Source organism: Ostrea edulis, chromosome 1, assembly GCF_947568905.1.
Source record: "Ostrea edulis chromosome 1, xbOstEdul1.1, whole genome shotgun sequence".
In the NCBI taxonomy this organism is placed as follows: domain Eukaryota; kingdom Metazoa; phylum Mollusca; class Bivalvia; order Ostreida; family Ostreidae; genus Ostrea; species Ostrea edulis.
Window position 1 is genome coordinate 97567603 of NC_079164.1, and position 144179 is coordinate 97711781.

Consider the following 144179-nt stretch of genomic DNA (forward strand, 5'->3'; position numbering starts at 1 on the left):
AGGGCAGCAAGAATCATTTTACATATCAACGTACCTCATTCAGTGTCAACTTCTTGCATGCTATCAAATTTGAGATGGATGCCTTTGATTGACTATTTTATTTATCGAAAAATTATTCTTATGTTTAAAGTTTTACATCATATGACTCCAGAGTATTTACATGTTTTTAGATTTGTGAATGAGGTAAACACAAGAAATACAAGACAGAGCTCTACAAATTTTATCTATGTTACAAGAGCCAAAACAGAATATTTTAGAAGATCTTTTATCATTTCAGCAGCAATTTTATGGAACTCGTTACCAGATTTTATAAGAAAATGTACAACTACCACGTCTTTTAAATCAGCCTATCTAAAACATTATTTTGACACTCAATGATACTCGTGTGTTTATTGTCTCTTTTCATTTAGTTCTTATCTGTATGTATATAAATTGTGATATTTCCATCATTTGTGATATATTATGTTCTCGATATGTATATATGTTATAGACAGGACCACAATGTAAACTAGTTTATACAACTAATTGTGCAGTCCTGTATAAATAAAGGATATTATTATTATTATTATTATTATTATTATAGAAACAGGTTCCACGTGCTACTGGTATTACACAGTGCGGAGGATATTTGGAAAAGGCTAGGGAAAGACTATACTGAGAAGGCAATCGTCGTATTGGGAGTAAAGCTAAAGGGCAAAAACCATGGATAGAGGAGCATGGAAACTCGCAGAGGAAAGCCAATAGTTGAAACACCAACTGAACAACGGTAAGTCAAAACTGAAAAAAAAAGAGAATCAAATATAGAAAAAAAGACAAAGAGGTAAAGCGAAGCATAAGGAATGACAGGAGCAAATGGATGAATACCTTATTAATAAAGTAGAAAGAACAGTCGGTAATGTCAACCTGAAAATGTGAGTGAAGTCACTTAAATGCTAAGTAATGAGAACGATAAACTAACAGCAATATGGGACAAAGAGTGTAAGATCAAGTGCAGCCAGGAAGAAAGAAAAGAAAGGGTGGTAGAAAGTGTAAGATCAAGTGCAGCCAGGAAGAAAGAAAAGAAAAAGTGAAAAGATCTCTTGAAGAAAGATTAAACCGACCACAACCTAAACACCTACTACAAGTTGAGAGCGAGGGAAACGTTACAGATGAGACCGATACTGGTCAGGTACGAAAGGAACAAATGATCTTCTTCCTCAAACCCCTCTTTTATTTTCAGTCGTAACCAATTAATCTTTTGGATTATGATAGATTGTGTCCTATAGATTTGCAATAAGGTTTCGGATTTTTCAATTTTACCCGGGGGGCAAAATGGTGGTTAAAAAACGGTGTTTAACTTCAACACCCCCCCCCCCCCAAACTTGGTTCCAAGAACTCCTCATACACTTTATGCAATAGCGAAATCATCTTTTGGAAGACGATTGGTAGATGTGCAATAATGTTTTGGTATTTTCATTTTGACCCTTGGGGGGTGTGTGTGTCGAAAAACGACGTTTTTCTTATTTAGCTATATAATGAGAGTGGGGACTCTTACTTGTAAGAATAAGGTGGGGCCAAACTATCAGTGATGAAATGTGTTAACAATTGAACATTTTTTACTTCTTCTTGGTAACTATCATTCCAATTCTTTTCATTTTTGGTATGTATTAAGTTAAAAATATTCAATTGTTAATGCACGACGGACGACGCTCGAAGACGGACGGTCACCTGAGTTCCCAGAACTCCTCTTACATTTTATTTTATTGCAGTGCCAAATCATCTTTTGGGATACGATTGATGGTGTCGTTTAGTTGTGCAATAAGTTTGAGCCCCCCCCCCCCCCCCCCCCAACGAAAAACCAAAACCGACGAACAAAAACCGTAGTACATGTATGGACTTTTTGAAAAACAAATATCTTCCTTCCACAACTCCTTTTCAAATATAATTTATTATTCTTTCTGCTATGATTTATTCTTTATAAAGTTATGAATTACTAACATTTGAGGCCAGGATGCCTTAAATTATTATTATATACTCTTTTTTTATTGTCCTTCTGTCTCTACACTATGGACAAAATTATCAGATTGGATTTTTCAAAAATCTGGTAAAAGAATGGGATTTAGTGTACAAACTGTTATTTTTGGTTTTCCAGAAAAAGAACACATGGTTTTAAACTTTATAATCCTCTTAGTAAAGAGATACATATTCCAATATTCAAGAAAGAATGTCAATATTGTTTTTGATGATGTTTTGAAATGTTTATATGATTACTACATTTTGGAAGAAAAACTTACAGAACAAATATTTTACAAAAAGAAATGGTCTAAATGGAAATGTCTTTTCAATTAATATATGATAACAGCATTTCTTCTTTTTTTAACAATAGTACTAGAATATACATGTAATTGTCTATATTGCTTTCTTTAATCTGTATGAGAGTGTGAGTAAAAGGTGTATATGTATTTGTTGAAAATGATAAAAAAAAAAAAAAAAAAAAAAACAATCATATACTACTTTTCAAAATCACTGCCACTCATTGCCACGTCTAAACAGTGTACATTATCACTACAGTCAACCAGTACCTTGTGCGTGTACATGCACATGTATAAAGTACATCTGAAACTGAGATGAAAAAATGTAATTTCTGGCAATGTAGCGGTAATGTATTCCTCCCAGAGGTCATATTCTCACCTGAGCATTTTATGCTAAATTTGATCATCTATATATATGAAAAAGATTTTGGTTCAATATCTCTTTATTTTTTAACTATTCAAATTGACAATGAGCTATTAAATAAATAACATGTTTCTTTTCAAAAATATAAAACATCTTCAAATATTCAGTCCACAAACATGAACATTAATATATTGTAAAAAATGTATATAAAAAAGGACCTCCCCATCCACCCACAAATACATTAATAACATACCCCGAATCAGCATCTAGTTTAAAATATTTTCATTTGTATAATTTTGAATTTAATTTGTTGTTTTATTTTATTTATAGAATACTACTGTAGTATTGATATTTTTACTAGAATCTACGATAAAAATCGGAGCATATGAACCTTTAAGAGTAAGATGGCCACATACGATATCAAATGAAGAGTGGAATGGTAACGCCCGGAAGTGGATTATCCATGTATTAAAGATGGACAATAATTTAGCATCACAAAGATAGAGGGAAAAAAGTAGGTCGACCTAAAACAGAGGAGGACCACCAGGCATGGAAGATCAAAGCCGGGGTGGGTAGGTGGGCATCTGCAAGGGTAGGGCGGACCAAAGACACGAGGGTACGATAAATCGGGGCTCCATGAAGAGGATAGGTGAGGTACACATATTATATCAACATAGTAATGTGAATGAGTACAGCATCTACGCAAACCAAGTCTCCGATTCACTTACTCTCGTGAGGATACGGGAATCGGACACTTGGCTGATTTAGAATAGGTTAGAGAGATGGTTTTTATGGGTTTTTTTGTTTGTTTGTTGTTGTTGTTGGGTTTTTTTAAAACAAATTCGTTCCCATGATTTTTGTTGTTGTTGAAATTAAGAGCAGACTATAGCTAGGCTGTGTTTACATTGATTTAACTTTCACAAAAACTCACTATCAATCATCTTCGCTAGCCAAGGGTGATGATACACGATGTTCCATCGTGTATCGTCACCCTTGGCTAGCGAAGATGGCTATCAATGTAAACTTTTCTAACGCACGTTGTAATGTCTTGTAATTATGCAATCCACAATAAATCTGTAGCAAATTTAGTAACTTAGCTCACATAAATACACACACACACACACACACACACACACACACACACACACACACACACACACACACACACATATATATACACACACACACACGGCCTTCCATCCAGGCACTTTCAACGACTCCAATTTTAGACGAGGTTAAAAAAAACCCAACAAATGGAAGCTTCTACTTCTTATGGAGAAAACTGTCGGAAATAAGAAAATATTTAATTAATTTATTTCAAGATTCTTTAATGCGTGCACACACAATATTTGTCTATGACATTGGGGCCGCAACCTGTAAACGAAAGCCCCTGTATTGTCCGCGAAAAGGAAGAGCAACAGAGAAATGATACACAACCTTGGTTACTCTCTGCTGATGAGAGCAGGCCAAAATCATGCTAAGGATCCTTTTCACTGATATATGTAGATGATATGCTGTGATGTTTCGAAGGTTGATTAATATATAATATATAATGAAGCAAAGTAAAGTTTCTATTTTGATTTTTAAAAAACTGGACTCGTGATTTAATATTGTGGACTCGGTGCATTTCACAAGCTTAATTAGTAGTCCTTTGACAAGTGAAATTGAGAATATCATATTTCATGGGAACGAGGTTACTTAAAATTCATTAATGAATTTGTATATATATTTCCAATTTTTTTTTTTACCCTGTGGGGACCGTTATTAGAAGTTCCCTCACATGCTAGACACATCAGCATTTGATTTCTCGAGCATTTACATGCAAATCAGCAACTTGTCATGCATGGGCGGGGACCATGGACAGTTGTAATGAACATTTCGCATTTAATTTTTGATTATTTTTGCAAGATCGAGTCATGACCCTTCGCATAAAAAGTAAACATTCTATACTTCTCAGCCCAGTTTTAAATTGTTTATAGATCAATTTACGAGAGAGAGAGAGAGAGAGAGAGAGAGAGAGAGAGAGAGAGAGTCGCCTCCCCTAGACTGCAAGTCATTCTATCTAAATGGAAACACCATATAGGCCTATATGGATATATTTTCAAAGAGAGAGAGAGAGAGAGAGAGAGAGAGAGAGAGAGAGAGAGAGAGAGAGACTTTAAAAGGTCATTAGCTGTCAGCTAGGACGTAAAAAAATTAAATTATACTGAATTGTGATTATGAAATGCTGTCAAATGCATTAAAAATAAAGGAAAATAAATCTGAGAGTTAAAAGAAGGCTTTATTCAATCGGATTTTATTGAAAATTATGTAAAATTTCTCCGCTCTGAATTTATTTACTTCCATACAATAATGTTAAGTTAGAACTATCTATATAAACAAACGAAATTATATTATAATGTTAAAATTACAACAGAAGACTGCACGATTGGTATCTAATGCTGTACTGGCCGCACTGACGAGTCTCCACCCACCCCCCTTTTCCCTCTCTTGGGGTATGACATATATGCAGGAAAACCAAATCCAAACTCGTAGAACAGTATCCAGTTTCCTGATGGAGAGGGTATCCTTTTTAGTCGGAATTTATATATATGAGAGGTTCATTAACTTATTTAAAAAATAGTTTCCACCCCTCCCCCCTCCATTTGAGTATGGGAATTTATCTTTCAATGTTTGGAATTTATAGAAAGTTGATACCGCATTTTAAATATTAATACACTCTTTGTTTGAATCAGAGGTAAACCTATATTGGAAAACAACCGCTTTGAGGCCAGGTTTTAGTATACCGCAGTCACGTGACCTGATTTTTAAAGTAGTTTGGCGGATATCCAGTGTGTGTGTCGATGTGAGACGTCTTTGTCGAATCCTGTTAGTTTTAATTCCATTTAAATGTTTATTTAAAGTGCAGATTATTGGTGGGACTATACATTTTTATTTTTAATTTCATCTCTGTTTTATTTTGTCAGTGACATGATGATGTTTCAGATGCACGAGAGTGGAGCATTAGGTTTTCATCCAGGGCTTGCTGGTGCTTGCATGGGAGTGATTCTTTTGTAAATATACAGGTAAATATTGTTGTTGATTATAAAGGGGTGGTGATTCAACAATGATTGGTATGAAAACAATGAGTGTGATTGTTATTTTGACAATCTGTGAAGTATTTAAGCTGACAAGTAAGAAATCTGTATGTTTCGATGCGACAGCTGAGTCTATGAAAAGCTTGTTGTCAGGAACGCCAAATGCCTCGTGAGGAGTGATAGAGAAAATCCGGGAAAATGGTAACAAATTATATTTATTTCATTCCATGGACGATTCTGTAACATTTATAAAATTAGACAGACTTAGACTTAAAAAAGAATGAAAATAAAACCTAGTTCTAGTACAAATAAAGGTCAAGGTTTAAAATGCAATGTCACTGAGTCATGAATTGTTTGTTTACATAACAGGTTAGGTTAGGATAGACTGTTAAATAAAGCATTTCCTATGTTGTATGAATTAGGTCTTGTAATGGTATTGGTAAATCATTTTGGTATATATCAAACAAGCTGAAAGTAGTGTGTATTATTAAAATTTAAGAGGAATGAGAGCTAGAACCTTTTAAAGATTATATTTTGATATGTAATATGTAGGTAACCTTTCCTTCTAACTTAAAAATTGAATACTATATATCATATCATATCAGATTTATTATTAAAAAAATGAAAAATTTGCTACAAGAATATTGCACCAACATGTCAGACTTTTTTTTTCTCTTGAAAAAATTTGTCAAACATTACATAGACCATAATAATACCAGATATGCTAATAACTGTTTTAAGAATTGAACTGTCTCTATCACCATTGACTATTTTTCATATCATATTCAAAATGAAAAGTTAAATCATGTGTGTTCTTATTTTACATGGGAAACATTTTTTTAAGGTGGTGCCCCGAGAATGGAGGTTCAAAATCGGCGGCCTTATTCAAGGCTGAGCCTGAAGGACGAGTTTGACTTCGATATCAACGATATCAGTCGAGCCTCCACTCCAACGAGCACAATGAGTTCAAAATCTGAGGGACGGAGAAGAGAAAAGTCGCATCGAAGTCACTCCATCGACGATTACAAACGCAAGATTGCTCGTCTGAAGAGTGAGCTCGAGGCAGAAAAAGCTAGAACTAAACAATTGTACAGAGACAAATCATCAGAAATCAAGTCACTGCAAGAAGCATACAAGAAAGAAAAGGAGAAAGAGATCAGTAGCCTGGAGACAAAGTTAAGTCAAGAAAAACAGAAGGAAATAGAAATTATTCAGGAAAATATAACAAAGAAAAAGGACAAGGAACTGCAGGAGGTGCTCAGGTTAGTATTAATTCGGTTAGACGTTAGATGCATCGGCTGACATTGAATGATGGAAAGTAAATGTACATGCTCTAACTCAATAAGAACATTGTCTTAAATGATTGGACACTTAATATTACATGTATTTATTAAAAGCATAAAAGTAAGTTGTTTCAAATTTTCTTTTGTATTGTTTAGGTACAAAGAAGAGGAAGTGAAAAAACTTCGGGATAGATTTGAAGAGGAAAAAGCTAAGGCCCTTCGAACAGTTGTGGAGTCCGAGAAAAAGCAATTTGAACAGAATGCAGAAAAAATGGCCAAAGAGATTGAAAAACTGAAAGGAGAGAAAAAGAAAATTGAGGAGAATCTTAAGAAGAAATGTGAGGATCAAGCAAGAAAGGAAAAAGAATTCTCCGAGGTCAAAGAGGGCTACGATGCTGAACTTCGCAAGATACTCACAGAGTCCAAAAAATTCGCTTTTGGAAATTTACAAAAACTGAAGAAAGCTGAGAGGGCATTAAGTGAAGGAATAATAACAGAAGACGAGGTGCTATCAATAACCGAATCTCTTAGTCTCAGGGGGACTCCGTTGTCGGAGGTTTCTAGTCGCACTCCAAGTCGTCCGCTGGCCCTGTGCACAGCGGAAGACTTGGAGATTGAAAAGTACCTGGCTTCTGCCACCCCCTCTCCACATCCAGGATCCACCCCTCTGGGAAAGTCCACACCTGGATCCGTCTCTTTAGGGAAGTCAACTCCTGGATCCACGCCACTTGGGAAAACTTTCACTTTAGACGGAAAGTCACCATTTCGTTACATCACTGTTCAGGAAAATACTGAGGAAGACCAAACTAAAGAGGTATAGCTTTATAACAGGGGGAAATGTTGATGGATATTTTATGTTTTTCCAATATGGTGTATGTTTTCATAGCCATGTGCTCTCAGTGATTTTTAAAGACCCATTTTAGGTCCGAATATCGTCCCTTTCCCCTCCTAAAAATTACCACTTTTACTTGCATTTTTCCCAATAACAAAAACTGGCAAAAAACGTATTTGTTGAAAAATAAGTTCAATGTGAATAGTTTATGTACAGCATGACAAAGATGCATCAATTCTAGATGATTTAGAAAGCATAGTTGAAAATTTGAAGAGCTTAAAGAAAAGAAAGTTAAATATGTAAAATATTAGAAGAATGACATCAATTTGTGTTTGATATGATATATTTAGGCTAGCATATATTTACAATAATGACTAGGTTTTCCCAATTTGATCAAAATGTTGAAAATTTTTCCCAATTTGAAAGTTTTGAAAAAAGATGAAAAATCACTGGCTCTCTGAGATTTGTAAGTCATTTGTGTTAGGCTTGGATCTCCGTGTATCTGCTAACTTGTCCCATGTCAGAAGCTGAGTTAACGTAATTCTGAAATTTCACTGCGTATTGTTAACAATGCATGACTCATATTCATGCATGCAGTTATTATGAATAATTTAATAAATCTAGATAAAACATTTCTTGACGTGTAAACTTGGTGATAGTTCTAATATTACATTTCATGGTTTGATTTATTAGTTAATTATTTAAACTACCAGTAATACATATAACCCACAGCTTCATGTTCACTTTATGAATAATTAGGATGAAAGGAAAACTATTCATAACTGAATATATAAAGCAAGTGAGGAAGTTATGGTATATATATATATATTACAAATATCTAATATTTTGTGTGCCCGTACAAATGTATTGCATCAAGCTTATATAAATTCGTTGTAGTAAAATTTCAGCTTTTAATGCATCCACGTATTCAACTACGTGAGACTTGTAAATGCACATAGGGACATTTACAGAGTGTATGGTGTATTGATTTTCTGACACTTTTACCTGATTGATTATTGGGATTGAATACTCTTCATTGAGGTTAATTCAAAACAAAAGCTATAACATCGAAATTTACTTTCATGAGGTTTTCTTGTTTGTTTGGACATAGATTTCATCCAACATTTCTTTAAAGATGAAAGCTTTAAATCTTTGGTCACACACAGATTGATAAAGAATGCATGGACTCTTCATTGAAAAAAAATGGAGGAGAGATAATTGAAAAAAAAAATCAAGAAAAGATAGTGTAGTGTTTAATATATATGTTTTGAAAATGGAGGATTTATAACCCACTCTGTTATGATAGACACTGTCGTAAAGGGTGATATTTATTACAGGCCCTGAGAAAATTATGATTTGGGCTTTAAAATTCCTGATCAGCATTTTTGGCAAAACCCCAGTGAAGTCAAAATGCTTAATAGTTTTATCAAATAAATGTTTGGTTTTACTTTCTAAGACTAGAGGTAGACCCAATTACAAAGTGGCTAAAAGTCAAACTTGGCCATTTCTGGAGAGATTTTGACTTGTTGATTTGGTTTTGAGAGAAAATTTTTATCTTGTGTTCTTTGATTGAGTTGGAAATCAATTAAACGGCCTTTTTCAGATACTTTTATTTTAAGTCAAAAAGCTTGGCATGTTGACTACCCCACAGAGAAAGATGTTTTAGAAAAAAAAAGTTCCATTGAATTATGATATGTTTAGAGTGATCTTGTTATCTGCCCTTCCAATTCTTTTCTTTGGTATGAAGCATCTTTGGGACAAGGGGGACATGAATAAATTTCACAAACTCCTGCCATCCCAGGGCCATAGAGATGGGGGGAAAAACTGCCAAAAATTGACAGAATTTTCGAAAATCTTCTTCTCTACAAGTGTACGTCTGTAAGAAAGTTAAATGCATATAATATAGTCATGCAGGAAGGTTTTGATCAAAATTGTGAATTTTATGATTCCCGGGGTAGAGGTTCTGACTCCATGCAGGGCAGGCCAGACTTGACTGGCATATAGATCTATATTATGTGTAAAACATTTAGATAACATCTTCTTTATTGCTATTCATAATTGATACTAAACTGAAACTGAAATGGAAGGAGCAGGTACTAAGCCCTATACCGAAATTGTAAATTTCATGATCCTAGAGGGGTTTTGGTTTGAGGTTGGGGCCAAAATCGTCATAGTTATTAAATGTCTGTATCTTTTGAAAACCTCGTCTTTAATTTTGCTGATACTGTATAAAAAGTGAAGGCATATATGATATAGGAAAAGTAGAAAGGGATGTACCAAAATTGTGAAGTTTGCAACGCCAGGGTTCTGACTCTATGGCGACCTCTGTGTTTTAATCTAGCACATCTTGTTTGATGCTGATGCGGGATATTAGAATTTTAATCTAGCACATCTTGTTTGATGCTGATGCTGGATATTAGAATTTCAATCTAGCACATCTTGTTTGATGCTGATGCTGGATATTAGAATTTTAATCTAGCACATCTTGTTTGATGCTACTGCTGGATATTAGAATTTTAATAGCTTTAAATGCAGAGCACGGAAGTTATCATAGATTTCATAGCCCTAGTGTTTAGTGATATTTTTAACTCTGGTGACTGATAACACTTGTGGATATATGAAGATATGAAGTTAGTTAAACTGCAATGTTTCACGCCGGGATCCTTAGGTAATGCAGATCCAAGTTGCTCAAACAACACGCTTAATGAAGTACATGCCAGCATGAAATGTTGCAGTTCATAACCACATGTATTTTCAAAACTGAAGTTTATTTTTTAATGATCTTACACCATCTGATGGATCAGTTTGAGTTGAAGGGCACATTCACCCTCTTTGACCTCCAGCAACTGACCCATGAATCTGACACCATAACAAGTGTTGCATCATCTAGTCTGATTCTTTAAGCATCATGGAGAAACAAGTGATGTGGACAAATTTTGTGTTTATACTGCATTTTCAAAAAAATTTTGGTCTCCCAAGTTTTACACAATGCTACAACATTTTAGCTTAAATTTTCCTTCGAAACTGTCCAACGACATTTAGAATAACTACCATGCCTCCTCCCAGAACAAGGAATATGGCAAAAAAAAGATTTCAACTGATGGAAATCAAGGGTCATCATTGAATGAATTTTTGAGAAATATAAAAATAATGGAGTATTTTAGAACATTTTGTTTTGTAATAACCAGCAAAATTAAAATTTGGATTGTGAAGGATATACACATGTGTGCATGACTTATATTGGATGATTAATTGTTAATATTTTATCATTCTAACCAAGATATATGGTTCTAGTCTTAAAACGTTTATTGTCAGACCATGTTGACAACATTTTCTTTGAAATTCAACTATCACAAAATTTTATCAATCCATTTAAGTATTTTTGAAACTTTCCCAATAAAACATTCATCTTTAAAATGTAAGTTCAACAGCGTGTAACTATACTGAAAATTACCATGAATGCATGTACTTTAATTTGCAAATTTCATCAAAATATTTTTTCAGTACCATTCATCAAAAATATTTATAAAGCAAATTGGAACTTTCACTTGTTTTGACGATATTTTTCAATTTGTGTTTTAGTAGGAAAGGATGTAGGATAATTAATTTTCTGCTAAATTTATTATGCGTCAGTGCGGACATTTGTACAAAGTTTTGTTTATGTTTGTATGTACATGTTTACATTTATGAAATCAAACGTACAAAATCCTATTGTGGTTCTTTAAACTCCAACAAAAACACTCGGGCAGTACATCTAAGGACGTCTTTGTTCCGACGAGAGTCTTTATACATACACGAATCACCTTTTTTATTGGAATTTTTAAATGTCAGAGACCACTCGGATAATCTTTATGAAGAGTCATGTTAATGGAGAAAAATTACTGGGTTGTGTCTGATCCTTCTGCCATTCATGAAGTTTAATATTTAGGTTATGATGGGTCTGTTTCAAACTCTGCACACTTGGCCCCCATATTATGCTATTGTTATGTCAGAAATGTACAATACCAAGCATGTAACTTCAGTCCTGAAACATTTACAACAACTGACAGATTGGGTTGGCGTCTTTTAATATTAGGTTATTCAAAGCTATGGAATTCAAGAAAATCTTCAATTCAATGAAACTTAAGGTGGGGCCTTTAATGTACCTTTGTAATGAAATGGTTTCTCGGTCTGGATCATTGTCCCCTTAAGGTTGAGTACACTTTGGTTACATGTATGTATAAAAAAAAAAATGTTGTATTATAGAGAAGAAAACAAGAAACATTTTGTCCTGATCAAAGTTCATGAAATCATTTAAAATTCAATTCTTCTGGCCTAGTAGTTCTTGAGAAGATTTTTAAATGATGGACCCCACCCTATTTTTGCATTTCGTGATTATTTCCCCTTTGAGAAGGGCGTTGCATGTCATTGATTGTTTTATTTATCTGAGGCAGGCCAAAGATTTCCCTCATTTTAGTTGACTAAGAATTATATTTTGTAAGAGAAGTGACTCTGCATACAACTTGCAAGTTGTCTACGTACAACACATTTTGCTTGAACTATGGGCAAACATCCTTAAAAGGACACAAACGATGTTTCATCATTTTATATATATATATATATATATACACACACACACACACACACACACACACACACACACACACACACACACACACACACACACACACACCTTAGTCCTTGTTGCATTCGGAGGCACATAGTAGGGCAAGTATAATACAAGTGACTCTCAATAACTCGAATTTCAAGGGACCTTGATAAAACTTTGAGAGATCGAAATTCGGAAATTGAAGGTCCGCCGGTATGGTTCAGATTTTACAGTAACTGGAAATGTATACCATCAAGATCATATGATATCATTTTGACATGTTTTCCTTCATATTCGTCAGGTAATTGATTTGATATCAAAATAAAAAACCTTATTTTGCATTAATAAAAACATTTCAAAGTTTATGTATTTATTTGTTCTTTAATCATGCTTAGATTAGGCATACAAAACCAAGTTCAGATGACGCTTTACTATCGCAAACTAAACAGAGCACAATGTTATGTCGCTTTTACCCAAAACAAAAATTCTACCGAATTAGTAAAACAATGTTTTAGAGTAACTTTACACAAAGAACAAACTCGAGAAATTTAACAGTCTGCAGATCTCTAAATTATGTATAAAACTTACTCTCTCAAAACAAATTCTAGATTTCATTCATAGTTGGATTATATATAATTTTAATCATCACAACTCAAAACCCCAGTGCAAGGTGTAAACTGACCAATTAGCCAATTATATACTCAAGTGTGTCACCTCCACAAAGAAGCACCAGAGATGTTTCAACTATATAAACACCTAATTACCCCTTCAGCATTCAACAAAATCCAAGTAAGGCCAAAGCAGAAATTATTATACGCTTGTGTAACGGTGGGTATATGCTATCACCACTTCGAGAGATTGAGAGTGAAAAACAATGAAATGTGTTTTATGGGACCCAACTTCACTTCGAGAGATTGAACGTTCGAGAGATCGATAGTAAATTTGCTTTGTTATGTAGAGAAAAAAATCGGGACCATGATTGAAGTTCGAGCCATTGAGAGTCGCCTGTAGTTTCCTCCTCTGTTCCCTGTCTTTTGCCTTTCTCTCCAATTCACTCCAAGTTAGGCCCATCTCCTTCATCCCGGTTTCCATGGTACATCTCCAGGTAGTCTTTGGATGGCCTTGCTTCCTCTTGCAACAGGAATTATATATTTATATACCAGTAATTTTGTTTCCATGACATTCATACATGCTAACTTTTGAAATTCCACATAGGGGATTTTGCGTGTGATGACAGGTTTTCCTAATCTTTGAATTCCAAAATTACTTTTGTTCTGAAAATGATTCAGAATATGTCTTTTAGAAAACAAAATTATTGAATACATCAAATTAACATAAAAAAGTGTGTTTTATTCTCCATTAAGTTTAACAAAATTAAAAAACACAATTTGAAAGAAATACATATTTACCATGTTTACTTTTAAAATTATTAACATCATCAACTATCATGACTATTCCGTAAAAATTTAAAGATGAACTAATATACAACCCTATAGCTGGAATAATGCTCATCGCCCTCTCCGACTTTTTTTTGTTAATTTTTTTGTGGAGAAAATGCCAGAATGAAATAAAATGAGAGAGGGCTATACATTATTGCAGCTAATACAACTCCACCCCATGCCCCAAAATAAATAATTATTAACGTAACATTAACACGTACATATTGATACAGCATCTTTTAACATAACTGGACTAGATATCAAAATAAAAGATAGATTAAAGCCCATGCCTATATAAATATTTGTTTGGTATGACACAGCTTTGCAGAGTCTGGTGAAACATTCATCCAAAACCAGAAAAGGGCTGTTGTGCTCTACCACAAAGTTTGCAAACAAAATCTCTGCATGCATGATATGTAAAATATTTAAAAAAAAAAAATCAAAATATATATAAAGAAAAAAAATTGTAAATCTACTTTTTAGGTAACAGATTATTCTGATTCAACTAGATTTAATTCTATAAAATTATAACATCGCTATTGATTTGGAATCGGATATATTACTATAAGTGAAAAAATAATGTTTGACGTACCTTAATTTTGCATATCCGACAATATATATGCATGAGTGGCGCCAGCTTGGATGCTATCAGGAATCCCAAAAATTGGAAACCTGCCTCCCATTTGTCCAAATACAGACACAAAAGCTTCATCCTATTTTTGATAGTGTACATAACTCTCACAGGGTCACATGGGGATAGTGATTCACAAATGTAAAGGTTAAATTAGACAAAGCATGTAAAAAAAAAAAAAAAACTAGGCAGAATTGATTGATTGATTGTATATTGCTTAACGTTCTGCTTGAGAATATTTCGCTCAAATGGAGACATTGCCAGTGAAGGCCTGCAAAAAGTAGATCTATGCTTGGCACTTACGGCCTTTGAGCAGGGAGGGATCTTTATCGTGCCACACCTGCTGTGACACGGGGCCTCGGTTTTTGCAGTCTCATCTGAAAGAGTGCCCCAATGGCCATGTAGTCCCCTCTTATGACAAGCAAGGCGTACTGAGGACCTATTCTATCCCGGAAAGGTGATAAAGATGTTTTATAGTTTGTATAAAGGTGTAACAGGGTTTGTAATTTTGCAAAGCATTATACTATAAAGCTGAAACCTTTAATCAATAAAAACATGATTATGATGAAATAACGAGTACGCAGCCTTTAAGTTAAAGAGGAGAGAATTTGTATGTTCGTCTATGTTAGTGTGTATACATGCGTGGGATTGCGTGCAGTTTTTGAATATGTAAAGAAATAATCTGGACTTAACATGCTCATCCATTGTTTCTAGTCCAAAAAGTTTAGAATATCACAAGTAGAAAATTTAAGGACATATTGAATGGTGAGGTTTGGCAAACAGACAAACTATTCTTTCTGTGTTTTAATATACACCGTAGTACAGAAGTATTTAAAGCTTATCAAGAATTTTCAGTTCTAAGGTGTGAAAAGAGTTTCCTTTGTAGTAAATAAATAGAAGTTTATCCATTACAAATGTCTATTGTTGGCACATAATCTTTGAATTCAAAATATTTGCAGTTGAAAACGAAGGATATTGGAATTGGTTGTGATTATGACAAAGTTTGCTCTTAAGACACACACACTACACTGGACAGATATCTTACACAATATTATGAATGCATTAATTTAGAGTTTTGTCTTTAATACCAATAGAAAGCTACGTCTGCCTGCAACAATACAAATAATGGTAGATTGCACAGCATGTAGGTTGTGTATATACAAAATGTGTCTAGACTATTTGTTCTGAGAGCTGCACTCGAATGTAAATCTTAATTACGTTCAGGTTTGAGTCCATGGCTTCTAAAAGTTAATTCAGCTTTGTGTAAAGAATGTATTTTCTTGTACAAGAAAATTAATGTGCAAAGTGCAGATGTTAAAAGGTGTTTTGGTTTAGGGACATCAGAGTTATCTTTCTTGTTCATTGACCAAAATTTGATATATCATTGAGATTTATAACGAAAATTTCCATAAAAATTGTTCAAATCATGGTCCCTTTGGGTAAAATGGGGCCTCAATAGGGGATCAAAAGTTTTAAATGGGGATATGTAGGAAATCTTCTTGCCTTGATTGGTCATATTGATATGCAAGCATCCTCAGGTATGGCCATAGGGGATAGGGTGGGGCCACAAGAGGGAAAAAATTTATATTACAACATGTAAGAGGATTTTTTTTTCATCATCTTCTCATGAATAGCAAGCTGGCTAAGATTACTCATTAGCACTTCATTTAAACATGTTGGGGGAGATTATCGAGAAATAGTGAAATTCTGATTTTATCTTTTAAAAATCTTCTCAAGAATCAGGGGGCAGAAAACAGGGCCATGGTGGCTCCCGGAGGTTGGATGAGTCCACAATATTTCTGAGGATCAAAGTTTATAATAAAAAGTCTTTAAATTTTTTTATGAACAGGGAAGCTATATTTAGTCATGTTAATAGGCAGACACCCTCTGAGGTAATGGGCAGACATCCTCTGAGGTAATGGGCAGACATCCTCTGAGGTAATGGGCAGACATCCTCTGAGGGAGGTAATGGGCAGACATCCTCTGAGGTAATGCAGATTCAGATATTATGTTGAAATCAATGCCCCTAGACTAGGAAGGGGTAAAAGACTTTGAAAATCTCAAGAGTACCAGGGTCATGATATAGTGATACTAGTTTGCAAGTATCCGCAGGAAGTTCAGATTCAAATTCTGGCAAGGGGGGGTGGGGGGGGGTGGTGGTGGTGGTGGGGGGGGGGGGGGGTGGGGGCTCAATAGGGGGATCAAAGTTTTACATAGAAATAATTTTTTGAATTTTACATGATTTATGATTGTAAGGGAATGTAACGCATCGCTATGTTGTGTGAATTCAGGTTGGGTTCAGTTGTGACCCTGTTCGGCTTAGGTGGGGCCCTGATATTGTTTCCAAATTTTTTATGGGGATAAAGATAGTATCTTTAAGTAGCCAGACCAGGTTGACTCAGGTGAGCATTGTGGGCCTCATGTCATGAAGACACCAGATTTTGTCTTTTTCTCTATTAGAGAGTAAACAAAGACCTTTAAACTTGGAAAACAAAGAACAAGCACAGACAATTAAACTGTAATCAGGGCCCTTCACTTACATGCACAAATGGGAAATTCAATATGCAGGTAGTGATAGCTTCAAATCACAGCTTGAAGTTGGTGAAAGTCTATAATCATATAGGAAATTATGCCTTGGGACATAGACAATATGGATACTGAGGTATGGATTGTATTTATTTGAGAGCGTTGATTTTTAAGATCCATGTCTAGCAGCGTGTAGCTGGGTAGTTAAGTGGCATAGACTTTCAGAATTTTAAAATCGGACACAAGCATACTGTGATAAGTAATTACAGAGATAATGTGATCAAACTTGATAGGGACCAGGGCAGGAGGAGAGTGTTAGATCTGACATTTTAACGCAGGACCTACCTACCTGTGTGTCTGTCCCTCTCTGTGTCCGCTCTAATGACCTGTGTATACGTACAGGTAATTAACGACTGTTAACTCTACAGGTGGAATCACTTGTCTAATCTTCTGCTGCACGAGATTTTATCTGTATACGTAACAACTGATAGTTATTGCATTTAATGTATACATTTATAAAATCGTGAAAAAGATGGGTAAATGTAATTACACGTTTATATGTGTATGGAATCAATAGAATCGGAGGCACTACACTACTTGATCATTACTGCTGTGACCGTACTATGATAACTCAGGCATAACTATATTTAAACAATAAAATGCTATCTTTGTAGTTTCATCGGTTGATGAAGGTAGCAAGCATTGTAGACTAAGTTCATAACCTGCGTACTGTTTATATATCTTTATGCATTGTTCTTAAATATTAACTAGGTTGAAGTACTATGCTCCATATTTGGTAATGAGGCCATCATTTAAAATATTTTTGTTTGATGTACTCTGACCCACATTTTTCAAGGTGGGTTGGTAGGTAGGTTTTTATTTTTTTTGGAACGTACGTCAGGAAAATTTCTAATATTTTCATTTAAAATAAGGAGAATTTTATTTTTTAAGGACTCCCCCCCCCCACCCCCCCCCACCCCCCCCCCCCCCCCAATGAAATTTCAAATTGCTGAAAAAAATTATCGGGTAGGATCAAATTTGATGGGTCGGTCGGAGTACATCAAACAAATCAATTTTTATTTTTGGCCTGATTATGCAGACAGGTGATACCAAAAAAACCGGAATCGAACTAGTTTGCAACAAATATACTTTCATTGTTTCAGATGAAAGCAATGTGTCAATTTCAATAGAAATATAAGAGAAAAGATTCAGTGAATGTGAATTTATATATAATGATAAGGATTGATAATAGGGATAATCTAATATTAAAGTCTAACAAAAACAAAAATGTTAGACCATGAGTAAAACAACCTAATCAGAGGATACTAACAGTCATTAACAGTCCAGGTTCAAGCTCAATATACATGTTATATAGGAAAGTTGAAATTTATATTCTTATCAGCATTTGATGTGAAATTATTTTTCTCACATGACAAAGTGAAATGTATTGGAAGATGTTATTTTGATTGAGTGTCAGGATATGTTTTGCTGAGCCTTCAGATGAATGAGTTGTCTGAGGTCTAACGTTTCAGCTAGGTTCTTTAAGGTTTGTTGAGTGATTTGTCGTGATCCATTTCCAGCCATTGGTCTGCATCAGTTGTAAACATCTCTGTATACTAACTCTGAATCTCTAGCAGACGACTTAATGAAGAATAGTAGTTATAATGTTCAAGCATAAGGAGCCCTCTACTAAAATTGTAAATCTCATGTCCTCCAGATCTGTAGTTCAAGTCCCAAAAGAGTTCTAAGTTCATACTGGACTTCAAGGTCATGCTCTTGACTTCAAGGTCATGTTCCTGACTATGGATGGTGAAGTTCATTGGTATAAAAAAGGAAAGAAACAATTCTCCTCTGTGCATGATCTAATAATTGAATCGTTGCAGTCCAACAGTCAACAAATGTATAATGTTCATTCTTAATAGAATCTAGGGCATCCTACATATTATGGTCATGCGTTTTATGTCAGAATTGTATGTTTCTTAGATTTGAACTTAATACTCAAAGTTCACATGATCTGTTCATTGAAACTGATGCAATTATTAAAGGTACATGTAACTCCATACTCGCATTATTATCTGATAAAAGTATCTAAAGTGCATTTATTTCAATTTATCAGAATTAATCAGCTAATAAATTATCAAATAAAATGTATAGATAATCACACTTTTTAAGGTGCGAGACATACTTAAACAGAATCGTATATCAATGTCAGAAAATTGCAATGTTCTTAAAACAGCATTATCAAATTTCACAAAAATTAGTAAAAACTTCATATTTACATTCACTGAATCTTTTCTCTTATATTTCTTTTGAAATTGACAATACTTTCATCTGCGACAGTGAATACTTATTTGTTGCTAACTATAGTTTGATCCGGGTTTTTTCAGTACCACCTGTCTGAGTATTCATCACCAAATTAATATGGAGCATCATCAAGGTCAAAGGTGCATTGGGTGTTCTGTTTAACGTAACAAATGGGTCAACCCTATATTTTAGTACTTAAATCTAGTTTATATTTTAAAACAATACATAAAAATATAAATGTAAACTATAAAATGTCTTTGTTGTTTCATTGGGTGATGAAAGTAGCAATTTACATAACCGGTATGGTATGTATTTTCTCTATGCTTGCTACCTTCATCACCTGATGAAACAACAAAAAAAGCATTTTATTGTTTAAATGATAGTATTCATTAAAATTATAACAATTTCATAAAACTGTTTCTTTAAATAGATATGCAAAATGTCTATGAAAAACCAAGGAAATAAATCTATCGTATAATGGATAAAGAATTCAATGAAAACAGGGTTACTGCCCTTGGATTATCATTGATTATTCATATATAACTTAGACTTTTGAAATATTTTATGTTTAACAAGACTTTTTACAACAACTGTTGGAAAAGATTCCAACAAAATATATGTTCTTGCCATGGAATTCAAATCTAAATAAATCATTGATTTTGCAAAATCTTATGACATCACAGGAGGGTGGAAGTACTTAATGCACAAAAATGTTTTCGCTATTTTAAGTTCACAAAATGTTTGAATGATGAGTTCATTTCTGTAATATTCAATACAACACATCCCTGTTATGTGTCTTATAGGTACCAATTGTTCCAATGGCATTTGAAAAGAGATTTTGTCATGCAGAATGACCTGCTCATTCTTATTTTGTGATTTTTAAAGGAAATCACTTTTTTTTGCAGGCTTTATAAAATAATTTTGTCTTGATTCTTTTATTTAGAAGCATAAGAATACAGTATCATTTCAAAAGTCCAAAAAGACTTTGCCACTCAAGGTAAGGGAGATAACTTGTCCAACATGTTGTGTGCCTGCATTGGGATGGCAAGAGTTACTCCTCTTTGTCTGCCATTGGTTGTGTGTTTCCCCCTGCTTTTTGTGTTGCTATCTTGTCACCACACACTCTTTATATCTCTGAACCCTTTCATTTCAACTGAAAATGTTTGAAATCCCAGAAAATATGAATCTATGCTTTTTGGATTGATGTTATGGTATATACATGATATATGGATTCACTCACAGATGGTACTACCGTATAACTAACTTTTATTCATAAAAAGAAGCTTACTAACAGTTTAATTAAATGTGCAGTGTTTTAATCTTGAGGAGGGAAGGTATGCTTGTGCAAGACATGTTCATAATTCTGTTGACAATAATTCAGTTCTGCCTTTGGTTTTTTTTTACCACCTACTTTGCCTCACCCAATACGGATTTCCATTTCACACCCAGGATGACTCTGTAAATATGTCCCAAACTGACTGTAACTAATAATATATGTGGTTCAGGAGTGAATATCTTTTAACAGGAATCAATGTAGTCATAAGGTTTTGGTACGGTTAGGTGGGTGCTGGGAAAACTAATTATGTCCCCCCTCTTCCAGGGGGAGACTTCTTCTGACATTGTTTTTGTACATTCTGTCCATCTGTCTGTCTGTCTATCTTGTGAACACTTCTCAATATGACTTATCTGATAGATTTGGAACTTTGTACAATGCTTCATTGCCATTTGTAGATATGCACAGGGACAGGAGGATCCAATTATTTTCCTAAAAGTTATAATGGATCTTAGAGGAGTGGGGGATGTTAAAATAGCTTGTGAACGCTTCTTCTCCTACACGGCTTATCAGATAGACTTGAAACTTTTTACAATACTTCAATGGCATTCGCAGATGTGCATATTGTAGGGATAGGGGGATCCAATTGTTTTCCTAAAAGTTGTAGTGGATCTAAGAAGGGTGGAGGATGTAAAGCACCTTGTCAACACTTCTCCTCCTATATGGCTTATTGGATAGATTTGAAACTTTGTACAATGCTTCATTGCCATTTGTAGATGTGCATATTGTCGGGACGGGAGGATGCAGTTATTTTCCTAAAAGTTATAGTGGATCTAAGAGGGGTGGAGGATGTTAAAATAGCTTGTGAATACTTCTCCTACATGTATATGCCTTATATTCGATAGACTTGAAATTTTGTACAATACTTCAATGCCATTTGCAGATGATATGGACAGGATAATCCAATTGTTATCCTTAAAGATGTTAAATGTTATAGACATTAGTGGATCTGAGGGGTGGAGGGTGTAAAAGAGTTTGTGAACACTTCTCCTATGTGACTTATCAGAGTTCAAAATGTCTATGGTCCTGCTCATGCTTTCTCCTCCATACCATGCAGTACATTAAGGGGAGGAGGTTTCATTTGGAGCACTTCCCATTTTGGGAGTGGGGGAAACATTTGTTTTTCATAAAAACAATCTCTAGTATTAATAACTGAATTCATCGAATAAATGATGAAATGAAAAGAATGTACATGCTGATGATCCAAGCTTGTTAATTGAATATTGACCAGTTTCTACACTGAAAATTCAAAATCCATTTAGGTAAATATTTGAATAATTTTTTAAAGCTTTAAAAGGGGTGAAATTTTCATAATACTGGTATAGTTGAAACTTATGATTTCCAAATGGTTTGACATTTTTGATATGTGAAACATTAAGTCTCCATTAACTCAATAGCGCACATAAAGCTTGTTTCCCCCCCCCCTCCCCTTTTTTTAAACACATATCACACTTATGCTGAAAAGGATTCTATTACACTTGTCCTTTCATTTTGATGGATATCAGGGGAATTAACTCTTAAGGTTTTACAATAGATTTTTATTTGTACAGTACAGAATTTATACACTACACCGTTAAATAGGTGATACAGAACAATATATGTTATATAGTACTAATCATAGTTTCATGGCAGTTAAGATAGTTTCCAATATTACCTGGTTCTCACATGTTATTTACACTCAGAAGCTTTATCAAGTTATATCAGGGCTTGAAATAATCGATGGTCCGGGGCCAGTAAATTCTAGATTTGGGCTAGTGATTTGAAATAATCGATGGTCCGGGGCCAGTAAATTCTAGATTTGGGCTAGTGATTTGAAATAATCGATGGTCCGGGGCCAGTAAATTCTAGAGAAACACCGTGGAGCGTCACCCTTGGCTAGCGAAGATGGTGCCCTTAGGGCAAGTTAATTTTTATAGTTTTATCTGTGTACTTATCAGTATTAATACTAAGTGACCGGTCGACAGGGGATGCTTACTCCTCCTAGGCACCTCAGTGACCTGATATCCCACCTCTGGGCCCTTATTCACAAAATATCTTACGACTAATATGAAAAAAAGAATTCTGTCTGATAATCAAATTCCGATCACAAGGTCATAAGTATGTATTCAACTTTTATAAACCATGAATGTACTTTACATATTAATTTAGAAAGTCTACAAGAAATGAAAAATAAGGAAATTACAGTGTTTGTAAATTTTGATCTTAGTCGTAAGATATTTTATGAATAGGTGCCCTGTTATGTCCAGGGGTCCGTGTTTACCCAACTATCTATCTAGTATCTTGTATTGTTTATAGGAGTTATGAGATTGATCACTGTTCGTTATCTTCAACTTTCACTTATCAAAATTTCTCAACAATCAGGCAAGTAAGTATTAGACATGTGTGTGTCCAGGTTTATATTGCATGCAAATTCACTTTGTGTTGAGTTGTACTATATGAAGTAACACAATGTAGATAAATTCATGATTGTTTCTAAGAATGAGTATACAATTGGCAATCCTGGGATGATTTTACACAAAGTTTAGTCTCGCTTTCACCAGACTCTCGCTCTTGAGATTTTGCACAAGCGAGATTTTGAGTCTCTTGCTCGAGCAAAGTCTCGAGAGCGAGAGTCTGGGAAAACGAGACTACACAAAAGTACGAGCCACATGAGGAATTCCGAGAATGGTGAAGATGACGCATACTATTTTGTAAGTTTTTAAGCGAAAAACATGAATAAGAATTGGAAGATTGCAATGTTTTTTTAACACACTGTTGATGCTAGTTTGAATAAACAAGATAGTACCAGGCCTTATTATGAAAATTGTGCCAGTCGTTTTCATATCCACTGGTCCAATGGGACAGTAAAAGTTATCATTTGACCAGTAAAAATTTAAGTTGATAGCCCAAGTGACCATGCAGTGAATAAAAATAATTATTTATAGCCCTGTATATTTATATAGAATTTTTTAATAGAATTTTTTCAAATGGTTCATTATACAGATGCTATCTTAGAATAAAGTGGATGGAACTCTTCTTCAATTAAGAATTAAATTTCATTTTTTAAATTACATGAGGAAATTACCTGCGATGCTGATCACGCTGGCATTATACACTGTACTTCATGAAGGCTATTAATGCTTCATAAAAAGTATAGCCGACGTGAAGCGTTGCAGTTCATGCCCTCATGTATTTTCAGAAATGAAATTTATTTCTTATATTCACATTCTACTTTCTTTTCTGTTTGAATTCCCCGCTTTTAAAATAGTCTAGACATACTATATTTATCAAGTAGTTCTGTATTCACACACACAGTGTTTACAACACATTCATGGGGAAATGCCTATTGTTTTACAAATCCTGTCATTACTTAGAATTCATTTTAATCAAGATCCCAGCTGACTATTATAACACACTGTGCTGGGGTTGCGCAATGTAAGACTCCAGCTGACTATTGTTAGACAGTGGTGCTGGGGTTGCACAATGTAAGATTCCAGCTGACTATTGTTAGACAGTGGTGCTGGGGTTGCACAATGTAAGATTCCAGCTGACTATTGTTAGACAGTGGTGCTGGGGTTGCACAATGTAAGATTCCAGCTGACTATTGTTAGACAGTGGTGCTGGGGTTGCACAATGTAAGACTCCAGCTGACTATTGTTAGACAGTGGTGTTGGGGTTGCACAATGTAAGACTCCAGCTGACTATTATAACACATTGTGCTGGGGTTGCACAATGTAAGATTCCAGCTGACTATTGTTAGACAGTGATGCTGGGTTTGCACAATGTAAGACTCCAGCTGACTATTGTTAGACAGTGGTGCTGGGGTTGCTCAATGTAAGATTCCAGCCGACTATTATAATACATTGTGCTGGGGTTGCACAATGTAAGATTCCAGCTGACTATTGTAAGACAGTGGTGCTGGGTTTTTTCAATCATCATAAGGTTTTCAGTTGTTCCATCGCTTTTAATGGCATCTGCATCAGCTTGCATTGCAATTTCAGGAACACAAAATTTTCTAGCCTACCAGAACACATGCATACCTTTATACATACAGAAATTTAATGCATGATGAATTGAGAGGTCAAGGTCAAGGTTTTCATTCCTGGGGTCAGAGCAAAGATGACATTTCAAAGTCAAAGGTCTAATTTGCTATGATAGGACCTTGGTCAAGTTCAAATGCATATAGCATGCAAGTATGAAACAAACACATCTAGGTCACAATTTCTTTCTAAACCACCTCTTCAATCTCATGTGATATACAACACTTTCTGTATCACTTTTACAAATATAATCTGATTCATGCTGTCCAGTTAACTTTCATGTTTCCTTGGAGACACGTTCTTTGTTTCCTTGGAGACAAACAAGTTCTTTGTTTCCTTGGAAACAAAAAGTTTTTTGTTTTTATTTGTTTCCTTGGAGACAAGTTCTTTGTTTCCATGGAGACTCACACTTTTACTAAATAGGCTTGGGCTGTATCATTTGAAAGCATCTATTGTGTAATTAGTGTGTATTAATGACTAAGAATAAATGTATTGTGTAATTAGTGTGTATTAATGATTAGGAATAAATCTATTGTGTAATTAGTGTGTATTAATGACTAGGAATAAAAGTGTCTTTGTGGAAGGGGGGGGGGGGTTGTTATTATCTTCAGAAGAAAGTCAGTCTTTTGTAAGTTTCAAAAATATATTTATATACATGTGTTTAAATTTAGATCCCTCATCTCATAATATCAGCCATTGAAAATAAGAACAATAATATCTTTTATAGTCATTTGTTTCAGCAAATGTGTATTACAATAACTAATTTGAATTAACCCTCATTCCCTGTCAGATACTGATTGGACTGATAACATCTGTAAGGTAAAGAATATACTATATACTTAACATAAATCAGCTTGTAAAAAAATACATGTAACAAAAGTGACTAAACTTCTGTGGCCTGTAGATGTGTTTAGTCATGTTTGTTGACTTGACAAATTTTGTTGACATTTCATCCACATGCTGTTGACTGATTCTGTAAACACCTGAGGCCTACCTAACAAAGTCTTGTCAACTTTGCTGTTATGCATTCTTTTATAGCTTTTAATGGGATGTGTACACGAAGTGATTGATTTTTGTCACCCAAGTTTTGTTTGACTCCTGAGTGGACCGTCTGAAATTGGGTCTGTCTAGTTATTTAGTAGCCTTTTCCTAAGTGAGCAGTTTGTCAAGATTTGTGCATTTCCATAAATTGTCTGATAAGACACCTATAGAAATTGAGTCGTTAAGCAACAACCTTTACCTGTCACTGGCCATGATTTAGTGGGTCAAATGTTTGTCAGATTTGTGTCCACTGTTATACAAAGGGGGATAACCTGTATAACAGTTAATCTAACATTGCTTCCCTATCAGCAATTGTTGTGAAGTGAATGAAAAATTTGTCTAAAAAGAGATAATGGTATTAAGTCAAAAGCCCCTAGGTGCTGTGTACAAGATACAAGTGATTTTGACTGAATTTGCTTAATCAGGATGTTTTCACACACACATTTTTTTATGTTTAAGGAGACACATTCCATTGATATGGTTTGTCATTGCATGCCTGGGATATACCTTTTTATTGTACCTGTGGCTAAAAATAAACCAGGTGATTTTCACGGATCGTTGCTTTAAATCGTGGCCTTTTCAGTCCTATGTTTCAGTGCTAGCATATGTGTGTGTATATACAGACAATTTTTTTTTTTGATTTCATTGTGTACGGATTAATTTATTATTCTGTGTTGTGTGCTTTTAATGAGGGTATTAATTTATTTAGTTTAATACAAGCCTACCTTTTAAAGAAGTTGGGAATACACTCATTTGAATGCCAGAACCTTGGGGAACTGTATGGTGGATTTTTTGTTCGAATTTGGAGTAGTGTGTTTTAGTAATTAGAGCACTCTTGTAATTAATTAATGCTCTTTGTGGATGGTGAGTGAATCAGGTCTATAGAGGACCATGGAGTGTATGTTGGAACGTCGTCCGACACGAACTTATGTCGAGGAGGAAAGGGAGGAAAGAGGGTATCACCCCCCACCATCGGTTCTTCAGGTAGGTAGATGCATCCCCCCCACCCCCACCACCACTAACCTATCTTTAAATCTTTAAAACCACTCTTTTTTCATCTGAGAATTGAAGTGTGGTGGATAAATTAGCCTTGCAGATTGGTATAATATTTGTCATTGTTGCACTCATAGGCTTGTATGCATTCCAAGAAATGACCTTCAGAGCATTCATGTAAATTGCTATAGAATACCGGTACTGGAATACAATACCACAGTTAAACTGATACTGTTAGTAAAGTCCTGCAGTGCACTGTCTTTGCTAATGTGTGGATAAAATTTTCTTTTTTGTCAGATGCTTAACAGTTCAGGTATATATGAAGCGTCTTCTGCTTTCTTGTTAATCTATTGATTTTTTGGCTGGCATTTTTGAAATCCCCTCCACAGATGCAAGGTTTATAAGGTTGACAAGATTAAATATTTCGCTGTATATGTAGAGCACCAGATCAAACAACGCCAAGTAGAAAACCTTTCATAGTGTATTAAGTTTTTCTCCGTTGTCTATAAAGAATTCCATTTGCCATAGGAATATTTATGAAGTGAACATCACTCAAGAGCTGCCAGTCCTTTTCAATTTAGCAACGATATTTCACATGTATTATCTTGGGTGGCATTTAATTTTCACATTAGAGCATATCCTGACAGATGAATATATACATATATTGGTGGATTATTTACAAAAGATATCAGGCATGCAACACGGAGAAACTAACATGATCAATAAACATCGAAATGATTTAAAACCTTTTTTTAGCTGTTTGGCATATATCACATTCGAAAGACCTCAATACAAATTCCTTTTTAATTCTCAGTTTGTACAAGTTGGCAACCTAAGAATTCTCTTTATCATCTTATTTTGATCGCTAAATTTTTCAGCAGGATATACAGATTGATAAAATCAAACCTTTTGTAATATATATATCAGTTCAATTCATACTACAATGTTTGACAAGTTTAGCTGAGCATAAAGAAGTGGAGAATAGCAGGCTGCAATTCAAGATCCACTGACCCTGCTAGGCATTCCATTCATTATCATATAAATGATTAAACATGGGCATTCAGTATGGAGGGGCCATTGTTGACTTCCTGAAGATAGCTTATTTGTTGATATACCCAGTATGTACATGGTGTGTGTTTACTAAAGCAGGAAATCTTTTGTCATTAGAGATAAAGAAGTACAGTTATTCATGGACAGGTACATGTAGATTCAGCGACAGATAAAGCAAAACACATTTCACTATACAGTCATTGTAATATAGTGTTTCGGAGCTCCTGAATACACAGATGTGACATGCTTTGGAAAATTGCTGAGTCCTGTTATCCTCATGTATTTGTTTTGCTTTGAATATCCAAGATCAGAGAGATGGGTGTTAATGTTTGTTTGTCTCTCTCTGTCAAAGTCAGTGCAAATTAAGGTAATTCATCAAGGGTAAGGTTAAATTCATCACAGTTGGTTCCCATGGGGATCCGATTTAGATTAGTTTCTCATTACCCCTTGCTTGTCAAAAGAGGTGACTAAATGGGATGGTCCTTTGGATGAGATCGCAAAAACCAAGGCCGGGTGTCACAGCAGGTGTGGCACAGTAAAGGTCCCTCCCTGCTCATGGCCGTAAGCGCTGAGCAAAGGCAAGCATAGGCAGCCCTTCACTGGCAATGCTGACGTCTCCATATGAGTGAAAAATTCTCAAGCAAGACGATAAACAATATACAATCAATCAGACATCACAATTGGAGAAGGGGGGTGGGGGTGTGTCTTGTTTCACAATGTAAATTTTTAATAAGTTAACTGGACAGCATGAATCGGATTATAAAGTGATACAGAAAGTGTTGTATCACATGAGGCATATTGATTCAATGGAGATTGAAGAGGTGGTTTAGAACCTAGATGTACATGTTTAATACATGCATGCTATATGCATTTGAACTTGACCAAGGTCCTATCATAGCAGATTAGACCTTTGACTTTGAAATGTCATCTTTGCTCTGACCCCAGGAATGAAAACCTTGACCTTGACCTCTCAGTTCATCATGCATTAAATCTCTGTATGTATAATTCAAAGGTTAGTGGCTAATGTTGAAATTGTGGACATGCAGAGAGAGAGGGGCCCCTCCCTTCCTCCATTTTCAATTTCAGGGACATAAAGTGAAAAACTCTCATAGATAAGGGACGTCAGCATTGTGAATATTGGAGGTTTTTATCGTGGAAATGTAATTACCTGATCCATCATACTAAATTCAGCAAGGGTTGCTTGTCTGTGTTGTTAATATCTACGGATTGGTGACCAATCAATATTTTGCCAATACAGATGTATATTACATTTAGTATTTCTTTACCAAATAAGTCTCCATTTACCTTTGAAATAAGCCATGTGTGCTTGTAAATTACACGTCATTGCTATTGATCCAGTGTTAATCTATACACCCTGAGTGGACTTGATGTGGTCAGTTGCTGAGTGTTTGGATTGATGGACATCTTTATGTAAAATCCAAATGAATGTTGGACAGGAGAGAAATAAGTCTGGTGAATAACGTCCGTTAGGGAGTATATTACCTGGTACTATACATTTAGATATAGAGAGGTTGCAAGTCAAATAAATTTAGCATTTTGACTTTTGATTAGGGAATGAATTTAATTTTGGGGCATATTGTACAATGGTCTGGGTTAGTTTATGCTTTAATCTGCGAATAATTTGGTCAGTTGCATGTCATATGATAATACACTTGGGATAAAAATTTTCTAAGAAGCGTATTCTTTATAGCAAAGTATTTAGTTCTCTTGGACACATTTTTTGTGCAAATACAATTATTATTAGTCTCCTACTGGTTTGTAAAACTGAAGGGACTATAGGTTTTTTTCTTGAATGTTACATCGGTGTGTTATTTTGTGTCCCATTTGCAAGATTATTTGAATGTTCCCTCACATATTTTGTGCAAAGACGGTGACCCAGATTTGATGCTTTTTGAATTGCATCAAAACGAGGCAAATGGTATGATGATGGAGTACTGAGTTCTCTTGGTGGTTTTTATAATCATAGTTATCGGACCCAAATTTACAGTGTGACATTTGGGATATATGCTTCATGTCTATGAATTGAATTTAAAAGTTATAGAGTTCTGACGAAGACTTTCATCCCTGATAAAAACAACGTGTGTCAACTGTATGAACAAGGAAACATCAAACTAATTCGATATTGGTAAATTTGCTGACTTGGTGCCAGTGTTTTAGGTCACAGTTCAAAGTCAAACAACTTCAAATGTACATTATCTCAAATATTGCATCCGTCAATGAATGGGGGGGGGGGGGGGGGGGGGGGGGCATTGGTGGCTAGAGCACATGGATTACTTTATGCAGCACTCTCAGAAGGCTTGTGATATATTGTTCCCAGCTTTCTGATTGACTGAGATCCGACAAACTAGAAAAGATAAAATGTTTTGCTATTCATCTTAATTTGTTTTCCAATATAAAACTAATACGATTTAGAATCAACATTTTAACTGTTAAACCAACTCTCATACTGGTCTATTGACTGGTTAACAGTTTACAAACAACTTTCTATTGTATGTGATATCTTTGCATCCAGAAAAATATTAAGGGTTGAAATTGTACTAACCATGCTCATTCATCCACCTGACCAGGTACAATACAGTTGGTAGAGTACCTGATAGGTATATTCATTGTGGAGCCCTTTCTGACTATATTGTTAGTTTTGTAGTTGGATCTCGGCTAATTAGAAAGTTTGGAATTATTTGATTAAAAGTCCAAAACAAATACTGAATGGTTACTGATTTTATTTAAATCTTGCTGCAGTTTGAGCTGATGCACTATTTTACGTAATTATCATTTAGCACTTCGTCTATGAATGTCAATAGAAAATGTTACCGCCAAAGCCACTAAAATTTTAATCCCACTAAAATAGGCAATAAGTGTCAGACAATAGGCAATAGGTAATAAAAATTACTTACTTACTTACTTACTATAGGCACACGATATGTGTTTAGAATTGCGCAACCGAAATTGATTGATTTAAGTCGTACCATAAGTAGTATCTTGAAGATTACATGCATTATTATGAGAGCTATTTAATCAATAATTATTAGGAAATGAGCAGGGAAACTGTTAATTGGGTGGTGATTTTGTGACGGTGAGAATTTTAAGAGTGAATGCCGTAAAAGGAATTATTATGTAACTTGTATCCTCACTTTTCTGAAATCTGATCATTATTTTTCCTCCATTCATTGTCGAGTAAAAGCATCTCTTGGATATTTCGGAGTTAAGTTACGAAAATGTTGACAAATATCTGTCAAAATGTCAGACAATCCATTCTCTGTTTATTAAAAAATTAATAATGGAAGTGTTAATCAGACTCTGTATGGTAAAGACTCCGGGAACGAGTCGTGTAAGACTCCGGGAACGAGTCGTGTACATTACAATGTCTTTGTTTTACGTTCCTTCGAGAATAATTCACTTGTATATAGAGAATCACTGGCTGCTATGACGTACAGTAAACTTGTTGCATCACAGTATCAAAGTGCACATAATGCAATTACCGTGCCAAAATACACAAAGATAAATATTATAACTTTAGTCAACATATTCACAACAAACGGTCATTTCAAAAAAGATGATGAACAATAAAATTCTATGTAATTTAAATTGTATTAGAATGAGAAAAATATATGAGAGATGAATTCACAATCTGTCTTTTCTTGCTAAATGGTATGCCCCTGTCAGAGATTGAAGATAATGGGCATATTGTGCCCCTGACATTGAATATAATGGGCATGTTGTGCCCCTGAAATTGAAGATAATGGGCATATGACTTACTTTGACTTAATTCCCTCTCTCCTCATGGAGAATAGGGCATAATGGGCATATAGCTCTGGTTTTTTGTTCATCTATCCAAATGTCTCTTTAAGTGATTGTCTGCAACTTGAGACTGATAAAGGTCAAGGTCAATCACTAAGGTCATTGTCAAATAAAGGATTTGTTTACATTACCTGTATACTGATGAGTCTTACTTTTACTTTTAATCCATTATTATCTCTCCTTGCGATTCACAGAGAGGGGGAATGTAGTAACAGGACTGTTTGTGTGGAGTAAGTGTGACAGTGTGTGTGTATAACAGTGACCTTGTAGACACTCTTAACAGTGACCTTGTTGACACTCTTCAGCCTACAGTTTTTAATTGATTTACATGATATTTTTATTTGTAGGTGAGACTGTGTGTAATAATGAGCTGGTAGACACTTTAAAAACCACATTTTTTGCTCGATTAATTTCATACTTCACATGTAGCTTTGTAATCAAGAGAGGAAGATTTTTATTGATTTTGGGGTCGAAAGTGAAGGGTCAAGTTCACTATGGGACTTCGTAGAAAAAACTTGCAGACAATCAGCATAAGTTTTGATGCCTTACATGTAGCTTATCAAGAGAAGAAGAATCCTATTGAATTAGGGTCAAAAGGTCAAAGGTCAGGAATTCACAATTGACTTCTTAGGAAAAGCTTGTAGACACTCTACAGGCCACATTTGTTTGCTTGATTAATTTGATACTTCACATGTACCTTTCTATTAGAGGAAAAACCTTGTAGTAGTTATTGATTTTGGGTTTCAAAGGTCAAGGTCAATAATGGACTTACATGTACAGATTGTCTACATTGCGGTGGGATGTAAAGCGAAGCTCTTGTCATTATCTTGCTACTTGTCATTGACTGTGATTGTGATGATTCATGCAGGTATGATTAAATTTTTAGAAGTACTCCAGACAATCAGGACTCTAAATGCCTCGCTGTCACCAGTACTTAGTCTAGTGATTAGCTGTACTTTATGTCAACGAGTGGACAACCACCACCCCACAAAAACTGGAGAACCTGTCACCTTGGTCAAAATTTTTTAAAGTGATGAAAAATCTATAAAATGAATACATGTATATGATAAATGAACCTTTATATTGATTGTTACACCAGATGGTGTGCTTCACAGATCTTACCTCTCTGTAAAATGGGGCTTATCTGTGCAGAAAATGTACCGGATGTTTGGGGAGGAACTCGTGTATGTTTCTGATATAGATGGTACGTACATTTCTTATACAGGTAAGGAATAGGGTGTAGAGGGTCCTCTCTTCACTCGGGATTTAGAACAGTCTGGTTACCCCCACTTTATGCCGATTTGTGAGCTGTAACAACTGTGTGAGCATTCAATAGTCACTTGTATTTGAGTCTGGCTACCCTCACTTTGTGCCGATTTGTGAGCTCTATACTACAGCTGTGTGGTCATTCAGAGGAGTTGGTACATAAAAGTACTGTATGAAAATGTAAGTTCATGAACTTTACATTTTGAGCATTGCAAAAGTTATTGTACTGAGGAAAGAGATTTGTTTTGTAAAAATTTGGCCCTGAATCAATATCCTATTGACAGCTAGTGGGAAAACCCATCACAATGAGTCCTGTAAGCAATAGGTAGAGAAAAGGTGTGATAGAAATGTACATTCTCAGTCAAGGAAATTTGATTTTCCTTTGTTATCAGGTTTCGTTTGACTCCCAGCAATTTTATCCTGTTCAATTTTACAATTTTTGATTATTTGTGCAAAGTTTATACCTTTAAAATTATTGGAATAAGTTTCGACATATTACCTGGTTCGTTTTTGTCAGGCATACCCTTAACATCACAGTCAGGTAGTAGTGTGTATAGTGTTCGAATTCTCACAATTGATTTGTTCATGGGAATATAGATTTCAGAGCCTCGATTGATATAGGTTAAATCTGTAGAATTATGCACTGAATTATACTTAGTAAATGACAGATAATTGTACCACCCAAATAAAGTGTACTCAGGTTTGAAAATAAAAAGAAATGGCATAATCCAACAATGGTGGGTATATGAATGAGCACGTAAATTAAAAGTTAAAGTTCATGTGATTGGTGTGTTGTGATTTTTAATTCAATAATGTTGATATTTTGTGTAGAATCGAAGATCATCGGAAGAGAAAGACCGCCATCTTCAAAAAAGAATAGCAGAGTTGCAGGCTCAGACTCAGAGACTCGAGCGTAAAATTGGTCTCCTGAAAACAGAAAATGACTCGCTGGTAAGTATGGAACTGAATTCAAGTGATACATATACTGCACACACTGAGGTAAAGCAAAACATGACCTGCATATCTCTGTGAGGCACTTCAGCATGGTCAGCAAGTTTAGTTTGATTTGCTCATTTTGTTCTCATTTGGAATCTTGTGTTCTTATATTTTAACCCACTGTGAAAAAAATAATTCACTGAAAATGCTATTTTGATTTTTGTCCAGAAAAATGATTTGATGTGAATGGCTTTTTTTGGTACACCATAAAATATTCAGTAAATCCCGGCAATGTTAAGCGGCTAGATATTGGCAGCTCTGAATGTGTTTAACCGTATTTGTGATATTGATATGCCTATAAACACAAGGATCAACTTCTAATCTCAAACACTTAACAATATAGACCAAATTATATATTTAAACTTTAAATGGTTATTAAATTCATAAAGAAACATGCTGTTCTTTACGATTTTAGATGTAATTAATTGTAGTATATTACTTGTTTGTCATGCAGCCTTAATGGCGATGTTTAAATGAGAGCCACTGTTGATTATTGTCTTTACATGTATGAGGGTATAATTTGAGATATATAAAGGTTTCATTCTAGTGCATATAGCAAGTACTTGCTTACAAAGTGTTAACAAAGAGGAAAGTAGAATTCGTGATAGAATTGACTCTTGCATTACTATCTTCAAGCAAATGATAGAATGGGTTTAACTTAATAACTTCATATCAATATATATATGCAATATGAAATCTGATTTTCCCCGGGTAGTTTTATCACTGATGTGTGTATATATGTAAGCAAACAAATGATTTGCAATATGAGTGGAGTGAAGCAAATATTTATTTTCCAAAGTCTAGAAAGCAAATGTATGTTCAAAAGTTGAGCAGACTGAGGAATATATACATATGATTGATAGTGTACTAAGGTACAAATTAATAAAGGTTAACTAAAGGGCAGGTAATCGATCGATTATCAGTAAATAAATTTCTTGGGGGTTTGCCATGAATAATAATTATAAACATTTATATACACCTATCACTCCAGTTACTTTTTCTTGGAAGGTAGGAGAATTAAGGTTTAGATAAACACAGTATCGTTATATAGAGGTACATGTATATAGATGTGATGTAGATGCACATAGCAAACATTGTAAGAAGAGATGGGTGGGTTATGATAAATTATTGCACACCACTTTGTTGGAGATCTTTGTACTATGAATGGTTGATCATTTGGTGATGGTTGATTGCCAAGGGAAATAACTCTAGTTATAATTACACATTCATTTATCAATGTTGTTTTTTTCTTTCTACCTGATTTGGTTCTATAGAGATGATAAAAGTCCATGCCTTCCATGATTTCTTTGATGTTTTCCCTTGCCATGTTATATCCTGTTATCAAAAGGCAGCCACCGGTAGTTTATGATCGTGAAATGAAAGACAAAAAAGTAGCTGTTTATGTGTGTAGCTGTAAATGAGTTTAATGGCACATGATGATTAACTTGAAGCTTATATTGTTATATCTGCATCTATCTGGCCTCCAGGCCATTAGATCTGAATGGAGCTCTCCTTGATAAGTATTTGCTTGATTACATGACATTTTCTTTTAGAGGTTGAACTCTCAGCCTGATCGCAATTTACAAAGCAATAATGATGTACATTTACATGTATGCTATGTGCATTACCCCTTTGCAGATTAAATTAGTATTTTCTATACACATCTAGCTATCAATGGCTAACTTTCATCTAGCTATCAAATGATCTCGATCTATAGAAGTGCTCTCCCATTCTCAACCCCCCCTATATATATATATCTGTGTGTGTTGTGTGTGTGTATATTTTATATATATATATATATATATATATATGCATGCATGTAACTATTCAGCAAATTTACATGTATTCTCTTGAAGAAGTAAAATGTAAGTTCCATTATTTATGATCCTTTAAAATTAATTCTTGTTATCTCCAATTGTTAGTCACTCATGATCTAATTAGCAACACATGGACAAGTTCCCTAGATTCCTTGCCATTGTTAGGAAAATACCCCTTGATAGCTTGCTAATTAGCCTGAGGACTCTTCACCAGGTATACCAGCCTGGGGATTAATTAATCTCTTGTATGATCAGCTGCATTTGTTTGTTATAACTTATTTATGAGATGCAACACTAATTTTGAGATGTGTTCTTATTGCTACAACAATTAAAGAATAATTAAACACCAGTGAAAATAGGTCATTTCTATATTCATATTAGATATATTACCTGAGAAAAACAAAATTATCAATTTTACTACATACATTTAGAGATTCATATTCTTTATTTCTTTAAGCTATACAGCTCATCGGTTATAAATACAACATATTTACAAATATATACAAATAAGACAGTAGAGGGTGAGTAGACATACAGATACAATTTTGAGGATATAAAATCAATGCAATTAATAGAGTTATGTCCAGTTAGTATAAAAGTTAAAACCAATTGACCAAAGTGCTGATTTCCATTCTATAAATCCCATAGATAGTTTTCGATAGATGATAAACATGTATTGGTGAAAGTTACTTCCCTTTGGTCCCCATGTTGGAGGTTGCCTTGCACAAACTCCTGCATTACGTTGTACAATTGCATCTGTTTATACAGACCACTGCAAGGTGTAAAGTTTTGTTTTTCCAGAAGCTTATACATTAGTTAGAACTTCCACTAATTCACAAATTTTATAAAGTAAGGATTTCATACTAAATAGTCGTTTCGCAAGTTTAAATTTGGTCACTCAAAGAAGTAAAATCTTGGCAGAAAAGGGAAATAACTCTTGGTAAAATGACGTCATACATTTTCGAGAGTGATATGTACATGTATATGCATATTCATTGTAAAAACTATTGTAATCATTTTAACATGATAATTCTAGAAGGGCATTATCACTGGAATTTATCACTGTAAGAGTTGTTAGAGGGTTATTTTGCATTATATCCAGTTACCTGTCAGAGAGAAGAGAGAGAGGAAGAGAGAAGAGAGAGAGAAAGAGAGAAGAGAGAGAGTACTGCTCCTGATAAGAGAATAATTTTTTGAGGAAGAGTTGTATGAATGCACTGACAGATTTTGATCTTACTTTCACATGTTTTTTGTATACCTAGTGCACAATTTGTGATTTCATGATGTATTCAAAACACGCCCTGCACATGTTGCAAACACAATGGACAAAATATGATGCCATGTATTGTTATCTCCAAGCATGTATTGACCCTGACCATGACAAAACAAAACAAAAAATGTGTTGGTGGCAAATGTAGTGGTAAAAAAATTTGTCACATGACTTGACAGTGAACATCCAATGTCTGGGGGGCATTATTTTGTTGTTCAAGTCCTCAGTACCTGGCCATACAAACTACATTGTTCTAATGACCAGTTTATTGTTGTCATCTGACTTTCCAGAGGCATGAAATTCTGAACGAAAAGGTAAAATATTTCTTTTTGAAATCATTTTCTTCGTTTTTACTAATCATGAATTAGTTGGATCAGATATTCGGAAATCAGCATGGTGATGGTGAATGAAAACAAATGGAACCTGTAGAACGGGCTGTCTGGCATGTTAAAAAAACAGACTGCACATTCAAAGATGGACTTGTGCTTTTTACTAACAGTTACATATTTTTATCAAGACTTCTTTAATTCATATAATCCTGAATAGTTGTCCACCATCACTATGTTGATAATGGTTTAAACAGGCAACAGTGATGTGTCTCCTACAGCATGCATGTTTAATACACAGGACGTTATTGTGAAGAAAAATTCGATTGCTTATTGTCACCATAATCAAAAAGTCAATTTTACTTTCTTGAAGCCCTCTCCAGAATTCAGCTTCATTTGTGTATTCAGTTAACTGAGCCATATACTAATCACAGATTGGTCAATGGAGCATGCAATAGGGAACATCAGCAGTAAACTAGGTCTCCCCTCTTGCAGGTTGCAGGGGGAGACATATTGATGTTATACCTTTTGTCCGTCTGTCTGTCTGTCACAAAATCTTGTGAATGCTTCTCTTGAAGAGCTTATCGGATAGACTTGAAACTTTATATACACAATGCTTCATTGCCTTTTGTAGATGTGCATATTGTTAGGACTTCAGGATCCAATTATTTTCCTAAAAGTTATAGTGGATCTAAGAGGGGTGGAGGATGTAAAATAGCTTGTGAACACTTCTCCTATATGGCTTATCCGATAGACTTGAAACTTTACGGAAAGCTTCATTGCCATTTGCAGATGTGCATATTGTCGGGATAGGAGGATCCAATTGTTATCGTTAAAGTTAGAGTGGATCTTAGAAGGGTTGAATTTGTAAAATAGCTTTTGAACACTTTTCCTCTTATATGGCTTACTGGTCAATACTGGATAGCCTTGAAATTTTGTACCTTTGGGTGTACATAGTATATGAAAAGGGTGCTATATGAATATGGTATTATTATTTATTATCATTTAATCATGTTCACATTGTTCTCACCCAGGGATCCAATATTTTCGTATTATTTACAGTGGATCAAAGAGCAGTGTTATATAAGTTTTTTTTCCTTTACAAGGTTTTGTTCACTTTCCTACTGGTACTTCAGCATAACAGTCATTATTTTTTATCACATACAACAATGACATTGGTCACATTGATGTTGAATCTTTTCTCTATTTCCTCAGTTCATAATGTCTGTGTTCCTGCTCATGCTTTCTCTTTCATACTGTGCAATACATTAAGGGGAGAGGGTTGTAATTTGGAGCACTTTCAATTTAGGGAGCTTGGGAGACATTTGTTTTTAACAAAAACAGATTATAGTTATAGATATTGGTTTCGTGGACTGGTCCAGGTAATATGGAAACTATGAATGCTGTATCATGGATAAGATATACCACCATTAACATATTATTTAATCAGATACACAGGTGTTGAATGCAAATACCTATCTGTAATACTGATTTCTTACTGCCAGATTACCTGATTGCGAAATTCATATACTGTACTATTTATTAGATGAGTAGAGGGGTATCTATCTTTTCTCCAATATCTTTAGCCTTGACCTCAGTGTTTGATCAGAGATAGTGTGCACATACCGGTATATCTGTTTTTGTTTCACATGTTTGAGCATTTGAGTTTTTTCTGATCGTCTGTTGACTGCATTGTTGACATTGAAATTTTTTCGCAATTTTCATCTTCTTCTCCAGAACCATAGGGCCAATTTCAAGTAAACTTGGCACAGAATATCCTCAAGTGAAGGGGATTCAAGTTTTTTCAAATGAAGGGCAAGGGCATCTTTATTAAGATGTAAAATTTGTTTGTTAATCCACTTATAGTTAGCATCTTCCCTTTCAAGCGGAGATAATTGAGAAAAGGAAAAAAAAATAGGATAGGGTCATTAAAAGGTCTTCTGAAGACCTCGAGAACCACTGAACCAGAAAAGATGAAACTTATGTGGAAGGAAGATTCAAGTTTGTCCTTATCATGGCCCCCAAAGGGTGGGGCTACAAAAGGGGATTAAAGTTTAGACCTCATTAGGTTTACCCTTGGCTATAACTTTTGAATGCTTAGCACTAAGGCTTTCTAATGTGTACTGTAGACTCGTTTAAATTCGTGGGGGCCAATTTTTGTGGATTGCTGAATTTTTACGGGTTCGTGGGGACGTAATTTCGTGGATTTATATATTTATTATATATATATATATATATATAAGATATATTGTATATTCGTTGAGGATGTAAATTCGTGGGTGAGGGGTACCCACGAATTCCACGAAAATTGAGCCACCACGAATTCGAATGATTCCACAGTATTTCGTATAATAATGACAAGACCTTTCATTTGGCACCAGAATTACTTTCAATTGTTGCCATATGGGTGTTTCACAAAGTTAACACATCTTGTTTACACACACACACAAAACACACACACACACACACACATATATATATATATAGCACTAAATAATCACAACTAGGTACTGAAAATTTTCGCCCCAGCCTGGGGTCGAACCAGCGACCTATGGCACCCACCGCCTAGCAAGACTGTCAAACCAGTGCGTAAGTCCACTCGGCCACAACGACTTCCCTATATATATATATATATATATATATATTTAAAAAATATGAAAAGAAAACACAGAAATCCTCCGTAAAGCTTGTATTAGTGTCCGATTACTGAGACTATTTCAATTTTGGATATATATAAGAAACTCTAAACACTTTCTTGAAATATTTCGACCGTGTTACCGATCTTCTTCAGTCGTGTTTATCTCTCATAGTAACGTAACGCACGACTACATACACGAAAGTACTATGACGTCACAGTAAGTATATTAAATATATTTTAAATATAAATATATAATTAAATATAAATATATTATATATATAAAGCTGGTATGAATAGGTAAATACTTTATGTAAACTTCAGTCACATATACATAACTGTACATGCCCAGTTTAATTTATTATCATCACCAAAATGGTAACATTTGTAAATTTTCGTATTCGTTATTTGGTAAAACTTTAATTCCTAATTCCCCTATCTCTTTTATCACAATGTCTCTGTATGTAAAAAGTGCCAAAAGAGTTCGAAATGCAGAATTTGAAATCAAGTCCAAACCGTTCATTTCCATCTTGGTCCAAAACATCCATTCCTGATTTAAACTGTAACTTCTTGGTCTTCAAGCATTCTGATCTGTTCGACAAACTGTTTAGCGTTTGTTTCCCAATCAAAACTGTTGGTTCACAAGCTGTTTAGGGTCCGTCAGCTGTTTCACTGCATGGTGCAGTAGTATATGCTTCAGGGTTTGTGCATGGTCATGCATTCACAGGGTCGTCAAGCCAAACCCTTAGCATTTTTATTTAAACTTGATATATTTTACGATGATTAACAAACAAATTTTACATCTTAATAGTAATGCTTCTTGTCGGCTCGGATTGTGACGTGAATGGGTCATTGATGTGAAAGGAAACTGGACTATCTGGAGGAAACTGGACTATCCGAAGGAAACCCACTTTTAGTTAGCATTAAGCTAATTAACCGATCCGGAGGAAACCCACTTATAGTTAGCATTAGGCTAATTAACCGATCCGGAGGAAACCCACTTGTAGTTAGCATTAGGCTAATTAACAGATATTAATCAGTTCTATGATGATAAGATTTTTCTTCTGTCATTTATAAAAGTATAACGTTAAAATACATTAACTTATAGACACATACAACTGCATTGCACAAAACCATTTAACCAGCATTAATTTGAAAACATTTCACTTTGTTTCAAATATGTCTTGCAATGACTTTCATGGTCATTGAAAAAAAGTTTCTATACAATTCTTGTCATTTCCCTAATGTATGTTTTCAGAAATATTTGTTGATACTAGAGTAATTGATTTCAGAAATGATGCTTGTTACTGAGGACATATATTATTGTTTTACGGATAAAATGATATTATCCGCTTTCTAATGCAGCAGACAGCTTTTTCATAGTTGGCTGTCATATTAGGATGATAGCAGCATTTGTTAGAAAGACTTGGTAATTGCGCTTACAATATCGCATTTCTTACGTGCAGACTAGGGGAAACTGAAGAAGCATATATAAATACAACTAATAGAAAATAGTGGGACCAATCACTGTTTCATGACTGCATGGAAGTTCTGCTTTGTATAAATTGCAAGCAGATATTAAAATGATGTGTCTAAATTTTGATGAATTTGCTCATAATTTTTTGTTCTTGCAGAAACGACAGAAAGATGACCAGAGGCCCTTGGAAGAGAAAATTAAAACTCTAAAAAAACGCAATGCTGAACTGGCAGCCATTGCCAGACGTCTGGAAGAGAAGGCAAAGCATCTCCAGCAGGAAAACATGAAGGTAGTGGCCATCTTGAATGTGAAAGTTACGACCATGGAATCTTCATGCATAGTTGAAAATGAACCTTCTGTTGAAACAAATTGTCACTGTGACACCCCGGGGAGTGGTCGAGTTTACAGGCACTCAATTGTTAGAATGTGTGAATGCCATATGAACTTTAAAGATTAATATTAAAACCTCAATAAGTGAACGAAAGAAATGTTCAGACGTTCGACAAGCCCGATGACATTTTAGTGAATATTGCTGACCATATTCATGTCATGTGTGACCATGGAACTGATTGTTCGAAAGCAAGCAACAAAATTTAGAATTTGAAAAATCATACAAATCACAATATTACAAACAAGCCAGTTATAAAAAAAAAAACCAAAACCACTCGATAGAGAAAATGGTTATAATTAGGCCTTATACGTCGCTAAGTCTTACTGTTCATACACTCTATTTGCATTATGATTTAGTCGTTTAGTCATTCCCAAATTTAAATGATATTTTTGTTACAGTAAAGATGTGAAATCCTGTTTCCGACCTTGACAGTATCTATTTTAAGCCACGTGTACTACTTTCGTATACTTGTGGATCGTTAATGACGGATACACTTATCCAATCCGCCCCACAACAAAATGCAGGTTTTTGTGTGGTACACGTACTACATTTTTGTTGTATTTTAATTTCTAATGATATATATTTATTTTGAAGAAAAAAACCCTGCCATGGTCTTAAAATATATGTCAGTGGAAATTGAATAAATTAGATCACTCGTATGAATGCCAGCATTTTTATCCTACCATTTGGCAATGGCCATTCATTTAAAAGATAACATGAAAACATAACAAATTGGGAATTAATTTTCTATTCGATAAACAAATGGCATTTATGTGAGTAAGTCATATTTTATTTTATGAGTGTGTGCAATTTTTTTTTTTTACGTCTCCTTGATGTTTTATACTGCTGCTGAAAATTAGAATTTAGCTTCGACATGCAGAATAGGGGCCTCCGTGGCTGAGTGGTTAGAGCATCGCGCTCAAAATCACACGGCCTCTCACCTCTGGTCGGCGCGGGTTTGAATCCCACTTGTGCCAGTAAGTGCGAAAGTTTCCCAGTTTACTTTCGGAAAGTCAGTGGTCTCTTCCCAGGTACATTGCATCTGGGTTCTCTCTTCCACCAATAAAAACTGGGCGCCACCAGATAACTGAAAAATTGTTGAGTGTGGCGGAAAACAGCAAACAATCGACATGCAGAACAGGAAAATTAATCTAGATTTCATAGTCCTTGGGGCTAGTGATACTTTTAACTACTACTCAGGTGACTGATAAGGCTTGCAGGCCTCTTGTTGACATCAGAAATCCATACCAAATATGCACTGAATAAACATGATAAAGAAATGGTGGCCAAAAGTGTGTAATTATTTACACAGCTGCATTTGAATTGATAAAATCTTCTCTATTTTCATCATTAGAAGGTGAAAGAAGAAATGAGCCCTCCGGAATCGGACCACATGAAGAAAATCTTTGCGAGGCAGAGGGCTAAAGATTTAGCAGATCATGCCAAGGCCATGTTAGCAAAAGACCGTGAAATCGAGGAACTACGCAAAAAATGTCAAGAGCTGGCAGATACTCTCAGCAATGCTGATTTTCTTGGGCCAGAGGTAAACTTTGACCTAAGGGTCAAGTCAAGGTTTTTCGCCTGCATTGTTTAAATTTTTAAAGGGCCAATCAATCAATAAATGAAAATAAGTTCGAACTCCTATCATGATATGGGATAAACACTCAATTCCCATGGTGAGCCAATTAAAACTTTTATAAACTTTTGTTGTTGTTGATGATGACAATCATTTTATGGATTGAAAATATCAATGAGCTGCAGAAATGAGATTTATGACAATGAATATTGAATAATTGCAGTCTTCTGTATCACCTACAATAACTGTTTATTTGTATATGCGTGCTTCCACTCTTTCCTGAATGCCTTTAGTTACAAAGGCGTGAATTCAGGGCACAGTTATAGACCATTCTAAGTATTTTTAATTAATAGAAAATAACAAGTTAGAAAATATTAGGTGTTGGTGTTGGATGTTTTAAGTGAGCAGTTACAGAAAGAGTCCAGTAATTATAGGACATGCTATTTCTTTATATTTCATTACACGCAGTCTCAAGCTTCTTCACACTACTTAGAATCTTCTTCACTGCATAAAATCTTCGTACTACTTGAAATCTTCTTCACACTACTAAAAATCTTCTTCACACTTAAAATCTTCTTCACACTACTTAAAATCTTCTTCACACTTAAAATCTTCTTCACACTACTTAAAATCTTCTTCACACTTAAAATCTTCTTCACACTACTAAAAGTCTTCTTCACACTTAAAATCTTCTTCACACTACTTAAAATCTTCTTCACACTACTTGAAATCTTCTTCACACTTAAAATCTTCTTCACACTACTTGAAATCTTCTTCACACTTAAAATCTTCTTCACACTACTTGAAATCTTCTTCACACTTAAAATCTTCTTCACACTACTTAAAATCTTCTTCACTGTCACACTTAAAATCTTCTTCACACTACTAAAAAAAAAATTCCCTACTTGAAATCTTCACCACTTAAAATTTTGATATGGTTAATTGTTTATATGGTTAAATGGTAAATATAGTAAGAATTGGGTTCCCAAGAAAAGTATTGAACATGTGTCTCATTTTCATTTTATTTTGATATAATAGTTGATAAGCAGTACTTTTATGAACCATGTGTGAAAAACAATAGATTCCCTATACCTTGTTCCCTCATTGTGTCCATCATCATCTGCCAGAAAATGTCAAGTTGTTTGTCAGAGTAGTCTAATTGCTTTATCATCTGCTGATAGCATGGACATTGTTATCAACGTGATGTTCCTGATGAACAATTTAATCTGTTATATACTCACCTGCAGTGTTTTGAAATAAATAAAAAAAACAAACATGTGCATTAAATGAGTGTGATTGATAAGTTTCTCACAGTTTTAAGTTATCACATGTCAAAAGTATTTAATAGATACACCTGTGTGGTAAGATTCAATAGGCTGTCGTTAGTAGGGTGTTAACTGTGACAGAACAGTGAACAAATGAGCTGGACCAGGCTGTAGTTTTAGGATGTTGAATTGTGATTTCTGTTACTAGAGTGAGCTGGACTAGGCTGTAGTTTTAGGATTGTGATTTCTGTTACTAGAATGTGCAGATGTATGAAGAAAAAGAGGAACTAGTCACCATCATCAAACAGGCGGCAAAAGAGCGGCTACAAATGGAGAAACAGCTGGCCAAGATTCGACCCAATGCGGTAAGTTTGATTGAAGGGTATATTCATTCATTCCTGGACAAAGTGGCTATAATTAGTAACTCGGGTGTGTAGTGAGACAAACTACTGGCAGCTACACATAGCACAGAGTAGAATTGTAATTTCTAGGCCTACTAGCTCTTGTGTATTAAATGTAATTCACTGGTTAAATTAAACTGAACTTAATACTAGCCAGCTGGAGGTTCAGTGACAACAGTTTTATTCTATGTTGTCATGTATGTGTAGTTTTTCTTTTTCTTTTCATTACATTTTATGTATGCCCCCCTTCAAAGAAGAGGGGCATTTTAATTGCTCTGCACCCGTGGGTTGGTCGATATGTCGGTTGGTAGACCACATGTTGTCCACTCAATATCTTGAGAACCACTCACTTGATCATAATGACATTTCATATGTGGATTGCTTATGAGTAGAAGAGGGCCTCTATTAATTTGAGGTCAAAGGTCAAGGGTCAATTCACTCTGGACAAAGGAAGATACTGTCTGCTCAATATCTTGAGAACCCTTTCCTTAACAGACATGAAACTTGGTACACTGATACATTGTAAGGAGTAGATGACCCCTATTGATTTTGAGGTCACAAGGTCAGAGTTAAGGGTCAAACTGGACAAGATACTGTCCGCTCAATATCGTGAATTGTTGTGGCACAACTGTCAGCTAGATGATGCATGTGTATAACCCTTTTGAATTTTTTACCATGGGGGCATACATGTTTCTGAAACATTTCTTGTTTTGATCTTCTTGTTTCATTTATTGTTATTACCACATCTGATGTACAGTACAGGTCATGATTATTCCCCATCGTATAGTGGAAAATAAGTGGAAAACGTGAGGTGTGAAATGTTCCGTGTTACACTGTGCACACGTTATGCCATGGTGGATGTGTATTTTGAACAAGTCCCCAGTTTCTGGAAAGTTAGTCCGTAATGCCCTTCTTGTTACATCATGTCGGCATTTGTGCTACACCGTGTTTATTCGGGATCGTATAATTCAATTCTAAAATGTAGGTTTATGATGTTGGAAAAGTTTTGAACTGACTGGCTATTTTTCAGGTTGATTTCACACTAAAATAAAATTAATGTACTGTCGAGCTCAGAAACAAATATCTTGGTTTGTTCTTTAAAAGTGGACAATGAATGCTGCCACTTTAACTTCATTGAATGCACAGTAATTGTGTCGCCTGCGTTACACGCAGTGGCGACATATAGGGATCACTATCCGTCGTCTTGCGTCGTCGTCTGGCGTCGTCGTCACAAAAAATTTCTGTCACAGTTTTCTCAAGAACCACATGGGGCAACTCCCTGATATTTGGCACAGAGCATCAGTGTGGCCAACTGTATTGTGTAAGACATTTTCGAATCTGTCGCTTATCAACTTCCTGTTTGCCGGGACTTAGAATTACTTTTTCAACATTATATGTGATATATTACATATAGAATGAACTAGCAGGCGACACATGTCTTCCGGGGAAGACTTAATACTGCGTTTAGATTCACTTCAATCTCTGCAATTTGACACTAACACAAATCTGCAAATTATGAATCATTTGAAAATTACAAAATTTAATTTAATTACTTCCGAAGTATTCTCTTATTCTCTTGGTATGTTTCTTTTGGGTTTTAGTTCATGTGATCTTTTCTGATCAAAATATATCCGTCTTCATTAGCCTGGGAGTTTGGATGGTGCCACCAGAAGGGTTTAAAGTTCTACATAGAATTTTCCTCTCAAGAACCAAAAAGAACGACACAGTGTCAATGTCAAATGTCGATATAATATAAAGTTGATTTAAGTTTGTTCTCGCCATGACTCTTGAGGCTATAAAGGGAGGTAACTGGAATATGCAGTTAATAATGGGTGTTATGTGTTCCATGGCTTCTTGTTTTGTTGAATGGAATTTCATAGAGCAAGAAGCAACCCAAAAATGTAAATCATGCATTCATGTTAGAACTAGAGAAAAGATTGATATAAAAGCCCTGTTCTCTGTTCCAGATTTTGCCTCATTTTCTTGTTTGAGGTCAAGATTAGAGTAGGTTTAGTTTCTGAAGCCTGTCCTATAAGTAACGGCCCTGTATGTAATGAATACAAATGACAAAGAGGAGATTGCATGCCACTAAGTTAAAGGCAAATGATGGACTAGAAATCAACAATTCTGTTCTTTTCATCCATTTTTTCTTGTCATCATAATTGTGAATGCATCCATTGAATGTTCCATCTTCATCATTACTGGGTCCTTGCAGGGATAATTCCTCAAATTACCCACAGAGTATGGTAAAAAATATTTGGAAGACGAAAAACAAAGGCTGTTCAAGCTTAAAATCAACTGAAGTTCAGTTTAGAAAGTTTTTTGAAATTTTGGAAATGTTCTCTAATTATAGTCTCGAAGCTTAAGATTAAAATTCATCAATAAGGACCAAAGAACATGAACTTAAGAATAGTGCACGTAATATATATATGTTATGGTCATACCAATATGCCATCACTATTAGCATTTAAATTGGTTAAGACTTACCATAGGAATAGGTCATACAAATGTAATCAGTAGGCACTAGCAGTGATCATAATCAATAGCACTAACAAACTCCGTTTGGTGACAATTAATGTGTGACAACATTTTATCTCGGTTCTTGAAGAATCCTCCTTTTTATGACATGAAGTTAGACTTGCCAGAGGAGATATTACGTGTATCCTATGGCTGCTGAGGTAATTCGTTTTTGCTTGGTAAAAGTTTGGATCTAATGGGAATCAGACTCCATTATAGGTATAACCAGATGATAATGACAAGATCCACGACTGTGGTGACAAATTTAAAGTGGAGTCTTTTTAGATTGAGCACTATGGTATATTTGGAATATGTAAAGATCTGATTTGTTGTAATTCCAGAGTCGTTTCTCAGTGGTAAGTAAGGACCTTTTTTAACTGCGAGTGAAGGGGTGAAACCGCTTGTTCTGCTTGTGTGATCTTGTGCACCTTGTTGTGCTATTTCTGTCTCTAAATTTGGGTGCAGGGTTTTCTCTCTCTCACCTTGTTGCCGAGTGACTAGTGTATTCAGTCTTTTACAATTTTAACCAAAATATCACCGAAAGATTATGTTTTATTTAAAAAAAAAAAAGGGAGATCGGAATTGAAAATTATAGCAGAATCAAACCAGTTTGTTGTTAACAGATCTTTAAGGCCAAATTTAGATTCGTAATGAAACAATTTCTGCATTGCCAGCTGAAGACTGGCATTTTAAAACTGAATGTTTTCTGTATTAGTAGGAAACATGTCATCAATTGCTCAAGTGTATTACAAATGTGAGCAACTATATTAATGTACGTATGTATGGTAGGACTATGAGAGTATTGTTAATGTACTTACATTAGCATGTATGGTAGTGCAATTTAGGTTGGGAACTATTTTGTAAATCATAAATTAGCATGTTGAAAATCTCTCCATATCAGGTACATGTATAGGGATTTCTATTTTGGCACAGATCATAGATTTTTGCACTTGTGGCTGCACCAAAACCACCAAAGTATGAATCCCTCTAAAATAAATTATATGTACGATATTATGATTTCTAATAGGAATAAATTATATGTACGGTATTATGATTTCTGACATCTTCGCTAGCCAAGGGTTTACGATCCGCTCCGCTTCTGTACCAAGAAGAGGAGCGGATTGTAAATATGGATTTCTGATAGGAATAAATTATATGTACGGTATTCTGATTTCTGATAGGTATGACAGTAGTTTGTCTGAAGCATCACAGTGTCTGTTTCAGAATGATGAAATACAATCTTCCCTGTATGCTTGATTTAAAAACAGTAGCAATTTGGGGGGGGGGGGGGGGGGGGGGGGGCTGAACATTTTCAGCATGTCCAAACCTATTTGAAACTGTATGAAATTCATATTTTGGCTGATAATGTGCTTTTTCATCAGAATACATTAGAAAATCAGAAAGCTGTGGTTTTTTATACGCCCATCGAAGACGGGACGTATTATGGTATGGCGTCGTCCATCCATCTGTCCGGACCTTGTGGGCAGGATACAGACTGAACCATAAGCCCTAGGACTTTACAACTTGGTACATTTGATCACCATGATGAGAGGAAGGTGCCTATTGTTTTTCAAGGTCAAAGGTCAAAGTCGTAGTATCACTTTTTAGGAAAACCTTGTGGGCAGGATACAAACCGAACCGTAAGCTCCAGGATATTATAACTTGGTATATTTGATCATCATGATGAGAGGAAGATGCCTATTGTTTTTCAAGGTCAAAGGTCAAGGTCGTATCACTTATTAGGAAAACCTTGTGGGCAGGATACAAACTGAACCGTTAGCATATTTATGAAGTAGCGCATTCTAAGGCTATCCCTCTTTATATCTTGATATCCATTTCTACAAGCATAATAATGAATTAGCTCACAGAGGACAGTGCTAACTTCACTAAAATATGTCTCCATCTGCACAGTCTTATGTGGGGTAACTTGTTGCATCTAGGTGTCAATGCTGTATATCATGGCTGTCTTCAAAAAATGAAGAATTTCAGAATTAGCACTATGTCCTCTTTAGTGGATTTTACTAAGCATAGATCGTCAAGGAGGGTAAAATTCGTGACATTTTTAGTGTCTTTAATCAGTCAAGGGGGTGCGGGGACTAAGAAACTGGTTGAAACCCGTGGCAAGAAAAGGGGGAAAAGCATAATTTTGGAAAGAACTGACTTTTTCAAAGGATATTTTGTTTTCAGTGCTGCAGGTATTTGACCCCCCCCCCCAAAAAAAAAATCTGCAGGTTTTTGACACCACCCCCCCTAAAAAAAAACCAAAAATCAACTCTTGATACCTGTACCCAGATGTTATGGTTTATAATGGACGGATGTGACAAATATTCTGTTGTATACACTTATGGCATGAAACCAACTCAGTCACATGACTTGTTGGCTATGAGATGATATAATAAAATGACAGATGTATTGATTATGAGTGGCTTTTATTGCAGCGACAATGCAGATGTGATTGTTACATTGACTCCATTCCTATCGAACATAAAAATTTCCTGAATATGAAATATACAAAAGCTTATAGACACACAGTTGTTGTCTGTTTCTGATAGAGTTTGATTGAGTGAAGAATTCATTTCCCTTCCTCTTTTATAAAATTACCTTTGGTAGAGGACATGCACATTGAACAGGTAATTAATAATTATTGAATTGCCTTTGATATAATGATCCCAATAGTTTGGTTAGTGGGCATTATTCTCAGTACTAATTAAACACACTACACAATGTATTTGCAGTTCTCTTCTGTGCTGTATGGCTATTCACAACAGGGATGCTATTGAAATAACCCAACCTGAAAAAGTCTCGTTGGTCAATAGATCAATTTAGCATAGAAATGTGTTAAAGAATTTGTCAGCTATTTGAAGACTTGCTGAGTGGGTAATAGAAGCTGGAGCAGTGATTTGGTGTGGAAATTTGAGGACATTAGCCGTTTCATTTTATCTTCTGGGAAAATATTGATCACAGGGTCAGTTTTATGATATATAAAAGTGTGTGCGAAAGACCGATATTGCGAGTAAGCATCAGGAGCATTTCTGTTGGTTTTTTGTTGTAATTTATTGAACATTACATCCTAGAAGCCATTTTCAAGTGGTGGACGTTTCAATATCTGTCTGCATCAATTTTCTGTCCTGCCCCGAGACACAGATTTCCAATGCAAGCTATTGTTCTACAAATTAGGTATCAGATGGTTTGTTGATCGGCAGACCTAGGGGTAGATGGAGTCTGATGGAGATTAGATCTTCCACTTCAGATTTCCATTAGTACCAAATCTATCTTGAATAGACAGAGACAGAGGAAGTCATCTGTCAGGTTTTTTTCTTCTTCTGGAAATATCAAATATAACTGCCATTTGACAAAGTATTCCATGGGAACCAGTCCTATATGTGCTGTATAATTAGCGATTTGTGTGCTTTTTAATTAGCAATTTGTTGGATATGTGCTTTTTAATCAGCGATTTGTCGGATTCATTGTGTTGGATTACTGTAGAGCACTCAGTTCTAAGGTATGATCAGCTGTAAGGTAGATTCACTTTTATTTAGTGCCATTTGAGTGACTGCATGGCTGTTGTATCTTGATTTTCTTAGTAATGAACTGAAGGAGAACATGTATTTTCATTTTGTTTGACCCAGCTGTTAAAAGACGACCTAACGATTATATATGATGAGGGCTCTATTGCCTGCCAGAATTGACAAAATTAATTGTGTTTTGTGCAAAATTACTGGTGCAACTCGGTTGTTATTCCCAATTTATATCTAGATAAATTAGGTCTGGAATCAACATCATCAACATGACATTTTGCTGCTATTTTGACATAAAATAGTATTTTGATTTGCATTTTTTTTCACTAGAAAATCAAGTGAATTTTTAAGCCTGTACACATGTAATAAAAAATGTTGCGTTTCCAAAGCTGTGCTCTGGAAGAAAAAAAATGTTCACAAAAAATTGGCATTTTGACTGAAATTGCTTTGATTAAATTTGAGAAATTGTGTTGGATGAAGTTCTTTGTACTCTAAATGACTGTAAATTCGGAGACAAATTATGTGAAACTGTATTGGCCACAATCTCTTTTATGAAAGAAACAAAAGTCCAGTCATCCTCTTAAGCTTTGAAAAATAAGAATTAGAATTTTTTGTGGGCCTGAGAGAGGTTGTTATCATTTGTAGGGAAAAATTCAGAATATATATATATATATATATATATTGTATGATTTATTGATTGTATATTGTTTAACGTCCCTCTCAAGAATTTTTCACTGATATAGAGACGTCACAAGGGAACATAATATATAACATAATATGGTTTCTGCGGTCTCATTGTATATGTACATGTATTTCTGTAAAATGTATTTGGTTACGCAAATTTATGATGGGACATTTAATGGGTTTTCAAGGTTATTACAACAATAAATTGTATCTCTTAACTGCAACACTTCAGATCCATGACAAACACAGGAAAAGCATAAACTGAAACCCTTGTAGATCAGCATTTGATGAATTTCATAGTGATCTTTACGAAGTGTATTTTATTGGTGAGCACTGATTTGTTGATGCTAACAAAAGTAGAAAATTTGAATTTGAATTGACAGTACGTTCCACTTTAAATTGAATTGATTTGATGGTGGTGAATTAGTCAGCGTGATTTGAAATATAGCAATATACTGGTATTATCATAAAGCTTTTAGTAGACAGTATAAGGACAGATCTGGAAGTGTTGGTGATTTATTTACAGTATTCCATCATCACTATAGCAGTAGGTCAGGTCAGCATAACGGCTTCCGATAGATGTCTCTTGCAGTACGCTGTAGAGAGTTATAGTTTTGGTTGGAAGATTTATTTATTTATTTATTTTTATTGTTTGATTTTTATTTGACTTTTACATTATGTACATATATGTAATTTAACTACACAATAATACCATCAATATTCATATGCAAAAAACATTTTCATAAATAAAGAGAAAGAACACATAAAACAAAAGGTTGGAGGATTTATGATGTATTTTATAAAAAGTTCCCCGAGTCTGGCATCCAATATTACTTCTTGACCATCTGAAATACATATATATCCATATTAGTTCTTAAATATCTTGATTTTAAGTAGATACTGTTTGTTAGATAAGCAGTTGAGCTCGAAAAAAAAAATCGTTATGCATACAAGATACTATAGACTCTGGTATTGGCAGAGAAGATACTCTATACTTGTTTGGGGTAACATTTGGAAATTTATTGCCACTCTGAGAAAACAATTGTCAACGAAGGTATAGAGGAGATTAACATTGGTGGGGTTTTTTTCAGGGGGGGGGGGGGGGGGGGGGGGGGGAATCAACTTTCATGTTATTTACCATCAACTACAATCAATATTTATCTTAACATAGTGGATTTCACAAGGCTTAGAAAAGAACCAGTTAATCACATGTGTTAATGCTACTCATACAGAGTTGTGTTATATTCATAATCGATTACTTTTCTGATTCAGAAATATATATACATGTATATATATAGATAGTACATGTATTCGGGGTACTAGTTAAAATTACTCTCCAAGAAAACCATCGGCAGCCTCCGCTAGAGTGTTGGTTGACATCAGACTATGATCACCCAGAGGTGTCAATTGCAACTATTACCCTCAAATAAATGCACTGTAACTATTACCCTCAAATAAATGCACTGTTTAATATATCATTTATAGACTGAATTTGTAGATAAAAAAAAATTAAAAGAAAATTGTAGCAAAATGCTAGGTTGCTTTCTCTGAATATAAGCAATAGCGAGCGGCTCTAATGGTTGCAAATTCTGTATAAAAAACGTATTCTGTCAGTTTTTCCCAATCTGCAATCCTCGGATTATTCCGCTACAATCCAATATCATCATCTGTCATGATGATCTCCAAGTGTTTTTTCCCTTCCAAAAATTTTGTGGGAGCTGCCCGATTGGTATATATGAAGAAAAGTATTCATGAAGTCGAGGGCTTTCTTGATGATACGACCACGGCTGTGACGCAGTGTGAACGGAGACGATAGGTGTGACTTGTGATGATGGTTTATAGGTATGATCTTGTGTTGAACTTGAGCCTCCTGATCACAAATGAGTGTTCCTCCACTTGGAGTGTCATGACTTGAGTGTGAATGTAGACTGGCCAAAGGTCAGCTTGGTGGAAAGGTGGTAACTATTGATCCAAGTCTTTGGTTTTGCCTGATGTGTCCCAACAGTCTCATTACAAACTGTTGAAGATGCTGCACTAAAGGATCTGTCTGATTTCACAGTTGTCTTATGTTTCTAATCAATTAGTCTCCTCTCTTCTGTCTCACAGTACACAGTGTTTCTGCTCTGAGGACATTAAGAATGTCTTTCAGTAGGGAGGGAAGAAATGAAATTTAATAGTTTAAAGAGGTAAGTCAGTATACTACATGTATGTGTCATTGACTTTCATTACTTCCAGCTTGCATCTGATCCACAAAAGTTATCGAAGCATATATGTGCTGTTTGTTATATCATAGGTAACATTCAAAATTTGTATGTGTAAAGAACCTTTCATAAAAAGAGACTCGGCTTAGGATAGTGCCCCATCCATTGGATGCACATTGTTCTGCTGAGAACTGAGGATTTATCACTCTGTTCCTAAGAAGCTTCTAATGTTATCCATATTTTCCGGAAATATGGACCATATATTTTAAAATCAGAAGTATTGCTTACTGATGAGAGAATTGCATGTATGCACTTGACAGAGCAATTTGAAGAGGTGTGCAAATTACCATCGGATCGGAGAATACCAGTTGTGTTCGGAGACAGTTTAAATGCAATAGAGTATTGGATCAATAAGCCTGCGTGTTTACCTTTTTGAATTGATCAGGGACCGTCACTCTTGTCTCCAGCTATTTTTCTGTGAATGCAATACACATTCTGTTAGCATTACTATGGGCTAATTAGCTTTGGTAAGACTGCAAGGGTGGATCTGTTTTGAAAGCGCTATGGGTAGGTATTAGGGTTTGGTTTAAGTTTCAAAGATTTTTTTTCTTCAAAGATGTATTTATACAAAGATAGAAGTACCACTGTATCTCCACATGGTTTTTATATACGCTTTCAGAGAAAATCCAAAGAATATCAATACCGTTATGGTGACTTCACACCTTTGAGAGGGTTTCACTGAATGTTTGCTTTTGCTGTGGATTTTTAATGTTGTGCAAACAAGATATTAACCTTTCAATAGATAAATCCCCCAAAGCCGATTTAACTGCTTTCAGTGAATTCCTAGGGTACAGCTGCTGAAATCAATAACTTCCGGACTCCCCCTGAATTTGACGTTTTTCTTTTAGGTTTGTACAATCTGACATTCATTGCGCTATCATAATATATTGTATGCTATCTAGCTCGCATGCATTTTTTATGACATCTCCCCCCCCCAAAGAAGCAAATGCTGTGAGAGAATTCATTGAATTCGTAGAGATGCTCAAGACTGATGACTTCATTTTAGAATACATCATCGACATCACCACAAAGTGTACATGTGGAATCTTGATTGTGACAGCTGCAAGTTTTATTTCATTTCCCCCTCTGCTTGTAATTCAATGTCTGCTAGACCATAATAGCTTTTATCTAATTTTGCATTAAAGTCTTTAGTGTTGCAAGAATTGATTTGGCTTAGGGCTGTAACATCTTATGTTTCTTATTTTGCAGTCGGCTCAGGCAGATTTGAAGAAGTTGAAGGAATTGGAAACAACCAATGAGACTTTACAGAAAGAACTCGGCAAATTAGAGAGGGCTAAAGAAGACACAGAGAAATTAGTAAGTGATGGTCTCTGAAAGGTGACTTCGTACTTTGCTTAATGAGTGAGTTGCTTGTAGTTGTATTTTTATGTTTGATGGAGTCCAAAATGCAGGGATGAGAATTTGTAGGGAAGGACTTGATTTGTTGTCAAATATTTTCCTAAAGTAAATGTGTTTAAAAATTTTGCATTTTCATGAATTTTAACAGTGTCAAGTGTATAAATAGAGCTATCCCCCTTCAAAACATTGCTGTGATGTCTTTCCTTTGTTTGTTCAGTAGGAGAATTTACTTTTGACTGTCTGATATTGGGGAGCAGTCTGATATTAATTGTAGTATCAGACTTCCTCAGTACTGATATCCTTCACAATCGGACTGTCTCAGGGTAAATTATCAAATGAAATTTGAAGGGCGATGTTTTACATATGATATATGCCTCATACAGCCCAGTACATAAGAAGTTTCCATTTTACTTTGGACTCCATTATGGCACATTTTTAACCAAATTGTGACCTCTCTTTGATCATGTTTTAAATACTGCAATATAAGGGGACCCAGCACACACATTAAAATGGAAATTATCTGCTGCTGTTGTAAGATTGACTTCATTAAGCTAGATTAATGTGTTGTCTTTCTACTCGCTGTCAAATGAAGTTTGCATTACGATAAGTCCTGCCCAATGAATATTGCATTCAGTGAAGATCTCAGCACTGCACACTATGATTGGAAGATGCATTTCAACCAAAGCCCTCACAAGAATCATAAAAGGGTCTTCATTGGGCCCCTTGTGGATCGAGGGTACCTGCTTGAGGTGTTGCATGATTTTATATGATGGGGGATTTATGTTCTAATTCACCATTTCAAACGAACATAAATTATTTATAAACTTAAACGCAATTATTGGAACAGCCCGCCTGTGCGAGTGCAACAGACTCTGTTACTCTATTCAAATTTTAGCTTCACGTCATTCTACAATGGAAAAGCATATTATCAATAACAGCATTTTAAAAATACATGTAATACCAAGAGAAAGGTGGGTGGGTGTTGCATGATGGACAGAGAATTCTTGAGTAACTTTACGACTTTAAACTTGTACAACGAAGGTTATTTTTGATACACACTCATAACTTTTTACAACCAATCAAGGATTGAATGTAAATGTAAATATCGACACTCAAAACAAACTCAATTGTGTTATCTGTAACATTTATAAATGTATTTGATTAGAAAGAAGTTTTTTTTTTAACCAGAAAAAATTGAAAGAATTGATTTTGTATGGTTTTCTTGTTAACTTTATAGTGAAATTATCAACTGTGGTAATTTACAGTCTTGATAGTTTTATTTTGGTACGTAGAGATCTTATACACAATTTCTGAGTTAATGCCCAATAGTCGTTTCCCTTTGTGTGACTCTTGTGTACGGTAAGACGCAAACCATATTTTCGTCCACACGCAGTGGGTATACACAATTCCTGGACAATTGCTTATTTCTGTGTTCACACATTGCTAAAAGGATGATTACCAACTGTTATGCAAACACCCGAACTGAAAGGAAACTCAAATTTAATAAGTTAATGAGAATAGCTCGAATTCACCGTCATTCTTTGTTAAAAATATCAATTGTGTCAAAGAGGAAATAAATAATAATTATGTATTTAATTCAACAGCCTAATTCAAACAGTATCTTCTTGATATGGACAGTTTGATGTATATCGTTAAATTAAACAATATGCACACTTTCATAGCATTTACTGTCAACCACATAAACCAGTTTATATGTAATACACCTTCCAGGGTTGTACCCATGCACCCAAGCATTTGATGCAATACTAAATGTACCTCCATCACAGAAGAGCTGATATCTTGGAAATTGCGTATTGTATGATGTAGAGTTAATATGTTTAGGATTGCGTTTGTGAATAGATTAATCATTGATGTATGATATGGCTTCAGTTTTAGTCTCTATCATTGGATACTCGGATAGCACAGTGGACTTCATTTACTAACAGTGAATATTGAATATTGTGAGGTCTAATATTCTGTATAACATAACAAGATCGAAAGGCATTAAAACTCTGCCTTCTTACAGTGACATGTTAATCATCCATAACTATGGATTTCATTAACTTTGGGTATAATGAGATATTTTTTTCAAAGTCCTGTGAATCTCATTGTAACTCAAGACCACTGTACTTTCAGAACATTTTTGTGATGATAATGGGGCAGAATAGCAAACAGACCACATTGAATTTCACTGAAATTGGCAATTAGATGCAATATTACAATTTTAAATGGATGAATGGTGTGGCAGACTCTCTGTGTGACTTCCACGATAACAAATCGCTTCACAACACTACTGTGATGAGCATCATATAGCTAGGAAGGGGTTTGAATAATATGATGCCTTGCATTGTCGGTCCAGATTGGGGTTTTGTGACTAATTTTGTTTCTACTGAACTCTGCAAACATGTTCCTTAGCTCTGATTTTAATGCATACACTCCATGTCATCACCAAATACAGATAGAATACTGGTACACAACACCATGCCATCACCAAATACAGATAGAATACTGGTACACAATGCAGCGAGCATGTAGTCCAGTGGAGACTGCATTGGAATATTTGATATGCAGAAAAATTTCTTTTCAATCCATCTGCTCAGTTAAACCTGCTAATAAAATGTCAGGGTCGGTGGACTCACCGACAGAGACACGCCCACAAAAGGACTCATCGACAGAGACACACCCACAAAAGGACTCACTGACAGAGACACACCCACAAAAGTACTCCCCGACAGACACACCCACAAAAGTACCCCCCGACAGAGACACACCCACAAAAGTACTCACCGACAGAGACACACCCACAAAAGTACTCACCGACAGAGACACACCCACAAAAGGACTCACTGACAGAGACACACCCACAAAAGTACTCACCGACAGAGACACACCCACAAAAGTACTCACCGACAGAGACACACCCACAAAAGGACTGACTGACAGAAACACACTCACAAAAGAACTCCAAATCCATACCCGATTTAATTTAGGGATAGGCAGGACACAGACCACATAATGGAAATATGTCAAAAACTAACATCATAATAGTGCTTGTCGTCACTTTATTAAGTAGACATCATAGCTTACTACGCTATGTTACAGCTCGTAGTAGGCTATGATGTTACAGCTGTTTGTACAATGTAATGTCACAGTAGTAAGGCTCTCAAACCTGAGTGAATAAGAAAGTTGTTGAGGCATGATTCTTTTAGGTCACCTGAGTCACTAGGTTGACCTATTACTATTGGTCTGCGTTTGTCGTCCGTCGTGTGTTAACAATTGAACCTTTTTAACTTCTTGATAACTACCATTCCAATTCTTTTCAAATTTGGTATGAAACATTTTTGGGACAAAGGGGAAATAAATTCAACAGGACTCTTGAACCTCAGGGCTTAAGGGGTAGGGCAAATACTGTAAAAAATTGACCAATTTTCAATACTCCTCTTATCTACAACTACACGTGTGTAAAAGCTAAATGTACTGTCATGTGGAGCATGAAGGCTTCTACCTAGATTATAAATTTCGTGATCCCTGGGGTAGAGATCCTGACTCCAGGATGGGGCCAAAATAGTATACATGTATATTTAGTGTTTATGTGTAAAACATTAAAAAAACATTAATTTTTCTTTAATGCTATTGATTCTAGATTGAAACTAAATGGATATTTAGAAGGAACATGTAGCCCTTTACCAAAATTGTAAATTTGATGATCCCAGGGGTAGAGATAATTGTACCAGGGTGGGGCTGAAATGGTCATAGTGATTAAATGTGTGTTAGCAATTGAACATATTTAACTTCTTGATAACTACCCTTTCAATTCTTTTCAAATTTGGTATGAAGCATTTTTGGGACAAATGGGACATAAATTGTAAATTTCAGGACTCCTGCACTCCCAGACTTTAGGGGCGGGGCAAATACTGCCAAAATTGACAAATTTTCAAAAATCTTCTTTTCTACAACCGCACAAGTGTAAGAAACTATACATATATAGTTAGGAAAAGCAGAAAGGAATGTACCAATATTGTGAATTTGCAACCCCAGGATTCTGATTCTATATGCAATGTAGTGTTAATTAAACATTTATTATGTAAATGGGCACTTTCAAGGACATTTGTGTTTTAAGACTACATCTTGTTTTATAAATAGTCAAGGTGATGTCTCCATTCCACCTGTTACATATGTATTTAGGGATAACATTTTGTATATTTAATTAACTGCATTCTAGGTACCCTGGAAGTTTAAAGAATGCAAATGTCAAAAATTATTGGGGGGGGGGGGGCAGTGCATCTTCAACACCATTTGTCTCTGCATAGCAGGACAAATTGTTCATTAACATCAACAGCAAAAATTATTGCAATGCCTATTGGTGCATATATGAAATGCATTCTCTATAAGCTTGTTCTATGCAGTACTTTGATTTTTGCAGGAAATAGAACTTACCCAGAAGAAAATTGAATGTGAGACATTAGCAGAAGAGATCAAGAAGGAAAAACAAAGAAATAAAGAGCTTGTAAGATGTATTCTTTAATGGTGTGAAGTTACTATACTTTGTAAAGAGTAGTGGAGCTTATATTCTGGCATATATCTAATGCTTATATGTGTGTTTGTTTGATTAAGGGAAGTTTTGTGATTCTTGTAATGGAGTGCCACTTTTATTGGTCACTTCTGTCCATCCTCCAATGGCCAATCTCTGTGATTTGTTTATTGGCTTGCGTAGGGTAGATCAGAACAACCTGATGTTTGTAAATACTATAAATAGATAGGATGTTGATGATTTATTAGGCAACATACACTTTTGAAGTATGTGAAAATTTGCATAAGTGTTATTTATGTGCAAAAGAGTGTGGTATGCCATATGCTGCTCAGGATAACTATATCAGAGTGTGTCATATGTTGCTGCTTTCAACAAACTTTAGATTTAAAAGTGTGTTCTAGCTGGTTAAGGTAGCTCCACCCTCGTGTGATTTACCAATATTAAGGGTTCAAAGTGGAAAATGTATAAATTTCTACTTGATATAGTTTAATTTGATCAGTAACCAGAGATTGCCACATTAAAGCAAAAAAGATGTCTGCTTCCATATTAGGTCAGTGGTAATTTCCACTCTGATTGTGTTTTAGCCGAATGTTGGTTCTGTGTGAAGTTGTAATTATTGATAGATATTTAAATTGTTGGTTTTGTGTGAAGTTGTAATTATTGATAGATATTTAAATTGTTGGTTCTGTGTGAAGTTGTAATTATTGATAGATATTTAAAATATTGGTTCTGTGTGAAGTTGTAATTATTGATAGATATTTAAGATATTGGTTCTGTGTGAAGTTGCAATTATTGATAGATATTTAAAATATTGGTTCTGTGTGAAGTTGCAATTATTGATAGATAGTTAAAATATTGGTTCTGTGTGAAGTTGTAATTATTGATAGATATTTAAATTGTTGGTTCTGTGTGAAGTTGTAATTATTGATAGATATTTAAAATATTGGTTCTGTGTAAAGTTGTAATTATTGATAGATATTTAAATTGTTGGTTCTGTGTGAAGTTGCAATTATTGATAGATATTTAAAATATTGGTTCTGTGTGAAGTTGTAATTATTGATAGATATTTAAATTGTTGGTTCTGTGTGAAGTTGTAATTATTGATAGATATTTAAATTGTTGGTTCTGTGTGAAGTTGTAATTATTGATAGATATTTAAAATATTGGTTCTGTGTGAAGTTGTAATTATTGATAGATATTTAAAATATTGGTTCTGTGTGAAGTTGTAATTATTGATAGATATTTAAAATATTGGTTCTGTGTGAAGTTGTAATTATTGATAGATATTTAAGATATTGGTTCTGTGTGAAGTTGTAATTATTGATAGATATTTAAATTGTTGGTCTGCAGGAGAGTGATTTACAAGAGAGTGCTGCACAGAACACACAGCTTACCGTCCAGGTGTCCGACCTCCAACACAGACTTCAGGACCTAGAAAAGGTAGGTGAACCATTCCGCGAACTCAGAGCAAACCTGCAGGCTGAGGCTGTCAATGTCAAGGAAAGAATTTTGTATTTATAAAATGTTTACCCTAAAAATTTGGATGTGTACTTGCTACGTAAAGAAAGTTTTATTTGGTGAATCCAAGTGGTTCATTTCATTCCACAAATTTAGAATAACACTGGGGTTACAATGGTATGGTGATAAGTACACTCATATTGAATGACACTGGGGTTATCATCCAATGTGGTATAGTAGAATACATGCTCATACACTTTATAAACCAATGTATAAAAAATATGTTTAAGAAAAATATAGATGGATAATACTTATTATATTCACAGTTCAAATTTAAATCACTATTAAACTACAGCCAACTTGGCGATTCTAACATTATTATTACATTTGGTGGATAAAGAAAGAGAGACAACTCAATTTGCTGTATCTGTCAATGTGATGCGTTTTCCCGTGTAAGCAGAAATAGATTTTAATGCGACTGTTACAGTAGAATTATGTGTAATTTGAATATGTATTGATTACGTATAATTCTGAAACATGTCAACATGTGTCTTGGGCATGATTATATTGTGTGTGTGCAAATTTAACCACTGAGTGCAAATTTAACTACTGAGTACAAATTTAACTACTGAGTGCAAATTTAACTACTGAGTATAACAAATTTAACTACGGAGTGCAATTGACTGTCACTATACAGGCAGCATTATGCCAACTTTGGATTTCTTTTCCCAGGACAGTCCAGTGGTTATATTTGAACATTTGTACTATCAATAGGTAGATCAAGCTCGAATGTCAGAAATGTTTGGATTTTCGTATTACCTTGGCATAAGGTTTAATGAGCTTTACTGACCAACATCTGCCTGTTAAATGTCAGTCATCACATTTTATCTTCTCAAGAACTGCTGAGCTAATTTCAACCAAACTTTACACAAAGCATCCATGAACAAAAGGGATTTGAATTTGTTCAGAAGAAGGAACATGCCTTTTAATTAAGAAATAATGAAATAGGATGGGGTCAATCAAGACCCATGGTACCAAACATAATATATTATAAAAGACACAGAATAACCATTGATGTCAATAGAGGTTTTCAAGTTTAACATAGAAATATGTGTGGAAAATTCTTTATGCATTTTCGTCTCAAGTATTATACACAGGATAATTATTCAAGCATCCTCATGTAGTGTAGAAGGAAGTTTGTAAAAGTTGTACACCTGGACCAGGGTGTGTCAGAATAGGGCTTTAGATTTGTTAAAAGGGAATATACATCAGAAATCTCCTCAAGAAACACAGGAGTACAACTTGTCGGATATATGTACGTCTCCATGTGGCGTAGATTCAGGTTTGTTCAGGCCTTGTCCCTTGGGGGCTGCAATGGGGATATAATATTTTAGATCAGAATTTGCTACTACTCTGGTGAGTGATATAACACCTTGTGTTCCATTCCTACTTACGATTTTACTTAATGTGTAATAATTATTGATGATTTAATGTACAGAAATAGAATTAAAAGATTTTAGAGCCTGTAGTTTTTCATGAACCTGCTTGTCTCACTGTCTGTATGTAACAAAAATTAACCTTGGGCTAAAACCTAAAAAAAAAAGTACAAAGTTGACTCCTAACTCAAAAGGTTTTTCACAGCTTTTATTTTGAGAATTTCATCTGGTCTGCAGATTTTAATAGGAATTTTGTAGGCACTAATCTAGTGTATTTCTCTGGAGTAGTTCTCTTGTGTAAATAAATAAATTGTTATGTAAACTGTAACATCCACATCAACTGTAACATCTTCCAAATATATAAAAAAAAAAAATAAGATTTTGCTTACCAACCTACAGAAACTTATAGAGTTGAGAAGGGGCTAACAGATCTGTTTAAAGGTGGCCTTGTTGACTAATTTTATGACTATAGATGAGTGGCTGTAATTCTTATACCAAGGGTTTTCAGTTGATGCCATGTCTGACAATCTTATAAACTTGACCTTTGACCCATTCATTGAAGACTTTAATACTGGCCTTTACCTCTGAGCTTTATGAGAAACGGTGCTGTTTTGATATTAATCTTTGCACCTCTTGTGGCAAGGCCTTTCTGATGGTGCCATCATAACCTTGACATTAACCTTTGACCCAGTCATTGAAAACTTCAATTTAAAACATAACTTTTGAAGATTATGAGAGAGAGAGGACTTTTGCAGTGCAGTCACGGTTTTCAATGGGTTCATCAAAAAGTGTCAAAACTTCATTAAAAAAAATGGATTGCTAAACATACAACTAGATGACTTATTAACTGGATACTTAAAGTAATGTATGCATTCAACAAAGTCAACGCATACAGTTTCATTTTTATTTTGTCTTCATGCGACCCCAGATAAATGTCAGTAGATCTCTCTGGACTCAGCAATACAATGTCACAATGGAATTCTGGAGGAAGAGGCAGATTGAATGGTTTATGCATGTTAATCCACAGTGAATCATTTTTTAACAGATAGTATAAATATGCATGTACATTCAGGATATAAGTAATATTTAGAGTATCCTTGAACGAGTGTATCTTCCGATACCAGTCGAGGGGGCGGAGCCCCCGAGACTGGTATTGGAAGATGCACGAGTTCAAGGTTACTCTAAATGTTTTGTATCATTGCGCTCAGAAATTATTGCATCATCCTTAATTATAAAACTGTACTCTAACAAGGAACTGCGTGACCAAAATTTAGACCAATCAAAACTCATTATCGAAATCGCATGTTTATCCGATACGGTCGAATAAAACGCTTGTCACTTTTTAAGCAATTACCACCAAGGACGATGGCTTGGAATTTTTGCTCTCACAGTTTGCAGAATCCGTATATAGAAAATCAGATACATGTTAAAGATTCGTTGCAAATATGATGCTCGATCTACCGGGACTAAAAAACGAACTTCATGGATTTCGATATAGGAGATATTTTGGACATGATGGAGACTGATTTGAGTGCGCCAAATTTCTCCAGTCCTGAGGTCGAGATGAAAAATGAACGATTTGAACCGGTGTCCGATGATGAAATGCAGAGTTTGATAGACTCACAAAAAATCTTAACACTCGTAAAAATACTAAATGGGCAACTGAAACGTTCAACAAGTGGCGTGCCGCACGGGGCAATGTCCCATTTTTGACCGAGATGAATTACTGGATGCAACGATTTGTGTTGAAGTAAGAAAACAAGAAGACAGCTCGGAATATCCAATACGTTTACTTGAGTTTGTTTTATTGATAATTAAATGGACTAGTTTGTTTATATTGTTTCTCCTCCAATGTAAGGTCAAATGTCATTGAGATTGTCGATTCACCCTGGCATGCTCTATCTTGATAGAGTATGGTTGTTAGAGCACAACAAGTCATGGTGTATCAAAAATAAAAACACAGTGATCATCAAAGGAAAAACACCACAGCAATGATACAATGTTTGTTATTTAACCCCCACCCCACCCTTCCAAAAAAAAGAAAAAGATAGTAACCACATGAACAGTAAAAATTGAGTATTTTCACGTGAATTTATATGTCAGAATTTGTTGCTCTGTCATAGAGTAGTCCAAAATGTTTTGCTAAAATGAATACTAAAATGTATATATTAAGAAACATGGTATAGCATTCAAGGTACAGAATGTATACATTTTCTTAGTGGTCATTTTCGCTGTACTGAGTGGGCAGTTCTTAGTGGTCATTTTTGCTGTACTGAGTGGACAGTTCCTAGTGGTCATTTTCACTGTACTGAGTGGACAGTTCTTAGTGGTCATTTTCGCTGTACTGAGTGGACAGTTCTTAGTGGTCATTTTCGCTGTACTGAGTGGACAGTTCTTGGGTGTATATCCTAACCTCATCATCAACCAGTTTTAATTATACAGGCCAAGGATTTAATCCTCATGTTGAGGGACATGTGGCCTCACAGTAACAAGTAACAGGAACTGGTCACCACTGTGCTGTTGACCAGGGGTACTCAAAATCACACCTTGACTTTATAAAACACCAATGACAGAAATTATTATCTTTTTTCAGTATTCTTCCAGTATTACCGAATGTTGCTACCTTGCCCAATAACTCGGAGAATATGGGAAATGGTCTTACACAATAGTAATGACTTTTTGAATGGACTAGAATAGAGTGCTTGTAAAAAGTGACAGTGCTTGCACCAGGATAAGATAGTTGACAGTGCTATTAAGAGAAAATCCCTTTTCAGGACTAGACACAGTAATAGCATCACACTTCTAATTTGCTTAACAGACGGATCATCGTGATGAACTGCCTAATTCACCAGAGGTGTCTGGCTAAGGTTACTTTGTTCTGATCTCTGGTTTTCATTAACAGTAAAATGTCTAGGGAAATCTTCCATGATTCACACCGTTACCAAGCCTTTTGGGGAAAGTGTTTTCTTTTTTTTCTCTTGTTCAAATTTTAGCAGACTTGCATATACATGTACCTGGTTTCATAAAACCTCTACACTTGCTTTATGGAAGAATTTAGCTCACCTGATCCATATCCCCCCCCCCCCCTTCAAAAAATGTCTTCCATTAAAATATATTGATTACTTTTTAAGGACAGGCAAATAATGGACACATATAACCTCTGTCCATGTTCATTGATAAACATAATAATGGAGGCATAATTTCCATTAATTAGTATTTCTTAATTAGACAAAGTGCGCTTCCTCGGAATTCCTGCATGTAAGTTTTAAGATTATAGCAATGCGGACTTGCACATGAAGAAGAGTTGGTCTTCAGAGATTTTGTGCCCTCGTGAATGTTTAATGACTGCTAAATTTTAATTATCTTGATAGATATATTGATGAGAGGGTGTGATACTAATAGTGTACTCTTGTTAGATCAATATCATTTCAAATTGATGGTGAAGGTGTCATTGATGATCTATCAAGTATTCTCTCCCACAATCAACTGGCAGCTTATTAGAAATTCATGTTTGGCTTGGGAGTTATGAAAATCATTTTTGATATATTGTCCCTATATCTAATCAAACATGGATCTACAGAGAATCTATGAAAATTTCATGCCCAGCTACTCGGGACATATTGAAATTAGATGGACCTGAAAAATTCTATGAATATACCCAAAGTTAAAATTTGTAAAGTATTAGATTTGTATCATGGCATATTTATCAAGCATATATAATATGTCATAATTGAGTTTATTTTTTAACAAAATCTGTAAACAAGATGCATTGTGAAACACTTTGCCCCTGCAGCAATTTGACTTGAATGAATTACTTTGGCCTATATTGCTCATATAGCCTTGACCTTTATCATTCCTGTAGCCTTGACCTTTATCATTCCTGTGTCTTGACCTTTATTGCTTCTGTAACCTTGACCTTTCAGTACATTAAGTGTGAAGTTGACATCTTGTGTAGGCCTAATACTAATTTCAGAATTAAAGTTTCAATGGACAAAAAGATGAAGAGACAGACAAAATAAAAACAAGATGTTCCTGATTTTGAAAGACTGAAAAATTGTTTTCTCCTAGAATTAAACCACATTTTTTTCACGTTCAGGAATAGAAATAGAATTGCTTTTAATCAACTCACAGAGGAAGGGTTTAAGTTTATCAAAAATTACAGCAATGAAGGATAGAAAATGAAAAATATCACAAATTTCTGAATTACTATAATAAAGTGCAGAAAATCTAAATATCAGATTTGAGAAATGCTATTGGTGGGAAGTGGCATTGATGCAAGGATGTTGCAAATTATGCACCACATCATCTTGTTAGTAGATCTCTCACTTTAAAAAAAAATGCTATAGCAATGTTTTAATGAGCATGCTGTCAGGCTAAACAAACGGGAAAGTGATGTCTTTTAATGTGCAGCTGCAAATGAATGGCTGCATTAGGGAATGTTTCCAGAAGCGCTTAATTATGGATATAAACCATTTCTGCTGAAGGTTACATATCTGGTTTGGTAGTTGTGTTGAAGTATGTTTGTAGCTTTTAGTCATTAGAATTAGGCAGAAGGGAAAATTGGTAGCTGAAGTAGCTCATACCTGTAATTGGAATTTTACGAGACAGTCAGGAAATGGCCGTCAGACATGACAACAAAATGATTTGATTGGTCTTCTGTAGGCTGAATATACATGGTAAACTTTGAAGGAAGACATTTTTTTTTTTCAGATTAAATTTTAAAAAATTGAGGATTGGAATCTCTCCCAGGGTGATTTTGTTTGCCATTTTAAAATTTTAAAATATAGTAGTGTACAAAACCTTTCTATCGGTTTTGAAAACCATTCCTCAAAGCTCTTTTCTATTTTGTTTTCAGTAGAAATATCGAGAATTTCAAAGCAGCTTTTTAGTGCTGTTGACCTACTCTCAGTGAATTTGCAGATTTGATGAAAGCATGTAGTTCCCAGTTCAGAAGGAACATCCTAATGCAACTGTTATGTAATCCACAATTTAATTGGCTAATGCTGTGAGTTTAAGGCAGTTATAGATAACTATTTTGTCAGCAATTTGATTTGGATCATCAGAGATGAATATGGTGGAAGCAAATGAAACATTGAGCAAATGTTGCTGGATAGGTGGATAGGTGCACATAAACCAAACTGGTGATCATTGATTGGCCGAAAAACTATCTGGAATTTTCATTATGATCCATTCTTGTCCCCTGCTCTGAATTTCATTAGTCTTGTCAGCTCTACTCTTGCTTTTATTTCAGAACAGAAACATGAGACACCTGAAATTGAATATTCAGACATTTGTAATATAAGTTTTAAAATGAACCCCAGGCAGATATACTTTAAGCTTGGCCAAAATCTGAATCTGCGGTCTGTGAATTTTCATGAATATTTTTCAGTGAATTATCCAATGAATCTTTGCCATTCTATTTAGTGTTCTCACTTCACATAACATGGTCGTAAATGTGTATTTTATCGACCCAAAACCATGTCTACAGTCACTTCACATAACATGGTGGTAAATGTGTATTTTATCAACCCAAAACCATGTCTACAGTCACATCATGTAACATGGTGGTAAATGTGTATTTTATCAACCCAAAACCATGTCTGCAGTCAGTTCACATAACATGGTCGTAAATGTGTATTTTATCAACCCAAAACCATGTCTGCAGTCAGTTCACATAACATGGTCGTAAATGTGTATTTTATCGACCCAAAACCATGTCTACAGTCACATCATGTAACATGGTCGTAAATGTGTATTTTATCAACCCAAAACCATGTCTGCAGTCAGTTCACATAACATGGTCGTAAATGTGTATTTTATCAACCCAAAACCATGTCTGCAGTCAGTTTAGTAGGTGTTATAAAATATAGATAATGAAGGTTTTGTTCATTTGGTCACCAGCATTGTAGGAAATTTTGTGCAATGCACTTAATATGTGTCATTAAATATTCCTACAGTGTTCTCTTACATTGTACTTCCCAGCAATGATGACAGAACTGTTGTTTAAGTGTCCTCGACTTTGCAACATTTTGATTACCGACTATGACATTTTCACCCAGAAATTGAGAGGCATCAATATTTAAGATATCATATTCTTTTCCAGACATGTATATGCATGTACAGAATATATGGGCAAGTTCCTATTTTCATTGCCACTTGTGTAGCAAGAAGATAAAAAGTAGAAATACCGTTAGATAATGTTTGAGTTCCCAGCATCAATGTTGTAACAACCTAGAATTGAAGGTTACCATAACATTGGGCTGCGAATACTTTAGATCACTTATAAACGTGACCTATATTTTCTGATCACATGACCTTCAATCAATTTAGAACTACATTTTGTTGTCCAAAAACAGTTTGACAAATTTGTCTGAATTACCCAATGTTTATAAAGGTTTTTATTTTGTGTTTTTATCAGACTGTAGTCAATAGATGTAATATAACACCCACCCCGTTATATATTAAAGGTTTATTTAGTGTTTAGATGCAGGGTTTGAAATTACCAGTTCTGATAGACAAGGCTCTGTTCCTTTAAAGGCTCTGTTCCTTTCAAGGTTTTCTTGTCCCCACTGCAACGATGAAGGGGACATAGAAATACCAGTGTCCATGCGTCCTTATGTCTCACTTGACTCTGTGGACACAACTCTTCTGAAACCGCTCAATGGATTTTGTTCAAATTTTGTAGGATTGTTAGTCACCACATGAAGTTCAGATTACTAATGGATCATTTGAAATATAAATGTTCTTTTTCTGATTTACCCTATCTTAAATGTGGAATATCAGAACCATTATTTCATCTCCGCTTTGATTTTCTTTGTTGAGTTCAGGCACTTAGTAATGTTTGAAATAATAATAATAATAATAAAGCCTTTATTTATCCAGGATTACATATTTAGCGATAACGCTAGTTTTCAATATGCATATGGTCCTGCATATAACATACATACAGAAAGATATTAGTAAAATAAACACAGATTAAAAGAAGTAGAATACATATTAACTTAAGAAATAATTATGAATGTAAGATAAATATGAAAAAAATGAAGCTTAAAAAGTATGGTGATAATCTCTAAGGTAATTTCTATTAAAACACACAACTCTTGTTGAGTTTCTTATATTTTCACCCAAGGCATTCCACATTGTGCTCCCTGAAATGCTGAAAGATCTTCTAAAATATTCTCGGTAATACCCACCCGTAACACTTTTGCCCTTCGGCATCGGAATTTGTACGGCTATATACCATCACATGAGAAGAATATGCAATAAAGAACCTTCTTTGTGCTTATGGTTCTTTTGGCAACTACAGGCCTTCTACCATGTTTATAGTTAGCCATATTTTGTTTCCAATTTTTCTTACTGGTTCGAAATAGTGAACCCATGTTTCGTCACCAGTAACAATGTTTGCAAATTGTCTTTGATTGAATTTGGGAAACATTTTGAGCAAATGCTTAGCGGTTTCATCTTGTACCCATTTTTGCTCATCTGTCAATATATGCGGTATCCATCGGGCAGAAATTTTTCGTACTTTCAAAATAAGCTTCAAAATGAAATGCACCCATGATAGCAATAATTGCCAACAGCTTTGGCAATATCACGAATTGTGTATCTGCCATATCACTTTCAATTATTTCCCTGACTTTTGAGACAATTGCCTTGCCTGTTACAGTCACAGGTTGGCCAGGTTTTACTGTATCTTTGACGGACTCTGTGCCAGTCAGACATTTCTTTCTCCAGCTACGAACTGTCTCATAAGATACTTTATTAGACCCATAAACTTCCCCAATTCAGTAAAAATCTGCATTACCAAATGACCGAGTTTTGTGCAAACTTTCATATAAGCTCTAATTTCTTCAATATTCTCAACCCGTTTCCCAACCATTTCTACAACAGTGGTCAACGACTGACTGTATTGAAATGACTATAAACTTAAAACCATGTGAAGCTGAAGGCTCATGTTTATACCGTTGGAAAGGTATTGAATAGAGCTATTCAGAAGTACAGTATCATCATCCACGAAATTGTGCAAAGCATTATCGCGCTGTGGTACAATACACATTACATATCAAACAGCCCTAGTGTAATACACTATTTCTTGTTTCAGAAATATTGATTAAAAAATTGTCCAGCTTGATAAGCAACATATAATTCCTATTGGACATAATCCACAGAAATTATTCTATATTTGTTAGATTATAGAAATTTTTATTGTTTTTACCTTTATTTAAGGGACATTCAATCAGGGAATGATCAGAATCTCATCTTCCTCACAATTCATGTCACACATTCTACAAAGTTGCTACGTGTATGTATCTGTAGATTTAAGCATAAAATGTAATTATTTTCGAATTATCCTTTCATATTACAGTCCGTTGTTGTAATATGACTCTAGAAAATCTCACCAAGTAAAATGGAGAATAAAATTAATACGACCATGATTTTCTTTCTTTCTAATTTTGAATTGTATTAGAATGTATGTATGCAAAAAAAAGACACACGGCCATGCATGTGAAATTTGCTTGTTTGATCCCAGCTGACTAGAAAACTCGACACTGTAAATCATGATCAGCCTATAGACAGAAGGCATAGATCTCTATGACATCTTATCTAATAATTTACAAATTCGCGTTTCAAATTAAATTCTAATAAAAGGAATTTTACAAAGATTGACTTTTTAATCTTCTAAATGCTGATCACTAAATTGCAGCAAATGCAACTTGTGATCAGTGAAAAACTAAATTTCGCTTCCTAAATATCTGAAGCAAATTATATTTAAAATTGTCAATTATTCGGATAATACGAGGCTTGTTCTGGAGTAGCATTGCAAAAATTTCAATTTACAAACATATAAGATTTTTTACTTCTTGATTGATTCTATCCTTTGGAAGTTAATACTGTCATTGGGGGAAACATACAAGACTTATTATCAACTGCACAAATACAGATACTCCAGCGCGGTACAAATGTGGCCCTCACAAATCTCCGTTATCTGTTTGTTTTTTAAGTTTATTTGCTCCGTACACCATTGTGTAAAGTGGTGATCGAGACTCAAATAAGTTATCACCTGCCAATTTGTAGCTATTTTCAAGCTGGCAAGAACATTATGACTTTAATAATGCAGAATTAATTTAATTATCACGGGGTTTTCCTCTGTAAATATGTTACATGTAAGTCATCAATATCTGAGCTAATAAATAACCTTTTCACATCAAAGCTATGACTTTCTCATTTCTAAATTATTTTCAGCTATATTTGAACATTGGACTTTTGAAAATGCTAGCATATATAGAGTGCCTTATTTGTTCTATCTTATTGCAGAAAAATTCATCAGAATTAATGAGACATATTAGCCTACTACGTATTTTCTCCAGCTATTTTAAAATTTGTAATAATTATTGTTATTTTGATAAGGAAGTCATCAATTTCTATGGCACTGTTTGTGTTGTGATGCACTTGTAAAGGATTTGTTATTTGACCAAAAAATGTGATTTCGACATTTCAAGAAATGTTATGAAAGCAATAATTTGAGCATTATTGAACATTGGTATCTCGAAGATATTGGCTGAATCAGCATTCAACATGCACTCTGTTTTCATATTGATACAGACAATTCGAATTAAATAATTATATTACTTCAAATGTTTCAGTCAAAAACACTGCATAAAGGTGATTCAGAATTAAAAGCTGGAAAGAAATTAAGCTGAAAAATCCATGCATATAATAATGATCATCATCTTTTAAATGTTTGTTTTTGTACCAAGATTGACAGGGAGATAAACATTTCAAAGACCTTAGTTTCACATCACCACAGGTGGCACAGCATCTTATGGTAATGATGGGAGCTCCATTTGGCAGTAATCCTTTGTGAATATTGTGTCCCTTGAATTCTCTGTGGGAGTAAGATCACATTAAACACTCCACAGACAATAACCGCTGTATAATTGCTTTTTCACTTCATATACACAACATTCATGCATTGTCAAACAATATATAGACTGCCATATAGTGCTGACCATTTGTTCTCATATCTTCTGTGTGGATTTCTTGAAGGTCTTTTTCTTCTTTCAGAGTGAAATTGGCTATCAAAGTCTGGCCAGAAAGTTTTGTAGGAAATTAAAAAATGATAAGGAGGAATTTTTTTTAAGAAAGGGAAATTGACGTGCTTTGTTTGGATGAGTATTGATTACATTGTTGGGACTTTATCCGAGTATCTCCAATATTTGGGTCCGTGTTACCTGGTTCTGATAGCTTCTAGCTGTTCCCGTATTGTGACAAAATGGATTAATAAGCTCAAGTTGATTATCAGCTGACAGGGTTCAACCCTCATAAACATTTACATAACTAATGGAAGAGAGCTTTATGATATTTTAATCATGGCAGAGATGTAAAAATTGATCATGCAGGCAATTGCAGCTGGTAGGTATATTGTGCTCCCTCAAATTACAAATGCTGTCGTAACATGATGAATTTACTGCAAGTGAAAGGATAGAAAAATCAAGGTTAACGTTGTGGATGTGACGCAGAGTTGAACTCGGCCAATATGTCCTTAGAAGAATTGATCGTCTTTTTGAAGTGTTATTATGAAAGAATGCATCTGTAGGTGTTGATATGTGTGGATGCACTTGTTGGAACTTATGAGGTAGTGTACAGTACTGCATCTCTCAGGGATGAGTTCTTTGGCCTCCGAGAGGGCAGAGACTACTCGACATTTGTTCGTCTTGCATCTTCATGTCGAAATGTTGAAAATCATCAATGTGGTTTGGTGCAATTTCCAGGATTTTAAATTTAAGGTAATTTGAATTAAGACAAAATTTCTTTACTTTATCTGTTTTCTCATTTTTCTGAAGATTAGTAGCCACTTTTACACCAAAAAAAATGCTATGGCTAAGATTAAAATCGCTGCTTTGATATTTCTGAAGAAGCAAAGAGGGTATATCCATGTAAGGTAAATTGATGTTTAGTTGGGTGGGTTTTTGTTTTTGTTTTTGTTTTTTATGTTTTGTTCATTGTGTTTATAAGTTCAAAGAAAATCTTAACATTTTTTTGCATGTAAATAGGGCCATGGGAAAGAACTGCATCTCTATGTAACATGATCTTTTATGGAGATGGCTTTATTAAAGCCCTGCCATATTGTATCTATAGAAATCACTCTGCCCCTCCCTCCATCTGTCTGTCCATCAGCCTTTCTGTCTGTCCATCTATCTGTCTATCAGCCTTTCTCTCTGTCCATCTGTCTGTCTAGCCTTTCTCTCTGTCCATCTGTCTGTCCAGCCTTTCTCTCTGTCCATCTCTGTCCATCAGTCTTTCTCTGTTTCCATCTGTCTGTCCAGTCTTTCTCTCTGTCCATCTCTCTGTCCATCAGCCTTTCTCTATGCCCATCTGTCTGTCTGTCCATCAGCCTTTTTCTCTGTCCATCTGTCTGTCCAGCCTTTCTGTCCATCTGTCTGTCTATCAGCCTTTCTCTCTGTCCATCTGTCTGTCTAGCCTTTCTCTCTGTCCATCTGTCTGTCCAGCCTTTCTCTCTGTCCATCTCTGTCCATCAGTCTTTCTCTGTTTCCATCTGTCTGTCCAGTCTTTCTCTCTGTCCATCTCTCTGTCCATCAGCCTTTCTCTCTGTCCATCTGTCTGTCCAGTCTTTCTCTCTGTCCATCTCTCTGTCCATCAGCCTTTCTCTATGCCCATCTGTCTGTCCATCAGCCTTTTTCTCTGTCCATCTGTCTGTCCAGCCTTTCTGTCCATCTGTCTGTCTATCAACCTTTCTTTCTGTCCATCTATCTGTCTGTCTGTCCAGCCTTTCTTTTTGTCCATCTGTATGTCCATCAGCCTTTCTCTCTGTTCATCTGTCTGTCCTTCAGTCTTTCTGTCCGTCTGTCTATCATCAGCTTTTCTCTCTGTCCATTTGTCTGTCCATCAGCCTTTCTTTCTGTCCATCTGTCTGTCCAACCTTTCTCTCCATCCATCTGTCTGTCATCAGCCTTTCTTGCTGTCCATCTGTCTAGTCTTTTTCTCTGTCCATCTGTCTGTCCAGCCTTTCTCTCTATCCATCTGTCTGTCCATCAGCCCTTTCTATGGTGTGTTAACTAAAGTTTCCTGGGGAAGATTTTCATTTTATACATAATCCTTGGATTAAGGCAATGGCTGAGGAAGACCGCTTTCAATTTTCAGATTATAGGACTTAGAATTTTTAGATATTAATAAAAAAAAAAGTAATACTTTCAATGGCGTGCAGACAGGACTTGAGATTTTCATAGATGGTCAGATTAGGAAATTGAGATTCATTGCGGGGCTCTCTCTGACTTGTCAGTTTTCTAATTGCAAATCTTCTTTGAATTTGTAAGAGATTTAGGATCCAAGTAAAGGTTTTCTTCCATGTTCACATAATTGCAGTACCACAATCTAATTAAAATTAGATCCTTTGATCCGCACGCTTATATTGCTACACAAGGATCTAACAAAATCGCATATCGAGGTCAAATCTAGTGACCTTTACTCATGCATATTCATCAATATGTTCATCCAATCAGAGAACTCTTATTATTTGCATTTGGTAAATAAAAATTTCGGAAAAACAACAAATATGGCGACCGAATATTGGCGCCCATTATGGGTTTTGAATGATTGCAAGATTCAATCTTTAAAAGAGGGAGAGAAAGATGTGTTAATAGCTGTTATGAATAATGAACACTGTATGACAGTTTTTCCTACCCTCCGTGCGTTGTGCTAAATTAATCACCTGTCAAATTGCATCAACCTTTTCCTCTGAAAGTTTTAATTTATATCTCTTCTTGATTTTGGAGTTCCCTTCGCTGTCGTTCTCTCTTAAAACAAATGAAAATCAACACAAACAACAAATATTTGTCAAACTACGCGCTCTTTGAGGTGTCCTCAGCGTATCTGTCACATTGGTATTACCGGAATACTTTGGCAGCTATTGGTAAGATTTCAGTGTTTCGAATGACCTGAGTTCACACCGTCAATTTAATAGCCAATGCGTTGATTGGTTACACTAAAAGGTCACTAGGTTTGACCTCCATATGCGTTTTTTTTTTTAGATCCTTGTGTAGCGATATACGTGAGCGGATCAAAGGATCTGATTTTAATTAGATTGGCAGTACCGTAGACATGATTAAGACATGCACTATTATTCAGAAATCAATTTAGAGTATGTTTGATGCATGGTGTCATATTCACAAGGTATATTCTACAAATCTTGGATGCAGATGAAATGCTTTTAAAATATCTCTGGGGTCCTGGTGAGGTAAGGGAACAAGCTTTTCATTCAGTAACATATAAACCTTCTTGATGCAGACTAGTCAAGTGTTGGTGCTAAACACTAGGGTCTGTTCTTTTTCAAGTGTTAGAGGGTCGGTTTTAAGATTTTACAAAATACTTGAATGGATTGCAACCCATTCAATGCATATGTGAAGATAATGCAAGATCAGTAAGGTGTAGCTCATAATCACATTGTGAGAACGTTAGAAGATCATACTAAATACCACATGGAAGTTTATGACAAGATGACATCTTAATGGCTCCAAGTCAAGGTTATGAAATGCTCAAGGTCACTGGTAAAAATAAAAAAGAATTACAAATATTGTACATGCTTTGTTTTGGAGAGATATTTTTAAAAAGCTCATGCTTAACACAACTGTTGCTTCTGACAAGAGGTGTGTCTTGACCTTGATAAAGGTCATTTGGCCATGGTCAAGGTCAGTGGTAAGAAGAAGTTTGCATATACTGCATATTGTATTGATCCTATTAGAACCGCTCTATATTAACCATTAATTATTCTCTTGTAGGCATGTTTCCATTCTCTCTCTTCACTTGTGTAATGGAAACAGATTGGTTTAGTAATCAATATGTATCACTGACGGTTTTAGTGATCAATATATGTATCACTGACAGTTTTAGTTATCATTATGTATCACTGACAGTTTTAGTTATCATTATGTATCACTGACAGTTTTAGTGATCAATATGTATCACTGATGGTTTTAGTTTAAATTTTAAACAATTTTGAAAGTTAATTAAGCTGTAAAAGTCATGCCACATTATTTTCAGTTTTCTTGTCTAAAGTGAAACTGCAGCAAAAGGAATGTTTTATCATAGAATTACTTTTATTAGTGTCATGCTGGTATTTCAGTCCCATTCAGTTTTATGTCTTTCCAATATACCCACATCCAAGTGCTGCGTAGTTTTAATTTTACATAGTTATAGTGAATAGAAAGTCGTGCGTGTTTTCATGATGTAATGAGCGTCGGACGCGTGTAGTTGATGCGCTGCCCGATATCACACGTATATACACACCCACCCAGACGATTTAGTGATACGAATAGTGAGTTTGCATAAGTACCCCAGTGGCAGAAAGAAAGTAATAATAGAAAAAACAGACTTCACACAAATCATTATTCAGATTGCCAGTTTCTCTTGTAGTAATTATTGCTTAAAAAATTATTGGAATTTTGACATCCAGTGATACACCATGAGTGATCAACGGACAATAATTTCAGGATTTCTCGGGCTATAAAGGGACTGATGACTTTGAAGTGTACAGCATTAGCTGCCTTCCCCATCAAGCCAAAGATATCATCAATGTTGTATTAGCTTAATTTTGCCCATTGGCATTATAAATGAATGGTGGCTACTTGGAATTAATGTCTTTTAGCTAGAAATACTCAATCTGTGATTGTCTTCAATGCAGTGATTTTTTTTTTTCAGTGGCTTAAATAGGTAATGATTAAAGAGATGGAGGATGATATAAGGCATCTAATTCACAGTATAAAAGTTCTCTAGAAGAGATTCTTGTGTGAGACATGTAAGTTTGTAATCTAGTTCATACAGTTGCTGAGGATGTTGGTATTCATTCGCGTGTGCGTACATGCGTGTGTCAGTTTTTGAAAATGGACCCTTCAGCCACTATTTCCCTGGTAAATATCATTCCAGCTAGGCCTTTCATGCCGTTCGCTAGTCAGATAAATACCTGTACTTGAATTCAGTTCAGCCAGAATTTTACCTGTTGCACTAAATTTCTTCCTATCATATTGTAGTGGTCAGCTGGGTTTGATCGCCGGTGGCCATGCAGTTAGCATAGTTGGTAGAGTACCTGACTGGAGATTGGCAGGGAGCCCTGGTTCGAAGCGCGATCTGGTCCATTGAATTTTTTCCCTTCCTGTTACAATATGTATAATTAGATCTAAGTGATATATGTATTATTCAATGAAAGGACAAGCTCAAATTCAGATTTTGGTTGAGAGGGAATGGCCAATCTGAGTGCTCTGCAATGCTTTATTATAATGTCTGCATGTCTGTCAATGGAGGATTGATACTTGGAAGAAAAAAAGATAAATTCATGTATGTTGTGAACACAATAAAATGCATTCAAGAATGAAAAATATAGATTATTGAATATCAATAAGATGTCACCTCAAGTAAAAGTAAGCACAGAATTATTGATCAAATTTCATAAACTGGTGTCAGTCGAGCAGTTGGAAATTATTTGTAGTGAAATACTCTAGGGTGTACTTTATATTATGGGGAAATTGATATTTACTATCTTATAAGTCAGACATTTATCTACTGCCTAAAATGGATATTGGTAGTAAATATGGGAATTTACCGGAGATTAATGCAAGGATACCAAGATTATGTATGCTGAAATGGTTGGAAATTGATTTATATGCTGGGTAACTTGAGGTTAATTGTAATTATTCGAGAATTTTATCAACAGTGTGCATGTGTCATCAGTTTTGTGGCTGTGATCTGCATCCTCTTTTTTTTTTCTAGGTCTGTTCATGTGTTTGTTGCCGCTTGTGGCAGATAATTACCCCCATTTTTCATGCAAAAGGATTTTGGTCCCAGGTGACCTGAGAGAAATATATGTATGTCAGGCTGTGTGAGGACCTATAATGTGGTTATTATGAAAGGGAGCTATTATTTAAACAATTATCGGTATTGATTGGACACCCTTACAATACTTTCTGGAGTCTTTGTAGCAAGGTTGATGATGTCATTGGCACTGCTTTACCTTGTAGTTGAATGATGTGAAAGTCTTTGAAGATGGATGACAACAAATTGATTTCAGGGAATGAAAAGTTTGCTGTTCAATTTATTATTCATGTTCAAATCTCACTTATGCACTAAAAAAAATTCTGTTGGGAATCTTCATCAAATATGTATATATGTTCTAGAAATGAATTTGTTCATTGAATATGTGTGATTAATTTGTACAATCTGATCAGGAAAATATCTTTACATGTGATAATAATTCTTTGGGAAGCTTAATTTTTCCAATCACATACGTACAAAAGAACGTGAAGAACATTCCCCATTATTTGGTGGAACACCTTGGAATGTGTAATAAGGATATAATCAGATGCTCGGTTCAAATTGTTTACTCTTAAATGGATACCTACCCTGTCAGTTTGGAATGCCAGTGACCAAATGGAAATAGGTCAACAACTATTGCTAAATTTGTGCTGGAATGACTATTAGAGATGATAATTGACAAATCAGTTGAGTTGTAAACTTTTATTTGTTGTGCTTAGAACAATGGGACAGATATGTTCTTGTACAGGAAATGGCCCACGACATAGTGAGACTTTTCTTTTGCCATATCTCAACAACAGTATTAATGTAAGTTGGAATAAGGAGAGAGTTTATGTTATAGTGACTATATCTGTAAAAAAATTCCTCCTCCACATAAAGGGTTGCCAGTTTTAGATAAATTTGCCAAAAAATATTTCTAGTGTAATATCGATCTTTTTGAGTAAAGGGAAATTGTTTACTGTTTTGCACTGTAACTTTTTAACAATTTGCCTGTGGAATACGGAAGTTCCGAGTTCCCCAAGAGTTATTTCCCTTTGTTGAACTCTTCCGTAAATTATGACGTAAAATATGATGACAGTGGGTACAGTTGCTAATTACTATCATTGTATTATTTCTTAAAAGATGATATCCAGTTTCTGAGACCATCCTATCTCAGGGAAAAGGCAACTTTAGTGAGTTTATGAGTATTGGATAACAAAATGGCTCTAACAAATATTGTTAATTGCGATCTTTCTTTGATAAAAGCGTCACTCATGTAGAAGAGGAAACGAATAATGATTCAATAGCCAATTTGATGATCTTTTTCAAACAGATTATGCTTGATATGGCCAGAATATGCATACCAGTGATTGATATAAACAAAAGTTACGCGTTTATTACATTAATCGTACGTAATTATTATGTACAATGCCAGTCTACGATATAATGTATACATTGTGTACCCACCATACGTCATAAAATTCGAAAGAGTTCGACAAAGGGAAATAACTTTTAGCTACATTTCCAATGTCTTGCCTATTGAAATGATAGCTATCTCCCTATGAATGTGAACAACAAATCTTGATAAATATTATAGGTACAACTATTTTAATGGCTGGATATTCCAACAGAAATGAAAGTAAAATGTGAAAAATAAAAATATTCACCAGCATACTTCATGAAGCGCGCGTTTGTACTTAATTCACACCAGTATGCTTCATCAGTTAACACGCTTCGTGAAATATGCTGTCGTAAAGCATCGCAGTTCACGCCTCATGTATTTTCGAAAATGAAATGTATTTCCTAAATACCAGACAGTTTTTGAGCTTGGAGACACGTTAATTAGTACTGACTTTGTTTTTCTGTAAGCTCTGAGAAACAAATAATTGACTGAGAATAAATATGAATGCCTGAAATTGTCTTTTTATGAATTGGAACTCTTAGGTTGAACATAATTTTCAGCGTATCTTAGAAGATGGCAGATCTTTATGTTCAGCTAAGGCCAAGTAAAATTAATTAGTAGATTATCATTCAAACTTCACAAAAAAATAGGGCGGGTGGGAGGATTTTATTTTTTATTTTTTATTTTTCGCCATGGTATTCTTGACCTCGAAAATGCCTTCTCTCATTGAGAAAAGGCTTTATAAATCATAATTACATGTGTATTTGGGTTTTTAAAAGGCAAAGTGAAACAAAGTACGTTTACGATAACGGACCGGACATAAAAATATCCGGAAATCGTAATTTTGAAAAATAAAAAAAATCGGGGCGGGGCAATTTTCGAGGGGCGGGTGGGAATGATAATCTACTAATTAATTTTACTTGGCCTAATAATTATGTTATTAACTTTTAGAAAATAGTCCTGATTTTGTTCTATCCTATTCTGTATATATAGTATTACTTATAGCCGAGAACCCACTGAAGTTTTGAAGAATTTCCTTTAAAAGTTATTTCTTTTTATATTTTTTTCAAATGTTTTTCTTGCAATATCAACTATGACGTTACTTTCCAATTGTAATACTCATTGTGACGTCATAGTACTTTTGCGCATTATGTTGCTATGATAGATAAACACCACTAAAGAAGACTGGTAACACAGTCAAAATATTTCAAGAAAGTGTTCAGAGTTTTTCTATGTATTGAATGATATTTTTATTTCTTTACAGGTGAGTGAGGAATGTAACATTCTGCGGCTGAATTTATCTGATGCGCATCATGAATGTGACCTAGCCAAACAAGAACGGGGTGAGCTGCAGAACAAAGTGGGAAACCTCGAGGAAACCATCAAGGTTTGTAGGACGTGCTGGCAAAAATTTTACTGCATAGAAAACATTTGATAATTTTTGAGAGTCTACTTTTAGAGCAATTTTTCATTCCTCAGTTTATCATAAAAGCTTCACATGGTCGAGAGACAGTACGCTTTTATGACAATATGTATTACTAAGCAGTTTTCACACCCAATTATAATACATTTAACAAGAAATTGGTACAGTGGAGCCTTGTTGATATTAATATTTTGGGATCAAACAAAAATATAGTCTATTAAGAGGTTTGTGCTAAAATATGAAAATCTTTATTTCTCCATCATCAAACACAGAAAAAGTGCTAAATCATGGTTACACCACACATACAGACCTGATTGTACTCTAAAATAAGTACATGGTCACACAGAATTTCACTAATTCATATGCCACAAATTGCTTGATTCAGGCTTTGAAAATATGAATGATATCTCAAAACACACGTAGTAAAACACGATTATAGTGAATCTCCAAACCAGCAAAAAACAGTTCGTTAAAACAATACTTTTAGGGGAATAAATATCACTTTGCAATAAGCGTGAATTCGTTATAAGGGTGTCCATTATAACGGTGTTTTACTGTGTAGGGTAGGATGGTGTAAATTTGACCGATTATGTTTACCATGTGAACTGAAATGAATATATCAATCCACGACAGAGTAAAAGTTAAACTGGTTTTTAGATATCCCAATTGCTCTCATCTTTTCATGATTTATCATTGTTAATAATGTTGAAAGAAGAAAAGGAAATACAGCATTTTTAGTAACATATTGTCAAATTACAGTTTAACCTTGATCATGTACGGTGTATGCCTTATCGTTTTATTGACTGGGTTAATCATTAAAGGGGGATAATTGGAGCAGACAGCTTTTTCTCGTCCTTGTTGTATGAAAATTTGATTGTGGATCCAGAAATTAAAATAAAGTTCGAAATAAAAGATTTTGATGTGTTTCGATGCATAAATGTATAATTGTTCCCAGGTCAAAATAACCCACAGAGAATGAAATTGTGCATTGGTAACACTGGCCGATTACTTTGCAATATTTCTGTTGTTAAATTGATATTTTTACTGTGTATATATTTCATTTATTTCTGAATTCAGTATCATGTTTTTGTTAACAATAACAGCAATGGATAGTTAGATGAAATCTGTAGTGTACTCGATTCATGTCGGGGAAAATTATCGTTCATAATATCCTGGGGTGTCAAATCTGTCAATCTTCAAAGTCAAACAAATGTTTGTAATAATCGAAGAAGAAAAATTTCACAAAATATATGAGAAAATATTTTATTTCTTGAAATTAGTATGATACAAACAATAAAATGATTAACCGAAGTAAAACGCCATCAGTCAAAATTACCCAGGTGGCCGAAGTTAGACCACCCTACCCTATCGTCCAGCTTTGTGGTATGAGAAGAAATTATGGCAGACCATATTTTGAACAGAAAAGAGATTGGCTGTTATTTGTAGAATATCAAGATTAGAATGTATCAGGATTAGAATCCTAAAATCCATAATGTTTAACAAGTATTATTGACTGGGACATATGTCAAAATTATTCATGAGGAAATGTACTGCAGAAGTGTTGCTAGATAAACAGCAATACAACTGACTGGGTTTAGTAATGATTTTATGTAGTCAATAGGTTACAGACAATGTAATGGAATTCATCCAAACTTGGAGTGCAGGATTTTAATCATTTCTTTTGTGCATCATCAAGTTTGAATAAAAGTTTCCCTTTGATAAATTGTATTTAGTGAAATTGCTCAAATAGAAACATCTGATAAAGAATAGGAAAATGTTGCTAAAATTAGCTAAATAAAGACGGCCATTCCTAGGAAGAAAAATGCGTGCTGCAATTAACCTGTTTGCACATGACTAGATCATTTGTACTTTCAGTTGTAATTATTGTGGGTTTTTTATTTAGAACTCCTTAACAGTACTCTATTGATCCTGAAGCTTTGCGATACTCGGCTTTGATATTCCAGCCGGATACATTAGACCTTGGCAGCATGTCTTTGGCACTCTTTGCATTTCTCTGTTGGTTGGATCAATGGTTAATCATTCTGAAAATATAGTTGAATTTTTCTTTCCCTCAGAACCTTAAAGAATCGGCCGACCGTTTGCAGAAACTGGAGAATGAGCATCAATCAACACTACAGCAACTACATGAAAAACACAGTCAAATCCAAAGTCTGCAACAGGTATTATTATCTCCGGGGGGGGGGGGGGGGGGGGGGGGGGGGAGTCTGCAACAGGTATTATCTCTAGGGGGGGAGTCTGCAACAGGTATTATCTCTAGGGGGGGAGGGAGTCTGCAACAGGTATTATCTCTAGGGGGGGGAGGGAGTCTGCAACAGGTATTATCTCTAGGAGGGGAGTCTGCAACAGGTATTATCTCTAGGAGGGGAGGGAGTCTGCAACAGGTATTATCTCTAGGGGAGGAGGGAGTCTGCAACAGGTATTATCTCCAGGGGGGGGGGAGTCTGCAACAGGTATTATCTCTAGGGGGGGAGGGAGTCTGCAACAGGTATTACCTGAGGGGGGGGGTCTGCAACAGGTATTAATATCTCCAGGGGGGAGGGAGTCTGCAACAGGTATTATCTCCAGGGGGGGGGGGGGAGTCTGCAACAGGTATTACCTCGGGGGGGGGGGGGGGGGGGGGGGGGAGTCTGCAACAGGTATTACCTCCAGGGGGGGGGGGGGGGAGGTCTGCAACAAGTATTACCTCCAGGGGGGGAGGAGGAGGGGGAGTCTGCAACAGGTATTACCTCCAAGGGGGGAGGGGGAGGGGGAGTCTGCAACAGGTATTAATATCTCCAGGGGGGAGGGGAGTCTGCAACAGGTATTATCTCCAGGGGGGGGGGGGGGAGGTCTGCAACAAGTATTACCTCCAGGGGGGGAGGAGGAGGGGGAGTCTGCAACAGGTATTACCTCCAAGGGGGGGGGGGGGGGTCTGCAACAGGTATTAATATCTCCAGGGGGGAGGGGAGTCTGCAACAGGTATTATCTCCAGGGGGGGGGGAGGTCTGCAACAAGTATTACCTCCAGGGGGGGAGGAGGAGGGGGAGTCTGCAACAGGTATTACTTCCAGGGGGGGGGGGGGGTCTGCAACAGGTATTACCTCCAAGGTGGGGGGGGGGGTCTGCAACAGGTATTAATATCTCCAGGGGGGAGGGGAGTCTGCAACAGGTATTAATATCTCCAGGGGGGAGGGAGTCTGCAGTATTATCTCCAGGGGGGGGGGGGAGTCTGCAACAGGTATTACCTCCGGGGGGGGGGGGGGGGGAGTCTGCAACAGGTATTATCTCCAGGGGGGGGGGGAGTCTGCAACAGGTATTATCTCTAGGGGGGGAGGGAGTCTGCAACAGGTATTACCTGAGGGGGGGGGTCTGCAACAGGTATTAATATCTCCAGGGGGGAGGGAGTCTGCAACAGGTATTATCTCCAGGGGGGGGGGGAGTCTGCAACAGGTATTACCTCGGGGGGGGGGGGGGGGGGGGAGTCTGCAACAGGTATTACCTCCAGGGGGGGGGGGGGAGGTCTGCAACAAGTATTACCTCCAGGGGGGGAGGAGGAGGGGGAGTCTGCAACAGGTATTACCTCCAAGGGGGGAGGGGGAGGGGGAGTCTGCAACAGGTATTAATATCTCCAGGGGGGAGGGGAGTCTGCAACAGGTATTATCTCCAGGGGGGGGGGGGAGGTCTGCAACAAGTATTACCTCCAGGGGGGGAGGAGGAGGGGGAGTCTGCAACAGGTATTACCTCCAAGGGGGGGGGGGTCTGCAACAGGTATTAATATCTCCAGGGGGGAGGGGAGTCTGCAACAGGTATTATCTCCAGGGGGGGGGGAGGTCTGCAACAAGTATTACCTCCAGGGGGGGAGGAGGAGGGGGAGTCTGCAACAGGTATTACTTCCAGGGGGGGGGGGGGTCTGCAACAGGTATTACCTCCAAGGTGGGGGGGGGGGGTCTGCAACAGGTATTAATATCTCCAGGGGGGAGGGGAGTCTGCAACAGGTATTAATATCTCCAGGGGGGAGGGAGTCTGCAGTATTATCTCCAGGGGGGGGGGGGGGAGTCTGCAACAGGTATTACCTCCGGGGGGGGGGGGGGGGGGGAGTCTGCAACAGGTATTACCTCCGGGGGGAGGGGGGGGGGAGTCTGCAACAGGTATTACCTCCTGGGGGAGGGGGGGGGGGGAGTCTGCAACAGGTATTACCTCCTGGGGGAGGGGGGGGGGGAGTCTGCAACAGGTATTACCTCCAGGGGGGGGGGGGGGGGAGTCTGCAACAGGTATTACCTCCAGGGGGAAGGGAGTCTGCAACAGGAACAGGTATTATCTCCAGGGGGAGGGGAGTCAGGTATTATCTCCGGGGGGGGGGGGTCTGCAACAGGTATTATCTTCGGGGGGGGGGGGGGGGGTGTCTACAACAGGTATTATCTCCAGAGGGAGGGGGTCTGTAACAGGTACAGGTTTTTATCTCCAGTGGAAGGGAGGGGAGGGTCTGCAACAGGTGTTATCTCAGGGGATGGGGATCAATGTAATGGTTCCCAGTATCCCTAGGGATATGGGATGAAGAATATAGTCATAGAATATCCATCAAGTTCAAGGAAGGGGGGGGGGGTGTCAATAGATCAATGAATATTGACTTACTTGTAGTTTATAGTGAAATACAATAACATGTATCTTCAAGTATTTCTTTATCTCAGTTGTGTGCTGAATTATTCTCAGACAGGATTGTTTGATAGTTAAGCCTTGCAGGTCACCTGTGGTAGCTTTTGTCCAGCTGTATACATGGTTTGTAGGTGCGGCTGTGTACTGTCAGAATCTACTATCTGCTACAGTTCAGACAATATGTCTGCTACAGTTCAGACAATATGTCTGCTACAGTTCAGACAATACGTCTGCTACACAGTTCAGACAATATGTCTGCTACAGTTAAGACAATACGTCTGCTACAGTTCAGACAATATGTCTGCTACAGTTCAGAAAATACGTCTGCTACAGTTCCGACAATACGTCTGCTACAGTTAAGACAATATGTCTTCTACAGTTCAGACAATACGTCTGCTACACAGTTCAGACAATGCATCTGCTACAGTTCAGACAATGCGTCTGCTACAGTTCAGACAATACGTCTGCTGCACAGTTCAGACAATGTCTGCTACACAGTTCAGAGAATGCATCTGCTACAGTTCAGACAATATGTCTGCTACTGTTCAGACGTCTTCTACACAGTTCAGACAATACGTCTGCTAACTGTTCAGACATCTGCTACACAGTTCAGACAATACGTCTGCTACACAGTTCAGACAATACGTCTGCTACACAGTTCAGACAATACGTCTGCTACACAGTTCAGATAATACACATCTTCTCTCTGATGACATCTTCAGAGTAGTTACAATGCATGTGAAATATTTATGAAACTATTTTCATCAATATTTTTACCAATATATATTATGAATTACATCCTTGCATAGTTCAAGCTTGAAAATGTCTTTGGCTCAAATCTTTCTTGTTTTTGGACTCCAACAAATCTAAATGAGATGAAATAATGTTTTTGCAATTACAAATTAAGCTAGTATAGTAAAGTTGTTTATGTGCATCAATTTATGAATTATTAACTAAATTTAAAAAAAAAATCATTGGTAGCAGATTCCATTGACTCAGTACATAAGGTATTTTGCAAGTTTCATAAATAATGAATTGAAGATTTGGTTACCATTGTGTGTTTCATCAAGTGGTAATTTGCTGTACCAAAGATTGTGAATTTTTCTGAAGCTAAAGTCTAGTTTGGATGTCACTGTTGGTAAAGAATATAGATTTCAGATCCAAGTGAGGATTACTTTTGATTTTGTTTTATTTTTAGGCCCAACAGGATGCCAAAGGGGAATATGACAAAGCTCTGCATTCTCTAAAGGTAATCAATATGTTTCATTAAATCATGAATATTCATGAATATAATAACAAGACATTTCATCAAGTTTATCAATGTGTTTTACACTGATTAACGTAGCTCCAATTATGTGACTGTAATTAAATGGGAATGTTTGTGAAGGGTGATTCAGCTGTGTGAGAAGTTGAATTTTCTCCAAAGTTTTTGTCAATTATTTTGACAGAATGTCAGAATCATACATTACCATGTCCAATTCTTATAAATTCAATGATTTCCTTTCATGTACAGTTGCCTAAAAACAATGTTAATGAATGTTTCAAATGACAGGCACTGCTGCATACCTTGGCAGTGTGATAAATGAGTGGGAAATTGTATGGATGTTAAACTGTTCTGCTGTTTTGCATCAGTATGAAGTTTCATTGGACAAAAGCAATTATTTAAGTGACCAGTAGTCTATTCGCACCTTTTTCTTACAGAGTCGTATCAATGAACTTCAGCAAAACTGTCAACAACAGGAGGAGAAACACCTCGAGTTGACACAAGAGCTGCAGACATTGAGATCAGCAGCAGGCAAAAACAACTTCAAATACCCACCCAATCACAGCCCATCTCACCATAAAGACTTAGCCAATCACAGTCCATCTCACCATAAAGACTTAGCCAATCACAATCCATCTTATCCAACTAATCACAGTCCAGCTCATCATAAAGATTCATCCAATCAAAAGAGTTTCTCAGTGTTGCATCATTTTCCATTGGAAGGTCAGTGCTTTTGATCCAAACATACCTTTTTAATGATTTGTTTACTTTTTGTAATGAAGTGTCAAAGGGTTGATGGGCATTCAATTTGTTAGTACAGACTAAATTTGAAAAATTACTATTTTTAGAAAATTTCCACCAATCAAATGCAAGGCCTTTGACAGAATGCAGTCGGTTTCCAGGAAGTGACAATATTCAGGTCGATTCCACCAAGTCTTTAGACACAGGTATAAAAGCATCCCAGCATATGACACGTTAAGTTCTCAATACAGCTTCAATTGCTTCCAATTATTGTTTTTTGGTTCTGTATGGAAATTCTCAGATTAATAGTCATTATCTAGCTTTTATCTGCCATTGTTTCCAACAATATACCGGCTACCCTTTCACCATAATTGTAGATATTGTTTAATTTAAGCAGTATTTTGTACAGTATTTGAACAGGATTGAGCAGCTGCAGACTTCCCCCTAATTTAGCTCGGTTATCATGTATGTCAACGGACTGATAAAGATTGTCAGTCAGATGTATTTATATTTCTTAATCAATACAAATGGCTTGAAATCTGCAATGCTTTACCTTAAATATATGCAGCTTACCAAAATGTTTATGTCATATATTATTTAGATAATCACTTGTTTGTTAAAGCAACAGTGTACAAATTTGTGTAACTAATTGTACATGTATATATGATACCTACATATATTCATGTTTCTCCTCATCAAACCCTATTCGGTCCATCATCCTTCCTATCGTGGGGTACACATTGCATGGTCTACAATTCCACTCCATTTTGTCATAATTCATTCTAAAACTTGCTTTCATTTTATTTTTTCCTTGTTCTTCCACTATTAATGATTTTCACACTATGAACATCTTTCTTGGATAGAAAGGACACTAAAATTTTGTAATGTATAGAATTCCTTCCTTTAAGATATCCGACTATCACTTCAAATGTTTAAGGAGGTACTCTACATCGTCATAATGGCTGACTTCCTTTAAAAACATGGAGGAAAAAATCAATAGGAGCAATATTTGACTTTTCCTTTTCAATTTGAATACCTAGCCGAGTAGCTCAGTATGTTAGCATACCGACTGCTAATCTGTAGGTCCCAGGTTCAAGTTCATCAGGGCTTTTAAAAAAATTTCAGATTACCTTATACTAAAACTGTATTTTTTGACAAAATAAAGTAGATTTGAAAAATTTCAACTTCAAAATATTGTTGTACATATCCTCCACTTTTCATCAACATCAAATTTCTCTGGTGTAGCATACCTCCTTAACAGGAGAGGTAATAAAAGTCCATTTGATAAAGTTTGTTTATTTGGGGTGCAGCATGAATTTGAACCAAAATAATGCCCTGATTCACAGAATGCTAGCAGTCCTAGTCCTTAAAGGTCTCTGAACAAAGAAATATTCCATTTTAGCCTGTTGAGAAAGTTTTATTTTTAGAAAAAGAATTATATTTAAAATTGAACAAAGGAAGACCTTATGGTTTGTGAATTCTGTACTTAGGTTTTGCTGATGATGAAGATTTAGACAATTCAAACAATCCATCCCCTGACCAAGGCAAACCCCAGGGGGAGTTTGAAGACCCAGAACTCTATGAAATTGCCAAAAAATTAAAAGAACTGGAAGCTTCCGACTCCGAGGAGGATAATTTATGTGAAGGTGATTGGTCCTTTTGTTTTTGTTTTGCATGTAGTAACTGAATTGTATAGCTTCGGGTGCATTTAGTGTTGTCATAATAGCTTTAAATATTCATACTGCATTGGCTGGTGACAGATTTTTAACTTTCAGCTTCTGTAGAATATTCATATTACGCGAGTACTTAATATGGCTAAATGACTTGTAGTCATCAAATCACGTGAACATGAATTTGCATGTCGTCTGTTCTTACATGTATTTCAGCAAAAGAAAATTAAAAGTGAATAGTATTATTTCTTGAGTGATGCCTCTCGCGAAATTACACGATGATAAATTCCCTGTGTATATAATTTAGGAATCTACGGTACATGCATACATGCCAACTTTTGAAAATCCCCTTGGGGGATTTTGCGCGCGACGACCTTTTTACAACGCTCAAAATTCACGACATTTTACCATGAAAATAAATATATGTCTTTTCAAATAAAATATCAATCTAATCATTATACATGTATCATACATCAAGTGTGTTTGACCATTAAATTTAACAAAACTATATAAAAAAAAACTTTGAAAGATATACATAAGTATTTTATTAAAATCATCTATTCAGCAAAAAATCCTCTCCAACAAGTCACATACATATTATCAAATAATACTTAAAGTTGCATCCTTTTACACCATATACACATTGGCTGGTCTATATATCAAAATTTAAATTAAAGCACATGCATTTAGGTACGACTACAAAGGCGATCTTGCTTGTCTGTAAACATGGGCTTGCAGAGTCTGGTGGAACAATCTGCATTGCAACCAGAAAAGGAGTGGTCTGCCCTGCTATGAAGTTTGCGAACAAAACCTTTGCACCCATGACATCTGAAATAATTACCAGGAAAAAAAACCCACATCAAAATATACGTTTTTACTTGTAAAATAAGACTACTTGCTAATATAAAATTCAGTACAGACTTGTGCAAATTACGCATCACAAACTTTATTGAATACTACACTATATAGACTATGTAATACATCGCTATAGACAGATAGATTCGGATAGCCTATATTATTATAGTTGGAAAAACATAAATTTGACGTACCTTTAATATTGCATATTTTGGATGCTGTCAGCGAGAGGCAAAAATCGGGAATGTCCGATTGTTTGGTGGTGACACTATTATCATTGTCATTCACGTTTGTGTAAAGGATATGTCAATTTGAAATCCATCTTCCCAATTAATTACTATCAAAACATGCTTCACACTGTCCAATAAGCACCCCGACACAGGCAGACCAGGTAAATTACATCACCCCGATACCATGCGACACAGGTAAACAGCAATGGCTGACTATTGTCCCGATTTCTGATTGGCCAGTTCAGAAATGACGCAGGATTTCAAATTCCGGTTGGAAATGGGGGTTTGTTGTCGTAAACTAGGAGATAGTTTTAGAAAATCAGGATTTCGGGGTATTTTTGCAATCCCGATCGGAATATCGGGATTTGCCTTTTCAACTGCTTCAAATCGGGAGAATCCCGCACAAATCGGGAAAGTTGGCATGTATGTACATGGTTTAGGGTATCTCACTTTTTGAAAGTATTGAACTTTTGTGTAAACAGAGTATTCCCGGTTATCAATGGATTTTGAATTCATACACCTTCCAGAATATTTATATGTATATTTACACAATCATTTTAGGGTAGAAAGGGGGGGGGGGTATTAATTGTTACTGAGAAGAATGTGTGACATTAGTTAGGTATGATGATAATGAATAGATTTTCATGAGTTCTAAAATTAATGGATAAAACATCTTCAGAAATCTGGAGATTAAGACCTAGCTAAGATTATCTGGCACATGGTTGGGGGGGGGGGGGGATCAGAGGATATTGTGACAAATAAGACTTCCACTTTAATATGGTAGTTGTGAGGAGACCTCTGCTAAGTGTAAGAGAACGTAACAAAATGCACTTCTTTTTTTCAAATTTCTACACCAGTCATTTACACATGCATCTCACTGTTTTGATCTTTACATTTCCTGTGATCAACATTAACCTGATATCTATTAGCATGTAACAAATAACCCCAGAGAACGAAATATTGCATAAAATTTAACATATTTATATTTATGATCCCTGATAAATCCTATGATATATTTCATACGAAAGATAAAGAGACACTGAAGTTTTATTCGTCCATTAGTGGTATTACAAATTCAGCTCATTGAATTCGCCACCCGGGCATCACCAGGCATCGGAATCTTAACGCTAACAGCTGTGTGTAATGGACCGTGACTTCAGCTTGTTTCTGTGGCATTCTGACAAAATGTTGCTGTCTTTTTTCAGATCGAGGGGAAGATTCTGGAATGGAAAGTCAAAAGGAACAGAAGGTAGGACAAATATTGTCTGTTTTACCACCTCACAAACTGAAACAGTTCTCAAATTATCACCACTCCATTAGAACAGAATATTGTCAGTTACATACCATCTCGAAACAGTTCTCAAATTATCACCACTCCATTAGAACAGAATATTGTCAGTTACATACCACCTCAAAGACTGAAACAGTTCTCAAATTATCACCACTTGATTCATCACCAAATTTGCTATTACAATACTGTCACATTTTGTCAGGAACATTTTTCCTACTATATAAATCTGGTGTAATGCCAAATTTGCATACAACCCCACCCCCACCCAGTTTTTAAAACAAATGTCCATATTAGGGTATCAAATTTCTCAATACACAGCGAAAGGTGTGTGATCGGTGAAGCTGTTAATTAACGATAATTGTCACCATAGATCACTGATGCCAGCAGTATATAGGCCTAATCGTCCAGGTAATTCCAAAATCTTAAATGAGATCATTGTTTTTAAAATAGGTATTTATGTTGTTTTCCGTTCAAAGGAAAATTTTAATTTTAATCATGCATTGTCACAAAAGTGGATGCTTTCAATTTCAAGACGAAATGAATATTTTGCAAATCACTTGATTTGTACAAAATATTATTGGAAAACTGATTTATGTAAAAGTCAGACTGATGAAAGGCTAATAGTCACAAGCTGCTGCTATTTTGAATAGTATATGTATTGATCATCATATCAAAACTTGTTATGTTCGATTCCAATTCATGATAAGAATGAAATAGACTGGAATCAACATCAATTTATCTCATTGTGAAAGTAGTGTTAGATATTTGGGGTTAGGGGTCTAATTTATTCACCATGGACAATATTTATTTCGATGTTGAAATTTCCCAAGTCATATGTTTTAGCCACCAGTGCATATAAGTGAGGAAAGCGAGTAATTGCAGAGTAAATAATGTTTACGTGGAGTCGTTGTCTAAACACTAACTTGGTAATATTATTCCTTTAAATATCTGTAATTAGCATTGTTTGTTTTTTAAAAATAAACAGTGCAATTATAACTAGATTTATTTTTGGATTATTTAAATTATGATACAATATATCATTGCAATATGAGATTGAATTGAATTGATAACGAGACCTACTGTCATGGGTGCATTTCGAAAAAATAATTAAAACTAAAAATGATCAAATATATAGTGGAAATCACAATAATTTATTTCAATCAATCAGTTTTATCTATCATTATTTTTTTAATCTATACATTGTTAGGAAGCGAGAGCACAATGTATTATCCCTAACGCTAAATACATACTGTACATAATGTTGTTACACGTTCATTAAAAAAAAAAAGCATTATAATTCAATTCAAAGTTCGGAAATACAATATTTCATTATTCATAATTGAAAGTTCAATTATTTTTTATCTTCAATTTATTTTAGTAAATTTACCAGTTGGTTGAAACTGGGCGCACAAGTTATGCCTATATTATTACAAGGTGAAGGTCAGTTGGTGCAAGTGTGTATTGAATTTGAAGACCTGCAGAAAGGAATGCATATGCTGTAGGCCTACATGTAATAGTGCTTAGCTTCAATAGAACCATTTTCTTGCAGTTTATCTAGGTCTCTGTCCAAATGCTTTTTTGAAAAAGTACATGGTTTTTTTTAGGCCCTCATACCTTTCTTCTAAAATTGAAAGAAAAAAAACACCCGTCTAACTCCTATCTACTGACAGTTAGTACATGCTTAAACGGCACAAAACGCCCTGATACAGTGTTATTTACAAGCCGTTAATGTGATCATTGGCTCTTTTGTCCATTAAATCTAATCTATTTATGAAATAGCTAACAACTGTTTTGAAACCTTGTCGCTTGGGGTCACATATGACGTCACACATAATGGCACGTAAAATATCGAAGTAAATATGCATATCGCAAGATTTGAATTTCATCGCTTTCAAACTTGAAAACTACGCAAACTGTTTCATTTAAAACACATGTAAAGTAAGTTTTAGGCATGAAATGAATTGATTTTGCTGAAATTTTTTTAAAAAGTTTAGAAACTTGCGATGTGTCCTTTAATTGTACACAATATATATGTTTCTACAGTGGATTAGCTTGAATATTATTACACCTGCCTGTGCGTGCGAATCAAGATTCTACTTGTGTTTTTTCAAAAAGAATTTCAAACCTACATACAATCTTTAAAGGCATAGGGTCTAAAATATCGGTGAAATTTTGCATGTTCCAAAACGGTGGCGAAATTTAAGATAATAACTAGAAAATCACACAAAGTTCTTCAGAATGTTTACAAACACATTGGATACGGTAGTAATTACAAAATAATTCCCTGTTCTCATTTGCCTAAACTGGTACACTGTTGACTACGCATCTCTTATGTTTGTGTGTAGCCACCAATCAGCGGGGTACCAGTTTGATATATTGTCCACCAGACAAAAATTTTATAAAGGGCTAAAACGTCAAAATGACTTCAATTTCAAAGTACTGCAGCTATAGATAACTCATAATTAATACTACAAATTTGTTTTTTGAAGTTCTTGCAAAATATTGTGATGTCATTTTTGAGATAAAAGATAGACCCTATCCCTTTAAGATAATGAATATGCTAACTTTTATGAAATTTATGATTTGTGTTCTTTGAAGATGAAGATAAATGCCATAGATGAAAACCGTCTGTCCATACTCGCTAAGAAAGGTCCCATTCAGGTGTTCCAGGCTAAATACTCTTACGACCCCATCCAGTATTCGCCCAATGAAAACCCAGATGCTGAACTTCCTATCAATTCTGGGGACTATGTCTTAGTATATGGAGAAATGGATGAGGTAAGCTGACATATACCAGTAGTTCCATTAGAAGGTAGCAAAATTCAGTGGTTCGGAATGTTTACTCTTGTTAGAATAATCTTTGAAAGTTTTTTTTCTTCTCAATTTAAGAATACAATTTTGCAATTATTTTGTACAGGATGGTTTCTTTGATGGAGAACTTCTGAATGGTAAGAGAGGATTGGTGCCCTCAAACTTCATAGAAAAGGTTGCAGGTATGTAATATTTTCAGGTCAACTGCCCCAAGATTTAAAATGAAGTAAGAGGGGGAAAGTAGCACAAAAAATTGAACAAATGAATTCATATATCAAAAAATAAAATTGATTGCAGATGAAGATCTCTCTGATTTCCATGCTGCCATGTCAGATGCTAATCACCATGACGATGATAGTATCACGGGTAACAGCATACAACAAGATCTGGACTATGACAGCAGTGAAGAAATGGGTGAAAAAGGTAGGAAACTGATAAGATCCAGGACTGCTGCTGTTTATAGTATAATCACTCTGAATACAGAGAATAAACATTGAGAGGGATTTGAGTGCGTGGGTGTTTCTCTAAACTGTTTTATCAAAATTACTATGAATTTTTGTTGAAATCTTTTTGTAAAGACACCAAGCAAAAGTTGACAGATCTGAAGATTACAAGGGACAAATGTTCTCCACACCAAAGCCACAGTCAATCAAACAGCCGTCCATCCAGTGACCATGGTAGTGATATAGATGACCTTGACTTATTGGACAGTAGTAAATTGACCTCTGTCAAGGTTCAGAGTCAACCTGTCGACTCAAGTAAGTGAAGCAGTCAAGTTTTTTTCCTTGTTACTGTTGTCAAGGTTTTGCAATAAGAAGTAACAATGCTTGAGACTTGAGCAGGTAGAATTTGTTTATAGAAAGTTTATTTTAAGTGACGTGTGGTTATCTTTCTCCAGCTAAAATCATGAAATTCAATTGGTCTGCATCAAATTACAGTTGTAATGAAGCAGCAGCATCTTGTAGATTCTTTATATTACGTGCAAACTTAATTTGACGTGCATGCAGTGTCGATTTGCAAGATGTCAAATTTCAAGTGCTTTAAATTCAAGAATTTCATTTCATTAGATGCTTCTTAGATATTTATAAAAACATTAACTGCTCACTTGTAGTAACTAAAGGAGTCTGCTGAGAGCTCCACTAAAATTCATTTAGACTGTATGAACATTTTAGAGGGAAAATGCAGGATATTGCTAAGTTTGCACAGTTTATCTACTCTCACATTAAATATTTAGCAGACTTACTGGACAATGCTATTAAGGACAGCAGAAATGAAGATAAAAGTGTTCACTGTTTCTATTTGATTACTATTTCAGTGCTGCCTTGTCCAAGGGAGCTAACTTTAGACAGACAACTGACCAATAGTATCGTCATCAGCTGGAAGCCACCATTTGATCATAACAGACTGGACGTCAAGTCCTATCATGTTTATGTTGATGGAGTGTTCAAATCCCTTGTGCGTAAAAATGAGAGAACGAAAGCATTGTTGGAGAATGTTGATTCTAAAGAGGTTAGTTGATTGTGTCATGAATGACGACACGTTGTAACGTATTATGAATGACACAGTGTTAAGTATTACAAAGTCTGTTCCATATTCGTGCATTGCAGAGCTGTAGCTCAATGGTAATAAAATCTGGGATATCCAAGAGAGCTACAGATCCACTCCTTATAAAAAATTCAATACACAAATAGCAGGACACGTTGAAGTATCCAATGATATACAATAGAAGAAATATTAAAGATACACAAATAGCAGGACACGTTGAAGTATCCAATGATATACAATAGAAGAAATATTAAAGGGAAAAATAGACAAAAACTTTCAGAAATATCCAATGATATACAACAGAAGAAATATTAAAGATACACAAATAGCAGGACACGTTGAAGTATCCAATGATATACAATAGAAGAAATATTAAAGATACACAAATAGCAGGACACGTTGAAGTATCCAATGATATACAATAGAAGAAATATTAAAGGGAAAATAAACAAAAACTTTCAGAAATGGCTGGTTTCCTTCATCTTTCACAATCATCTTCTGTTCAGCAATTTCTCCCCATTTAATGAAAGAATTCAAAATGTTTCTGGAACTGTATTTCATATCATTTAGTCCTACTTTGATACACATCTGTGTCCACTTTGATGCACTTCAATATCATGTTTTGTTGTTGTGTGTCAGGACCACAGGATCAGTGTCCGGTGTAATTCGAACCTTGGACAATCGGCAGACAGTCAGTGCACCATGTTAGTGGGTAAAGGTAAGTCTAAGTACCCACAATAACCTCCCAACAGCTAGTCGTGGCAGTGCACCATATCGCACAGCAAATTTTCTGTACGTAATTTATTGTTTTAATTTATTGAGTTTATTAACATTTTCACATGAGATCTTTTTGAAATGATTGACATGATTTCAAACTTTTAGTGTAACTTAGCTTCTCTGTCAATGAACACAACTTTTCTTACACCAACATTGATAATGCTTTGGCTGTCATTTATTGGTGTCAGATTTAACATGATTTTCTATTTTCAAAAGTTAATATATCAAATGAGATTCTGTACTGCAAACATTTAATCCTTTATGATCATATCATATGCTAGGGTGTGACGATAAAACCGGTATTTAGGTACATGTATATGCAATATTTTTAAAAAATCAATGGTATTTTCTGAACAAATGAATCAGACTTTTTATATAAATTCTTTTTGAATGATAATGTGATTTCTGTCCAATCTACGTGTAGTTATATTCATACAATTTCTTATCTTGTAGGCTTTGTGTTTATTATACTGTGATAATGAATAATATCGTTTATCAATGTTTCTTTCAATTTTTTTTTTATTTCCAAGCAATGGTAGATCAATCTTAATGATTTTACTAATTAAATGAGTAATAAATAAGATTTCATAAGAAAATGTTTTGTTTAGAATTCATTTAACATTGAATCGCTTGCAAAATCTGTATTAATTAAATCAACAGATCTATTTGTACTTATCGCAATTCACCTTTGAATTAGAACGCTTTACCCGATATAGTATTGCGTTGTGTGACGACACAATTGAATGAGACGATTGAACAATTTGAATGACATGTTTGATGTAATACAACAAGAGTTTTCATTGGCCGATTACAGCCCGCCCACTTTCTCGAGAGCGGATTCAGTGTAGCTGGAGAACTATACATAGCTCTCTGAAAAGATCCACCTCTTATAAAAACCTTCTATTTACGGGTCACAAAAAGCTGCGGACGGTTGAGGCCTGAAATCGGTGTATTCTTGTGTTGCTGTCTCATAAACTCAATATAAAAAAATCTTAACATATTTTCCTACTATGTACTTGCGTCCAAACATACCTTCAAATATTCATTAAAGCCACACACCACCCGAAAACTCGCAGCTTCAAATGATTTCGTTTGTTGACGTAGCCATGTTAGGTAGCCGGTCAATTCGAACTCTTGCTATTGGTATCTATTCATAAAATCGGTTGTAAGTTATGTATTCGCTCTTCATTTATTATCAACACGAATAATTAATAGAAATTAAAACATTTTTGTACCAGTTTTTTTAATTAGGTAAAATGAGCTCTAGATGAATGAAAATGCTACATAAGCCCATTAGATGGCCGCTCATGACTAATGAAAGCTGCACTGCCGTGAGTTTAGCTTTTTGAATAATTATCATTTAATAGGACTGGGGCGGTATATTATTTAAACAATTTAGCTAAAATATTTGTGGGGAATTAGTACACATCTAGATGCTATTGTGCCAATATGGAAATGAACCGGGATTCGAATTGACTGGCTACCTAACATGGCTACGTCTACGAACGAAATCATCAAAAGCTGTGACCGAGTTTTTGGGTCGTATGGGGCTTTAATAAATATTTGAAGGTATGTTTGGACACAAGTATAGTAGGAAAATATGTTAGGAATTTTTTTATATTAAAATTATGAGACAACAACACAAGAATACAACTTTTACTCTTTCTTCCTTTGAAGTTTTTTTCCATCTAGCATCTGGCCGTCATGTTTTCAAATGCTGACTACTCCCGTATAAGGGAATTTGGGCGGACTTATACATATGGACCAATGAGAGTTTCTGTTGCATTTCGCAATTGTATTACAAACAGATTCAATTGTGTCGTCACACAACGCAATACTATATCGGCTAAAGCGTTCTAATTCAAAGGTGAATTGCGATAAGTTATGTAAATGTAATTTTACTTATTACCTTAACATGAGAGATTCATACTTACAGGTAGATATCGTTTTCAAAATGGGGGTTTGTTTCTTTGTTATTAGCATTAATTTGTGAACTTGATCAATGCAGTGATATACAGAGAGCTGATATAAGCATTGTGATATAACTGCATCGTACTACGCTTGTTTTGTTTATATATCGTTACACCTCTATCATATGTATACTCATCTTAGCCTCTGCTTGAGAGAAGAATACATGTATGTATGCTTTTAGCTGTGAATATTGTTTAACCAGCACTGTGACAGTCTCACGTGCTCCACTGCTCTCTCACCTTTATCTTACCTTCATCTACCTTGACAAACCTTTTTCATTACCTTGTCTAGATGCCGTACCTGCTCCTAGCGACCTGAAAGTTAGTGAAATTACCTCTAACTCCGCCCAAATCTCGTGGTTACCGGGTAACAGTAACTATAGCCACACCATAAGTATTAATGGACGAGATGTTCAAGTAGTCAAGCCGGGGCTTTGTGTTCATACATTAACAGGTAGCAACCGTTGTGCATCATGATCAGTCGCTAAGAGATTATACCATAAAGAAATTTCCTGGATAGTCGTTCAATATGGAAAATCAATTTGAGAATCATGGCTATAAAATAGATTCTGTGCCGTATTCTAAGGGTTTTTCCAAATTTTCTATTATTGGTATATTTTATTGTGCAAAAGAACTGAGAATTATATATTATATTTTGCTTTCATTCATAACCATATATTTTACACAGTTTACCCATGTAATACAAAAAGTAGCTAGATTGTGTCGAATATTTTGTGTATGTACTTATCATGTTTATATGCCTAGCCATTTATTAGTAAGTAAGCTCATTTTATCTTTCTGAATTTTAACTTTAGTTAATGAGAAAATAGTTTCTCTTAGCAAGTATTCAGTTGGGATGTTTTTGTTTTTTTAAATTCTATCTTTCTTTCATGGAGAGAGTTGTTGACTTATAAAAAATATACACACAATGGTGGTATATTTGGATAATTTGAAGTAGTTTATCATCAATGACAGCCAGATCAGCCATAATCATTCTAGATTTATAGGAGGTCCATGAAACTTCTGTGGTGGCAGATTTCTGTCATCACTTGTCAGATAATTATGTCGACTTGTCAGATAATTATGTTGACTTGTCAGTTAATATGTCAACTTGTCTGATGATTTTGTCCACTTGTCAAATAATAAGTTTAAAAAGTAACCGTAAAAATGCTCTCACACCCAACTGTGCCATTCAGTTAACAACATAAAGATCTGAGATCTGACAAGGCGACATAATGTTCTGACAAGTCAGCATAATGATCTTTTTATCAACTTTTCAAATGATTATGTCATCTTGTCAGATGATTATGTTGACTTGTCAGATGATTATGTTGACTTGTCTGATGATCATGTTGACTTGTCAGATGGTTATTTTGACCTGTCAGATGATTATGTTGACCTGTCAGATATTAAGACAGAAAGTAGATGTCAGCAAATGACAATAACAACCAGAATTAAAAGATAATGAGAAAATATGAAGAGGATTTTTTCCAAAAAGTTGACATAATCATCTGACAAGTCGACATAATTATCTGACTAGTGATGACAGAAATCTGCCACCATAGAAGTTTCACAGACCTAAAATAAATCTAGAATAATTCTGTTCTGTAGGATGTGGCTATCATTGATGATAAAATGATTTAAATTATACAATCCACCAACTTAAACCTGCAATCTCGTGGCCTTCAATAATGCACGCGATGCCCAAAAAATTTGTAGATGTCTGAGTGTTATAACTATATATTTTTGTAATTTTAGGTTTGGCCCCTGCCACAGAGCACAGGGTGTCAGTGACGGCTGACGGTCTGTCCATTAATCGGCAGGAGAAATCAGCTTTTGTTGTCTTCAAGACTCCGTCAGGAGGTCAGTGCCTACATTATAATCCGGACTGTTTCTGAATACTGAAGTAGCACCTACATTATAATCCAGACTGTCTCTGAATACTGAAGTAGCACCTACATTATAATCCGGACTGTCTCTGAATACTGAAGTAGCACCTACATTATAATCCGGACTGTTTCTGAATACTGAAGTAGCACCTACATTATAATCCGGACTGTCTCTGAATACTGAAGTAGCACCTACATTATAATCCGGACTGTCTCTGAATACTGAAGTAGCACCTACATTATAATCCGGACTGTCTCTGAATACTGAAGTAGCACCTACATTATAATCTGGACTGTCTCTGAATACTGAAGTAGCACCTACATTATAATCCGGACTGTTTCTGAATACTGAAGTAGCACCTACATTATAATCCGGACTGTTTCTGAATACTGAAGTAGCACCTACATTATAATCCGGACTGTCTCTGAATACTGAAGTAGCACCTACATTATAATCCGGACTGTTTCTGAATACTGAAGTAGCACCTACATTATAATCTGGACTGTCTCTGAATACTGAAGTAGTACCTACATTTTAATCTGGACTGTCTCTGAATACTGAAGTAGCACCTACATTATAATCCGGACTGTCTCTGAATACTGAAGTAGCACCTACATTATAATCCGGACTGTTTCTGAATACTGCAGTAGCACCTACATTATAATCCGGACTGTCTCTGAATACTGCAGTAGCACCTACATTATAATCCGGACTGTCTCTGAATACTGCAGTAGCACCTACATTATAATCCGGACTGTCTCTGAATACTGCAGTAGCACCTACATTATAATCTGGACTGTCTCTGAATACTGAAGTAGCACCTACATTATAATCCAGACTGTTTCTGAATACTGAAGTAGCACCTACATTATAATCCAGACTGTTTCTGAATACTGAAGTAGCACCTACATTATAATCTGGACTGTTTCTGAATACTGAAGTAGTACCTACATTATAATCCAGACTGTTTCTGAATACTGAAGTAGCACCTACATTATAATCCAGACTGTTTCTGAATACTGAAGTAGCACCTACATTATAATCTGGACTGTTTCTGAATACTGAAGTAGCACCTACATTATAATCCGGACTGTTTCTGAATACTGAAGTAGCACCTACATTATAATCCGGACTGTCTCTGAATACTGAAGTAGCACCTACATTATAATCCGGACTGTTTCTGAATACTGAAGTAGCACCTACATTATAATCTGGACTGTCTCTGAATACTGAAGTAGTACCTACATTTTAATCTGGACTGTCTCTGAATACTGAAGTAGCACCTACATTATAATCCGGACTGTCTCTGAATACTGAAGTAGCACCTACATTATAATCCGGACTGTTTCTGAATACTGCAGTAGCACCTACATTATAATCCGGACTGTCTCTGAATACTGCAGTAGCACCTACATTATAATCCGGACTGTCTCTGAATACTGCAGTAGCACCTACATTATAATCCGGACTGTCTCTGAATACTGCAGTAGCACCTACATTATAATCTGGACTGTCTCTGAATACTGAAGTAGCACCTACATTATAATCCAGACTGTTTCTGAATACTGAAGTAGCACCTACATTATAATCCAGACTGTTTCTGAATACTGAAGTAGCACCTACATTATAATCCGGACTGTCTCTGAATACTGCAGTAGCACCTACATTATAATCCGGACTGTCTCTGAATACTGAAGTAGCACCTACATTATAATCCGGACTGTCTCTGAATACTAAAGTAGCACCTACATTATAATCTGGACTGTCTCTGAATACTGAAGTAGCAAGTATTGGCACATAACTTTAATACTTGCCAGTGCCAAGAAGCTTATGTATTTTGTTTATGTCCCATATGTATTTTAAAATGTCAGACTTTCAAGCGGGCCCTTATTTTCCTAATTTTCCTTATTTTTTGTCAGAGGCCCTTATTTCCTTATTTAAGCTCCAAAATCCTAATAAAACCTTATATTTTTATGAAAATCCTAATGTTTGTAATTTTTTAAAATTTTTTTTTTGATAATTAGCAAAACTTGCTGAAAAGTTGAAAAATAATCAAATCAAGCCTTAGATAATGATTGTGTTGGATCAGTATATTTCTATGAAGACATTTAGTGGTTATAATTGAGAATTGAAACCACATCAGATATGCCGCTACCTGCACACCAGCGAACAACTGCACAATTTTTCGCGGAAAGTACAGATTTAATTTTTTTTGCATTGATTAGGAAGTTTTACCCCTTATTTTTGTCAGAAAAATCCTAAAATATTCTAAAAATAACCCTTATTTATGAAGAATTTTGCCCTGAAAAAGGCCCTTAGTTTCCACAAAAAGTCACTTGAAAGCCTGAAATGTTCTTCTCAAGAATCATTAGGTCAAAAAAGATCAAACTTGTTCAAAAGCATCTTCAGATAGTGCAAATTAAAATTTGTTCTAATATTAATCATGATTCCTTGGGGTTAGGGTGGGTTCACATCAGGAGATCAAAGGTTCACATGGAATATATAGGAAAAAATATTTTGAAAAATCCTCTCTGAAATAGCAGGGCCATGATTAGTCATTAATTTGTAAGCATCTTCCAGTAGTGCAAATTCAATTTTTTTTTTGAAAATCATGGACTCTGGGGGTAGAGTTGGGTCATGATAGGGAACAGCAGGGTCACGATTGGTCAGTTTAGTAAGGAAGTGCGGACCAAAGATTTTAGCTTACCAGAGCTGAAAGTTCATCAGTGAGCTTTTCTGATGAAAGCTCTGACATAGTGTAGAGTCCAAATTGTCAAATCATGGCCCCCGGAATAGTATGGGGCCACAATAGGGGATCAAAGTTTTACATGGGAATATATAGGGGATGAATCTATAGAAATTTATAAATAAACAGGGTTATGATTAATGGTAATATGCCAGCATTCTCAGATAGTGTAGATTCAAATTTGTTTGAATTTGATGCCCAAGAGTAGCTCGGAGCCTTGGGTGATGACACAATATAAGAAAAAAAATCTTATCCACATGCAACCACGAAAGAATTATTAATTTGCAAGAATTCCCAAATTGTGTGGATTCAATTCAGATTTTCAAATTATGGACACTAAGGATAGGTTGAAGCTAAATTCGGGGATCAAATTTTGCCTAATGCATGTAATTGTAAGCAGGAAGCAAAATTTTCATCTCCATAACATCAAAGCCCGACGTTCTTCATATTGATGTCGAATTATCCCTGAGTTGTGTGGATTCAAAGACCTCATAGATTTAGGGTCTGGGTCACAAATTTTTCATGGGAATAAAGAGGGAGAAAATCTTTTTAAAAATCGATCTTCTGAAGAATAGCAGGGCTGAGGTTACTCTGGTGGGCATTGCACCCCTGGGCCTCTTGTTCTTAATGAAGTAATTGGTTGGACAAGAGTCATTCATTACAGTAGAATTACGCAAATGAATAACTGCTGATTCAGTTTTCCTGCCTCGACTGCACATGTACATTATCTCTGCATGCAAATGTCTGCCATGGCTCTGTTGATTTCCCAGGGGACTGGATAACAGTAAAATGACACTTTTAATTAGCAGTTCTGTTTCTTTTGATCTAAGAATTGTTTTTTCTTTTGACATTTCAGGCATCCCTGAGCCTCCCCTAAGTGTCCAGGTCGAAGTAGGACCACAGGAGGGCACGCTGCTGTTGACATGGCTACCAGTTACTATAGATTCCTCGGGATTTTCCAATGGTGCCGTGGTGACAGGTTATATGGTTTATGCTGATGGTAGAAAAGTGAAAGAGGCACCGGGTCCAACAAGTAAGTGTTGAATGGGATTATTGGAGATTAACAAAGCTAAGGGTGTGTTATATTGAGATGCACAAACACCGACAAGGATGTGTAGAGGGTGCTGAAGGTGTTGATAGATTCAAACATGATTTATTTTAAGCAGTTGATCATTTCAAACATGATTTTTATGTCCCCGGAATCAAAAATTGAGAATCATATAGTTTTTGGTTTGTCCTTCTGTCTGCAGTGGCAAAAACTATAACCTTGGTCACATCTTTTACACCATAATAGGTAGATCTTTTATATTTGGTATGTGTATTTCTTGTGGCAAGACCTTTCCATTGACACCTAAACCTTTGACCTTGTGACCTTAACATTGACCAGGGCTGCATTCAAGATCGTAGCAGCTAGCCTAGGGGCTAGGTATGGTGGCTGCTTTGTGCCATTTCACAATGTTTTGTGTTTTCGTTATTTTAAAGTGAAAAGAAGCTAATAATTTAATTTTGTCGTTATTTCGGGTCTAAAAGTTGCTAAATATCGTTTTGTTGTCATTTCGCCTCGAAATAACAAAAAGACGATAAAGTGTAAAATGGCAGAAATCAGCCACCATACCTAGCCCCTAGGCTAGCCGCTATGATCTTGAATGCGGCTCAGGTTTCACTTTGTTGTAATCTGGGGGGTTCAGTGTTTCACAAACATATCTTGGTTTTTTTAACAGTTGATCATTTTAAACATGATTTATTTTAAGCAGTTGGTAGTTTTAAACATGATTTATTTTAAGCAGTTGATCATTTTAAACATGATTTATTTTAAGCAGTGGGTCGTTTTAAACATGATTTATTTTAAGCAGTTGGTCGTTTTAAACCCGATTTATTTTAAGCAGTTGGTCGTTTTAAACATGATTTATTTTAAGCAGTTTGAAATTTTAAACATGATTTATTTTAAACAGTTGATCATTTTAAACATGATTTATTTTAAGCAGTGGGTGGTTTTAAACATGATTTATTTTAAGCAGTTGGTCGTTTTAAACCCGATTTATTTTAAGCAGTTGGTCGTTTTAAACATGATTTATTTTAAGCAGTTGGTCGTTTAAACATGATTTATTTTATTCAATAAGCAGTTGATAGTTTTAAACATGATTTATTGTAACAGACTCATCATTACCGTATACAAATTTTGAAATGATTCCTCCCTCCCTCCCTCTCTCTCTCTCTCTCTCTCTCTCTCGCTCTCTTATCGTTAACCAAATTATTGGACTTGGAGTCTTTTACATGTGAACAGGATTAGTGAATTTGAGTTTTGAAATCCAGATGTGTATGTCTGTTTTATAATTTGTGATGCAAGTATTTCTGAGTGACTATGGCAACAAGAATGAAGGACGTCTTACTTTTAATTTTCAGATGACCACATCATTCTCAGTGCAGACGACTTTCTTGGGTTTATTCCCAGGCAGCTGCTGGTTCGCACAGTGACGGCAGACAAAACCGAGTCGTCCAACTCGGACACTATCAAATTACCGCAGTCTCTCATACAGGAAATTACTGACGGGGCCGCCAAGAACGTGACGAAGGACACACCCACCAAAAAACCAGTCAAGGTATGTATAGCAAAGAAACCCACTGGATCACTAGAATATTAATTTGAAAGAAGTAAGAAATTAACATTCTGAATATATACTTTTCAGTGGCAAACACGAATCAAAGAACAAATGCTATGAAATTACCTCATTATATTGTAATAGGAAATGAATTTGTTTTTCTTCCATATAATTTGTAGATTACTTGTGAACCTTGTAGACATATGCCTGCATTTGTATGGATCATTTCTTTATAAATTTGTACATGGTTTGTGACAGAAAAATGAAGTTAATACACAATTTCACAGGAGTAACGGGTTATAGAAAGCACTGGTAACATCTTTGGTATATCCCCTGATCTGTAAAATATTTTTAGACCTCAATGCCCCTAAACTCAATCATACCTGACCTTTCTGAGGGAGATGAGGACATTGATGCTGTCATTAACCGAATCGCTGCTGAAGCAGAACGCAATATGGTAACTATGTCAACCAGTTTCTGCCAGAAATTTTTATGTGCACAGCTTGCTACACAAGTCTCTCCCTTTTACCTCACTGCCATTTTTTTCCAGCTATGTTTTTGTTGGAATTTAGGAATTATTGCACCCATTTGTAAGATTTAAGTAAAACTGAGGCCATAAAGAACCTGAACATGTATAAATTTGTTTATGAACTTGAACATCAACTGTGAATACCTGTCTTCAATGTAATGACACACATATTCAAATCTGTGTTTACAGTATAAAGTAAACACATACATGTACTCCAGAATTGTTTTTAACGAAACAACACTGAAATATGACATGGTTGATTTTTTCAAGTTCTGCAAACACAATAGATACCTTCAAAATTGAGTTGATTTTGTTGTGTATTTTTCAAACGTTTTTGTTATGAAATGTATTTGCATGTTCCTGTTTCACAAATTAACTTGTACTGGTCCACTCTAACACAAGACTAATTCCTGAACCTGTAATCTAGAGAATTACAAAAATATTCAACCCAATTTTAGAAACATGGATCATTTTAAAAAAAAAAAATTAGTGGTGACGAGAATTATTCTAAGGGTATATACAGTTGAACTTCAGTATCTTGAACACCGATATCCGGAATACCATCGATATGTCGAAGTGATTTGAAAGTCCCAACCACTTATTCTTTTAAGTATTTTACTCTCAAATGATTGGATATCTCAAAGTTTTTTTGTTGGAACCATCGAGTTCGATATAACGAGGTTTGACTGTATGTATTAAATTTTCTGTGATGTCAACATGATGAAAAATAGATAGGGGAAAAGGAAAAAAGCATCGAAGAAATTGACATTATAAGATGATGGCAAATTCAATAACACAGCCGAGTGCTATGATCATTTGTCTGCACGTTTCATAATATTTGCACGATACCAGAGGACAATCATTTAATGCTCCTAATTACATCTTGTCACTGAAAAGCTGTAATAGTTTAAAGTTTAACTCTTGCTCCATACACGTACGTGAAATTGACGGAACAGCAACAGCTGGTTCAGCCTACTCGGTACTGGTTTTGACTAGTTCTGTATCACAGAAAACCTCAGTCTGCTTGTACTGTGTAAAGTTCTGTGTTTTCCTGTAGAGGCAGGGACAAAAATATTATATTGATTGTGGAATAATACACAAAGCTTACAATATATATTAAAGCAAAAAAATATATATATATACTCAGTTTATGAAATAAAGTGTTTTGTGTAACTAACATTTATAATTTTCAACTTGTGCACAATTAAAAACTTTCTTTATATTTCAATCTTTACACTTTTTGATTTATTAACTTTCTCTCAGTATGTTTTGTTTTCTTCTTCTTCAAGTCTTATTATTTAAGATTTTTCTCCATTTTTAATGAGTTAAAATTGTTATTTTTAGATTTATTACATATAATGAAAAGCTAACATAACAAAATGATTAATTGCATATATAAACAAATCATTATGAAATTGAACAAATTCAGCAACAAATCCTCTTTATTCTACTTTCAGTGAATAATAATTTAAATGCTTAAGCTTTTGGAAAATAACAAGCATGGAAAATAACACTGGTCATCTGATTAACAATATGCATGGTCTGCTTGTATGGTCTAGACACCAAAGATTGTGCTGGGGACAAAAATCCATATCTTTAAATATGGTTTGGAATTTGTGGAAACATGTAACTAAAATTTGTAATCTGTTAACTACAACCCAGCATACTCTTTGCTTACAAAGGCCACCTGTTTCGATTTAACAGAGTCCAGTTCTAGACAATATCGAATACGAGGATGATTTTATCGAGGCTAGCAGCACCTCAGAGCTTTCAGACATTCCAGAGGAGGTGGAGGAGGAGTTTTCTGAGGAGGTCCCTAAAGGGCCTCCGACTAAAATGAGCCTTCAGCTGCTTAATGGGCATGCATCACTCAGCAAGGTTAGACACACAGAGTGTGAACCGAGTGCACCCTAATACTAATGCATCATGGGAAATTTGGCCAGTAGATGTCGTCTGGTGGTAGAATTTTAAAAAAGTTTTGAGAGATTTAATATGGTGTTGAGTTGTTTACATTGTCTTGATTCTTTGGAATGATTTAATAGGGTATAGTGTGTGTGTGTGCTGTTTTAATAAGAGATTTTGAATGCAAGTTAGTAAACATATCTGATAGTCATTTTAGCATAATTATGACTTGCTAATTGGATTAGAAAGTGAGGAAATCAGCATCATGATATACAGTAGTGGCCACTCCCCCTTCACGACCCAATCTGACCTCACGCGCCCAGTCTCTTGCCTGTACATTGTTTTCCTGTATACGTGTATATAAGTTTGCTGATTGCTTGTTGTACTTAGTAGAGATGTATTTGTATATCACATTGAGATATATCATATAAGAATACTTGGAGACTCTTAAAAACATTGATTACAAGATATATATTCAAGAAATAGTATACCTTCGTGTATATCGTTATTCAGGGAAAAAAGATCAAGAGAGATAGATATGTGCATTTTCACTTTTTAAACCATCATTTGTCACTGCTTTCATTAGTATTTCAAACCATCCTTTGTTAGAATTCAGATGCCAAGTCACAAATAGCGTCTACCCCACATAGATCTAATGAAACATCACCAAAGCCAAGGTCATCTCCGAGGATACCAGCAATTGGTAAGTGGAAATTACGTGAACACTTGCAGAATAAAGTAAAACACAATTATAGCGAATCTCCAGGGCCAGCGAAACACAGTTCATTATAAATAGTAAAACACAATTATAACGAATCTCCAGGGCCAGCGAAACACAGTTCATTATAAATAGTAAAACACAATTATAGTGAATCTCCAGGGCCAGCGAAACACAGTTCATTATAAATAGTAAAACACAATTATAGTGAATCTCCAGGGCCAGCGAAACACAGTTCATTATAAATAGTAAAACACAATTATAGCGAATCTCCAGGGCCAGCGAAACACAGTTCCATAGTTCCATATAACCAAACTTTATTATACAGTAAAACACAATTATAGCGAATCTCCAGGGTCAGCGACACAGTTCCATATAACCTAACTCTATTATACAGTAAAACACAATTATAGCAAATCTCCAGGGCCAGCGAAACACAGTTCCATAATTCCACATAACCAAACTTTATTATACAGTAAAACACAGTTATAGTGAATTTCCAGGGCCAGAGAAAAACAATTCATTATAACTAAACTTCATTTTACAATAAAACACGGCTATAGCGAATCTCCAGGGCCAGCAAAACACAATTCATTATAATCAAACTTCGATATATCCAATACAAGTTTTTTTAATTTCCTCTTGTAGGGGAATAAATATCAATTTGCAATAAGCATGAATTTGTTTAAAGTGTGTTCATTATAAGTCTGTTTTACTGTAAATTGTATGGTAAATTGGTTTTATGCCCCCCCCCCCCCCCCCCCCCCCCCCCCCCCCCCCCCCGAGATCAAAGATCAGGGGGCATATTGTTTTTGTCCTGTCTGTCATTCTGTCTGAAACTTTAACCTTGCTAATAACTTTTGAACAGTAAGTGATAGAGCTTTGATATTTCACATGAGTATTCCTTGTGACAAGACCTTTCCATGGTTACCAACATTTTTTACCCTTTGACCTTGGAGTTTGACCTACTTTTTGAAAACTTTAACCTTGCTAATAACTTTTGAACAGTAAGTGATAGAGCTTTGATATTTCACATGAGTATTCCTTGTGACAAGACCTTTCCGTTGGTACTAAACCTTTTGACCTTGACATTTGATCTACTTTTAAAAAATCTACATTGGTCATAACTTCTAAATGGTAAATAGTAGAGCTTTCATATTGTACATGGGCATCTCTTGTGACAAGATCTTTCTACTGGTACCAAGATATTTGTCCTTGTGACCTTGGCCATCTTCGGAATTGGCCATTATCGGGGGCATTTGTGTTTCACAAACACATCTTGTTGTTTCTGTCATTCTCATCAAAATGATTTTACTGTTTTGTATCATCTGTGATATTAAAGATACACTTTAAAGTGGAAAGGGTTTTAGATTTCGTGTACACAAACTGCGCTATCTGACCACCAGCAATCAAAGTCAGCTGACCACCACACAAGTATTTCACAAATTGATTATAATTTCAGAAATTACTAGAGACAGTGGCAGTGAGAGGGGTAATTCTTTAGATATATCAGAAGAGGAATTTGATATTTCTAAATCTGCAGTGAAAAAGAGGACAGAGCCTCATAGTGCTAAAGGACAACCAAGAAGTATTTCACCTGTGTCGCCAAGTGCCAGTGTCTCTCCTAGTGAGAGGGTCAGTAATGGCGGACATTCTCGTGAGGCTTCACCACACAGGGACAGTCATGTGATTAGTGATCTGCAACATAAAAATGAGAGAAATACGTCAAATCATGTACCACCCGATCCTCGCAAGAGGCTCTATCCGGAAAGTCATGTATCCAATAAAAACGGTACCAATTCACAGCATGAACAGGGTTCTGTCAAACCACACAGGAGAAGTCCGAGTCATGGAAGTCCCAGGAATAGTCCACAGAGAGTGAGTCCTCGCGGAGATCCTAGTCCTCACAGGGAATTAGGGGACAGCAAAACTTACAGTGATTCCAATGCAAATGACATGTCCCAGGACTCCACTGTTTCCGATGGGAGGTTGGATAATAGCGGAGTTCATCATGTGCCCCACTTAGATTTGTCTGACTGTGATGATAGTGGAGATGTGGACTCGATAAGTGGAGAAATTAATCCACCTATTGAGGACAATCGTATTCGACTGTTTGTGGCCTTGTTTGATTATGATCCGGATAGTATGTCACCTAATGTTGAGTGTTTGGATGAGGAGTTACCTTTTAAGGAGGGGCAAATCATCAAGGTAAATCGATTTGCATACCAATGGTTGAATTAGAATAGAGTAAAATTTCTTTTTCAGATACAAGTGAAATCTTCCCATCATCATAATATCATTTTTCATTTACTTATCCCTGAGCACAATAGTGTTTCTAGTCAGCTTACTTTACAATATTTAGTTTTAGGAACCTTCTGTACTATATATGTATCACTCACTGACATGTTCACACATATATCTATATATAGGGGCTGATTTTATCAGTTTTCTTACCTTATTTACACATCATGATATGTGTTTATCTAGTCCATGCACCCTAGTCTAGTCTAAAAAAAATTCAGAAACTTGTTCACTTTATTTTTATTATCTCTGAAATGTTAATCTTAGTGTTGATTATTCTATGTTGGAAATAATATTGTTAAGAGCAACCGAGTTTAATTATTTTTTTATGTGAAATTTAAGAAGTGATATAAAGATAAACTTCGTCACTGTTTCTTAGATTTATGGAGACAAAGATGCAGATGGATTTTACCGTGGAGAGTGTAATGGTCGAGTGGGCTTCGTCCCATGTAACATGGTGTCAGAGGTTCAGGTGGAGGACACACAACTGGCTGAACAGCTGCTGAAGGAAAGCCAGACCAACTTCAGTCCCAGCATGCATTTGTCTAGTGAGTGGAATCCAGTTTGTTTCATTGAGCAGCTCAGATCATTTTACTTCATTTCCCACTGTCTGTGAACATTATGCTTTATTGATTAATCATTATACTACTGACCTGTCCATCAGACAGTTGTGTTCTTGTCAGCTAGCTCACTAGACTAAGTCTAGATAAAATTCCATGACACTTTGTAGTTATAATAAGGGCATACTGTGTAGATGTGCATGTTTGCAGGAATTGCTGATTATGTCCCCTTCAAAGGGGAGACATATTGTTTTTGTCATTTTTCTTCTTCTTCTTATTCTTCAACCAAATTTTGTCCAGGCCCTAACTAGAGAACCCTTTGACTTTAAGACTTCAAACTTGGAACATAAGGAAATGGTATGGAGGAGGGTGCCCGCCCCCAAAACTTTTGACCTTGACCCACTTATAAAGTCAAGGTCAATCTTTTACGTCAACATATAGTCCAGGCCAAAAGCTGAGAACCCTTTGACATTACGATTTCAAACTTGGAACGTGGCAAGAGGACATAGATACAAGGTGCACTGCACCAAAATTTTTTACCTTGACCCCTTTCTTCATTCAAGGTTAAATTAAGAAAAACATGAATAAACCATAACTTTAGAACCCTTTGACATTAAGACTTCAAACTTAGAATATGAGAAGGGGGAATTCCACCAAAAGTTTTGACCTTGACCCATTTATAAAGTCAAGATCAATTTTTTATGTCAAAATATAGTCCAGACCAAAAGCTGACTTGACAACCGTTTGACATTAAAACTTCAAACTTGGAATGTGGAGAGATGATATGGAAGAGTGAACCAAAAATTTTAACCTTGACCTCTTTCTTCATTCAAGGTCAAATTAAGAAAAACATTAACTTTAGAACGCTTTGACATTAAGACTTCAAACTTAGAATGTGAAAAGGGGGAATTCCACCAAAAGTTTTGACCATGACCCATTTATAAAATCAAGGTCAATTTTTTATGTCAAAATATAGTCCAGGCCAAAAGCTGACTTGACAACCGTTTGACATTAAAACTTTAAACTTGGAATATGGAAGAAGGGTGCGCACCACAAACATTTTTGACCTTCATCCACTTACAGTGTCAAGGTCACTCTTTTACATCAAGACTATAACCTGAGAACTATTTGACATTAGGATTTCAAACTTGCAACTTAGAAAGCAGATATTAAGACAAGATGTACTGTACCAAAATATTTGACCTTGACCCATTTCTTCATTCAAGGTCACTCTTTTACATCAACGTATAGTCAAGACTATAACCTGAGAACCCTTTGTCATTAGGATTTCAAACTTACAACATGGAAAGCAGACATTAAGACAAGATGTACTGTCCCAAAAATTTTGACCTTGACCCATTTCTTCATTCAATGTCATGTTTAAAAAAACCTTGATGATTTCATAACTAAGATTTGTTTGACATCAAGACTGCAAACTTGTAATATGGAAAGGCAATATTGAGGAGGGGGTGCACATCACCAACATTTTTTACTTGGACTACTTACATTGTCAAGGTCACTCTTTTACATCAAAGTATAGTCCAGACCATAACCTGAGAACCCTTTGACATTAGGTTTTCAAACTTACAACATGGAAGACAGATTTAAGACAAGATGTACTGTACCAAATTTTTTTACCTTGACCCATTCCTTGGAAAGCAGACATTAAGACGAGATGAGATCACGGTTAAATGCATTGCAGGAAATTTTTTATCTTGACCCATTTCTGAAGCAAATCAAAATCGTATCTCTCTAACTAACTAATGATGTCGTGTTGGTCAATTTGATTCAAGAAATAGGCAAAAAATGTGTTCATTTCTCAAGTAACTTGTTAACTCTTTAACATCAATTCTTAGGTGTAATATTGATGCAAGCCATTGTTATTGCCTCTTACGCTTGCACTCATTATTGTTGCCCCGGTTATTAGACAATCAAACTTTGAAGGGAAGACATCTGGGGTTTTTTGTAAAAAAACAATACTCACCAGTTACATTTCTGGAGTTATGCCCCTTTTTGAACTTGGAAGTTTGGCCAAAATTAAATATGCTACTGAAACGGTTTGTCAGTGCATGCAACTCCTCTGAAACTGCTTAATTTAGACATATACTCTGCAGATTGGACTTCTGGGAGTTATGTCCCTTTCTAACAGATGTTGGTGAAACTCCTCCGAAACCGCTTAACAAAATTTCATATAACTTTGTATTTAATATGGACATACCATGGAGATGTGCATATTCACCTGAAATGCGGATTTTATTATTTTGTCTGGGAGTTATTCCCCTTTTGAACCTAGAGGTTTGGCTAAAATATATACTACCAATTTACAAGTCAATAAGTAGTTAGAATATTTCTGTTTTGATATTTTTCACATTTTTACATTCCTAAATAATATTACATATTACTTGAGTAGTGCTATCGGGTTACATGTGTTAAAATAGTACAATATAGCACAGAGGCATAAGAATTTGTTATATTTTAGCATAGCTGTGCCATTCATTTTGTGTGGCTTTGTTATTCATTCTGAGGAATGTCAGATCACTGACTTTTTTATTCATTTAAATTGAGTTTAAATATAGAGGTTTCATACTTAATGTGAATTGTAAGAATTGTCAAAGTCAAAAGTACAATTTGTGACAAGAAGTAACTATGCAGTATGTGTTTCACAAACAGTTTGATCTAGAGAGAGAAACAGTTATTGAGATAGATATCCTGAAAGTAGTTTCACTTTCTTGATATCCTGAAGGCAGTTTCACTTTCTATTGAAATAGATATCCTGAGGGTAGTTTCTTTTTCTATTGAAATAGATATCCTGAGGGTAGTTTCTTTTTTTATTGAAATAGATATTCTGAGGGTAGTTTCTTTTTCTATTGAAATAGATATACTGAGGACAGTTTCACTTTATAGATACTCGGTCTTTCTTGAAATTGAATTAAACACTGCTTTACAGATAATTACGTGAAATCCACAGACACCGAATCGAGATTAAGTCCTGCCAAAATCTCAACGGTCACATCCAGCACACAGGTTAAAAAAATGGTGGCACTGTATGATTACGATCCACAGGAACTCTCTCCGAACGTTGATGCTGAGGTAATGAGATACACTGATAATGAATACAAGAACAGCGATTCAACTCAAACTCAAATTAGAACGTCCCCTTTTGATATCAAATATAAAAATTGCAGTTGGAGCTGGCCTTCAGAAGCGGTGACACCATAATGATTTATGGTGACATGGATGATGATGGATTCTTCATGGGTGAATACAATGGCCGTCGAGGACTCGTGCCCTCCAATTTCCTGCAGGAGGCCCCGCTGAGTGATGACGAGGTCCTAGAGAGTGCCAGCATTGTCTCCCCTGCCAGGTCAGGCGAGAGTCTCAGTAATTTGTCGCGGCACTCTGACCTCACGGCGGACAAAGTAGGTGGCGCTGTCAGCATAGGCATGCATGTGTGTAAATTCACCACTTGTGTTCAGTGGAGTACTCATAACCTTACTCAAATGTGATTTTCTAGTTAAAATGATTTTTGAGTTGTTTTTGCTACTATCTACAGTATATATCTTCTCATTTTAATTTTGTGGCTTTATACTATTCTACATAAATTAAGAGGCTTTTTACAATATTACTTAAATTAAAAATGCTTTTGAATTATTGAATTTATATTTGTTCGCAAATTTTACAAAAATAATCCCGAATGAAGTGAATGATTAATTTTAACCTGAAAATATGAATGACTAAAATCACTGATGATTTAAATCTAATAAATGTCTTGATTGTGAAAGAAATGTAGTTCACTATGTGTGTAATTAAAGGAAGAAAGTAACTGCAATTCTTACTGCACTCACCACCACGTAGCTCTGCAGATGAAGGTGTAGTCTGCAGTAAATCTAGGCTTCCCACAATACACCTGCATGCTGTGTAGTACAGAACCAGTCGTGGAAATCGTCACTCTGCTTTGTCAGGGGAGCTAATGCTCTTGTCAGGAATATCACCACTCACTCAGTTTTCTTCTCTTTTTTTAACAGAGATGTCGGAAAAAGTGGTTTGTAAAAATTGAAATAATATTGCAATTCACTCATTTTATATTTAGTTATCACACCTTTTTTCATGGAAAAAAATTTATTTTTCATTTCATGCACCCAATAAGTTAGTGTGCACACTCTTTTTCATATATATATATATATATATATATATATATTCCTTTACAGAGCATTCTCTCCTCTATTGGAGGGTTAGTTGTGTTTAAAAGCTTCATATAATTTCTGCTACAACCACTAGGCAGTGTGAAGAAAATATATGAAGCTTGAAATTGTTTTTTTTATTTTTGAAATTATGCAATGGATTGATGTTTGAAGTGTTTTTATTTTCTATAAGATTGAAAATATTTCTTATTTTGTTTGTGTGCTTGCCAAAAATCAGTATTATGTTTTAAAATTGGGGGGAAAGTGTGAATGATAATGAAATTCACAATTATTTAGGAACTGTCTGTAGTATGTTTTCTTTCTGCATTGCTAGAAGGCTTTTGATTAGAGTTGCCAGAATTTTTCAGTTTATTATTCTTTTTAAAAAGTTTGTCATCTATTACAAGCAATATATAAATATTGCATGTAGTTGAGGGTAACATTGAAAATTTTCACCCCAAGAAAGTCATTGTCAACCAAGGCGTAGCCGAGGTTGACAATAGTTTCTCTAGGGATGAAAATTTTGAATGTTACCCTCAACTACATGCAATATTTGTTTTATTATACTGAATGTTATATAAACAGCAAAGCAGAAAAAACTTACGTCTGTTTACATTTGATCAATCACTGTCGTGCGATATCTCATATATCGATACGAGTATTCGCTTTTATTACAAACGCTCAAACCACGTCGTCTAGCACCTACGGTGAACCGTATGCGCATAAATTTGACACGTGATAATTTTTTATAATATCACCCATTGTCAAGTACTGTTACCCGTTGCTAGATACTATCACTCTGGACCGCGTGCTTTCTATTCTCAGAGGGTAACAGTATGTTTTTTCAAATGCTTCTCGACCAATCAGATTCGAGTATTTTACATGAAAGTATAATAAAAGCATATCACACATATGATAAAGTTTTGATTCTTGTCACATATTTTCACAGCAGATTTTTAATTTTATTCGTTAATGAAACCAGACACTACTATTACATCATTGTTATTTTCTTCACAACTTTGATATGCAACTTCTCACTTGCATACAAGAGCAATTTTTAAAAGTAGTAAACACTATCAGTATAAGGCCATTTAAAAAAATAATCAGGTTCACAGATGATTAATGTATTGAATTTTCAACAGTATTTGTAAATTGTTTCCCTGTATAACACTATTAAACACAGTTGTTTATTGTATACATACATTCACACAGGTCAAGAGGTCAAACTTGCACAACTGATCTGTGACAATCATTAATAATAGAGCATTTACCATTGATGTTGTTAGGGAAAAAACACACAGCGTTTCTGTGTCCACAAGATTAATACTTTGCTTCTATACAGTCTACAGTACAAGTTGTAATATGAGAAATACCAAATTGTTTCATCCACCAGACAGTAAAACGTTGAAAGAAACATCAACCCTTTGTTTTGATCTTACCTGACAGCAAAGTTGATGAACATACTCAGTTTATTCGCAGTTCATATTCGTATGAGTCACCAAAATCCTCATTACTCCTATTGGGCACCAAATTTGAAAATCAGACTACAACTCAACTTAGATTTTCTTTTTGTAGATAGGATTGTTTCGTGTGATAAAATATTGAAAGGAAAGCATTGTGATTTTTTTAGATGGCCTAATACTTGTATACTTCAAAAGTATCACAACACACATACTGGCAGTTGATTTTTTATAGAGCAATAAACAAATTCAAGGTGTCAAGAAATAAAGGGAGCTAATTTTTTTAAATAAAGAATTAAATACCACAATCAAATACTATTGGTACTGCAGTTTTCAAGTGAATTGAACAATGATAATATTAAATTTTGAGTAATGTTGACTTTTCCCCCAAATATTTGTAGACGCAGAAGATGGGACTTGGGTCACAATTGGACCAACAGTTATCACATGATACAGTGAATCCAGCCAATCAAACTCTTCCACAGATGACCCTTCGATCCTTATCTCCAGAGGACATCAAGCAAAAAAAGAAAAGTTCCAGTATTCTCTCAAAGGGCAAAAATATCTTTAAAAAACTCACTCGATGATGAACATGGTATCTTTCTGCCACAGAAAATCATGTGCAACATCTCTTGTCCAATCCATAAAAGGGATGCTTATGTGATTTTGTGCAACTGACACATATGAAAGAGTGTATATTAATATGAGAGGTTTGTTAAACTTCTGAATAAGTGCCATTGCTGATGTGAGCCGTTCATATGATACACATGTACATGATTGGTTAAAACCAACAATACAAAAAGAACTTGTCTCAGGTATTCAAATTTTCCTCCCTGTTTCTGCCAGTTGTTCATATGAGAACAAATTTTGTGTGAACAGGTAACTGATATTAATCATGAAATTTCTTACTTTTATGTGGAGATTTCAGAGTCTTGTCGTAAATCATTTGTCTGTCAAATTGTATGATTGGTTGTGAATTTTTTTCATCATGGTTTACTAGAAAAAGATTTAAAAATTTCTATGTGAAGCCAAAGAATGAGAGAAATTTTGATTTTCTTGCCAGTTTAGACATGTGTAAATGCTATAATATATGTTAATCAAAATATTCTGCCATAATATTTTTAACACAAAAGAAGAATTTTCCTGCTTGTATGTCATAATGTTAGAAAGTAACAGATTTTATTTACACATGTTTTGTTAAACTGATATGTCTGTGATAATTTAGTACTAGAGAAAAAAATAATTTGTAGGTGCATGTATATTGAAAGCATATGCCTACATTAATGAAACACATTCCAAAAATCAGAGTTGGCTGGGTTCCAAAGAGAAAAAAACCTGTTAAATTGTTCCTATAGTAGCACAGGAAGACCATGTCCTAAATGACCAGAGTATTATAGAATAGCTCTGGTGATGGCATGACTTCCATTTTATGTGTTAGGTGCTATGATGTGGTGTGATAGTTCTGTGCCCAGTTCTGTGCCTATTTATGTCTCATACTAGAATGTTTAGGCAAACATGTGTCATGACAGGTGTATCATTATGCATGGCAATTTGTTTCCAAACAAAACTCTGAACTAACTGTTCCAGCATAAGAAATGAGTTTATAGCCATGAAATGAGCTAGTTTGTTTTACTTTGGGCTTCTTCTTTTCTGGGTTTTTTTTTCAACAATTTCAGATTATTTAGGATATGTTAATGTGAAAATTCTTCAGTTTTAAAAGTTGCCTATATATTAGCACAGGCACCTGAAGTTACAAACATTCCCCCATCTTTGATTTTTTTTATTAATGTATTTTATTATATCAATAAAAGGCCAATCTTTAAAGCTTACAAAAAGGGTGAAATGGTTACAAAAATGGAAATTGGGATGCAATAGACAGGGAATCCACACATTTGGGGGAAAATTGTCACTGCCAAAAATAATCAGAAAGGGGGGTGGTGTAGTAATCCATACCTCAGGCACCTGTGCATATTAGATATTAGATTAGACAGAATCTCAGAAATAGATAAGAAATATTGTAGATATATTCTCCCAAGAGAACTACTGACTTCAACATTCCAGGGAGGTTTTTATTGATGTACACACTTGATATTACAAGGCTCCTTTAGGTCGTGTTGGGCAGATTCTTATTTATTCCTGTATCTGTGACATTGTACAATATCCAGCATATTTATTGTTAAGTTTTTGTATGAAATAGGACCATATGTGATGTGATTTCAGAATAAATTATTTTTTGTATGTAAAAGTACTTATTTTTCTGTATTTTTAAATATATATATATATATATATATATATATATATATATATCCTGAAAGAGGAGAGACATAAATGTTTTTGTCCGTCGTCGTACGTTAACATTTGACGTTTTCAGCTTCTTCTCTGAAACCCCTGAACCAATTTCAACCAGTTTTGGCATATAGCATCTGTGGGTGGAGGGGAACGAAAATTGTTAAATTCGTGGTCCCTGCCCCACTGGGGCCTGAGGGGTGGGGCAAAAACCATCAAAATGAGTGTAATTTTAAAAAATCTTCTTCTTTACTCCTGGACATCAAGAAGCCAAACTGTGGGCATAATTATAATGAGCGTTGAGCCCTCTACCAAAATTGTGAAATTCATGGCCCCTGGGGCAGGGGTTCTTGTGTTAGGGTGGGGCTCTATTGGTCATATAGTGAAAATGTAGAAATTCTTTGAAAATCTTCTTCTCTGTCTCTGGGTATTAAGTAGACAAACTAATAGCATGGTAATGATGAGCAAGGATGCCTCTTTATACCCCATACCCCCCCCCCCCCCCCCCCCCCCCCCCCCCCGCAACAAGTTGTGGGGGGTATACTGGAATCGGGTTGTCCGTCCGTCCGTCTGTAGACGCAATGGTTTCCGGGCTCTAAAGCATTATCCTTTCCACCTACCGTCACCATATCATATATATGGACTACCCATGGGATGATGATGTTCCCTATCGATTTTGGGGTCAAAGGTCAAGCACACTGGACATCGAAGTAGCAATATGGTTTCCGGGCTCTAAAGTGTTATCCTTTCCACCTACAGTCACCATATCATACATATGGACTACCCATAGGATTTTGGGGTCAAAAGGTCAAAGGTCACACACACTGGACATTGAAGTAGCAATATGGTTTCCAGGCTCTAAAGCGTTATCCTTTCCACCTACAGTCACCATATCATACATATGGACTACCCATGGGATGAAGATATTCCCTATCGATTTTGGGGTCCAAAGGTCATGCGCACTGGACATCGAAGTAGCAACACTCAGAAAAGAGGTAGTTTATACCTATTACCAACACCCTTTGGGAGATTGGGGTAAGCGGGGGGTATTCTTAGTGAGCATTGCTCACAGTACCTCTTGTTAAAAATTGTGAAATTCATGGCCCCTGGATCAGGGGTTCTGGTGCTAGGGTGGGGCTCTATAAGTCATATAGTGGAAATGCATTATTTCTTCTCTGTCCTTGGGTATTAAGTAGACAAACCAATAGCATGGTTATGATGAGCAAGGATGCCTCTTTCAAAATTGTGAAATTCATGGCCCCTGGGTCAGGGGTTCTGGTATTAGAGTGGGGCCCTATTGATCATATAGTGAAAATGCATTTTATTTCTTTGAAAATCTTCTCCTCTGCTGCTGGGTATTAAGTAGACAAACTAATAGTATGATAATGATGATCAAGGATGCTTCTTTCAAAACTGAAATTTATGGCCCCTGGGTCAGGGGTTCTGGTGCAAAGGCGGGGCTGACCACATAGTTATTCAATGTTTCTTCCATCCAAAAGTAAAATTCTTATATTTAAACACAAACCTAATTCAAACATTGGAAGGTTGTTACATGATACTCAGGTGACCTATAAGGCCCCTGGGCCTCTTGTTATTATTATTATTAATAATGATAAAAAAAATATTTATGTCTCCCCTCTTCCAGGGAGAGACATATTGTCTGTCTGTCACAAAATCTTGTGACTGCTTCTCCTCCTTATGCTTATTTCAAATATTTCAATGAAACGGGGTTTTGTTCTCAATGACCAATCACATTAAAGCAAGACGTGACGTGATCATCCAGAAACAACCAATCCATGAACACTAAAGTAATCGTCGTGTGAAACTTTAGTCTGCTCAGTCAAGCGAAAGTACACACTGTGTTTGGAATGACAGCTAGTATACTTTGAAGCACGTTTTTGCTTTATGAAGTATGTCGGCGTGAAACGATGCAGTTTCCTATATTTTCAAAAATGAAATTTACATTCTACTTTCATTTCTGTCAGTATTCCGTAGGCGCAACATATCAAAGATTCATACGCGCATTGTTCACAACTGCACTGCATTCGTGAGAAAATGGCTATCATTGGTAAAGAAATATTGGAAATGTAAATATGAAGGATACTTGGGCTTTTAACTCAAATGTCATAAAATACATGATTTCACAAGGTCCGTCGGAAGAAACGGATGAACAGTTGGGTTTGATGTCCGATAAACCTCAGAGGACTGCCAGGAATGAGTCGTGCAAAATATACAAAGGAATTCCTCCAGATTTTTCTGCCTGCTGAATTTCAATTTATATATATATATATATATATAAAGCACAGAAATAGCAATGAACTCTTAAATGAACATAACTTCCCTAAGTGAAGTAATATTTAATATAAAGCACAGAAATCCGCCTGAGTTCAACCCCGGGTAGAGGCGGAAGTAAAGTGAAATTTTCTGTGCTTATATATATATATATATATATATATATATATAGAGTAATCAAATTAAGTAAAGGGACTTTTATGGGAAGCTTGCTTAGTGAAATTGACAACGTAAAGAAGCTCTAAAAGGAGCATGGTGTGTTGCTGATTGACTGCTTATTGTTTCCGATGGTGTTAACAGAACATCCTACAAAATGGCAACATTTATTACTCAACAAATAGACGTTACATAACGTACAAAAGCATTTAAAGTCGCGGTACCAAGTGGACAGCACAAACACGCAAGTAGTTGGGAGTTTTTTTGCACTGAAGTTTAATGCTGACGTGGCACTACAAATACAACGTACAGATCCATGACGTCATCTCCATCTCATCCCGAGGCCCTTGGATTATGCAAAAAACTGAAAAATAGAGTGCAAACAATCAGTATTCCTCGGCAAGCTCAAGTGAACTAAATGAAATGCCTCTTTCGTATATATATATTTTAAAAAAGTCCTAAGCTGTACAACACATTTTTATAGATTACGATTGATTACATATTTTGAAAAGACCAACGACGTAACAAAGAAAAAATCCACGGCGCGTCGTCATTGTTCTCGGCAGTATACTTATAAATTCATGACAATCCACCTTAAGCGTAAATATGTACGTATGGGAATCTAATATGTTAATAAATATTCCCGAAAATCAAGGCAAAGGCTAGCGCAAGCACTCGGTTGGGTACATGTGCACTAGTTTTTGGTGATCTCGCCGCCCTGGCATCTGCCACAGTCCATCGCAAAGTGAGCCAAATGTCTCTAACGCTCAAACCAGTTAAAGGGTTTATTTAAAAAAAACAAACAAACAAAAACAAACAAAAAACGAGAATACGTACCACATGTCTAAAATGGTCTTCGCGCCATCGAGATCGGCACTGGTGCTCCTAGAGGAATAAGTGGGATTGTAACGAGCCGAGGTCGACGCCCAAACATGAATGAGAACGACCGGCGTGGGGGTAGGAGAATTACGGGCGGTGGTGTGAAAATCGGCATGAACGGCATGGGTCGTCTGCTGATATTTCTCACGCCGCCTCTAATTCCGGGAACTTGAGGAGTGCCTGACCTATAAGTATTGGTTTGAGGCTGGACTTGCCCACTAGTGGGCGCACTTCCTTGTCCGCTTGTCAGTCCAAGATCTACGACAGGTTGCCCTGCACCTGCATTAGGGACTTCTCCTAAGAATCCGGAGGGATTTCCAATGCCGGAGTATATGTCCATTTGGCCTATACCTGCATTTGGGACTTCTCCAAAGGATCCGGAAGGTGTTCCAAAGCCGGATTTCATGCCCAGCTGTCCCAAAGAAGGAGATCCAAAACCAGTCCCAGTGTTCTGGTTAAATCCGGAGTTCATTCCAGTTCCTCCTATCTGCTTACCAAACCCGCCAAACGATTTTCCAAATTCGACGCCACCTAACGGCTCCATGAAAATGTTCTGGTTTGCAAGGGCCCCGGATAGTTTCCCGTCTGGTCTGATGGGGCTGTTGGTCGGGTAGGCACCCGCGGTTTGGAGGTCTGGTGCATTTGGAACTGGTGGAGGGAAATCAAGATTTAGTGATGGAAGCTCAGGAATGCCGTTCAAAGGCGTTGCGTGGATGACGGCGCAACACGCAGCAAAGAATGCGATGTACAGAATGCTGCGCGACATGTCGGACTTCTTAGGAATAAAGATGTAGAATAGGTACAAAATGTTTATCTTGGTCTCTTATATACCATGTCACGACAACTTGTACCGAATAACTCGAGATGACTGACTTTTTTCTGACGGGTATTCATCTTTATCTACCAATAGACAGAGATCGCTCTTTCGTCGACTGCGTCTTTCCCTTTGGGGAATTTGATATACTGAAGCTATGAGTTGAATATCGATAGATGTTTTGCGGTTCATTAGTGTACATCACAAGTGTTGTGTAGACATCAGTCAAAAACACGTAGATCTGTATTTTGTCGTCACCTTTCAGACACAGTTGCGCGTATGCTTACGTAATCATGCTAATCAAGTGTGCAGTGTAAATACATAACATTAAAACCAAACACACATGTACATTTACCTACCAATCGTTATTTCTATTCCTTTTCTTAATCATGTTTGCAAAACAAGGACTGGGTATGTGAATAGCCCGTAGTTCGTGGGTTGCTGTTGTTTGTTTGTTTGTTTTGGGGTTATTTTTTTTTGAAGAGGTTATTGACAGATCTTACCGGCAATATTGATGCTGGTCCATTTCTAAGTCTTCCCAGCCGTTGGAGGCGAGGTGGCGAGGAAAGAAACCTTTGAAAATCTTGTTGAAGAAAAACCAAGTCTCTTTTGCTCAGCTCATCGTTCCTGTTGTGTCGCATTTTCTTGTAAATTTTGCCATCGTAGTAAACCCTCTCTTTCTCTCCTGGTAAGAGCGGACCTAATCTGTTGAAGCTGTTTTCAAATACAATTCCGTTATCCAAAGGAACGTTTCTTCCTGCGTCAAAATTAATGCTGTTTGTGTTTGACCCCAGAAAGTCAAAGTCCTGTTTCATTGACAAAACCGGCGGTTTCAGTGGCACGAGTGTGTTCTGTGTGGGCTGTTTTCCACTCTCGCCGTCATGAACAAGGAAGTCTTTTTGAAACGGAATGCGGATAAACTTTTGGGGGCTGTCGAAAGTTCCGACCACAAACGGCCATTTGGTGGAAGTCTTTCTTCGAACTGTTCTGTTGATATAAGGAATGTTTCGGACAACGTGTCGAAGCATGGCTTTTTGTCCAGAAGTAGGTTGAATTTGCAAACGATGTGGATCGATTTGACGGTATTTTTGAAGTATTCTTGTCGTTGGTGGGGTGAACAGTGGGTAAGAATTAGGAATTGCATTCCACACAGGGAGGGAACCTGCACGAGTTAGGGGGACATTGGAAAAGGGATACAGGGAAGGGTTTGGAAACTTCTCCAGGCTTTTAGCCAAAGACTCTCCGTCATTTATAAACACACGTCTAGAATTGAGAAGAATCGGATCGCCTGCCCTCATCTGGTCAATCATGGCTTTTGCAAGTGGTCCCAAGTTCTTAGGGTTTCCCCCCAAATTTAATCCTATTGCATCCCGCTGGTTGTTTCTAATCCACTTGGGAATAATGATCCTTCTTCGGATGACAAGATCTGTGATATCCGGGCTTCTCTCGGCATGCACGTAGAAACGGAGTACGGACAATAACAGACAAAGTAGAATTTGTACCGTATTACACATTCTGATATTCCGTCAATGTTCATGAACATATGTCTATCCTGAGTGAGGCATTAATAAGGTGTATTTGATGCATATTTGTACATGTTGATCACTGTCGTTGGTCAAATGATTAATTCGGTCATCGTGGTCATTTATACATAGTTAGGTGTGTCCTAATTAATATGAATACGGGTGTTTTCTGGTTGGTTGGAAGATGTTTTGATGATTGAGTTTATTACAACACGAGTTCATCCACCGCGCGTTCCTCTAAGTGTCTGTATAGAATCTACATTTATAAATAATAAATCTAAACTTTGTGTATATACGGCGAGATTTACTCATTGGTGTATAGAATCTTAACTTTATAAATAAGAAATCTAAATTGTGTATATATGGCGAGATTTACTCACTGGTGTATAGAATCTAACTTTATAAATAAGAAATCTAAACGTTGTGTATATACGGCGAGATTTACTAAATGGCTGTATAGAATCTACATTTGTAAATTTAAGCTTTGTGTATACGGCGAGATTTACTCATGGGTGTATATATATATACATGTATACTTATGGGGAAATTTGCTCCTGTGTGCAAAAGTATATTATCTACGCGTTCAAATGTGTGATTTTAGGTACTGCGATTAAACCAATGTACATGTACAATGTATGATTCGATTACACTGTTAATTTGTACCTTCATTCAGGAGACAGATAATTCTTTCTTGTTTTTTTTTTTTTAAAGCTTTGGAGTTACAGACTTGACACGCTCTCCTGGATGTGAAATTAGTTTTCAAAGGGTCATTTTTGATAGACGGTGAACTTGTAACATCATTGAGGTCCAAATAATGTGATGATGGTTGAGGGTGATGCATAGATAATGATAATTTGGCGAGTCTAGCTGTATACGCAAACATTTATTCATATGTGTTTATTCGACCAAATTTTCACACAGGAGCAACAATTTGCTTTTACTCATTTGAGTTAATATTAATTACAGATTTACACCTAACCCAGACGTGGGGTAGTTATACCTACAGAAATATGAAATACGTGAGCGGATCAAAGGATCTTATTTTAATAAGATTGCATGCATATGAGCAATTTTTTTGGCATGTATATGAGTATGAAGCTTTGTACATGTGGCATAATATTGCTAGAAATGTGCCTGGTAAATTTTAATTTCATCGGTGCTGGAATTATATGGCAATCTTGCAATCAATATCCTTCGTTATCTTGACCACAGGCAAGGTTGCAGATTTCTTTAAATCCCGAGGGAAGGGGATTCATTCCCCCCCCCCCCCCCCCGAAAAGGATCCAACCTATTCTCAAGTGGATCTTACAATTAGTATTTTACAACTGAAAGTGCTTAACAGTATAGACAAAAATATGAATTTTCGATCTGTCTTGGGGGGAGGGGGTTCGACCCCCCCCCCCTCCCTTTCTTTCTTCATGGATCCAAGCTTTTTAGTGGCAAAAGAAAATCCATTGCCCATCAACAAATGGTGTTATTTTGACAGATGAGAAAAACGAAAGAGGAAAAGGTCAGGTCAGAACTAATTTACAGGTATCTATGCGTCATCAAATTTATATGCGATGTTTACCACATTAATTATACACATGTATGCATATAATATATCGAGAAATGCTCAATGTATATGTATATGAATCCACAAAATTTTTCATCCAATGAATTCATTTATGAATTAATGTGTGGAAAACATCAATATTATCAGTCCCAATCACCGATACTCTCAGAACAGGCAGTACTAATCACACTGCCCACCCGGAACACTAAAATGTATGTTGTACCAGAGACACAAAATAACAACATATTATACAGGTCTCGGGTTGTACCCTATACCGTGTAGAAATAGGATATTCTTTAAACACTAAAATTCAAAGATTAAAAAAAAGACGGGGACCGAGAACGTAGTAATGCGTGTATACTGTACATACAGTTACAGTTTGTTTAAAGGGGGGGGGGGGGGGGGGGGGGGGGGGGTCTGATAGGGATTTAAAATGGAGGATATGTACATAACTAATTTGAAATTGAAAAGCTTCAGATTTACCTTATTTAGTTGAAAATGCAGTTTTAGACAAATGTGTTATGGGGAAAAATTATTTAAAACCCCTTAGATCTAGTGTGAAAGCCACGATCCCCACGGCAGCAGTCGACACGTAAACCATAAATATATACCATATTGAATGACACATTACATGTAGCTCTTAGAAAGAACTGCAAGGGACTATTTGAGGAAGAATGGAAATTGTTTAAAAAACGGAATGAATGACTTTATATCACATTGTGCATGTATAAGAAACATATAAGTATAAATGCTACATCAGCAATGTAATTTGCATATAAAGATATATTTGTACTGCTTTTGTGACCAAAATGTTAAGATTGTGCACAGGGTGAACAAAACAACGTAGCTTACATATGTATATTGGCAACACCACCACCCCCTTTATTTTTATGTTTAGCAGCCAGCGTAATTTTCCGTTTAATTAAGTCGCCTCTTAGTTACGACACGCAAAGGAATGCTGAGGACCCATTCTAACCCGGATTCCCACGGGCCGTGCAATTTAGATGTTATAAACTGGGTATAAGTTATAAATAACGGTCAGTAATATTATCAACTTTATTTTCATACAGTTTAAATGAAATGGGTAATTTAACGAACAGTGATCAATGTCATAAATACAAATTGAAATCAGCCCCCCCCCCCCCCCCCCGGTTCCGACGCTTGTGGTAATTACAGATAGTATACACAGAGATTTATATGATATCTTTAAAAATTGGGAGGTAGAAAACCTGAATATTAAGTTTTGTAAACATCTACTGGGTGCCGGTAAAAGAAGTACTAATATTGCACTAATCTCTGAATTGGGTAGATATCCTATGTTCTGCTCTATAATCCAAAGTATTTTACTATATTGGCATAGACTTGAGAATTGCCCAGAATCATCCCTGTTATACAGTGCTTATACAGAGAATATCAATCTGAATTCATATAATATAAATTGTTGGTACAAAAACGTTAAATATTTTAAAGAAAAAATGGGCATTTTGGTACCCAATTGTAAAAATCTCAAATTCTCATTTTTCAAAAAAAACAAATGAAGAATCAGGTACGGAAACAATTTTTACTTTACTGGTCAAAACGACGTGAAGAGGGTCAGAAATCAGGAAAACTCACAACATATTTTTCGTATAAACAAAACTTTACTATGGAAAGTTATATATTTTTAGAATCCCTAGAATTAAGAAAAACTCTATGTAGATTTTGAATTAGTGCACATGACCTTCGAATTGAAAGAGGAAGATATGAATTTACAAAAACCAATTCTGGCCAGAAGATTTCTTTAGAAAGAAACAAAAGAATATGTGAATTATGTAACCTTAATTGTATTGAAGATGAATTTCATTTCCTTACTGATTGTCCATTCTATGTTGAAGAGAGAAATATGTTTTTTAATGGTATATACAAGCTCAACAAAAATTTTATCTATCTAACAAATAAGGACAAATTTACTTGGTTGATGATTAATGAAGACAAACCAGTAATTGTCAAATTGAGTGAATATTTAGTGCAAACTTTCAGAAAAAGAAGTGATGCTTTGAAACTGCAAAAATCATTATAGTTTATTATTCATATATTGGTATAATACTGATACTGTCCATCTACTTGTATATATACATGATTAGCAATTCATATATGTATGTACTTGTTTCCCCAACATGCTGCATCCACACGCAGTTTGCAGTCTATGTAACCTGTAGTTAATGTTGGAAACTTTCTTTCTTTTTTGAATTTCCTTCTTTATAAAATGTCTTACTGTTATGCCCTCTGGATTAAAAATTGGAATAAACGTATCTTATCTTATCTTATCATAGTGTTTGTGAATACACATGTCACTATAAATAAATAAACTACTACTACTACTACTACTACTACTGCTAATTAATGTTGTTTAATGTTTCTATAGGGATATTATTGTAGGGATTTCCATATTTTCTATATCTTTTGGGTCTTTTTTGTTCTTTCCGGAAATAGTCAGTTTTTCAGTTTGTTGTTTTCCATTTACTTTAACCAAACAACTTTCTTATTTTCAAATACAGAAGAGTTCTAAAGATGAACGAAAACAGGTAGACACCTTTATTTATGGAAATACGACCACACTGGGTCTTTCTTTTCTCTTTTCAATGATTTAATACTACATCATCCTAAGATGTGTTTTAAGATATTATATTGATAGGTCGAAGTTTTAAATCTAACCGATAAAGAGGGGGAGTTTGAATATGTCGCTAATCTGATGAATGTCAGAGACAAATCATACCGATTAATATATTGACGGTACTACCGTTAGGACGAACACAGCTACATATAGGTATCTCATTATCTGATGACCAAGGCATGGTATATATTGTGTTATACATTTATAAATCAAAAACTTCTTAAAACATACAGTGATTTACGGTAAGCTTGTAACACATAGATCTATAATTGAAATCAAACTTTGGGATCATGAACATTTGATAGAAATTCAAGCAGTGTAGGGTTCAGTATAGTATTATGAAGCAAGGACTTCTTGTTTAGCAACTCATATTTACAAATGAATGAATTGTGAATACTAATAAGCAAATAATAGCATTAAATTCAGATAAAAGATTAACAATTTGTAATTACAAAAATATTAGAGGATGAAGCCCTCTCACGGCCCGAAGGGCCATGGGAGCGGAGCTCTCCCTATAGGTAACATGTATATACATGTTTAAAAGGAAAATATAGGAAAATAATGAAAACTTAAACCATACCTATGGAACTTGAAAATTTTGGTCCCAATGGCGTCGATTGGAATACTAGCGTGTGGACATGTATTTCTCCATTTTGAATCTTGTCTACCCTAGTTCACATCATTCTGAGATGTTACATAAAATCCTTAAAAGCATGTAATTCTTATTTTCTTAATCATATATATAGGCCTAATCAACCTTTGATTAACGCCATGTCTCCTATGTTTGTAAATTTGCTAAATAACGACGCTGAATATGACGTCACAATGTACTGTTTACATTAATTGCGTTATATTTCCCGCGTTTAATATATAGGCGGATCAATGTCTTTGATACAGCTCTGTCCTCGTGCTAACTTCGGGTTGTTTTTTGTCCTGTTTTGGATATAGATACTAATGCCAATATTTTTTGCTTCACCCTCAAAAATGGTCACGCCATAAGACATATTACTTATTAGTTTTAAATCATTTATAAGTTGTCATAACATATACAGTAATACATGTATGAATCAAAGAATTAGTAACAAGTAGCAATTACAAATTAGTGTATATTATCTAGATCATATTTAAAATTTGTCATATGAAAAACAAGTTTGTAATTTTAAGTTCCAGATTTTTGTGGAGCTTACAGTTATATGTATTCATAGACATGACTACAATTTATTTGTCATAGTAAGTCAAGTGGCATGGTTGTTGTCATCAAGTGCTAGCCCTAAGGCTATAGAGGAAAAAATATGTACACTTTGCATCACAGGGAACACCAAGGAGTGGAAACTTGACATACATGGTTACTGTTTTAGTTGCAGAAAAAAAACCAGAAGTTAAATTTTTTTAATTGCCCAAAACAATCTCCTCAGTTAGATCCAACTCTTCATCATTTGTATTCATGTGCTCAACACAATGACCTAGATGTCACATTTATTGTCTTGCCCCATCATCGATATTGTATTTTATACGTTAGACCCATTCATCCCAATATATATATATATATATATATGAATGATATGCTACATTATGCAGAAAATCATAAGACTAGAATGAAATTGAGTTAATCGGAACTTATTCCATGCATGTTAAGAATCACAAGTACTAAAGTAAAATGTTATTTTTCTGTGTCAAAGAGTACAATTGTTTAGCTTCCAAAAGGATTATAGGAGTTTTTACTTGACAGCAAAAATTTATTGGACCATTGTGCAGACTCAATTTTTTCTGTCTTGTTCATTAAGAGCTCACTATGCCAGGAACCCTTAGGGATGTGTGCTTGCTATCAAGGATCATGAGTTTTAAATTTTCATTTTGGTAGTCTTGCTAGTTGCAATGAAATGGGTCACTAGATTTTTATTATCTAATTTTGTGAATGATTGATATGATATGTGTACACCAAAATATTCACAATATCATTCTAAATCACAAGATTGCTTGCAAAGCAGCCTTTTAAAGGTTCTAAAAATAAATATTACTTTGCAATATATCAGGTTTTTAGCTCTCTGAAATCCTTAATAGTGTTCTCTATCAGACTAAAATTAATGGGAAAATTCTTCTCTGTTTTAGGAATGCCCAGTTTCCAGGGCAACCACCCGGTAAGATTATTTGTTAGATTTTATTGTGTTCTGATTTAAAAAAAAAAAGTTTTCCTGTGACATAATTCATGAAATGTTCATATCTTAAAAGCACTATTAATATTGACCTTCAATTGTAGGTAACTTTGGTATGATGAACAATCATACAGGGTTTGGTCCACCTGGAATGACTGGGTTTCCCATGATGCAGCAGCCAGGAATGATGGGACCACATAGACCTATGATACAGCAACCAATTTTGATGCAAAGTAGAGGACCTGTGATGCAGGGAAATATGTTTCCCATGCAGGTGTGCTATTTAACACTTGATTTATTCTGAAATAGTAATTAATCAATCACTTAAATTGTGAGAAATAATATTATAGCACTGTAGTCTGATAAGGAATTTTTGTATTTAGCATTAGTGTTCTCTCAAAATTCATTATGCCTCTTGCGATTGCAGATGGGCATGAGACCAAGAGGAGCTCCACCAGGATATAATCAAGCTTTGACAGACAGTTTTAGACAAAGGTTTGTAACTGTTAAATCTAAACAAATTTCATGTAGATTTGACAAACAACTACAGTGATACTGTCTCCAGGTATTTGTCAGACATGATTTTTACCTTTGATTTTAAACAGGGGACCCACCCCACCCAGAGGACCTACTCCTAGAAATAGGGCCCCTTTATCCCCAGACAGTCAAAGACGTGCTCTGGAACAGGAAAAGAGATCAAGACAGTTTCAAGAACAACAGCAGAGACTGAAGAATTTCTCCAAAGGGCAAAGTAAAGTTGATGCTGATTCATTGATAGAGTCAATGTTTGGAAAGTCAGAGAAATCGGCACCAAGAAGCAGTCCTGTCTCTCCCCCAGTCCAAGCAAATCCATGTAAGTCAGTGGAAGACACATGGAGATTTTAGTTCCAAGGAAATTATGAATAGAAATATTGAAGAAAATTCTTGCTTTTTTATGCATTTCTAGGTCATTTGAGTGACCAAACCTGAGTCACTCAGGAGACATAATGGGATTTGGTGGTGGCTGTCCATTGTCAACTGTCATACATTAACATTGGAACATAATTAACTTCTTCTCTAAAAATCTACTGCAATTTTTTTATCAAATTTAGTATTGAATATCTTTAGGGTAAGGGGAACTAGAAGTAGGAATTTTATAGTCATTAGACCCTTAGGGCCTGCTGAGTGGGAGCGATACCTCAAAAATCCTACACCCGTTTTCGTCTGTTGTATGTAAACTTCTTATTTACTACCCTTCCAATTCTTTTCAAATTTAGTTATGAAGCATCTTTGGGAAAAGGGGGATATAAATGGTAAATTTCAGAACTCCTGCACCCCAGGGCCTTAGAGCAGGAGAAAATTTGTCAAAATTGACAAATTTTTTAAAATATTCTCTACAACTGAACATATGTTAGAAAACCTAAATGCATAGCCATGTAGAATAGGAAGGCCTTTCTAAATTTGTAAATTTCATGATTTCCGGAGAAAAGGTTAAGATCACTCCAGTGCAGGACCAAAGTTGACATAGAATGTTTATGTGTAAATTAACATTTAAATGATGTCTTCTTTAGTGCTATTGATACTAAATTGAAACTGAATATATATTTAGAAGGAACAGGTAGTTCTTTACCAAAATTGTAAATTTCATGATCCCAGGGGTAGGGTTTTGGTTCCAGGATGGGGCCAGAATTATTATAGTTATTATTGTCTTTATCCTGATACTGTGTAATAACTAGATGCCTAAGTTAAGAAAAGTAGAAAGGAATGTTTATATACCAAAATTGTGAACCCCAGGGTTTGGACTCTAGAGCAGGTCCAAAATGGTCATATAGTGTTAATATATCATAACATGTTGTATAAAATCTTTCATCAGTGTGAGAACTTTTGGGGGCATTTATAATGCTGCTGCTGAAAATAAGAACTTAGCTTAGATATACAGAACTGGAAAAATTTTCTGGATTTCATAGCCCATGGGGCTAGTGATACTTGTAACTTATACTCAGGTCACAGATAAGGCCTGTGGCCTCTTGTATTTACATATCTTGAAATGCTTTAACAGAATTAATCAAGTACAACCAAGATGGATATTTTATCATGATGTTTAGAAGATTTAAAGGTTGTTGGTTATTGAAAAATGCCAAATGTTGTGATACATGTTTGTCAATAAGCTTTCAATTCACAAGAATTGGATGACCATGATTACAGGTCACTGCAAAGTTGTAGAAAAATATGCATGCAGTCTCACCCTGTCTGTCTGTCTGTACATTCATAATGTTTTGTGAACACATACAGCATACGTGAAGCAATGCTGTAAAAGACTGCATTAGAATGAATATACATTTATTATCAGTTTGTTGGTTTGTGCACACAATTCAAACATTTTGGTAACTTTGATGATCAAAATCGGAGGATTCAAAACGTTTTATCATCATTAAACAGCAGGTACAAATCAAGTGGACGACAGCTTTGGTGATTTCCTTGGTGGCCCCTCGATTCCTCCTGCTGGTCAGGAAGGTTCCCATGACAACCAGAGTGTAAACAACCCAGAGGCAAAACCCAGCATTTCAGAAGAGAATGCCAAGGATGGGAGTTTGTCGACACTTACTGAAAACATTCCCCAGAAAGAAGAAAAAAAAGGTAGAAGAATTTCCTTTAAAGGCTAGGCCATCATTAAAAAAATTTTTGTTTGATGTACTCCGACCCACATTTTTCAAGTCGGGAAGGTAGGTCGGTATTTTGTTGTTGTTTTTTTTTAATGTCATGAAAATCAGATTTACAAATTTACTGATGTTTTCATTAAATACATAACGCTGCCAGACAGAATAGAGTTTAGAACATTCATTTTGTACACATTGTATATAATACACGTAAATCTTCAATGTCTTCTGAAATTTTCTCAGGACGTTTTTGTATTGGTAACGGATTGGGACCTCTACAGTTTTTATTACCACCGATTGATTCTTCTATTTGTGGTTTGACATTCATAATAGTAATCACTTAAACACTTTAATGTGATCCATGAATATCCAACTGAATTACATGATGACGGCAATTTACAATCAGTTTTAACATTTCCCAATATAATTTTAATGCCGACTTCCCCGCATCGTTCAATTTCTTGTGATGATCATGTTCCATTCATGTGTCTCAGTTTAAGAGCAAAGTAAAAGTGCCTTTCACCTATTAAATCGTCATAACATTTAAATAATCCCATATCAAAATTTTATGCATTCAGAAATATATATAGACCATCAACTTGAACGCAGACTCGGGGTCCGCCATAATTTTGGTGCACCATCTCACGTGATTTTTTATTTAAGTAACATGGCTTTCAAACTTTTGTACACAAATACGATCAGGCCTCGACGGGGGAGTTCGTAGCTCCTTGCTCTATCTTGTTGGTAGATAATGTGGTAATTTGGAGCAGGGATGCGGTATATTTGATCGTTCATATAGAAAAGTGTTTGAAAAGTTCCCGGATTAACAAATGGTCATTATCAAAGAGAAAGTAGAACCGAAAGACGCCCAAAGAACATTTTGATACAGTGTAACAAAAATTCTGTAAAACTAGTCCAAAAAAAAAAGACATCAACTTTAAAACTAATTCGAAGAATGTCTACTGTCCAGGAAGCAAAAAAAGAAAAATTTAAAATTTCGAAGTGTGGAAAAAACGATAGGGTCGGGACAAATTTCACGGGTCGGTCGGAGTACATCAAACAAATCAATTTTTATTTTAAGCCTTACCAGTACATACATTTTAGCCTTGAACAATGGTGTGTTCAAAACTGAAGACACACTGTAGAATTCTGAATTGTTGATGTATACAGACACAGACAATATCAAAACAATTATGCTAGATCATTTAGGGATAGTCTACTGTAGTTTTTTTTTTTTTATTTTGATTAATGGAATGTTTTTTGGGTTTGTAGACCTTATGGCGATGATGTTTGAGTGTTCTGATCTTTCTGCTCCAAACAAAGCAAAAACATTCCACAAGCCTTCTCTGAAGGAGTTAGCCCCCACGCAGCACCAGCACCAGACATTCCAGCAGAGTCGCCACGCCCACCAGTGGAAGCCAGAGGAGAATCTGAATGAGCTGTTTACGGTCCAAGGTCTGAATGCACTTCATTCTTACTCATCAAATTTTAATATGAATGTTTTTATATTTATATGAAGCAGAATTTATTAAAAACTTCTATGTGAGAAGAAAAAATCTCTTGCTGTGGCCTTCAATGGGACATTTAGATATATTGACGATGTTCTATCTATTAACGATGCTAATTTTCATTCATATGTCGATTTGATATATCCCTTTGAACTCGAAATAAAAGACACCACAGAGTCACCCACTTCTGCTTCATACTTAGATATTTTATTGAAAATAGATATTAACGGCAAACTAACAACTCAACTTTATGATAAATGATATGATTTCAGCTTCTCCATCATCAACTTTCCATATTTATGCAGCAATATTCCATTATCACCTGCATATGGTGTTTATATCTCTCAACTGATTCGATACGCGAGAGCTTGTTCTGCGTATGACCAGATTTTAAATCGAGGCAGAATACTGACAAACAAGTGATGGTGCAAGGGTTTCAACAGTCTCGTTTAAAGTCAGCTTTTCACAAATTTTATGGTCGTTTTAACAATCTAGTTTGCCAGTACAACCTATCATTGGGTCAAATGCTGTCTGGCTTGTTTCAAACCGATTGTTATGCCGTTCTTGGGATACTAATTTTGACTACGGATAACTCCATTTACCTGATCAAGATATAGGGCTCACGGCAGGTGTGACCGGTCGACAGGGAATGCTTACTCCTCCTAGGCACCTGATACCACTTCTGGTATATTCAGGGGTCCGGGTTTGCCCAACTCTTTATTCTATATTACTTACAGGGGTTATGAGATTGATCACCTTTCAAGCTATATTGATTTTATTAGCTCTTTTGAGCCAAAGGCTCAAAGAGCTAATCATATGGCCATATGTCTGGCGTGCGGTGTGTGTCAACTTTTTGGAAAAAGGGCTATATCTCAAGAACCCCTTGACCAATTTTTGTCAAATTTGTCACAGGGTATTTTTGGCCCAAGGGCTTTCATTTGTACTAAAACTAGGGTTATGACCCTTTAACAAGGGGAGATAATTAGGAAAATGTAATCAAAAGTAGTGGTTGCTAAAAAATCTTCTTCTCAAGAACCACTGGGCAAATTATCACCAAGCTTATGCATAAGGATGAGGATAGGTTGTAGTTAAAAAATTGTTCAAGGCATCATCCTGGGGCAAAGGGTATTTTGCTTAGTATAAGTACTAGGATCATCAAATTTTGTCAGTTGATGCATCTTAGGACCTAATATCATGTTGTCTCAAAAGTAGGTCATGGTGACCTACTTTTTGAATTTCGCAGGTAATTATTATTAAATGGATTTTGATGCATATCTTGGACACTTTTGAGCCTATGATTATCAAAAGTTGTCAGTTGATGGATCATGGGACCTTGAAGTGCGTCATGTGAAAAGTATGTCACCATAACCTACTTTCTGAATTTTATGGCAAATCATTTATGAATACATTTTAGGTTGTTATTTCAGATACCGAGAGGTTTAGAATCATAAAACCTTGTAAGTTGATGCGTCTAGAGGCCTCAAAACATATTTATAAAAAAAAAAGTAGATCACAGTGACCTACTTTTTGAATTTTGCAGAAATTTCACATTTTCAATTTTAGATGCATATTTTGGACACTTTGAAAGCTAGGATCATCAAACTTTGTCAGTTGATGCATCTTGAGTCTTCAGTGTGTCGACCAAAAGTAGGTCACCTTGACCTACTCTTGGACAGTTACATTTAAATTTTCAGGTACTATTTGACTTAACATCATCAAACTTTGTTAATTGATGAATCTTGGTTAGTGAGAATTTTTGCCTGTTCTACAATGTATCAGAAGGGCGATTCTAGGCCCATGGGCCTCTTGTTGGAATATTATTTTGTATGTGATTGAATTTGATTTTTGCAACAAATGAATCTTCAAATTTTATGTTTATTATTGAAGGGCCTTTAATAGTGTGAATGAAACAAACTTTGATTACATTATTGTGAATAAATCAGATTTAAAACAGATATAGTAAAACATGCATCTAGCAAAGTGTTAGGGATGTTATAAACGTAATTCATTGTATTTAGTCAATTCATGATACGTTTTAAAACTACAGGGAATGAAGATCACTTCGCTGTAAACGTAAATTCATTCTAAGTGTGTTCACTATAACCGTGTTTTACTGTATTAATGTAAAGTATTGAAACTTTCAGGAGTAAAGAAGTTTTAGATCGATACATTTGTTAAGAAGAGAAGTTGGTTTACAGCAAATTAATTGCTAACAAATATATTTGTTAAGAAGAGAATTGGTCATTAAAAGTTGGTTTACAGCAAATTAATTTGCAGACTACATGTACTGTAAACATGACATTGTACACTGATTATGTGAGAAGGCCCCTTGGATTTTGTAGCCTAATGTGTCCACATTTAAAGGGTTTTCCTGCAAATATGATCTTTATTAAAAAAGAATTATAGAAGTTTGAATCTGGGAAATTGTGCACCTATTGTATTAATCTTTTAATTATCATTACAGATCCTGCTCCAGTATCAGCTCCACCCACTTCTCCACAAGCTCCACCCACTTCTCCACAAGCTCCACCCCAGACTGTCCAGGTTCAAGCCCCACCTCAGGCTGTTCAGGTTCAAGCTGCTCCTGTCAAGTTTGAGGCCCCTGCCTGGTGCTATGAGGATGACAAAGTGCCCTATGTATATAGACAAGTTCTGGAGGCAGCTACAGTGTATGTAGGCGTCATGTGTCATGAGATTTCTTATTTTCTACAAGTCTTCAATGCTTTTTCATTTGAAATGTGTTTTTTTAGTGCAGAGATGTCAACTTTTGATTGGGACTCTCTTTGAGGTTTCCTGTAGTTCATCATGAGATCCAATTTCAAACAAAACAGAGCAACCTGTTTAGAAATATTAGAATTTTGTTATATTTTGCATTAAACAGTCTTAACAGTTTTCAAACTAGTATTAAAGCTTAGAATTGATAAAACACATTTTTTTGACAGACCCCTGTATACTAAAGTGCTCAAACTGCAATATGACAAATGTTGTATAATTTTTAATGTGGGTAAATTCTGTCATTTTGTTTACCTTAGGTGCACCTTTGGTCAAACTAATTTCAGATGTGTTTTTGTCAAATAATTTTTTTTTCCAGAAATCATTAATAAATTTTGTATGATTAAAACTACAATTATGTATGTCCTTGCCACTTATGCCATGTTAAATTTAAAGTTGTAAATTGTCTCTTAGACAGACAATGTGTAAAAACTTAACATTGGTAATCCATGGCACTGCCTTTCTTCTTGGATTATGAAATCCATAAAGTTTGTACTTTAGTCTGGCTAGTCTCTTGTTTAAAATCAAATCAATGAATTTGTCTTATGTACTAATTAATAGATAGAACATCCCAAGCAAATAATGATAAGATATCACATGCATTGAAATGATTTTAATCTTATCATACCACACCGATTGGCCGGGTAGCACAACATGCATATGGCTTATAGAATGATGAAGGGCTGGCAGGTGGATCGGATGGCGGGCGTCCCTGTAATAGGGTACCTACTTTGTGTAATCAGCTCCTCTCACACCTCTAACTTTACGTTCCTCAAACTTTGTACAGTTGATATGGACACATTAAAGATGTGCATGTATCTTTTTGAAAGTGGTCAGATATTTTTCGAAAAACCTACCTGTAATTGAACTTTTTTAAGCATATCTTGAATAGATGATACCTATTTTAAGTAATCAACTCCTCTTACACCCCTAACTTCACATTCCTCAAACTTTGTACAGTTGTTATGGACACATTGGAAATGTGCATGTGTCTTTTTGAAAGTCATGATCAGACATTTTTTGAAAAATTTACGTGTAGTTGAACTTTGTCATTTTTAAAGCACGGAACCTACTTTGTGTAACCAAATCCTCTATAACATATTTTAAAGCAACCTGGCCATTTCTGTTCTTGAATTGATTTTTTTTTTTTATAGTTTCTGAAAAATGAATCTTGTTCAAAACTGGATGCCATGAGTTTTTTGGATGTAGAATTGCAGATAAACTCTCAACAGTGAGCCTGTTGGTGAAACTAAACGAGCTAAAATAAACATTTTCCATCTCAAGAAAAGACATGATGAAAACTAAACTCCCCTACTTTCCTACTTTGACCTGTTACTGATGACTTTGGACAATGATGTACTACTTAGATAATGACTAGAACGTTTTGAATGATTTGTTTTCCAGTGATGGTGAAATCTCCACGGACAGACTGTACCCGATTCTAGTTCTGAGTGGTCTACCTAAGGAGACCCTCGGGCAGATCTGGTCACTGGCCAACCAGAAAACACCAGGGCAGCTGATTAAACCCGAGCTTTACCTCATACTGGCTCTGATTGCCTTTGCTCAGGTTTGTTCTTGTCTAATGATGTACATGTAAATCTTTATATATTTTCAACCTTTTTAGATAGATTTGGGATATACTTGTATCATCATTTAAAGTAAGTAAGCTAAGTAAATTGATTTTTCTAGTGAAAATCAAAATCCCTGTCCTCAGGGCCTTAGTGATAGAGTTAAAACTTCCAATGATTATGTAATATGTTCAGAATTCCCATTTAGTCCTTTACAATGAACAATAAACCTGCTACAGGATTGCCTGTGTCCCCTGAGCTTGAGGTATCGCAGATGAGGTTGAACTGATCATATTAAAAATCTGTTTTAAAATTTTCATTGATTATCAGATAATAAATGCATGTTTTCATTATATTGTGATTATCTCTGTATGAGGTATACTAAATATACCTATTAGGATTACAATTGATTTGGGTAAATGTAATTATGTAAAACATATCTGTTCATAGCAAGAGTTTCATTGTCAAGAAATGGGTTATTGTATGAACAATTTTTATCTGTATTTATTGATTTATATTATTTTTATGGAACAGAAAAACATCACGTCACTATCGCCAGAGATGTTGAGAAAATGCCCCCACCCCCCTGTTCCTTTCCTTGGCCAGCAGACTCCCCCACCCCCGCAATTTATCGGTACGTCAGGGATGACTGACCTACATACACAGAGCGCTATAGCCACAGGGAATTCTGGGATGCCTGACACCATGCCAGTAATTCATGACTCTCAACCACATTCGACAGCAGGGAATTCTGGGACATTTGGCGTAATCCCGACAGTGCCTGGAAGTCAGACATTAACAGCAACTGAGAATCCTCCTTTAATTGGAAATCAACCACACCCGGGTCAAGGTACCACTGGGGTGGGAGTTGTCGGATTTCCTGGGTCTGACTTAGTTGCAACTGATTCGAATAAAATGGAGGATAATGATTTTGCAGATTTCCAGGAGGCACCCATTTCTTCTGCAACAGGTGCTGGTCTTTGTTTTTCAATATCTGTTGCGGTTACATTTACTTTTTATTTTGTTATGTAATTTTTATGCCCCCCGAGACCGAAGATCAGAGGCATATTGTTTTTGTCCTGCGTGTCATTCTGTCTGAAACTTTATCCTTGCTAATAACTTTTGAACAGTAAGTGCTAAAGCTTTGATATTTCACATCAGTATTCCTTGTGACAAGACCTTTCCGTGGGTACCAGCATTTTTTACCCTGTGACCTTGGAGTTTGACCTACTTTTAATTTTTTTTTTACATTGGTCATAACTTCTAAATGGTAAATATTAGAGCTTTCATATTGCACATGAACATTTCTTGTGACAAGATCTTTCTTCTGGTACCTTGTAAGATACCTTGTACCTGGTAAGATATTTGTCCTTGTGACCTTGGCCATCTATGGAATTGGCCATTATCAGGGCATTTGTGTTTCACAAACACATCTTGTTCATTTTGTTGTACTTGCACTTATATCCATTTTATTATTTATCATTGTGTAAAGATTCAGTGAAAATTCTCTTAGAATATCTATACAAAATATGTTACATGTACATATAACTTGTTGAAATGACTGTATATGTTTTTTTTTTACAGCCCCATCAAGTTCACCAAAAAAATCAAGTAAACTTAAAAAAGAACCTGAGTAAGTTTATATGTACACTTAAACTTGAAAGTGTATGTAGAAGTTTGATATCACTCAGCAGAAGTCAGCTGGTAATTCCCTGTATGATTGCTGTTAAACATAAATAACCTACTATACATGTATAGAGTGCAGAGTGTCTTTGAAAACTGCAGCGATTTTTCAGTTAGTTCAAGGTGTGCAGGTATCCAATGTAATCCTTCTTTTGTGTGCAGGTACTTGTATAGTGTTCCTAAACCAGAGGACCTACCCATTGAGATGATGCCTAACATGGATCATTCCAATGTCTCCAACTTTTTTGGCAGTGATGACTCATCAGGTGAGACAGAAGTGTTCTAGTTTTGTATCTTTCCTTCCTAAACTGTTGTTTAATGCACATTTTGTTTCCCCCGCAAAACACATTTTGGTTTTGATTGTATATTATATTTAAAAAAATCAAATTTTTGAGAATTTTTTTTTTTAGATTTGTTAATTCAAAAAGGAATAGTAATTTACTGACAATTTCATATTTTACTTGCAATGCATGAAAGAAATTACAGGTATCCAAGTAGTACAATTTTAACATCAATATGGACCATTTTAAAAAGAGAGAAATTCAGCTAGTGTAGTGACAGAGTGGCTGTGTTGCTGCTATGCTACGTGTAGATTTGCTATGACAGAGTGACTGTGTTGCTGCTAGACTACATGTAGATTTGCTATGACAGAGTGACTGTGTTGCTGCTAGACTACCTGTAGATTTGCTATGACAGAGTGGCTGTGTTGCTGCTAGACTACGTGTAGATTTCCTATGACAGAGTTACTGTGTTGCTGCTAGACTACATGTAGATTTGCTATGACAGAGTGACTGTGTTGCTGCTAGACTACTGTAGATTTGCTATGACAGAGTGGCTGTGTTGCTGCTAGACTACGTGTAGATTTGCTATGACAGAGTGGCTGTGTTGCTGCTAGACTACGTGTAGATTTGCTATGACAGAGTGGCTGTGTTACAGTTGCTACTATGATAGAGTGGGAAAACTTTTACTTTGCCTTTCCAAAGTAGATGCTAATTAAGCTTTTTTTTATGGGTGTTGCACAAAACAAAACAGGGACAAGTCAGGTATATGTTAATGATAAAGGCTGGAGTGAATGTAGGCCTGTTAGCTCACTGGGATGCATGATCAAATGAAAGTTTCGTAGCAAGTTATTTTATGACCTACCTAGAACAATCTTACTAAGATGGTGTATCTAATGATAAAGTATACATTTCATTTATATATTTATACCATAACATATATATACATGTATATTCTATCTGATATTACATTGTCATATTATTGAATCTTCAAGCCCATCTATTGTATAGAATATTTGGCAAGTCTTTGCAGCTATTGCATTTTATGTGAGCTATATATATATATATATATATATATATATATATATATATATATATATATATACATCAAACAGCAGTTGTTTTCAAGAGTAATTGTTTTCACCCATGACAAATCAATTCAACATTTTTACATGTTTCTTCACAGTGGTAAAAAAAGATTTGAAATCTTTGTCCAGGCAATAATGTAGAGGAACAATAGAATCTCATACTTAGCACAAAGCTGTTTAATAGTCGATATCAACAGAACGTTTGAACGTTATTGTTTCAACTTTCCTTATTGATAAACATA

General features: G+C 35.6%; 3 protein-coding genes and 1 long non-coding RNA gene across 38 annotated transcripts in view; 2 read left to right on the forward strand and 2 right to left on the reverse strand.

Annotated features, from left to right (window-relative positions):
- Window positions 1-5434: 5434 nt before the first annotated feature.
- LOC125671795 (RIMS-binding protein 2-like) lies at window positions 5435-120341 on the forward strand. 30 transcript variants are annotated; one of them, XM_056139627.1, is made up of 39 exons: window positions 5451-5523; window positions 5622-5720; window positions 6577-6994; window positions 7172-7829; window positions 20279-20332; window positions 33688-33807; window positions 41535-41666; window positions 43123-43311; window positions 44867-44974; window positions 47869-47883; window positions 55200-55307; window positions 59773-59856; window positions 61231-61320; window positions 81242-81364; window positions 83476-83580; window positions 87251-87301; window positions 87754-88039; window positions 88165-88263; window positions 89548-89703; window positions 92018-92061; window positions 94702-94881; window positions 95021-95096; window positions 95212-95337; window positions 95493-95672; window positions 96230-96423; window positions 97099-97177; window positions 99499-99660; window positions 100965-101069; window positions 104699-104875; window positions 106246-106442; window positions 106798-106899; window positions 108676-108849; window positions 109483-109576; window positions 111054-111799; window positions 112272-112440; window positions 115400-115542; window positions 115638-115871; window positions 116478-116494; window positions 118495-118655. In XM_056139627.1, coding segments are annotated over exons 3-39 (5982 nt in total). In that variant the 5' UTR covers window positions 5451-5523; window positions 5622-5720; window positions 6577-6590; the 3' UTR covers window positions 118496-118655. The 30 variants fall into 30 exon arrangements, with proteins under 30 accessions (XP_055995566.1, XP_055995584.1, XP_055995579.1 ...); XM_056139591.1 differs by lacking the exon at window positions 116478-116494 and having other exon boundaries at window positions 5435-5523; window positions 118495-120341; XM_056139595.1 differs by lacking the exon at window positions 116478-116494 and having other exon boundaries at window positions 5445-5523; window positions 5641-5720; window positions 118495-120341.
- Window positions 90270-90885, reverse strand: LOC130046801 (uncharacterized). The gene is made up of 2 exons (XR_008795810.1): window positions 90777-90885; window positions 90270-90555 (listed from the first exon to the last, which is right to left on the reverse strand). It is a non-coding gene; the product is annotated as an uncharacterized LOC130046801 (long non-coding RNA).
- Window positions 120342-122980: 2639 nt separating the features above from the next.
- LOC125664790 (uncharacterized) lies at window positions 122981-124510 on the reverse strand. The gene is made up of 2 exons (XM_048897598.2): window positions 123665-124510; window positions 122981-123191 (listed from the first exon to the last, which is right to left on the reverse strand). The coding sequence occupies exon 1, from the start codon at window positions 124470-124472 to the stop codon at window positions 123672-123674; it is 801 nt and encodes a 266-aa protein (XP_048753555.1). The 5' UTR covers window positions 124473-124510; the 3' UTR covers window positions 122981-123191; window positions 123665-123671.
- Window positions 124511-130114: 5604 nt separating this feature from the next.
- The window catches only part of LOC125671786 (synergin gamma-like), a 32980-nt gene continuing 18915 nt past the window's right edge, over window positions 130115-144179 (forward strand). For 3 of the 6 annotated variants that reach the window (XM_056139706.1, XM_056139722.1, XM_056139724.1), the window contains exons 1-12: window positions 130128-130162; window positions 132361-132389; window positions 132509-132678; window positions 132832-132899; window positions 133010-133257; window positions 134823-135020; window positions 136313-136495; window positions 139013-139217; window positions 140725-140887; window positions 141423-141858; window positions 142473-142521; window positions 142734-142837. In XM_056139706.1, coding sequence (XP_055995681.1) covers window positions 130149-130162; window positions 132361-132389; window positions 132509-132678; window positions 132832-132899; window positions 133010-133257; window positions 134823-135020; window positions 136313-136495; window positions 139013-139217; window positions 140725-140887; window positions 141423-141858; window positions 142473-142521; window positions 142734-142837 — 1867 coding nt within the window. In that variant the 5' untranslated portion in view covers window positions 130128-130148. Of the gene's footprint in view, window positions 130163-132360; window positions 132390-132508; window positions 132679-132831; window positions 132900-133009; window positions 133258-134822; window positions 135021-136312; window positions 136496-139012; window positions 139218-140724; window positions 140888-141422; window positions 141859-142472; window positions 142522-142733; window positions 142838-144179 lie in introns of all 6 variants that reach the window. The other 3 variants (XM_056139712.1, XM_056139717.1, XM_048907699.2) reach the window with 2 other exon arrangements.

Coding starts and splice junctions, on each gene's coding strand:
- LOC125671795 (XM_056139591.1), top strand. CDS start 6,591: ATGGAGGTTCAAAATCGGCGGCCTTATTCAAGGCTGAGCCTGAAGGAC. Junction 7,830..20,278: donor AGGAAGACCAAACTAAAGAG/GTATAGCTTTAT, acceptor TCTTTTATTTAG/AAGCATAAGAATACAGTATC. Junction 115,543..115,637: donor CTCCGAACGTTGATGCTGAG/GTAATGAGATAC, acceptor TAAAAATTGCAG/TTGGAGCTGGCCTTCAGAAG.
- LOC125664790 (XM_048897598.2), bottom strand. CDS start 124,472: ATGTCGCGCAGCATTCTGTACATCGCATTCTTTGCTGCGTGTTGCGCC.